Below are 144,179 nucleotides of genomic sequence, written 5' to 3'. Positions count from 1 at the left end.
TCCTGCATAAGAACAGCGCCAATACCTATTCCAGAAGCATCACATTCAACTTCAAAAGTGTTAGAAAAGTTAGGCAAAGCAAGTAAAGGAGCATGAGTAAGGTTGTATTTCAGTAGCTGAAATGCCTCCTCTTGAGCTTCACCCCATTTAAATATCACATTCTTTTTGATAACTTCTGTAAGTGGTGCGGCGATGGTGCTAAATTTTTTCACAAACCTCCTGTAGAAGCTAGCAAGTCCATGAAAACTTCTAACATTACCTATAGTTGTAGGGGTCGGCCATTCTTGGATGGCTTTGATCTTTTCTTCATCCACCTGAATACCTGTAGCACTTACAACAAAGCCTAGGAAAACAAGCTTATCGGTGCAGAAAGTACACTTACTGAGGTTAGCATATAAACTCTGTTTCCTAAGAACATCCAAAACAGAATGCAAATGCAAAACATGGTCATGTAAATTCTTACTATAAATAAGAATATCATCAAAATACACAACCACAAATTTTCCAATGAAAGCACGCAATACATGATTCATTAAGCGCATGAAAGTGCTAGGTGCATTAGTTAGTCCAAAAGGCATGACTAACCACTCATACAATCCATGTTTAGTTTTAAAAGCAGTTTTCCACTCATCCCCTTCTTTCATACGTATCTGATGATACCCACTTTTAAGATCAATTTTGGAAAACACACAAGAACCATGCAATTCATCTAACATGTCATCTAAACGAGGAATGGGATGCGATATTTTACCGTTATATTGTTGATGGCTCGACAGTCAACACACATCCTCCATGTTCCATCCTTCTTGGGAACTAGAATCACTGGAACAGCACAAGGGCTCATGCTTTCTCTCACATGCCCTTTCTCCATCAATTCTTCAATTTGCCTTTGCAATTCCTTTGTTTCATCAGGATTACTTCTGTAGGCTGGTCGGTTTGGGATGGAAGCACCTGGAACAATATCAATTTGATGTTCTATTCCTCGAACAGGTGGCAAACCATGTGGTACTTTCTCAGGAAACATGATACGAACCACACCAACATTGTGATGAAACCCAACACCAAATATGGAACAGCCACCAAGAACATACGAGATTGGAATGGAACCGCGACCCAATGCTTAGCCAAGCACGAACCTTGGTATGAGGAAGACGCCACAAACGGGGATGGAATCCGTTTGATAAGTCAGGATGAACGCCACAAGGAATCTCCTTGATAAGTTCAAAAGTTTCTTCAAGAACTCAAGAAGAAATAAGCTCACAATTTCATTCAACATAATCTGATTTTTCCAAATGTTTTCAAGGCCTTATATAGCCGAAAATTACATCAAGACAAGCCCCTTTGTCTTCCTAATGAAACCGAAAAATTAAGGACAGCCCCTTTGTCTTCCTAATGAAAACCGAAATTAAAGACAAGCCTTTTGTCTTCCTCATGAAAACCGAAATTAAAGACAAGCTTTTTGTCTTCCTAATGAAAACCGAAAATTAAAGACAAAAGGACTATTGGACTCACACAAGTCAAATGTTTGACTTATCACAAAATAAACAAAGACTAAATAAAAAACGTGATTAAAAATAAAAAGACTTATTACAGGAAGCTAAATATTGATCAAGCTCCTAAACTGGTGTCCTCATCATTCCTCCCCTCTTGACTTGGATCAACTGGAACTTGACTTGGATTTTTAGTCTTGGTGTCCTCATCAAAACACATCCTCAAATTCCTGCAAAATAGACACAACAACACTTGGCAGCGAAGAATCAAGTTGGTTAGTATTTAAAAGAGCCTCCTTATACATGAGTAAAATCATGGGCTGTTTTGTACACAATGCTCTCTTAACCTCACTTTTTTTTGCATAAAAATTATTTTGTTTTCTCTCACTTGATTCCACACTTTTCTCTCTGTGTCTCTCTTTTTCCTCACTCTCATTCATCTTTTCACTCTCTTTTTGCTCACTCATTTTCTTTTTGTCACTCAATTTTTGCAACCTCACTTGATCTTCATACACTTGCTTTGGTGTCAAAGGCGCTAGAGTGATTGTTCGTTGACGGAATGTGAATGAATACTTGTTGGTGAAGCCGTCATGCTGCACCCGCCGATCAAATTGCCAAGGCCTTCCTAGAAGGAAGTGTCCAGCTTGCATGGGAACCACATCACACAACACCTCATCTACATACTTGCCAATTCGAAATGAGACTAGCACCTATTTTGTAACCCTCACTTCACCACTATCATTCAACCATTGCAATTTGTATGGACAAGGATGCCTAAGCGTTGTAAGCCCCAGCTTGGCAACCATGGAAGCACTAGCAACATTAGTACAACTACCTCCATCAATAATGACACTACATACCTTGTCTCTCACATGACAACGAGTGTGAAAGATGTTCTCTCGCTGCACCTCTTCTTCCGCTTCTTTTGCTTGCAAATTCAGGACTCGCCTTGTGACTAGTGCAAGCATCTCACCAGATTCTGGCCCATACTCATTGTCAGAAGCATCTTCCAATGGTGGCATGTCAGCAAGATCATCTTCATCTTCAGAATCTATCTCTCCACTTTCTCGAATCACCATGACTCTCTTGTTTGGACACTGGCTAGCTATGTGTCCTCGCCCCTGACATTTGAAACACCTTATCTCACTAGAATGAGACTTAGTAGGAGTTGTTTTACCTTGAGGTGGTGTGGCTGTGGTGGCTGGTTTTGGTGTAGATGATGAAGTGGGTTGGTCTTCTTTCTTTGGATAGTTCGACCTCCAAGGTGTTGTACTTGGATTGTGTGGGCTCGGTCTTGACCTCGAACTTGAACTACCCTTCTTGAGCTGCCTCTCAACTTTGATTGCCATATGAACCAAATCCTCCAATTCCACATAATGTGTAGCTCGATTGGGTCAGCAATCTCTCGGTTCAACCCATTCAAAAACCTTGCCATGGTTGCCTCCCGATCCTCTTCAACATTGGCTCTAATCATAGCCATCTCCATCTCCTTGTAATACTCATCAACACTTCTGTAGCCCTGACGAAGACCCTGCAACTTAAGGTAGAGATCTCGATAATAATGAGGTGGTACAAACCGTCGCCTCATCACCCTCTTCATGGCCTCCCATGTGTCAATAGGGTGATCTCCACTCCGCCACCTGTTGATGCACAACTGATCCCACCAATCAATAGCATAATCAGTAAACTCAATGGCAGCAAGTTTTACCTTCTTCATGTCGGAGTAGTTGTGACAATCAAAAACTAGCTCCATCTTCTTCTCCCACTCAAGGTATGCTTCAGGATCACTCTTCCCCTGAAATGCTGGGATTCTCATTTTGATATTCCCCATATAATTATCTACCTGGTTCCTATCTTCTCTATTCCCACCATACCTCCTATGGTTACCCGTCGACATCCTATCAAACTCATCATCAGAAACTACCCCTTCTAAATCCCCTTCATTCTCATCCTCCCTTTGGTGTACCCTACCCCTCCTTGGTCTCCGTTTGGCCCCCTCTTCTACCCTATCCAACCGCTCATGTATTTGCTCACACTCCTCCCTCAACATCCTCCTCATCTCCCCCATTAAAGCTTCAATTTGTAGATTTGGAACTGTAGGTGGTGGAGCGTCATTGCCTGCATTTCTTTCTGTATTTTGTGACATGATGGAGAATCTGCAAAACAATAAGGTTAGACAATTATAGAAAGGACCTCACTGCACTCCCTCACGTGTTTCACTCAAAGAAAATGGTCACTCAAGTACACTCGTGTTTGCACTCAATGATGGGTTTTACCCTCAAATAAGCTCACACCTCTGCCTTTTTCCACTCTATTTTCTTCTTTAAGCTCTTTGAAAACTAATGAAACGGTGATATGGAGGTTCAAGCAGCCAATTCTACCAAACAAATCAAACGAAAACCGATGAAAAAGTGGCGAAAAATGGTGATTTTTGGAACACTTGTGTGGGGTTTTGGCAAAAGGGCCTCTAGACTATGGGGAACAAGAATAGAACAAAAAATTTTAAGAAGGGTTTCCAGACTTTTTTTTTTTTTTTTAGTCTCGGATCCTCTTGGTTTTCTTTTCTTCTTCTTTCTTTCTATTTTTTTTTTCTCAAATGCAGGTACAAGACACAAGAAAAATCAGAATTGGTGGAACTACAACAATTCGAAAACAATACAACTCGGATTGCACAAAAGTACAAGAGTAACTCATGCAAAATTTAGATATTTCACAACAAGAACAAGAGACCCCAATCCCAATCTCGGATTTCACAATAAGAAAAAAAAGAACTCAATCCCAATTCGGATTTCACAACAAGAACAAGAGAAAAAAACTCGATCCCAATTCAGATTCTCAATCCCAATTTCAGATTTCACAATAAGAATAAGAGAACCTCAATCCCAATTTCAGATTTCACAATAAAAATAAGAGAAAAATCAATGCCAATTCAGATTGCACAATAAGAACAAGAGAAACTCAATCCCCATTTCAGATTTCACAATAAGAATATGAGAACCTCAATCCCAATTTCAGATTTCACAATAAGAATAAGAGAAAACTCAATGCCAATTCGGATTGCACAATAAGAACAAGAGAAACCCAAAAGCAAATTCGGATTTAACAACAAAACAAGAGGACTCAATGAAAATTCGGTTTTCACAATTAAGAACCCTAATTCACGATTTTAGAAACGAAAAGAAAACAAAATAGGGGAAATTTCAGAAACCCAAATTCGATTGCACGATTTGAACAAAGAAACAATCTGGAATAAAGAGATTAACTATAATGGTTTCAGATTTTTAGAAGGAAAACAAGAACAAAGACTAAGAAAATCAAGAAAACGAATAGATAGATTTTTTTATTTTTTTTATTTCAGAAACCCTAAAATTGAAATACGAATAGAATAGAAACACAAATGAAAGAATAAAAAAAAAGGATAGGCCAAACTGAATGATCCTAAGCTCTGATACCAACTGATACGAACCACACCAACATTGTGTGATGAAACCCGACACCAAATATGGAACAGCCACCAAGAACATACGAGATTGGAATGGAACCGCGACCCAATGCTTAGCCAAGCACGAACCTTGGTATGAGGAAGACGCCACAAACGGGGATGGAATCCGTTTGATAAGTCAGAATGAACGCCACAAGGAATCTCCTTGATAAGTTCAAAAGTTTCTTCAAGAACTCAAGAAGAAATAAACTCACAATTTCATTCCACATAATCTGCCATTTCACATTGTTTTGGCAGTCCTTATAAGGACGAAAATTGCATGAAAACAAGACCCTTGGTCTTCCTAATGAAAGCACCATAAACAAGACCTTTCGGTTCACACAACTCTTCAGCTCACAAAACAAGACCTTTCGGCTCACACAAGTCAAGTGTTTGACTTTTACAAAATAAAGAAAGACCAAATAACAACAATAACGTAAATAAATTAAAATGACAAATACAATAAGACTCATGAAGCTCCTAAACTCAGTCAACTTTGATGAGTAAGACAAGTCTTTGTTCTCCTTCAATGTTGACCACGGTCTCCTCTTGTTTTAGGACTTTGTGGACTAGGCTGTTAAGTTCTTCCTTGAATCTCTTGGCTCGTGCCCTCGTCACTGGACCAACTGGAACTTGACTTGATACTTGGGTCTTGGTGTCCTCATCAGAAGCTATGCTACTAGTTGAGTTAGATCAACCCTTACATTGTAGGCTAACATATGACCAGAATATTAATCCCTAGTTGCTAATGGAGTCATTAGACTTGATAGAAGAATGAAGAGAAAAGACTCAGCTACATGTAGCAACTCATCAGCAACAGGTCGATCAATATTTTAACTCTAAAGCAAGCGAGAGGAAGTTTGCTTTAGGAGACTTGGTACTTAGAAGAGTATTCCTTGGGCCAATCTGGGAAGATCCATATGAAATTGAAGAAATTCTTTAACCAGGATCATATGAACTTGTGCACTTAAATGGAGATCTCGTTCCTCACTATTGGAATGAAGAATACCTACACAACTATTATTCATGAACATTTCTTTTAAAGAATGGATTTTATATACTTGATATTATTTTTACAAATTATTGAACAAAGGGGTGGTCAATTGTTTGGCTGGTCGCTTGTATATGTATGATTGTTTGATCACTCGTACAGACACAAATTTTTGTCCATTTTTTACGAGAAATAAAAGGAACTATTCTTGCCAGTTATTGTATTTTTTACAAGTACTTGTTCATTACGTCGGTTGTCTTGCTAGATTTTCATAGTTATTAATAACTACGCGAGCAGTAATCTTCGAACAGGTATTTTTCTATGGCAAGTGACCGAGCACCTTAAGCTACTCAATCACTTGGGGGGCATATAAGATACTAAGGAAAGCCAAGCATATGCAAATGTTTAATCACATGAGCAAAATAAGGGAAAGCATGCAACATCACTTAGAATATTTTTCAAAATATTTTTATTTTGCACAAAAATATGAAGTGTTATAACATGAAAAAAGATATGTATTTACACCACGAGAAGTACTTCTCGGATGTAATTAAAAAGCTAGCACAATTAAAAGTAAAGCTGCCTTGGAAGTAAATTGTCTCCACACCACGAACAAGAGGGTTATTGGGGTGTTATAATTACAAGATAAAAGAAAGAAATAAATTCATTGAGTAGTAGGGTCACGATGGGGCTGCTGGTCGATGGGCACTCAAGCCTCCTCCTCTCCATCGATCCCTGTGGCTAAGAAATATCAGGAGATGCAGTGGAATTCTTCTCCTCCTCCAATAGAGCAGTGCATTGAGCAAGCTCGGACTCCCTTATCTGCTCGGGAAGATAATAAAAGTTTGCACCTTGATTGTTCTTCTAGAAAATGTAGGAGCAAGTGAAGCTTGTGCCTTGGAACCTCTCTAGGTTGCTCGCGTTGGTTTCCTCAAGTTGTTTCACATTTTTCTCCAGCTCGTTGAACTCCTTCTGACTCGCAACCATGTCATCTTAAAGCTTGACCACCTCATCGTGGTTAGTCTTGGTTGCAACCTTATATTTTTCTTTTGATGCTATGACTTTGTCCAAGTTCTCCTAGGTCTTTTTCAGCTCCTTATTAAGGGCCTTGATATGGTCCTTTGCTACTTTTTTATCCTCAGCAAATTTGGAGCCGTCCTCTTCAATACAGCAGCATACAAATTAAAGTTGTTAATGAAAAAAATAATAGTACTATCGAGAAAAATAAAAATAAATTAGAAAAATAATTATGCCAGCATCTCATTGAAACCATGACCAATAATCTGGTCTGCTTTCAATGAAGTAAGAGAGGTAAAATCCTCTTTGTTGAGTCGATGCTTGGCCACTTTTTATAGCTTGTCTATTGTGGAGCTGGAGGCATTGGTCAGCATCTCATTTACAGAGGGCCTTCCCACCTGCTCGGTTGAAGATTAAGGTTGAAGAAAGGGAGGAGGAGTAGTGGTCTTTGAAGGAGGAGGAGTCTTCGCTGGTTGAGACTTCTTGCTCGAAGGTTCCCCACTAGTACCTCTGGTCACCATGTTGAAGGCGTTGTTGGCCTGCATTTTTGAGAAAAGCGAGAACATATTAGTTAAAGTGTTCACAAAAATACATGAAGATAAACAAGGAAAAATTCCAAGTATTATACTCGATCTACAGTTACTGGTCGCTAGTTTATCTAAGTTTCTACTACTACAAACACTATCCTCCTCATTGAAATCTGAATTAAAACTATTGGTCGAAAAAATAAAGTTGCCATTCCTAACGAACAGACTATTAGGAATGGGCAACATATTTAAAAGAGTTGAGAAATCCATACCATTTTTGTCCTTAGACGATTCAAATACCTGGCCTAGATGCTCGGGTAGTTTTTGTTTTCCTTCCTGTGGGAAGGGGGAATAGGACGTGGTCGAGGATTGAAGCTTGGCTCCCTAATAGTCACCCATGTTGGTCGACGTCTAGGGTCAAGAGACATGTTGTGGCTGGTCAGAATAAATTTTCTCCTCAGTACCTTCTCCCGTGCACTCCCAACAATCGATTTCTTCACATCTTGTTGAGGCTCCAAAAGACCCACTAGCCTCAAATAATTTTTGGGTGACCAGCACCTTGACACTCTTCTCAACAAAGATCATCCTGGCCAGGGCCGCAACCCTCTCTAAAATTCCTTGGGTAGGCTCTGGTAAATACAATAGGCCTATATTCAACAAAACAAATTAACACGAAGAAGAGAGAAAAAATTACCTCCCCAAGTGAAGGACAAATTATCCACGACGAGATCGGTTGTGTGGAAATACTCTTGGAAGTATTTCCCACATTAGACTTGTAGGTTGTATCGGTCAGGATAGTGCGACCAGATTCACTATGGTAGAATTTGAAGAACCATGTATTATTTTGGTTGGGGTTGGATTTTAGATCGAACAGATTGTTGATCTTGTGGGAAGTGGGCTCATGCACCTTTTTATGATGGTAAAGAATATATATTGCAGATAACTCTCTATAACCGTTCGAGATTATTTGGAATGGGGTGACGTCAAAATAGTTCGGCACCCCCCGAAAAAAATTGTGTAGAGGCAAAATTGTCCTTGCCTCGATATGGTACCTCAGCCGACGCTATAAATGCCAGCAGGCATGTTTGTGTTCTGATCGGGAGTTGGCTTATATAAAGTAATCTCAGGAAGGCCATACTTCTTGGGATACTTGGCCACCATCCTACTTGATATGATGCTAGGAAGGGCAATGTAACAAGGTACATCATTCTTATGCCCTCTTTTACAAAGGCATGGGTAAGGAGCAGCTCATGAGGCTGCTCGAATCTTACGGGTTGGGGGTTGGTCGAAGGACCCTCAACATTGGTTGCATGCTGATCAATATGAGGATCAGTGGTCTTTTTCTTTCTATGACCTACTTGTTTTACATAGGTTGTGGATAGTTTGGCTCTTTGTGGTTTTCTTATAGTTTGGTTAAAAGAAGGATCTGGTCTGGGATAGGTGGTTGATGGTATTGGCTATGGTGGAGCTTGTGATATGGGCAAAGTAGGCTGCTCAACATCTCCAAAAGATAAGGTAAGGAGGCCTTCGTCTATTGGCCTCTTACCTCCCTAATAATCTTTCCTTAATATCTGAGAAGAGGGAGGGGACGAGAATCTACGACCAATAGAAAAGGAAAAGCTAAAGAGAAAATTAATGCTACTCGTGGATAAAAGTTATGCTCTTATCTGACAAGTTGTAACGACCCAAATTCGCTAATAAGGCTTTTAAGGGCCTTGATTAGTGTGCCAGGAGGGCATTACTGGAATAATTGTGATTCAATGAGTAATTATATGTCTAATAATGTTTATATGATAATTGGTTATATTATGTGGTAATATGATATGTGATATATGCGTGAGAACCACATTATTATGTGGACAGGTTCGTTGAGCACGACTCAAGACGATTCTAGGGCGAGATAGTGGGAAAAGTCACAATGAGGGTTTAAGATAAGACTTTGGAGAAGTCGAGGATACTTTTAGATAGCGGATAGTAATTTGGGTTATCAGGACACAGAAATAAATATATGGCGATATATTTGAGGTTAGGATGTCTAGGCGGGAATATTGGGGGATTTTACCATTTTGGCCTTGGGGACGGTTCCGGCACCCCGAGCCTCGGGATTAACTTAACAGATAAGTTAGACAAGCCTTTAGAAAAAACACAAACCGACTAAGCACTTTGTCCCAGCTCACTTACACGTTCAAGGGAAACAAAGGAGAGAAAAACACAGAAAACTTAAGGGAGAAACAAGCTGGATTTCTGAGTTTGGTGGTGAGAATTTGGAGGTTTAGCTCAGGGAAAATCAAAGAACTGAAGCAAGGTTTAAGGTAAGCATCCAACTCTGTTTCTGTGGTTGAATTATGAGTTTTAGTTGGGTTTTAGTTAAGTGCTGAAACAAGTTTAGTTGTGATGTTCTAAGGCAGAATTAAGAGGGGAAACTTGGGAGCTTAGCTTGGTCACAGCTTGGAGAGGTGATACTACAACAAAGGTACGTTTCAACTCTTGGTTTAGAGGTTTTAAATTGAGTTTAAGTGGCTGGTTTGAGTGTTCATAGAGCTTGGGTTTCAGAAATTGAAAGGAGGAGATTAGGGTGTGTTAGGCTGTGTTTTCTTGGGAATTAGGTGGTTTAGATCATGCTATAGAAGTTGGAAATTAATTGGGTAGAATGATGAGGACACCAAGACTAAAAATCCAAGTCAAGTTCCAGTTGATCCAAGTCAAGAGGGGAGGAATGATGAGGACACCAGTTTAGGAGCTTGATCAATATTTAGCTTCCTGTAATGAGTCTTTTTATTTGTTAATCACGTTTTTTTATTTAGTCTTTGTTTATTTTGTGAAAAGTCAAACACTTGACTTGTGTGAGTCCAAGAGTCCTTTTTCTTTATTTTTCGGTTTTTATTAGGAAGACAAAAGGCTTGTCTTTAATTTCGGTTTCCATTAGGAAGACAAAAGGTTGTCTTTAATTTTTGGTTTTTAGGAAGACAAAGGGGCTTGTCTTGATGTAATTTTCGGCTATATAATGCCTTGAAAACATTTGGAAAAATCAGATTTGGATGAAATGAAAATTTGTGAGTTTTCTTCTTGAGTTCTTGAAGAGACTATCCGAACTTATCAAGGGTATCCCTTGTGGCGTTCAATCCGACTTATCAAATGGATTCCCATCCCCGTTTGTGGCGTCTTCCTCATACCAAGGTTCGTGCTTTGCTAAGCATAGGGTCGCGGTTTACCATTCCAAATTTCGTATGTTCTTGGTGGCTGTTCCATATTTGGTGTCGGGTTTCATCACAATGTTGGTGTGGTTCGTATCAGTTGGTATCAGAGCTTAGGATCATCCGGTTTGGCCTATCCTTTTTCATTTTTTTTTCTATTCAGTTCGTGTTATTATATTAGGATTTCTGAAATCAAAAAAAAAAAAAAAATCTATCTATTCGTGTTCTTGATTTTCTAGTCTTTGTTCTTGTTTTCCTTCTAAAAATCTGAAAACCATTATAGTTAATCTCTTTATTCCAGATTGTTTCTTTGTTCAAATCGTGTTCTTATTTCCTAGTTTCCATTATTTCTTTGTGAAATCCCTTGAAATCCGAAACTAGTCTACACAAAGTTTCAATTCCTTTGTAATCCCCTATTTTTGTTTTCTTTTCATTTCTGAAATCATGAATTAGGGTTCTTAACGTGAATTAGGGCTTTGAGTTTTATCTTGTTCTACTTGTGGAATCTGACTTTGCATTGGTTTTCTCTAGTTCTTATTGTGAAATCCGAATTTTCATTGAGTTTCTCTTGCTTTGCTTTTGAAATCCGAATTTTACCTTGGGTTTCTCTTGTTCTTATTGTGAAATCTGAATTGGGGTTGAGTTTCTCTTGTTCTTATTGTGCAATCCGAATTGGCATTGAGTTTTTCTCTTGTTCTTATTGTACAATCCGAATTTGTTTTATTGGGAAATCTGATTTGGGATCGAGTTTCTCTTGTTTTATTGTGAAATCTGAATTGACAGTGAGTTTCTCTAGTTTTTCATTGTGAAAATCCGAATTTGCATTGAGAATCTCTTGCTCTTTTGTGAAATCCGAGTTGTTTTGTTTTCGAATCCAAGTCTAATTTTTTTTCTTGTGTCTTGTACCTGCATTTGAGAAAGAAAAAAACAGAAAAGAAAGAAGAAGAAAAAATTCAAAGGGATTCGAACCTAAAAAAAAAAAAAAAAAAAAGGTCTGGAAACCCTTCTTAAAAATTTTTGTTCTATTTTTGTTCCTTATGGTCTAGATGCCTTTTGACCAAAACCCCACACAAGTGTTCCAAAAATCATCATTTTTTCGTCATTTTCACCAATTTTTGTCGGTGTTCGTTTGGTTTGTTTGGTTGGATTTGCTGCTTGAATACTCCATATTACCGTTGGATTAGTTTTGAAAGAACTTAAAGAAGAATACGAGTGGAAAAAGGCAGAGGTGTGAGCCTATTTGAGGGTAAAAGCCATTGAAATTGAGTGAAACACGAGGGGATTTGAGTGAAAATATTATTTGAGCGAAACACGTGAGGGAGTGTGGTGAGGTCTTTTCTCCATATTATTCTAACCTTATTTTGCAGATTTCCATCATGGGACAAAATCCAGAGAAAAATGCAAGCAATGATATTCCACCACCTGAGGTTCCGAATCTACAAATGCAAGCATTAATTGGGGAGATGCGAAGGATGATGAGGGCGGAGTGTGAGCAGATACATGAGAGGTTGGATAGGGTAGAAGAGGGAACGCAATGGAGGGCACGGAGGAACAGGGTGCAACAACGGGATGTTGAGGGTGAAAGAGAGTTTGATGGGGGCGATTTAGAGGAAGAATATGATAGGATGTCAGAGGGTAACCATAGGAGGTATGGCCGAGATAGAGAAGCTAGGAACTGGGTAGACAATAATTTGGGAAATATCAAGATGAGAATCCCCGCCTTTCAAGGCAAGAGTGATCCTGAGGCATACCTTGAGTGGGAGAAGAAAATGGAGTTGGTTTTCGATTGTCACAACTACTCTGACATGAAGAAGGTAAAACTAGCTGTCATTGAATTTACTTATTATGCTATTGTTTGGTGGGATCAGTTGTGCATCAATAGGAGGCGAAATGGAGATCGTGCCATTGGCACTTGGGAGGCTATGAAGAGGGTGATGAGGCGACGGTTTGTACCATCTCATTATTATCGAGATCTATAAATTTATCACAATTCTCACAATTTTATGAATAACAAAATTGACATGCTTAGACTCACGATAGGTGAGTACATAAGCACTCAATTAATTATTCATTAACATAATTATATTATCAAAAATGTCAATCATCTATCAAATAATTTTTATGGCATGAATATAATTATGTCTTCATCCAATGAAATAAATAAAAAATAAAATTGTGAGAGAAAAAGAAAAAAAAATAATTCAAAATAATTATGTGATTATGCGTCAATTAAGAATTTAAATTGACCAAACCCAAAATATAATCACACAATCAAATGAGAAAAATTAAAAGAGCAAAATTTGGTCCAAAATGGAATCTTCACGCGCCCCCACGCGCCCAAAAAAGTTTTTTTTTTTTTTTTTTTAATTTTTGCTGAAAAATGCCCAAAAACGACATGTAGTTTTTTCAACAAACTACATGTTGTTTGTAAGAAAACAACATAAATCATAAAAAACGACAGCACTTCGGAAAATGACAAAAAACCAAAAACGACACTAAATCAGAAAAACGACGACACATCGTTTTGAGGTTGTCTTCAACCTCCAGCGGGTCTATTCGACCCGTTTCGAACCCAAATTCTGACCCCGTTGGATTTTAGCCACCAGAGCTCCGATTTTGATGTCGTTTGAGGGGTTTTTCTCCATTTTGCATGCTCTTTCTATTTCCAATACCCATTCAAACTTATAAACATCTGAAACCCGTAGATCTAATAGTCATTTTCAGCCATTAACAAGCTTTGAAAAAGCTTGGAGTTTTGGGTGTTTTCAACATAAACGAAACGGAAAATACAATCTAAAATATTGATAAACTCAATACTCATCCTCCAATCTGATTTTATCTACCAATAATATATAATATCGATTTTTTTTTTTATGTAAATCAGATTTGAAAAAAAAAATTATTCTAATAAGCCCTAAAATCAAATGACCTGGCTCTGATACCAATTATTATAATTAATACACAATGAGCACTAAATAAACAATAATCAATATCAAATCATGCTCATGAATTTCCATGATCAAACATTTTATTTAGGGCATTAATATAATAATATACGTACCTCCAATTATCGCCTTGATCTCTAATAATCATGTTGATTACACTTCTTTGATCTACACATATAGAGAAAAGGAGAGCTTGGGAGTAATGAACACTACTCTATCATTCTCTCATAGCCACACTCATTCCACCTTAATCATCAATCAAGAGCACAACCCTTTATATAAGGAATTATGGGCCAATTGGGCTTACATGCCCAATGTGAGAGAATTAGTTGTCTTGGCCCAATGGGCTGACCAAAGACGTTTTAGAGCGTGTCCATGGGCCCCGAGCATGTTAGTACGTTATGTCCATCCCATTATGGCTCGATGGTAATATCATGCATTACCGATTATATAGTTATCATTACATGCTAATACCGACACTGTGTGAGCAACACTTAATTATGTTAGTCCATATAAAATATTCTAACAAATAAATGATAAAAATAATTCATTATCACATATTTTATAATGTCATATTAATGTATTTAAATCACTTTACCAACTATTTTTCAAAACTACAACAAATAAATATTTATGTGCTGAAATTTATTCTTTTCTTTATTTTATTAATTATTTATTTTGTTATTTGATGTATTTTTTTATATGTAATAATGACATAAAACATAAATATATAAATATTTCTTATTTTATGGTTTGGTTTTTTGAATGAGAAAGTACATATTTTATTTGCTTTATTGAAATAATATATATTTATAAATAATTTTTATTAGTTTTCAAATTTTTAATTAAATTATTAAAATTTCATCAAATAAATTTTTAAATTCATAGTTTTAATATTTTTTCTAAAAGAAATATTTTAAAAAATATTTAATTTTAATATTAGAATGATCATACATAATATATAATTCAAAACATAAAAAATATCAAAATTTAAATTATCATAAACACTAAATTTCATACTAATAAATGTTGACGGTGAAATCTCGTCAACGAAATTAGATCGGAAAACTCAAAGGTAAGTCAGGTGATGTTTATATAAGAACTGAGAATAAACTTTACGGAAAAGTAAACACAGATAAATGATGGAGCAAGTCTTGGTATATTTCTCAATAGCCTCTGCTTACAATGAATTTTCCAACCCCTCATTCTGAGGGGTCAAGCTCCTTTTATAGCTGGGCTCTAATGGCCCCTTATACATGGTGGTCCCTTGGGACAAAATAGTACATAAGTACACTGTCAGGGGAGTGGCTTCAGAGGTTGTGGTCGTACATCCAGTATAGGAGCAGATGTCAGGAGGATGTCTCCACTACTTGTCTGTACCCATGTCTGATGAGTGGTGGCAGGCATAGTGGCACAGGTGATAGTGGTGTTGACTCTGACCTTTGGCCGTAGACGTACGGGCCATAACTCTTATCCCAGCAGTCCCACTGGTACTGGTGTCCGTACTCAGTAGTAGGTCGTACAAGTATGTCCCATTCAACTCGTACTGGAGCCTCTAAGCATAGGGGTCTCAAGGTGTAAGGAATGGGACCTTCGGTGCATGGCTCTACTCACGTGGCCACTAGGTGACGTAGCTCTCATTCCTTCGCGAGGCCCCCTTGGAAGGCTTATTGATGGCGCGGCTCTATTGGCTGTTCAAGAGGCCGAGTGTGCTGCGGATGTGACCCCCATGAGGCCATGGGCTCGGCCACCATGGGGCCTAGATGGCGAGGCCACCACGGGCCTATATGGAGAGGCCACTTCGTGGGCGTGGGCGAGGCCACTCCGTGGGCATGGGCGAGGGCACCACAGGGACTAGATGGCGAGGCCACTCCGTGGGCATGGACGAGGCCACCACGGGGCCTAGATGGCGAGGCCACCACGTGGGCATGGGCGAGGCCATCACGGGGCCTAGATGGCGAGGCCACTCCGTGGGCATGGACGAGGCCACCACGAGGCCTAGATGGCGAGGCCACTCCGTGGGCATGGACGAGGCCACCACGGGGCCTAGATGGCGAGGCCATCACGTGGGCATGGGCAAGGCCACCACGGGGCCTAGATGGCGAGGCCACTCCGTGGGCATGGACGAGGCCACCACGGGGCCTAGATGGCGAGGCCAGTTGGTGCGCGCGGGCATGGCCGAGCGAGGCCGCCAGGTGCGCGCGGGCGTGGCCGAGCGAGGCCGCCAGGGGCGCACGGGTGTGGCCGAGCGAGGCCGTCAGGTGCGCGCGGGCGTGGCCGAGCGAGGCCGTCAGGTGCGCGCGGGTGTGGCCGAGCAAGGCCGTCAGTTGCGCGCGGGCGTGGCCGAGTGAGGCTGCCAGGTGCGCGCGGGTGTGGCCGGGCGAGGCCACCTGGTGCGCGCGGGGTGTGACCGAGCGAGGCCAATAGTGTCTGTGCCTGACTGGCCGAGCTAGGCCATGGCTTCTATGTCGTGTAAATGGGGGCTTCATGGCGTTGATCTCATATTTTCCCTTGGTGAGATTTTGAGCCTTCTCATGAGACAATCTCCTGTATTCAAAAAGGGCCTACAGGCTCGAGTCCAATTGCATGATTAAGTGGCCTTATCCCTTTGTTCTAATCAGGGACTAGAGATTTCTTATTTGGTGGATTTTTGGCATCTACACTTGCCCCCCAGTCTATAGGGAGGCCTTTAGGCGTTCTTGTAGACTCTTCCGTTCCTTTTTATTATTCTCTTATTCTTCTTTTTTTTTTTTTTTTATATATATTTATCATGTTCGAGGTCCTTTGGAACCCACGCGAAAGGGGGTTCGGTAGGTCTCTCTGTGGTGCACCTTGGTTGCACCTATAAGGATATATTGACCCCTTGGGTTCTAGTTATCCTTTTATATATCTTCGCGCACGCTTATTATATCTTGCGAGAAGCGTCCTTCTCGTCATTAGGCATAGTACTATTTTTGCAAGCGTCTTCTTTGAGACCCTTTTCAGAAGCGTCTACTTTGAGACCCTTTTGGATAGCGTCTACTTTTGAGACCCTTTTTGCAAGCGTCTACTTTGGAGACCCTTTTTGGTGGCGTCTACTTTGGAGACCCTTTTTGGAGGCGTCTACTTTGGAGACCTTTTATGGAGGTGTCTACTTTGGAGACCCTTTATGGAGGTGTCTACTTTGGAGATCCCTTTTGGTGGCGTCTACTTTGGAGACCCTTTTTGGAGGCGTCTACTTTGGAGACCCTTTTTGGTGGCGTCTACTTTGGAGACCCCTTTTGGTGGCGTCTACTTTGGAGACCCTTTTTGGAGGCGTCTACTTTGGAGACCCTTTTTGGAGGCGTCTACTTTGGAGACCCTTTTTGGAGGTGTCTACTTTGGAGACCCCTTTTGGTGGCGTCTACTTTGGAGACCCCTTTTGGAGGCGTCTACTTTGGAGACCCTTTTTGGAGGCGTCTACTTTGGAGACCCTTTTTGGAGGCATCTACTTTGGAGACCCTTTTTGGAGGCGTCTACTTTTGAGGTGATTTCCCCTCGGGTGTGGACTTTCATGGCTAGAGGGTCTTCGTTCGATCTCAAACATGGTCCGCGACCCCTCTAGCACGAGGCCCCCTTCTATATGAAATCTCCAGACGTATTGGTAGTATGGCCACTGGAGGAAGGTTCGCTTTCTTCGACATGGAAGTTCTTATGGCCCTCTTCCACACGTATGTACTTCTGTGCTCTCTCAAAGAAATCATCCAAATTCGAAACTTCTCTTTTGAGCATGCTCCCCCATAACGTGCTTCTTGGACGAACTCCGGCTGTAATAGCCATCTTGAGCTCCGCTTTGGTTAAATCTCCCACCTTTGTTGCCTCCATACTGAACCTATGGACGTAGTCCTTCAGACTTTCATTCTCGCCTTGTTTTATGTTAGTGAGGTTGGTAGTTGGCATGGCGTAATCACAGGCTGCATGGTGCTGCTGAAGAAATTCATCAGAGAATTGTTGCCATGACTCGATTGTTCCTGGCCCGAACCTCTTGAACCACTTGTACACCACTCCTTTAAGCGTAACGACAAAGCAATGACACTTTGCCCTGTTGTTGACCCCTCTTAACCTCATCAAGTTATTGAAGGAGTCTATGTGATATTTTGGGTCTGTTGTACCCTCGTACGGAGTCATGCGAGGCTCTCTGAAGCCAGTGGGCACTTGCTCAGCCTGAATCTCCCTTGTGAAGGGTGAGTCACGGTCGAATTCTTCGTCATCCATGTGCCCCCCAAGCGCAGTGGTGATCTTGCCCCGAGGGCTTCGCATTTTGGTGTCTAGACCCCTCCTCTTTTTGCATAAGGAGTCTTGCGGGTTCTTGGGATGATCCCTTGCCTTGGTCGTGTTCCTTGGGGGAACCGCGGGGGGTGCATGTCTTACTTCTGACCTCTTCCCATGGAGCTCTTTTCTTAGGCCAGGGGGTGCCTCTTTTGAGGGGACTTCGGCCTCGTTCTTACGACCATCATCTTCTCTCTGCCTATGCTCCTGGGGACATTTCGTCGGCCTAGGTCCCCCATGGTATTTTGCATGGGGGGTTTTACTGGTGGAAAGTTGGGTTCCCCCATCGTCTATGGGGACAGTGTTTTCCCCTTTTTCATACTCCTTCCCTTTACGCTTTAGGAGGGGTATGCTTGACTTCCCTCGCAGTAGGTCGTTTAAAACCTCCTGCATGTTCTCTATCATGGTTAGCCTTCTAGTCTTTTTATGCAACTCGTGAATCTCATCCTTGTAGAAGTGCGTCCTTGAGCTGGAGCTTACCAAGCGTACCTCGGGACCCTTGCCTGGCCAGTGCGTCGAGGGACCGGGGTCCTGGTGGCCTGAGCGTGGGGTCAACGGGGGCCGGTTAAGTGGATACACTAGTGGCTCTGAATGACCTCCGTCGGGCTGGATAGCTAGGGGAAATGCTTCCCTCTCCTCCCCTGGGGGAAGAGGTTCTTCTGGCCCACCTCCATGCTCGGGCGGAGGGGGGTCTTTCTTGGAGGCCCTCCGCTCTACTTCGTCTCGGTGAACCTCAACCTCTTGTATTTTCCGTGGGCGTTTTGAACGTCTTAGCATCTTTCTTTGTTGGAAGTGATGGAAGAACACTGGTGTAACGCCCTAGATAGCCAAGACCGCTACACTGTGTGTTTATAAAGTGCCGGACTTGCTAATCAAGTCATAAAAGTAAAAACGTGTTCTGAAACAGTAGAGGTACTAGGGTTAAAAGCGTTTTGGCCTCAAAAGTTATGTTCTCATTACTAAACATTGTTTATGTACATGGGATCCCAAAAATGACAGTTTAAAAGCCATTTACAAAAGTTACAAAGTTTAAGTACATTAACAGCCATACTAAGGCAAAATGAGAGGTTAGGTAATCTCTGTCCTGACACACTCCTCGACCATGGTGATTGAACGGCTGGCTATGCACATTTCACCTCGGAGCTCTCCACCTCAGGCCTGGTCCAGCTTGCTCTTGCCCTTACCTGCATCACGAAGCACCCGTGAGCCAAGGCCCAGCAAGAAAACACAGCAATAACAGAGCATGAACAGCTAGCAATCAAGTCAATTACTCATATAGCATCTCATAAATTCAAGTATATCATCATTCAAGTATACCACATACTAAGCATCTCAGCTCAAAATACATAAAACACAGATGTTAACTAGGGCTAGCGCTCACAGGCTGCTCCCTCTGTTAACCTATTGTTTCTGGTTTCCAATGGCCAATTCGCGCCCCGTGCGCTAAAATCATGAACGGTACTCTTAGACCGCTTATACGTGTCCCTTGGCATAATACCAACGATGACACAATACAACTCTCGGGAGCACTTAGTCCCATCACAATCATACATTCGGGTGCAGTTTTCTTACCTTTCGATTCACTGGTTTCCGATGCCACGTAGCCACAGGCACGGTCCTCTACTCCAAGCCTCTCCAAAGTCCTAATCACAACACAAATATAATCTTCTTTGTCATTAACCAATCCAAGACTACCTTCCCGGAACCTAACCCACACTCTCGGAACCCCCAAAACCTTAGAACAATACCCCGGAGACATCCCCCCGAACCCCCGGAGCAAAGGCCAAAAATTGCCAAAAGTGACACTCTGAAATTAGCCTTGTGCCGCGGCACCCATCAGTCAGAGACTCCAGGCCGCGGCACACAAAACCCGTGCCGCGGCACGCCTTCACAGCCCAGAATTCTGGGTTTTTCCTTCGCATTTTCCCGAGCTCCAACCTCTCCAAATCACCCCAAACTCCATCCTAAGTCCCAAAACCAACTCTAAACCCTTAATAAACCTCACAACAACCCAAAAGCATCATGCCCAAGCTCACTCACACCTTCAATCCTAAAATTCACTCTTGAATTTCACACTTAACAACTCAAACCAGAAAATTAAGAACAGCTTGAACTCAAACACAAACCACACTCCAAACTCCCTATACCCTAACAGAAACAAGCCTAATAAACACACAGAGACCTTACCTTGAATGATGAGTCCAACCTCCAGCTCTAAACCTCCTTCCCCCTTGATTTCCCAATTATGAAATTACATAAAACCAGCCACCAACTTGCCTCAATTCACATTCATTATCTAAAATTTCAGACTTAAAACTTGGATATATCATAATCAAGATCTTACCTCTGAATATCCTTGATCTAAGCTTGCTTGACAACTTCAATCACCCTTAAATTCTTCTTCCAAAAGCTAAATTCAGTTCCTCCCTTCTTCTTCTTAGGTTTGCTCTTCCTCTAGGTCCCCAATTTCAGCATAAACCCATTTCTCTAAGTGTTATACGTATATCCTATTTTACCTTCAGCTAATGATCATTTATCCTACCAAATGACTGTTCTACCCTTCCACTAATACCCCTTCCTAACTAAACCTCAAGGCCATACTTGTCTTTTCACCAGCTTTGCAATTCTACCACTTTCCCCATAAAACCTGTTACTCTCTATGGTTACTAACAGTTACGCAGGTTACCAAATCACCAGTTACCATTATCTAGTTTTCTAGGACCGTCTCGGCACGTGCATCACGTTGGTATCACAGCACCCACGCGGTACGATTCACACATCATAATTATCACATAATATAATTCACATAGTCATATAACATGCTTAAAATCATAATCATGCTTCTTAATCATAACAATCACACATAATTCCCACATGCCCTCCCGGCACACTAATCAAGGCCCTTAAGCCTTATTAGTGAATTTGGGTCGTTACAACTGGCTTGATGCTTGTCCTTCCCACAGACGGCGCCAAATTGTTGACGGTGAAATCTCGTCAATGAAATTAGATCGGAAAACTCAAAGGTAAGTCAGGTGATGTTTATATAAGAACTGAGAATAAACTTTAAGGAAAAGTAAACACAGATAAATGATGGAGCAAGTCTTGGTATATTTCTCAATAGCCTCTGCTTACAATGAATTTTCCAACCCCTCATTCTGAGGGGTCAAGCTCCTTTTATAGCTGGGCTCTAATGGCCCCTTATACATGGTGGTCCCTTGGGACAAAATAGTACATAAGTACACTGTCAGAGGAGTGGCTTCAGAGGTTGTGGTCGTACATCCAGTACAGGAGCAGATGTCAGGAGGATGTCTCCACTACTTGTCTGTACCCATGTCTGATGAGTGGTGGCAGGCATAGTGGCGCAGGTGATAGTGGTGTCGACTCTGACCTTTTGCCGTAGACGTACGGGCCATAACTCTTATCCCAGCAGTCCCACTGGTACTGGTGTCCGTACTCAGTAGTAGGTCGTACAAGTATGTCCCATTCGACTCGTACTGGAGCCTCTAAGCATAGGGGTCTCAAGGTGTAAGGAATGGGACCTTCGGTGCATGGCTCTACTCACGTGGCCACTAGGTGACGTAGCTCTCATTCCTTCGCGAGGCCCCCTTGGAAGGCTTATTGATGGCACGGCTCTATTGGCTGTTCAAGAGGCCGAGTGTGCTGCGGATGTGACCCACATGAGGCCATGGGCGAGGCCACCATGGGGCCTAGATGGCGAGGCCACCACGGGGCCTAGATGGAGAGGCCACTCTGTGGGCGTGGGCGAGGCCACCACGGGGCCTAGATGGAGAGGCCACTCCGTGGGCGTGGGCGAGGCCACCACTGGGCCTAGATGGCGAGGCCACCACGGGGGCATGGGCGAGGCCACCACGAGGCCTAGATGGCGAGGCCACTCCGTGGGCATGGACAAGGCCACCACGGGGCCTAGATGGCGAGGCCACCACGTGGGCATGAGCGAGGCCACCACGGGGCCTAGATGGCGAGGCCACTCCGTGGGCATGGACGAGGCCACCACGGGGCCTAGATGGCGAGGCCATCACGTGGGCATGGGCAAGGCCACCACGGGGCCTAGATGGCGAGGCCACTCCGTGGGCATGGATGAGGCCACCACGGGGCCTAGATGGCGAGGCCGCCAGGTGCTCGCGGGCGTGGCCGAGCGAGGCCGTCAGGTGGCGCGGGCGTGGTCGAGCGAGGACGTGAGTTGCGCGCGGGCGTGGCCGAGTGAGGCCGCCAGGTGCGCGCAGGCGTGGCTGGGCGAGGCCACCTGGTGCGCGCGGGGCGTGGCCGAGCGAGGCCAATAGTGTCTGTGCCTGACTGGCCGAGCGAGGCCATGGCTTCTATGTCGTGTAAATGGGGGCTTCGTGGCGTTGATCTCATATTTTCCCTTGATGAGATTTTGAGCCTTCTCATGAGACAATCTCCTGTATTCAAAAAGGGCCTACAGGCTCGAGTCCAATTGCATGATTAATTGGCCTTTATCCCTTTGTTCTAATCAGGGACTAGAGATTTCTTATTTGGTGGATTTTTGGCATCTACAATAAACAACATCAAATAATTTATTTTAAAATTAGAATGCATGATATCTTTATATGTAAAAATGTGTATATATAATTTTTTTTTTTGGGTTAACGACTTTTTAAAAATAAATTAAAAGTTATTATATGTTTTATAAACTAATGATAATGTTTTACCATAATTTTTTATAATATATTTATGTCATTCATTATATGACATTGTTTATTTATTTAAACTTTAAATGGCAATTAAAAAAATAATTAAATTAAATTAATACATTTTTTAAATAAAATAAAACAAATTGTATATATATATACGAAAATAGAGTAGTCATATGTGATGGTCACTATATATGAAATAAACTTTCATATGCTAAGTCATAAATTTATATATTGATCCATTCTCTTGGATAAATGCCTGTTTCCTATGGTAGATTATGTCTCACAACAATATATTATTTCATTTGTCATGGATTAAAAGATGTTGGATTGTTGTTGGGCGAAAGGGTGATCATTTTACTGGAACAAAATAAACTTAATATGAAAGGTTAAGTGAAAGAAGTGTGAGTTAAAAAGACTTAAATTGTTTTTCTTTTCTATATACTATGTAGAAGCAACGTGCAATGTACGCTTTGCTTAGTTTTAAAGTCGTAAATATTGTCTATAATTTTAATAAAAACTAGTTCACTGTTTTTTTTTAAATGTATATATAATAGAATAAATTATAGTTCTATAGTACATATAAATATTTATATCAATAATCTCTATATATATAGAACATCTAAATACAACGTTGACATAAATATATATTTTCATGACTACATGACACATATATAAAATACAATAATATTTAAAAAGAAATTAATAATAGAATTAAAATAAGAATATAAAATGTTATAGTATAGATAGTAGTATACATGCATCAACTATTTTTATTTTCTAATATATATCACAATATCCTTCGATGAATTTGATGAAAAAAAAGAGATTCAATCACTTGATAAAAAACAAACTATCACACAAATTTATATGATAAAAAAAATTATATGTATGTCTTTATTATTTTTAAATAAATATGATTTAATTATTTAAATTATCATAAAATAACTTTAAAATAACATATTTTGATTTTTTTTGTTATTTAAGTTTCTGTTTATTCAAGTTTTTGAATTTGGCAGTGACAACAAAATATTATATTAAGTTTAAGTTTAATTAAATTTTATTTAAGTTATAAAATATATGGTTATATTATTTTTAAATAATTATCATTGTAAAATATCTAAAAATATCATATTTTGATTTTTTTAATTATTCATTTATTTAATTTTATTTATGTTTAAGTCATGTTTACAATCACTACAACAAAAATAGGCTTTAACTTCAGTTTTTACACATAAGAATATTGAGAAATACATAAAAATAAAGTAAAAGCTTTTAAAAAGACTTTTGACTTCGTTTTTTGGTTTGGCGCTCATAGAAACTAAGATATTACTTCGGTTATTTACGTAAAGTGCAGTTAAAGAGTAATAGGTGGAGGGGCATTTTTGCGAGAAAAAATGATGGAGCCCTTTAACTTCGGCTTTTTGCTAAAAACTGAAGTTAAAGGTGCTTATATCCGACCCCTCTCGGCTTCTCCCTCATTTCTGAAACGCTGAAACCCCTCAAACAAAGAGCAAAAACCTCCATTTCCACCGTGAGAAAAATGAGGGTTTTGCCATTGAGCACCATTTTCCCTCATTTTCTTCCATCAATCTTGCTAGAAAACTCAAATATATCATAGAAACTTTGTTATTTTTAGTTTTGAGTAAAAAAAACGGTGTCTTGATAATGGTGACATGCGGTGGTCGGAAATACTCATTGTTTTGGGGTTTTCAACAAATTTTCAGCTTCTATAGAATGTTTTGAGGTTTTTACTATAGATTCATCTATAAATAGATGTTTACATGATTTATATATATTATTTCGGATTTTTATATTTTTTGATAATGTATATGCGTTTATGGTTGATAATAATGGTTTAGAGTTGTATTTGATTATTTAAGAATGTATGAATCTTAAAAATGTGTTTGTGATCATTTTCATTACTAATCAGAATTTAATATTAATGTATTACTAAATTTATAATTTATTTGATTTATTTTTGTATTTTATAATATGTTTTTATTTAGAATATTTATTTAGAAAACTAATGAAGTTAATATTTTGTTGTTGTTAAAAAAAATTAATATGTTGTTGTTATAATAAAAAAAGATCAAGTTAATATCTAGTTATAAGAAATTAATTTGTAAAATATAGTTGTAATGTTTAGATATGTTGTTGTAAAAAAAAATATCAAGTTAATATTTAGTTAAAATAAAGTTTTATTTGTATAATATGCTTTAATGTTTGGTACTACTTATTATAAAATAAATAATTATAATATTTAATTTTGTTTATATTATTTTTAGGACGATTATTGTTTTGGAGGTAATTTTATTTTTCATTGGTGGTTACTAGTTTGAAGATTAATTTTAAGGTGAGATTAATTTTAAGGTGAGTGAGAATTTTATTTTTATTTAATACTATTGTACATACTTGTAGAATTATGGTTAAACCATATTGAATTTACTGGAAATTAGGTTTGAAATTTAATGAAGTAGGCTATGAGAAATTTGTGTGCTGCGGTGGTATGAGGATGAAATTATGCATGCTGATTATTGTGTTTGTTTGTGTTGAATTAATAGGTACTTATGAAATTGGAATATGTTATAGAAACAGAGGAAACTCTTGCCAATTTTTTGTAGGTTTGTTAATTGATAAGGACAGAATTATGCTTGTTATTATTGTGTTTGCTTATACTTAATTAATAGTTACTTGTGAAATTGAGATATTTAATAATAATAGAGGAAAATCTGCCTATTTTTTTTAGGATTTATTAATTAATAAGGACAGAAGTATGCTTGTTGATTATTGTGCTTGTTTGTGTTGAATTAATATGTACTTATGAAATTGGAATATGTTAAAGAAATAGAGGAAACCCTGCTCAATTTTTTTTAGGATTTATTAATTAAACATGTTTTTAATATGTTTTATTATTTTGTAAAACTTAATAGGAATTATTTTTATTATTATTATTATGGATAAATCGTGGATGCATGAGAGGAGAGTGTTGACCCTGATTTTGGTCAACTGACACGGAGTCAAAAAGCTTGATGTGGATGGATGTATTGGAATGAGTATAATGACAAAAACAGTAAAGGACACAAGGAATTATAGTGGTTCGGCGCCAAGAACTGGTAATGACCTACATCCACTTAAGTTATTATTGATGCGAGATCTCAAAGGGGTGATCAAAGAACTAGGGTTCTATGAGTTTCACCAACCTCAGAGGAATAAACAATATATCGTAATGTAATAGCTCTAATTCTTTCGTAAGTCTATAATCTCAATTGATCAAAAGCTCCAAAAGTCCCTCCCTTGAGCTATCTTTTTCTATTTATAGGCTCAAGGAGGATTACAAGAATTTGTTGCAGGTATTCTCTCCTAATTAATCGGATAATCAGGAATCATTGGAGATAATCTCGGAATTGATTATGCTCTCTACAAAATTATCTTGAAATATTCAGAATATACGATCATGCTGGTCGTGATAAAAACTCAACTGCCGTGCCTGTAATGTCTTACTGGTCGATACTCTAACAGAACTCTCCCAGGTGTCAGCCACGTGTTCAAAAATATCTGCCACGTCACTCGTGCTTGTTTTTTGGATAACAGAGAGAAACACCCCAATTTCAAGATAGATTTAACAAATTTTTAGAGTTTTGCTTAAAAAATTATAGTGATCTTGAAAGAATTCCTTATCCATGTGTAGATTGTGGTAATGGATCAAAAGGGAATATCTGATGAGGACACCAAGACTAAAGATCCAAGTATAGTTCCAGTTGGTCCGGTGACGAGGGCGCGAGCCAAAAGACTCAGTTTAGGAGCTTGATCAATATTTAGCCTCTTGTAATGAGTCTTATTGTATTTTGTCATCTTGTCTTTTTATTTTTAATCACGTTTTTTATTTAGTCTTTGTTTATTTTGTGAAAAGTCAAACATTTGACTTGTGTGAGTCCAATAGTCCTTTTGTCTTTAATTTTCGATTTTCATTAGGAAGACAAAGGGTTGTCTTTGATTTTCGGTTTTCATTAGGAAAACAAAGGGGTTGTCTTTAATTTTTGGTTTTCATTAGGAAGACAAAGGGGCTTGTTTGATGTAATTTTTCGGCTATATTAGGCCTTGTAAACATTGGGGAAAGGCAGATTTTGATGAAATGAAAATTGAGAGGTTTTCTTCTTGAGTTCTTGAAGAGACTATTCGAACTTATCAAGGGTATTCCTTGTGGCGTTCAATCCGACTTATCAAACGGATTCCCATCCCCGTTTGTGGCGTCTTCCTCATACCAAGGTTCGTGCTTGGCTAAGCATTGGGTCGCGGTTCTTCATTCCCATTTCGTGTGTTCTTGGTGGCTGCCATATTTGGAGTCGGGTTTCACCACAATCGTTGGTGTGGTTCGTATCAGTTGGTATCAGAGTTTAGGATCATCCGGTTTGGCCTATCCTTTCCTTTTTGTTTTTCTATTCAAATCGTGTTCTTATATTAGGGTTTCTTAAAAAAAACAAAAAAATCAATTCGTGTTCCTATATTCAATTCGTGTTCATCTAGTTGTGTTTTTTTTTTCTATTCTAGAGCTTGTTAATTTCCTTATTTCATTTTTTTCCTTGTTTTCAGTTGTTTCCTTTTTTTTTTCAAAAGTTTCCCTTATTTGTTGTGAAATCCGAGCCACAAATCTTGTTTCATAGAGTTCTTTATTCAATTGGTGCGTTTGAATTAGGGTTGTTGAAAATCTATCTAAATTTTTTTTCTCTCTGAAATCATGAATTAGGATTCTTAACGTGACTTAGGGCTTTTAGTTTTCTCTTGTTCTAATTGTGGAATCTGAATTTGCATTGGTTTTCTCTAGTTCTTATTGTGAAATCCGACATTTTCATTAAGTTCCTCTTGCTTTGCTTTTGAAATCCGAATTTTACCTTGGGTTTCTCTTGTTCTTATTGTGAAATCTGAATTGGGATTGAGTTTCTCTATTGTTCTTATTGTGAAATCTGAATTGGGATTGAGTTTCTCTTGTTCTTATTTGTACAATCCGAATTTGGCCTTGAGTCTCTATGGTTCTTATTGTGAAATCTGATTTGACATCGAGTTTCTCTTGTTTTATTGTGAAATCTGAATTGACAGTGAGTTTCTCTTGTTTTTCATTGTGAAAATCCGAATTTGCATTGAGATTCTCTTGCTCTTTTGTGAAATCCGAGTTGTTTTGTTTTCGAATCCAAGTCTGATTTTTTTTTTCTTGTGTCTTGTAACTGCGTTTGAGGATCAAGAGGAAAGAAAAGACAGAAAAGAAAGAAGAAGAAAAAAATCAAGAGGAACCGATCTAAAAAAAAAAAAGTCAAGAGAGTCTGGAAACCTCTCTTAAAATTTTTTGTTCTATTCTTGTTCCCTATGGTCTAGAGGCCTTTTTGCCAAAACCCCAGTCAAGTGTTCCAAAAATCCTCATTTTTCGCCAATTTTTCATCGGTGTTCGTTTGGTTTGTTTGGTTGGATTTGCTGCTTGAATACTCCATATTACCGTTGGATTAGTTTTGAAAGAACTTAAAGAAGAATACGAGTGGAAAAAGGCAGAGGTGTGAGCCTATTTGAGTGTAAAAGCCATTGAAATTGAGTGAAACACGAGGGGATTTGGGTGAAAATATTGTTCGAGTGAAACACGTGAGAGAGTGTGGTGAGGTCTTTTCTCCATATTATTCTAACCTTATTTTGCAGATTTCCATCATGGCACAAAATCCAGAGAAAAATGCAAGCAATGATATTCCGCCACCTGAGGTTCCGAATCTACAAATGCAAGCATTAATTGGGGAGATGCGAAGGATGATGAGGGCGGAGTGTGAGTAGATACATGAGAGGTTGGATAGGGTAGAAGAGGGAACGCAATGGAGGGCACGGAGGAACAGGGTACAACAACGGAATGTTGAGGGTGAAAGAGAGTTTGATGGGGGCGATTTAGAGGAAGAATATGATAGGATGTCAGAGGGTAACCATAGGAGGTATGGCCGAGATAGGGAAGCTAGGAACTGGGTAGACAATAATTTGGGAAATATCAAGATGAGAATTCCCGCCTTTCAAGGCAAGAGTGATCCTGAGGCATACCTTGAGTGGGAAAAGAAGATGGAGTTGGTTTTCAATTGTCACAACTACTCTGACAAGAAGAAGGTAAAACTAGCTGTCATTGAATTTACTGATTATGCTATTGTTTGGTGGGATCAGTTGTGCATCAATAGGAGGCGAAATGGAGATCGTGCCATTGACACTTGGGAGGCTATGAAGAGGGTGATGAGGCGACGGTTTGTACCATCTCATTATTATCGAGATCTATACCTTAAGTTGCAGGGTCTTCGTCAAGGTTCCAAGAGTGTTGATGAGTATTACAAGGAGATGGAGATGGCTATGATTAGAGCCAATGTGGAAGAGGATCGGGAGGCAACAATGGCAAGGTTTTTGAATGGGTTGAACCGAGAGATTGCTAATCCAATTGAGCTACACCATTATGTGGAATTGGAAGATTTGGTGCATATGGCAATCAAAGTTGAGAGGCAGCTCAAGAGGGATAGTACAAGTTCAAAGCCAAGACCGAGCCCACACAATTCAAGTGCAACACCTTGGCGGTCGAACTATCCAAAGAAGGAAGAAGACCAACCTACTTCATCCTTTACACCAAAACCAGCCACGACCCCTCAAGGTAAAACAGCCCCTACTTCCTCCCATTCTAGTGAGATAAAATGTTTCAAATGTCAGGGGCGAGGACACATAGCTAGCCAATGTCCAAACAAGCGAGCTATGGTAATTCGGGATAATGGGGAGATAGATTCCGAAGAGGAAGATGATATTGATGGCATGCCACCATTGGAGGACGCTTCTATGGGTGGTGAGGAGTTTGGGGAAGAATCTGGTGAGATGCTTGCACTAGTCACACGACGAGCCTTAAATTTGCAAGCAAAAGAAGAGGAAGAAGAGGTGCAGCGGGAGAACATCTTTCACACTCGTTGTCATGTGAAAGACAGGGTATGCAGTGTTATTATTGATGGTGGTAGTTGCACTAACGTTGCTAGTTCTTCCATGGTTGAAAAGCTGGGGCTCCCAACGCTTAAACATCCTCGTCCATACAAGTTGCAGTGGTTGAATGATAGTGGTGAAGTGAGGGTTACAAAACAGGTGCTAGTATCATTTCGAATTGGCAAGTATGAGGATGAGGTATTGTGCGATGTGGTTCCAATGCAAGCTGGACACCTCCTTCTAGGAAGGCCTTGGCTATTTGATCGCCGAGTCCAGCAGGATGGCTTCACCAACAAGTACTCATTCACGTTCCGTCAACGAACAATCACTCTAGCTCCATTGACGCCAAAGCAAGTATATGAAGACCAAGTGAGGTTGCAAAAATTGAGTGAGCAAAAGAAGGAGAGTGAAAAGATGAATGAGAGTGAGAAAAAAGAGAGACAAAGAGAGAAAAGGGTCGAATCAAGTGAGGGAGAAAAGAAAGAGAAGAGTTTGATCAATGAGGGAAAATTAGAGAGAAAACAAAATAATTTTTATGCAAAAAAAAGTGAGGTTAAGCGAGCATTGCGTACAAAACAGCCAAAGAATTTACTCATGTACAGGAGGCTCTTTTAAACACTAACCAACTTGATGCTAACAAGGGTCGTCACAAGCAGGTTTTTGATCCCGGTGATTGGGTATGGTTACACATGAGGAAAGAGCGATTCCCAGCACAAAGACGTTCCAAATTGCTACCTCGAGGAGATGGGCTGTTTCAAGTGCTAGAAAGGATCAATGACAATGCCTACGGACTTGATTTACTAGGTGAGTATACTGTTAGTGCTACTTTTAATGTTTCTGATTTGAGTCCTTTTGATGCAGGTGACGATTTGACGACAAATCCTTCTCAAGAGGAGGGGAATGATGAGGACACCAAGACTAAAGATCCAAGTCAAGTTCCAGTTGATCCAAGTCAGGGGGGGGGGGGGGAATGATGAGGACACCAGTCTAGGAGCTTGATCAATATTTAGCTTCTTGTAATGAGTCATATTGGATTTTGGCATCTTGTATTTTTTATTTAGTCACGTTTTTTATTTAGTCTTTGTTTATTTTGTGAAAAGTCAAACACTTGACTTGTGTGAGTCCAATAGTCTTTTTTTTTGTAATTTTCGGTTTTCACTAGGAAGACAAAGGGCTTGTCTTTGATGTAATTTTCGGTTTTCATTAGGAAGACAAAGGGGCTTGTCTTGATGTAATTTTTGGTTTTTCATTAGGAAGACAAAGGGGCTTGCCTTTGATGTAATTTTCGGCTATATTAGGCCTTGTAAACGTTTGGGAAAGGCAGATTATGATGAAATGAAATTTGTGAGTTTTTTCTTCTTGAGTTCTTTTAGAAACTATTAGAACTTATCAAGGGGTTCCTTGTGGCGTTCAACCTGACTTATCAAACGGATTCCCATCCCCGTTTGTGGCGTCTTCCTCATACCAAGGTTCGTGCTTGGCTAAGCATTGGGTCGCGGTTCTTCATTCCAATTTCGTGTGTTCTTGGTGGCTGCCATATTTGGTGTCGGGTTTCACCACAATCGTTTGTGTGGTTCGTATCAAATGTGGTTTACCGCGGTACAAACCTAACAAGAGAAAGGAAATTAGGAAAAACATTCTAAAAAAATTGATGTGGTACTTGCCTTTGATTTCTCGGCTTAAGCGATTATATCAAAGAGCAGAGCACTCTAAAAACTTAATATGGCATGAGACTAGGCGAGTGAAAGACGACAAACTCTGACATCCTACTGATTCACATGCCTAGAAAAAAGTAAATCACTTGAATCCAGAATTTAAAACTGAACCAAGACATCTTCGTCTAGGTTTATCTCCCGATGGAGTAAAACCACATAGATCTCTAAGTAGTCGGCATAGTTCGTGGCCCATCTTCCTTGTTATGTACAATCTTCCTCCGTAGTTAGTCATGATAAAGAAGGTTATGATGCTTTCGATAATGATTTCAGGCCCAAAACAACTAGGACACGATATTGATGTTTACTTGGTACCATAAATTGATGTTTTGAAAGAGTTGTATGATAATGGTGTTAAGGCATATGATGGTTTAAAGAAAGAATTATTTAATTTGAAAGTTGTGTTGTTGTGGACTGTTAGTGATTTCCCTGCATATAGTAATTTATTAGGGTTGATCACAAAAGGTTATGAAGGTTGTCCAATTTGCTGCACCAACACATGTGCTCATCGCCTATAAAATTGATAGAAAATGTGCTATATGGGTCATAGACGATACTTGCTTCTAAGTCATCGGGATAGAAATAAAAAGAAAGCATTTGATGGTACTGAAGAACGAAATGTTGCTCCTTTGCCACTATTAGGGGAGCTAATTCTTGATGAAATAGAAAAAATAGACTTTAAGTATGGAAAGAGGCAAAAAAATAAGAAAGTTAATGGATGTTTTCAAAGAAAATCATTTTTTTTCGTCTTCCATACTGGAAAGATTTATTGGTTCAGCATTGTTTATATGTCATGCACATAGAAAAAAATGTGTGTGAAAGTATTATCAGTACCTTACTTGATATCCCTGATAAAACAAAGGACGGTTTGGCTAGTCGTTTAGAACTTGTTGAGTGGGCATAAGACATCGTTTGACACCTAAGGAGAAAGGTAAACATACATATTTACCTTCGACTTGTTTTACGTTGTCTAGAGAAGAGAAATGATTTGTATGTAAATCACTTGCGGAGATGAAAGTGCCTGATGGATATTCATCTAACATTCAAAACTTGGTGTCCGTGGAGGATTTGAGGTTAATGGGAATGAAATCTCACGACTGCCACATGTTAATGCAACAATTATTTCCAATTGTCATTCGACCAGTCTTACCGAAAAGAGTTCGGGATCGTGTGATAAATGTTTGCATCTTTTTTAATCAATTATGCATAAAAGAATTAGAAATGAAGAAGTTGGATGCATTGCATGATCAGATAGTCGTTAATTTATGCAAATATTTTCCACCATCTTTCTTTGACATCATGATACATTTGATGGTTCATCTAGTAAGAGAAGCGAAATTGTGTGGGCCAGTTTGGGCGAGATGGATGTATCGATTTGAAAGGAATATGAAGGTGTTGAAAGGTTATGTTCTTAATCACCGCCGTCCAGAAGATAGTATGGTTGAGTGTTATATATCAAAAGAGGCCGTCGAATTTTGTTCAGACTGAATGGTTTGAGTCGAGGCAATCGGAATCAACAAACCACGAAATAACTCAGAGATTGATAAAGGATTACGGTGGAAAGGAACAGTGGTGATCGTTTCTAAGACAAAATTAGATGAAGCTCAATTATTTGTATTGGAAAACAATCCAGAGGTTCAATCATATGTAACGTATGTCATATATTTAAATCAATTTTAACACTCATTTTTTACGCACTCATTTATGTATTGTTTAAATTTTAAACCATTGATGTTTATTTGTAGTGAGCACATGGATTTAGTACAATCAATGGTTCAAAACAAGGTTAAAAATAAACAGAAGTGGGATATAGATGAACATCGTAAAACATTTTGATACGAACCACACCAACGATGTGATGAAACCCGACACCAAATATGGAACAGCCACCAAGAACATACGAGATTGGAATGGAACCGCGACCCAATGCTTAGCCAAGCACGAACCTTGGTATGAGGAAGATGCCACAAACGGGGATGGAATCCGTTTGATAAGTCAGGATGAACGCCACAAGGAATCTCCTTGATAAGTTCAAAAGTTTCTTCAAGAACTCAAGAAGAAATAAACTCACAATTTCATTCAACATAATCTGCCCTTTTCACATTGTTTTTGCAGTCCTTATAAGGACGAAAATTACATGAAAACAAGACCCTTGGTCTTCCTAATGAAAGCACCATAAACAAGACCTTTCGGCTCACACAACTCTTCAGCTCACAAAACAAGACCTTTCGGCTCACACAACTCTTCAGCTCACACAAGTCAAGTGTTTGACTTTTACAAAATAAAGAAAGACCAAATAACAACAATAACGTAAATAAATTAAAATGACAAATACAATAAGACTCATGAAGCTCCTAAACTCAGTCAACTTTGATGAGTAAGACAAGTCTTTGTTCTCCTTCAATGTTGACCACGGTCTCCTCTTGTTTTAGGACTTTGTGGACTAGGCTGTTAAGTTCTTCCTTGAATCTCTTGGCTCGTGCCCTCGTCACTGGACCAACTGGAACTTGACTTGATACTTGGGTCTTGGTGTCCTCATCACATTTTTTAGGTGGTTGAAGAATACCATTCTAATGAAGTTCAGAGAACAAAATCATGGAGTATCGGATGTGTTGAATCGCATATCTCCTGGAGAAAGCATTGATGTAATAAAGCATCATGCTTATATTGTCGGGGGAAAACGATTTCATACAAAGTCTAGAGATGATGCTCGCATGGTTCAAAATAGTGGAGTAATTATTGTCGCGGAAGCAATGCATTTTGAAAGTGCAAAAGATAATAATCCAGTTTCAGGTACTATGACATATTATGGGATTATTGAAGAAATATGAGAACTTGATTATTCGTTGTTCTGAATTCCCCTTCTTAAATTTTCATGGGTAGACAACAATGTTGGAGTTATAATAGGCAAGCTTGGATTCACTTTGGTTGATTTATGTAAAAGAGGAAGCAAGAATGATCCTTTATCATGGCTAGCAAAGCAAAACAAGTGTTTTATATAACCGATCCAGTTGATGCTAAATGGTCAGTTGTTTTAACTGTCCCAGAGAGGAAGCTTTTAGAGAATGAACAGGATGAGGAAAATGATGATTGTTTCATATTTGGACATCCGATACATGAACAAGTTGATGAAATTCATGATTGTTCAGAAGAGGATGATGGTGAATACATTAGAAGCGACATTGAAGAAGGAATATGGATGGATTGTCAATCGACCCAAAAGAAAAGAAAACGTGTTCAGTGAGTAATATGTGTTTATTTATGTCCTAATTATGTGTATGTTTTTAGTAATATATAAATTGGTATTAATAATTGTTAAATTGATGTTTATGTTGTAGTGACAGATCCAGGAAATCAGAATATGCCAAATAAGCGAGGTCCTACAAAGATGGGTCATGTAAATCAACGAAAATATAAGGAAATCAGGGTAGACCTTGAGTACAATGATAGGGGAGAAACTTTTGGAGATGCATACTTAGAGATGATTTCATACCTTGGAGTTAGATGCAGAAAGTCAATCTCTCTAAATTATGTTGATTGGAGGCGTGCCCCACAACATTTGAAAGATAATATTTGAATTGATATATATATGTAATTTAATCTATGGAATGTATAATGCTTTGGTGTTCATTTGAATTTAATGTTTAAATTTAATTAATTATTTTTCTTTATATTTTTAGGGTGGTTACAACGTTCCAAAGTCAAGGAAGAAAGAGTGCCCGAAAATTGTTGGAAGAATGATGAAGGATATTGAGACTTATATCACTACCAAATACATCTACACATTGGAAAATGCGAACATGATGGAACGACTCTCACATGTCCCACCATCGTATCCAGAAATCGACCACGAGGACTCGCTACAATTTGTCCAACATTGTCTATCTCCAGAGTTTCAAGTACTTTTTTATATGCAAACCCATTTTCGATGTATGAGTAAGTGTTTAGTAACTTAAATTTAAATATTTTTTGTATGAATTTAGGAAAGCACACACAGAATGACCTCTACAAAATACGTCGAGGATTTGGTAAGTAATTCACGTTAGTGGTTTAGCATATATTGAGTATCGACAAATAACTTCAATTATCTTATATGTTGTAGAAAAAGAACGAGGTGTGCAAAATGTAGAACGCCATGAAGTTTGGCTAAGAGCTCGTGAAAAAAAAATTCTTATCACAGAATTGGACATACAGATTCAAGAGAAGATAGTAAGGTATCTAAAGTAATGTAACAATGATTAAACTAACTTCAGTTTGTGTACATTATTAATTTTATTGGTTAATGGTATGTTGAATAGGAGTAATTGAAAGAAAAAGCTAGTCGTAGTGAAAATATAGTTAAGGGTCGGGATGACATCTTGACTCAAGCGTTAGGAACACCTGAGCACTCAGGTCGTGTTCGAGCTGTTGGGTATGTTACTTCTTAATTTGTGTTGCATTGTATTTAATAAACTAAAAAAATTAACCTGGTGGATTATTTTTTAGGTTTACTGCTAAAATTACTTCATTATTTGGAAGAAAAAAAGGAAACTGCCAGATGTTGTTTCTCCAAAAGAAAACGAGATTGCTAGACTCACAAAAGAAATTGAAGAGCTGAAGAGGGAAAGAGCTAGAAAATCAAAGGAGAATGAGAATGAAGAACAATTCAACAATGAAGAGGAGAATATGGACACTGAAGTAGAATACAATAATGAAGAAAACATTGTAGAACAATTTCAACCTGTTATGTATCAGTTCCCTCCACAACACAACAACGTTGTGATACCATGTTCAGATAATATTCACAACATGGTGGTTGTAGGTATCATATTTGATTCAGTGGGCCCTGTCAAAATTCATACAGCTCAATTGGATGATTCAGTCATGCGAGTTTTGGTCACCAATTTTATACAAGACGATGTCGAAATCCCAATTGCAGTTGGTGAAATATAATATGTTCGTGAGACAATCGATACATTCCTTCCTTGGACGAAACATTTAATTATGACTCATGAGGTATAAAATAATTCATCACTTGATTAATTTATTATATATGTATTGTAACGACCCAAAATTTCTAATAGGGCATAGGGCCTTGATTAGCGTGCCGGGAGGGCATAATTGGTATATGTATGTTTAATTGGTTAAATGTGTGATTATGTGGCATGCATGATTAGTATGATTATATGAATATGGGATATGCATATTTTTGAGTATTAGATATGCATGTGGGCCCTTATAGCTTATAAGGGCATATTTGTAATTTTGGCCCGTTGAGGGCATAAATGTGATTATATGTGATAAATGGTTGAGACCACATTATTATGTGGATATATTTGTAATATATGGTTCGAGACGGTCCTAGTAAGCGAATTAGCGAAATAGTGACAGTGGGGTTTAATACTCGGCTTGGGAGAAGCCTAGGGGTATTTTTTTTGGGAATTTGGGAAATATGTTGGGATTTATTAGATATTGAATAAGTATTTGGTAGTTAATTGGACATGACGGGGTCAATTAATTACTAGTAGGAATAATTGAGGAATTAGTGAGAACTGGGGGAAATAACCATTCTACCCTTAGAAGTCATTGGAAGGTTGAATTAACTTAAGGGAAGAAAGGTCTTTTTACGGTGTTAGGAGATATACTCCGAATATAGGAAGTAACCAAAAAAATTTAGAAGACTCTCATCTTACTCTCCCCTTTCCCTCTCATTCACGATCTCACACCCTCTCTCTCTTCATACTTTGAAGTTGAGGAAAAAAAATAATAGAAGAACTTAGGCCATAAGATGGGAATTTTGGAAGGGAATTGAAGGAGAAAGGCTTGAGCTGCTGAAGAAAAGGGTTGGGACTTAAGCTCAAGGATTGAAGGTTGAAGCTGGAAAGTTTAGCTGCCTTTGAGGTAAGAATTATGTTTAGTTTCAGTTAAGAATTCAAGTTTATAGAATTAGTTGATTGAGGTTTCTAAGGGATAAATTGTAAGTAATTTCAGTAGAGTTTGCTATGTTATAATATGACTAAAATATGTGATTAAAGGTCTTAAGTTCGTAGTTAAGCTTGGTTTTGATTGGGTGGTTTGTTAAGATTAAATTATGAGAAATTTGGCTAGGTAGATTATTGAGGAAACCCATAAATTCTGGGTGCGAGGGGGCGCTCTGCGACCCAGTCATAGGCGTTGTTGTGGCCTGCATGCCCAAAATGCCCTGGGTGGGCTCTCTAACTCGAAGGCGCGCCGCGGCCTTAGGGGGCAAGTCGCGGCCCACCTCCCTCTGATGCTTGAAGATTGAGTCTCTGACTTAGGGGCACACCACGACCCTTAGGGTCAAGTCGCGGCTCGCCTAGGGGATTTTTCCTTAGGTTGGCTTTTAGGATTAGTGAGTATTGAGGGGTTCGAACCCAAGCGCTTTGTACGATTTCTACTACTCGGTTTAATAGGAATCAAGGTCCCGGTGGCTAGCTAATATTTCCTAAGTATTTATTTGGATTTGAAATTGATGATTACCCATTGGCCACTGTGAGTAGGTTTATCGCCAAGGCTCAGGACTGCGGATCGTGCTTGGGATCGTTCTATATTTCTTCGCTCGGGAATTCAAGGTAAGAAAACTGCACCCTTGTGTGGCTATATTGGGACTAAGATTCCCTGTATTTGGATATATGTGTTGTGTAACTGTGATATTATTATGCAAAAATGAAATGAATGACCCTAGAGAGCTGGGGCTGATGACTTGCACATAGGATGCGCTCGGGCACTGTGAGCTGGGGTCAGCTAAATAAGCAATGGGCTCAGCTAAGCGAGCTGGAGTCAACTGAGTAAACAGAGGGCTCGGCCTAAGGGTGCCGACCCTGAGCATTCGTAAATTGATTAAGATATATTTCTGAACGTACGTGTTTACTGTTATTAGTTTGATGCCTATGATCTGTTGAACTTTTAGATGACTGTCATATGTCTGATTGATTGCTACTATTGATTTTGTATTTGTTGTTATGGTTTTCTTGCTGGGCCTTGGCTCACGGGTGCTACATGGTGCAGGTAAAGGCAACAGTAAGCTAGACTAACCATGAGTTGGAGAGCTCTGGGGTGAGGTGTACACTGTCAGCTGCTCGTCCGCTACAGTCAAGGAAAAGTACAGGGACGAAGCCTAAAATTTGTGTTTTCCCTTTAGAGTGGATACCGGTTGTACATAACTTTTGAGATTTGTAAATTGTTTCTTAAACCTGTTTCTTTTTTGGTTCCCATGTACCAAATATCTATGTTAGTGAAAATTAACTATTTATGATCAAAATCTTTTAACTCTAACTTGATAGTTGACCTTAGGAACACACTTTTATTCAAATGACTTGATTAGCAAGTCTTGCACTATTTCAAATACACAGTGTGAAAGTCTTGGTTATCCAGGGTGTTACAACTTGGTATTAGAGCAGTCTAGGTTTAAGGGTTCCTGAAGACTGGTTGGGCATGTACATTCACTGCGAAAGACAAGCTCGACTCAGGGTTTGGTAATTGTATATATGTGATTATATGCCTAAATGTTTGAATGAAATATAAATGCTTTATTGCATGATTTATAGGGAGCATGAGAAACTGATAGGGTTTGGTCCTTGACTGTTGTATGACTATTATGAGGCATGCTTATTAGCATTGCTGCTGCATGTGAATGGGTGTTTACATGCTTTTTTGCATTTTTATTACATTTGGTTGTTTGAGTTTCAATGGTGAACTATGGAAAGACTGTTAACCTGTCATCATTGCTTGACCGCCGAGTCATTGATATCAGATATACTTGAAAAGCTATGCATCCAAGGTGATCGATACAACTAGCTGGCACAGGGTTTGAGGCTAGAGTTGATGAACAGGGCCAGAACCCTCCGACAGTCCCTAAGAACTGGTAGTAGATACTTGCAAATATGCAAGCCCGGTTACAGAGTCAGGAAGAACAGATTCACCTTCTAAGACAACAGGCTCCGTCAGGGAATGATGCACCTATTGTGCCACTTGCTGTGGCACCAGTTGTATAGACACCTGAGGTTGGGAACAAGTGGGAGCCACTGTATGAGTGGTTCAGGAGACAGCATCCTCCAACCTTTGATAGAGGATCAGATCCACTGAAGGCCAAGCAGTGGATGAGTATGATCACTTCTATCCTGGATTTCATGAGGGTGGAAGGTAATGACAGGGTGGCCTGTGCCACATATATGCTTAAAGAGCACTATTTGGTGCGTGGTGGCATCACAAACCAGGGATGTTTCTACTGTGAGTTGGGATGGGTTCAGAGATTTGTTCAACCAGAAATACTAAAACATTGTCGTCAGGGCAGCGAAGGTGAATGAGTTTGTGGGGTTGGTGCAGGGCAACATGACAGTTACTGAGTATGCCCTAAAGTTTGACAGGCTTGCAAAGTTTGCACCAGATTTAGTGCCTACTGATGCAGTTAGACAGTACAGATTTATTCGAGGGCTTAATGCTATGATAGTCCGGGATGTGAGGATTACATCGGTACCTGGGCAGACCACTTATGCCCAGGCTGTTGAGAAGGCTCTTACTGCTGAAAAAGCGGAGAATAAGATCTGGAGGGAAAACGTTGTGAGAGGAGAGGTTCGCAGGGCGGTGTCTCCATACACAGGGTCTGGTACGAGCAGAGGCCCCAGTGATCTGAAGAGGAAGACCCCTAACACTTCGACCGCTATTGGTCCTAATAGGAGGGGTCGAGGTGCTCAAGGTGGCCGCGAGGTGCAGAAGGCGCCATCCGGGCGAATGTCGGGCAAAGGCCTGTTATGTATGCGGGGTGGTGGGACACCACAAGAAAGACTTCCCAATAGCGAAGCAAGAGAAATCAAGAGAGGTGGAAAGCTTGATTCGAGCTTGAGTGTTCAACTTGACGCAGGCAAATGCTGAGGCTAGTCCCTCGATAGTGACAAGTCAGCTTTCTAGCGCTAACTCTTCTTATACCGTATTGATTGACTCTGGTGCTACAAATTTGTTTGTTTCTAGTAATGTAATTGATAGATTATGTAGACCCAATGAGTATTATACTATGGGGTTTGGAACTATATTGCCTATAGGGGAACTGGTAGTTTCTAGGAGATGGATTAGAGCACTGCCAGTGATGGTTGATGGTAGGGAACTATCAGTGGACTTGATCGAGTTGGGTATGGATGATTTTGATATGATTTTAGGGACGGATTGGCTGGTTAGATATAGGACTACCATTGATTGTAGGAAGAAGATGGTAACCTTTGAGCTTGAGGGTGAGGATCCTTTTGTTTTCGTGGGTGCTGTGCATGGACCTCGCATACCCATGATATCGGCATTGAGAGCTAGAGACCTATTACAGGGAGGTTTTATAGGTTTCATAGCTAGTGAGGTGGATACCACTAGGGTTATGCCAGCAGGGCCGGGAGAGACCAAATTGGTACGCAAGTTCTTGGACGTGTTTTGTGAGGATTTACCAGGATTGTTGCCGCACAGGGAGATTCGGTTTGTCATTGAGTTAGCACCGAGTACAGAGCCAATGTCGAGAGCACAGTATATGATGGCTCCGGCAGAACTGAAAAAGTTAAAGATATAGTTACAAGAGCTTCTTGATTTGGGATTTATCAGGCCTAGCTTCTCGCCATAGGGTGCTCCGGTTTGTTTGTGAAGAAAAAGTTGACCACCAAGAATAAATACCCCTTAACAAGGATTGATGACTTGTTTGATCAGTTGCAGGGAAAGACGGTGTTCTCTGTAATGACCCAACTAATTCTAAGACCTTGGACCATTAAAACTACTAGACATAACTACTAATTCAAATAAAACATACATAAGAACTAATCGTAACTTTATTAAAATCTCCAAAGTAAATATTGAAATACATAAATGAGCGGTATAAGATCCCATTATTTTAAAATAAAACATAACTTTAAATTAAATGAAGTTGTTTACAAAGCTAAATGCGAAAAATACATAAAAACATAATTTAAGGAGACTAAAAATAACGTCGTCCTCGAATCGACATGCAGCCCATCCATTCCATTCATCCTCAACACACAAGTCAAACCACCAAGAATCCTTCTGCCTCCGTATCTAACTTCCTGCATCATACTAAAAATAAAGGAGTGAGCCTAATGCCCAGCAAGGAAAATCTACCAATCAGTTTATATAACATAAAACATAAACATAAGACTATATCAAAACATATACTATATTTTTTACATATGACTATAAAACATAAACATAAGACTATATCAAAACATATGACTATAAAACATCTATTACAACTCTGACCCATGTACATGGTAAACATTAGGGTTTGCTAGCTAAGCAACTATGAGCCTCAAAATACATTGAGGTTTGCTAGCTAAGCAACTATGAGCCCTATATAACATAAAAACATTTGGGGATTTCTAGCTAACAACAGCGAGCCTCAAAATACATTGAGGTTTGCTAGCTAAGCAACAATGAGCCCCTAAGCAACATAAAACACATTTTGGGTTTGCTAGCTAACAACAATGAGCCTCAAAATACATTGAGGTTTGCTAGCTAACAACAATGAGCCCCTAAGCATCATAAAACATAATAATATATCATAACATATCATAACATAACATATTATAACATAAACATATCATATTATTACATAAACATATCATAACATATAAGCATATAAAAACTATCCTATTTTCCTTACCAACACACGGATAATTGAGAACAAGGACGGGACTTGGAACACTCCTAAAACCAAGAATAAGAATGGTGAGTATCTATAGAAAAGAAGATGAAAAGAAACTAAACCATCAAAGAGGGAAACTTACCGAGAACCTTAATGTTTAAGAACTTAAACACCTAACCACGAAACCATAAAAAGAAGTTAGGATCTGAAAGAAACTTAAGGAGTCATAAAGAATAGAACTTATGAATAATATTTCCTTGGATGAACTAGAGCCGATCTACACCTCAATATCAAAAACACACATTATCTCACTACACAAGTGTTTATAAAGCTTAAGATGATAAAGCTTTTATCCCCAAAACTCAAGCGTATCACTCTTTAGAAATCCTAGCAGCTTAAAGGCTCTGAACACAGCTTGAAGAATGAAGAAAAATGACTGAGTACTAGGTCCTATTTATAGAGTTTTGATGAGGACACCAAGACCCAAGTATCAAGTCAAGTTCCAGTTGGTCCAGTGACGAGGGCACGAGCCAAGAGATTCAAGGAAGAACTTAACAGCCTAGTCCACAAAGTCCTAAAACAAGAGGAGACCGTGGTCAACATTGAAGGAGAACAAAGACTTGTCTTACTCATCAAAGTTGACTGAGTTTAGGAGCTTCATGAGTCTTATTGTATTTGTCATATTATTTATTTACGTTATTGTTGTTTTGGTCTTTCTTTATTTTGTAAAAGTCAAACACTTGACTTGTGTGAGTCCAAGAGTCCTTTTGTCTTTAATTTCGGTTTTCATTAGGAAGAACAAAAGGCTTGTTTTCTTTAATTTCGGTTTTCATTAGGAAGACAAAAGGCTTGTTTTCTTTAATTTCGGTTTTCATTAGGAAGACCAAGGGTCTTGTTTTCATGTAATTTTCGTCCTTATAAGGATTGCCAAAACAATGTGAAAAGGCAGATTATGTTGAATGAAATTGTGAGTTTATTTCTTCTTGAGTTCTTGAAGAAACTTTTGAACTTATCAAGGAGATTCCTTGTGGCGTTCATCCTGACTTATCAAACGGATTCCATCCCCGTTTGTGGCGTCTTCCTCATACCAAGGTTCGTGCTTGGCTAAGCATTGGGTCGCGGTTCCATTCCAATCTCGTATGTTCTTGGTGGCTGTTCCATATTTGGTGTCGGGTTTCATCACAATGTTGGTGTGGTTCGTATCAAGTTTGAGGAGTGAAACTATCCTATTATGAAAAATGTCATGCTCTTAGTGGTTCTGGAAGATTCTAGAGTTTCTAGAACTTTCTTTTATAATTAAATCCTTAAATAAACATGATTATGACAAGTGTCATGCTCTTAGTGGTTCTGGAAGGTTCTAGAGTTTCTAGATCTTTCTTTTATAAAAAAAATACTTAATTTCATTCTAACTATAATCCAAACTTAAATTTAAATAAAATAGAATCCTAACTTCTAACTTCCTAAATCTTGTAACTCTAAACTTACCTGTAGTAAAATCAACATTACTGGAGCTGTAGGATTCCGATTTAGACTATCTTAATATGGTTAGAAAGATAATCCAATTATCTACTACTTTCTAGAAATACTATTTTTCAAAATTCATAACATAACTGGGTCAAAAATAGGTCGGAAGTTACAGTACCCTAAAGATACGGAAAATCTATTTAATTATCTAAATAACAACATAATCCACAAATAAGACTACTAATATCATAAACCTATACTATACTATAATAATCATAACTACTAAAAAAAATTAAACTTTATGTTATAATTAATATTTCTAAACTATAGGTTAAACTTATAAAATCCATAACTATTGCTACGAGTGTCCTACTAAGTCCCTTTTTGAACCAAAATCCACGACTACTACTACTACTACTACTTCTACTACTACTACTACTACTACTACTACTACTACTACTACTACTACTACTACTACTACTATTGCTACGAGTGTCCTACTAAGTCCCTTTTTGAACCAAAATACTACCACTACCACCACTACCACTACATGTCTTCCTCCAACTCCCATGTTGCCTCCCATTCAGAACTAATTACTCCATAGGACCTTTACTATCGGAAAACTCTTAGACCGCAATTCCTTCATCCTTCTATCTAGGATGCTAACCGGTCATTCCTCGTAACTCAAGTTTCTTTGGAGTGCTATCGTATCGTACTTGAGGATGTGAGATGGGTCTGACACATATCTATGCAGCATCGAGATGTGGAACTGATGAGGACACCAAGACTAAAGATCCAAGTCTAGTTCCAGTTGGTCTGGTGACGAGGGCGCGAGCCAAAAGACTCAGTTTAGGAGCTTGATGAGTCTTATTGTATTTGGTCATCTTGTATTTTTTTATTTAGTCTTTGTTTATTTTGTGAAAAGTCAAACATTTGACTTGTGCGATTCCAATAGTCCTTTTGTCTTTAATTTCGGTTTTCATTAGGAAGACAAAAGGCTTGTTTTTAATTTCGGTTTCCATTAGGAAGACAAAGGGTTGTCTTTAAATTTCAGTTTTCATTAGGAAGACAAATGGTTGTCTTTAATTTTCGGTTTTCTTTAGGAAGACAAAGGGCTGTCTTGATGTAATATTCAGCTATATAAGGCCTTGAAAACATTTGGAAGAAATCAGATTATTATGAAATGAAAATTTGTGAGTTTTTCTTCTTGAGTTCTTGAAGAAACTATTAGAACTTATCAAGGGATTCCTTGTGGCGTTCAACCCGACTTATCAAACGGATTCCATCCCCGTTTGTGGCGTCTTCCTCATACCAAGGTTCGTGCTTGGCTAAGCATTGGGTCGCGGTTCTTCATTCCCATTTCGTGTGTTCTTGGTGGCTGCCATATTTGGTGTCGGGTTTCATCACAGTGTTGGTGTGGTTCGTATCAGGAACACACTATGGCTATCTGCTAGAGATGACAGTAGGGCTAATCTATATGCAACTGCTCCCACTTTGTCCAATATCTCAAAAGGACCTATAAACCTGGTACTAAGCTTGCCTTTCTTCCCAAACCGCTTTACACCTTTCATAGGAGATATCTTTAGGAAGACTTGATCTCTGACTTTGAATTCCACATCCCGCTGCTTGGCATCTGCATAACTTTTCTAACGGCTTTGAGCAGCGAGCATTTCCTGGTACGCGCTACTATTTCCTGAGCTTTTCTAACAGCTTCGGGACCAAGAAGCTGCCTATCTCCTGCCTTGTCCCAATGTAACAGCGATCAATACCTTCTTCCACAAAGTAGCTCGTAGGGTGCCATCCCGATCGTTGACTGGTAGCTATTGTTGTAGGAGAATTCTATCAGTGGCAAATATTTACTCCATGATCCTCCGAAATCAAGTACACAAGCACACAACTTATCTTCTAAAATTTGTATGGTACGCTTGGACTGTCCATCGATCTGAGGATGAAATTCCTACTACGACTTAACTTGGTACCCATGGCTTGCAGCAAACATCCCCAAAATATCGATGTAAACACCGATCCTCTATCAGATACTATTGTCTTAGGGATTCCATGTAGTCGTACTATTTCTTGGACATAAACGTCTGCGTATTGATCTGCTATGTACGTAGTCTTGACAGGCAGGAAATGAGCTGACTTGGTTAGTCTATCTACTACTACCCAAGTTGAATCATGCTGCTTATTTGTTCATGGCAATCCTGTCATGAAATCCATGGCTATATCATCCCGTTTCCATTATGGAATGCTAAGTGTTTGTAATAAGCCTGCATGCCACTGATGTTCTGCTTTCACTTGTTGGAATACTAAGCATTTAGACGCATACTCTGCCATATCTTTCTTCATTCTTGGCCACCAATATAATGCCTTAAGGTCGTGAGTCATCTAAGTCGACCCTGGTTGAATTGAGTATGGGGTATTGTGCGCTTCTTCTAAATATTCATCTTAATTCCATGATCATTTGGCACGCATACCCGATCCTTATATCTCAAAAACCCTTGTCCTGAGATCCTGAAATCTGTGGCCTTTTTTTTCTTTAAATGCATCCATATGTGCTACTAATGTGTCATCATGCCCTTGCCCGATCCATATATCTTCTAACAGACTTGACTGGATGGACAAGTTAGCCAGTTTACCAATGACTACTTCTATTTCGGCATTGATCAGCTCATGCTGTAGCGACTTTTCTATTCCACCTAATGCTGCTAGACTTCCATAACTCTTCCTACTTAGCGCATCAGCAACTACGTTTTCCTTCCCCGAGTGGTATAGGATTTTGCAGTAATAATCCTTCACTAGCTCTAACCACCTGCACTACCTCATGTTGAGCTCGTTCTGAGTGAAGAGATACTTTAAGCTTTTGTGATCTGTATAAATCTCACACCGTTCTCCATAAAGATAGTGGTGCCAGATTTTCAATGCAAAGACCACCGCTGCCAACTCCATATCGTGTGTCGGATAGCGTTGCTTGTATTCCTTCAGTTGCCTTGAGGCGTAGGCTATCACCTTGTCATTCTGCAGCAGCACACAACCCAACCCTTGCTTTGACGCATCATAGTAGACTACAAACTTGTCAGTGGGCGTCGGTACACAAAGTACTGGTACTAGGCATAGCTTATCCTTAAGCAACTAGAGCTCTCTTCACACTTATTGGTCCAGTTGAACCTCTGCTACTTCCGGGTCAAGTTGGTGAGTGGAGTGGCTATCTAAGGAAAACCCTCTACAAACCTCCGATAATAGCCTACTACTCTCAGAAAACTTCTTACTTCTGACACATTCTTTGGTCTTGGCCAATCCTTAACAGCCTTTACTTTAGATGGGTCTACAGCAACTCCTTCCTTGGATACTATGTGGTCGAGGAACGCTACTTGTGAAAGCCAAAATTTACACTTCTTGAACTTGGCATAAAGTTGATGCTCCTTCAGTCGCAACAAGATCAACCTTAAATGATCCTCATGCTCGTCTTTGTCCTTTGAGTTCACCAAAATATCGTCGATGAACATTATGAAGAATTTGTCCAAAAGACCCTATTCATTAATGTAGAGTTCAAGAACTTTACTTAGCTAGTTAGATAGTAGTAATAATAGTAATAGTAGTAGTATTTTTATGATTGTGGATTTTGGTTCAGACCGGGATTTAATTGGACACTCGTAGTAACACTTGCAGATTTTCTAAGTTTAACCTATAGTTTAAGCATATTAATTTTAACATAAGGTTTGATTAATATGACTGATATTGATGGTGATATTTATTATATTATAAGGTTTTTAGTTAGACCCAATAAGAAAGTAACACTTCTCATGTGTATGTTTAATGATAATTAAATATTTTTGAGGAATAAGTTTATTAAGATTAATATTTGAATATCCTAGGGTTTGTCAGCAGCTTTGAAAACGTTAGAGGACTTAGTCAAGGTTGTTTACTCAATTCAAATTAAGCTGAAAATGTGCAATTTCGTGTTTAAATATTCAGCGTATGCCGATATATCGCAGCTATAGGGGGCGATATATCGAAGTACGGGGATACGAAAAACACGTAACTTCGCACGATCACCTCGACGAGCCTCGGGCATGCTAGCCCAGGCGACATATCGCCTACAACGGGAGATATATCGGCTCCTTTAGTATATTTTTGAATGTTTTTGAAAACGTTCTCATTTTAATCTTTAATCTCTTGATAAGTCCAGCATCTTTCTGACCGAGTCTTCAGCCTCTGCTGAATGATAATTCAAATATTTTTCACTTAAAAAGCCATTATTTTATTCAAGTTAAATGAAGATCTTTTCATTCTTGAACTCTATAAATAGAACCTAGTACCCAGCCATTTATTCATTCATCAAGCTAAGTTCAGAGGCTGCAAGCTGCTAGGTTATTTTTGAGAGTGTAAACACTTGGGTTGGGGGATTATAAGCTTAATCATTATAAGCTTACCAAACACTTGGGAAGTAAGGTTTATAGCACATTTCAGTTCAAGGTTTAAATCAGTCATAGAAGCATTCAAGGTATTCCAAACTCTAGTTCATTTTGGTATTGTTTTCCTTAAGTTCTTATAGTTTTCTACTCAGCACCCTAACTTTATTCTTTATTCTTGGATAGGAAATCTAAGATCTTGAACATAAGGATTTTGGTAAGTATGTTCTTGATGGTATAGTTCGTCCATTCTTTTCATTCCTCTTTCTTCAGTATACTCACCCTTTCATTTATGGTTTTTAGGAGTGTTCCAAAGTCCCAAACCTGTTCTCATATCTCGGTACTTTTGGTAAGGAAAATAGGATAGGATATTATGTGTTATGCCATATGTTATCTTATGATTTATATGTTATGTTAACTTATGATTTGTGTGTTATGTATGTTTGTAGACTTGGGCATATGACCTGTACAACTAACAAGCCCCAATAAATTTATGGGCATATATGACTTGCTTAGCTAGCAAGCCCCACAAATATAATGGGCATATGACTTGCTTAGCTAGCAAGCCCCACAAGTATATGTGACATATGTTATGATATGTTTTAGTATATGTTGATATGAATATTATGTATATGATTTATGTGTTAGATTTTCTTTTCTGGGCATTAGGCTCATTCCTTTATGTTTAATATGTGCAAGAAAATAGCTTTGGTGGCGGGAAAGGTTCTTGGAAGCTTGGGGATGTCTATTGAGGCGGGATGGAATCGATGGACCGAGAGTTCGATTCGAGGATAAAGTCTCTTTAAATTTTATATGTATTTTTCCGCACTTTATTATGTAATCCATGTTATTTAAAATTATGTTAAGTTTTTCTTTTAAAAACAATGGGATCCCATATCCTACTTTAAATTTTATGTAGTTTAACACTTGTTTTTTTCCAAGTTTTAATGAAGTTATGATTATTTCACTTGTAAGTACTTTAAAAATTAGTGTCTATGTGTATAGTAGTCATTAATGTTCCAAAGTCTAGAGTAGTTGGGTCATTACAATTAATCCAAAAATGCGACTGGAGCATTGGTAAGACCAAAAGACATAACTAGAAACTCGTAATGTCCATAACGAGTTCTAAAAGCCGTCTTGGGAATATCCTCTTCCCGTAACTTGAGCTGGTGATACCCGGACTGTAGATCAATCTTTGAAAACACGGGTGCCCCTCAAAGTTGATCAAACAAGTTGTCAATTCGGGGTAGCATGTACTTATCCTTAATTGTCACCTAGCTCGTCGCAATCTATGCACATTCACATACTTCTGTCCTTCTTCCTCACAAATAGAACTAGTGCTCCCCATGGCAAATGGCTTGGTCTAATGAAACCCAAGTCTAAAAGTTCTTGTAGCTGCGTCTTTAACTCCTTGAGTTTGGTCGGTGCCATCTGGTATGGTGCCTTTGAAATAGGCTCGGTGCCTGGTACTAGTTCGATTGTGAAGTCTATCTCCCGTGTCAGCGGCAATCCAAGTAGTCGTCAGGAAATTCCTCTGGAAATTCCTTTATAATGCGGATGTCTCCAACCTTTAGTGGTGTTTCCTTTACCACATCCGTGACGTTGGCTAAGAGTGCATGACATCCTTTTTCTATCGTCTTCTAAGCTTTGAGAGATTAAATAAGCGGCAAACGTAGTCCTAAATTTTTTCCCATATAGCATAGTTTCTGATCGTCAGCAGTCTCGAACATCACTTGCTTACGTCTGCAGTCGATGGTTGCGCCATGCCTTGCTAGCCAATCCATGCCCAGTATTACGTTGAAGTATTTGATCTCTAACTCTATCAGGTCTCCTTCTAGTTCTACGTCCTCAATTTTGATTACTATCTGTGATGATAGGACTACTTCACCCGAAGGCAACTATGTCACAAACCTAGTTCGACAAGGTTTGTCTAATTTCTCTATCATTCCTAACGAGATATACGAGTATGTTGTTCGCGAATCAAACAATACTAGAACATATACTATTGAGGATAGAAATCTGACCTTAACCACTTTATCGCTAGCGTCAGCTGCTCCCTGGGTTAAGGCAAAGACTTCAGCAAGAACCATCTTGCCGTCCCTTTTCTCCTCTGGCTTAAGCTGTGGACATTACTTCTTCCGATGACTTTCCTGGACTCCAATGTAGCATTCCTTGGTATTTGCACGACATTCACCAGGATGTTTCTTTTGGCACTTAGAGCATTGCGGGTATTCTACATAACCCGGCCTATCACTTGCTCGCATTCTTTTGTCGCCATTGTACTGCTTATCATCAGGATGCCTTATCTTCTGCCTATTATTGTTGCTTGGCTGAGGCTGCGGCTGAGTCTATTGTCGTTGTTGTTGTAGCAGCTCTTCCACTTGTTCTCGTAGCTAGACAATTTCTGATACGAACCACACCAATTGATACGAACCATGCCAACAAGTGTGACGAAACCTGACACCAAATATGGAACAGCCACCAAGAACACACGAGATTGGAATGGAACCGCGACCCAATGCTTAGCCAAGCACGAACCTTGGTATGAGGAAGACGCCACAAACGGGGATGGAATCCGTTTGATAAGTCAGGATGAACGCCACAAGGAATCTCCTTGATAAGTTCAAGAGTTTCTTCAAGAACTCAAGAAGAAATAAACTCACAATTTCATTCAACATAATATGATTTTTCACATTGTTTTGGCAGTCCTTATAAGGACGAAAATTACATGAAAACAAGACCCTTGGTCTTCCTAATAAAACCGAAAAATTAACGACAGCCCCTTTGTCTTCCTAATGAAAACCGAAATTAAAGACAAGCCTTTTGTCTTCCTCATGAAAACCGAAAATTAAAGACAAAAGGACTATTGGACTCACACAAGTCAAATGTTTGACTTATCACAAAATAAACAAAGACTAAAAAACGTGACTAAAAATAAAAAGACTCATTAAGCTCCTAAACTCAGTCAACTTTGATGAGTAAGACAAGTCTTTGTTCTCCTTCAATGTTGACCACGGTCTCCTCTTGTTTTAGGACTTTGTGGACTAGGCTGTTAAGTTCTTCCTTGAATCTCTTGGCTCGTGCCCTCGTCACTGGACCAACTGGAACTTGACTTGATACTTGGGTCTTGGTGTCCTCATCATTCCCCCCCTCTTTAGAAGAATTTGACCTCAAATCGTCACCTGCATCAAAAGGACTCAAATCATAAACATTAAAAGTAGCACTAACATTATACTCACCTGGTAAATCGAGTCTGTAGGCATTGTCATTGATCCTTTCAAGTACTTGAAATGGACCATCTCCTCGAGGTAGCAATTTTGAACGCCTTTGTGTTGGGAATCGCTCTTTCCTCATGTGTAACCATACCCAATCACCGGGCTCAAAAACCTGCTTATGACGACCCTTGTTAGCTTGCTTAATGTATTGTTCAGTCCTTCTCTCTATGTTGAGTCGCGCCCTCTCATGGATTTTCTTCACAAATTCTGCCTTCTTCTCGCCATCTAAATTCAAATGCTCAGAAACAGGTAAAGGTGATAAATCCAAAGGAGTTAGAGGATTAAAACCATAAACAATTTCAAATGGTGAAAATTTAGTAGCAGAATGCATTGAACGATTATAAGCAAACTCAACATGTGGCAAACAATCTTCCCAAGTCTTAATATTTTTACATATGATATCCCTCAACAAGGTGGATAGGGTCCTATTAACTACTTCTGTTTGACCATCGTTTTGAGGGTGACAAGTAGTAGAAAATAATAGTTTTGTCCCAAGTTTTCCCCACAATGTTTTCCAAAAATAGCTTAAGAACTTGGCATCCCTATCAGATACAATTGTTCTAGGCATACCATGTAATCTCACAATCTCCCTAAAGAACAAATCTGCAACGTTAGAGGCATCATCAGTTTTATGACAAGGAATAAAATGAGCCATCTTAGAAAATCTGTCTACAACCACAAAGATTGAATCCCTCCCACGCTTACTTCTAGGTAAACCCAACACAAAATCCATTGAAATGTCAACCCATGGTGAACTAGGGATAGGTAGGGGTGTGTAAAGGCCATTTGGCTGAACTCTATATTTAGCTTGCCTACAAGTGACACACCTACCACAAATTCGCTCAACATCTCGTTTCATGTGGGGCCAAAAGAAGTGCTCTTGCAACATAGCTAGGGTCTTAGCAACTCCAAAATGTCCCATCAACCCTCCCCCGTGGGACTCTCTAACTTGCAAATCTCTCAAAGAACAATTAGGTACACACAACCTATGCTCCCTAAACAAGAAACCGTCATGCCTATAAAATTTTCCTTCAGTAGATTTTTCACAAACACCATAAATTTCCCCAAAATCATGGTCAGCAGAATACAACTCCTTTATGTGTTCAAACCCAAGTAATTTAGCATCAAGAGTGGAGATTAGGGCATACCTGCGAGAAAGGGCATCAGCAACCACATTCTCCTTACCTTGTTTATAGCGAATGACATAAGGAAATGTCTCAATGAACTCAACCCATCTTGCATGTCTCTTGTTGAGCTTGGGTTGGCCTTTCAAATGTTTCAAGGATTCATGATCTGTGCGAATCACAAACTCCTTTGGCCACAAATAGTGCTGCCATGTTTCTAAAGCACGCACTAGTGCATACAATTCTTTGTCATAGGTGGGGTAATTGAGGGCAGCCCACTTAGCTTTTCGCTAAAGTATGCAAGCGGTCTCCCATCCTGCATAAGAACAGCGCCAATACCTATTCCAGAAGCATCACATTCAACTTCAAAAGTGTTAGAAAAGTTAGGCAAAGCAAGTAAAGGAGCATGAGAAAGCTTGTATTTCAGTAGCCGAAATGCCTCCTCTTGAGCTTCACCCCATTTAAATATCACATTCTTTTTGATAACTTCTGTAAGTGGTGCGGCGATGGTGCTAAAATTTTTCACAAACCTCCTGTAGAAGCTAGCAAGTCCATGAAAACTTCTAACATTACCTATAGTTGTAGGGGTCGGCCACTCTTGGATGGCTTTGATCTTTTCTTCATCCACCTGAATACCTGTAGCACTTTCAACAAAGCCTAGGAAAACAAGCTTATCGGTGCAGAAAGTACACTTACTGAGGTTAGCATATAAACTCTGTTTCCTAAGAACATCCAAAACAGAATGCAAATGCAAAACATGGTCATGCAAATTCTTACTATAAATAAGAATATCATCAAAATACACAACCACAAATTTTCCAATGAAAGCACGCAATACATGATTCATTAAGCGCATGAAAGTGCTAGGTACATTAGTTAGTCCAAAAGGCATGACTAACCACTCATACAATCCATGTTTAGTTTTAAAAGCAATTTTCCACTCATCCCCTTCTTTCATACGTATCTGATGATACCCACTTTTAAGATCAATTTTGGAAAACACACAAGAACCATGCAATTCATCTAACATGTCATCTAAACGAGGAATGGGATGTCGATATTTTACCGTTATATTGTTGATGGCTCGACAGTCAACACACATCCTCCATGTTCCATCCTTCTTGGGAACTAGAATCACTGGAACAGCACAAGGGCTCATGCTTTCTCTCACATGCCCTTTCTCCATCAATTCTTCATTTTGCCTTTGCAATTCCTTTGTTTCATCAGGATTACTTCTGTAGGCTGGTCGGTTTGGGATGGAAGCACCTGGAACAAAATCAATTTGATGTTCTATTCCTCGAACAGGTGGCAATCCATGTGGTACTTTCTCAGGAAACACATCCTCAAATTCCTGCAAAATAGACACAACAACACTTGGCAGCGAAGAATCAAGTTGGTTAGTATTTAAAAGAGCCTCCTTATACATGAGTAAAATCATGGGCTGTTTTATACACAATGCTCTCTTAACCTCACTTTTTTTTGCATAAAAATTATTTTGTTTTCTCTCACTTGATTCCACACTTTTCTCTCTTTGTCTCTCTTTTTCCTCACTCTCATTCATCTTTTCACTCTCTTTGTGCTCACTCATTTTCTTTTTGTCACTCAATTTTTGCAACCTCACTTGATCTTCATACACTTGCTTTGGTGTCAAAGGCGCTAGAGTGATTGTTCGTTGACGGAATGTGAATGAATACTTGTTGGTGAAGCCGTCATGCTGCACCCGCCGATCAAATTGCCAAGGCCTTCCTAGAAGGAGGTGTCCAGCTTGCATGGGAACCACATCACACAACACCTCATCTTCATACTTGCCAATTCGAAATGAAACTAGCACCTGTTTTGTAACCCTCACTTCACCACTATCATTCAACCATTGCAATTTGTATGGACAGGGATGCCTAAGCGTTGTAAGCCCCAGCTTGGCAACCATGGAAGCACTAGCAACATTAGTACAACTACCTCCATCAATAATGACACTACATACCTTGTCTCTCACATGACAACGAGTGTGAAAGATGTTCTCTCGCTGCACCTCTTCTTCCTCTTCTTTTGCTTGCAAATTCAGGACTCGCCTTGTGACTAGTGCAAGCATCTCACCAGATTCTGGCCCATACTCATTGTCAGAAGCATCTTCCAATGGTGGCATGTCAGCAAGATCATCTTCATCTTCAGAATCTATCTCTCCACTTTCTCGAATCACCATGACTCTCTTGTTTGGACACTGGCTAGCTATGTGTCCTCGCCCATGACATTTGAAACACCTTATCTCACTAGAATGAGACTTAGTAGGAGTTGTTTTACCTTGAGGTGGTGTGGCTGTGGTGGCTGGTTTTGGTGTAGATGATGAAGTGGGTTGGTCTTCTTTCTTTGGATAGTTCGACCTCCAAGGTGTTGTACTTGGATTGTGTGGGCTCGGTCTTGACCTCGAACTTGAACTACCCTTCTTGAGCTGCCTCTCAACTTTGATTGCCATATGAACCAAATCCTCCAATTCCACATAATGGTGTAGCTCAATTGGGTCAGCAATCTCTCGGTTCAACCCATTCAAAAACCTTGCCATGGTTGCCTCCCGATCCTCTTCAACATTGGCTCTAATCATAGCCATCTCCATCTCCTTGTAATACTCATCAACACTCTTGGAACCTTGACGAAGTCCCTGCAACTTAAGGTAGAGATCTCGATAATAATGAGGTGTTACAAACCGTCGCCTCATCACCCTCTTCATGGCCTCCCATGTGTCAATAGGGCGATCTCCACTCCGCCTCCTGTTGATGCACAACTGATCCCACCAAACAATAGCATAATCAGTAAACTCAATGGCAGCAAGTTTTACCTTCTTCATGTCGGAGTAGTTGTGACAATCAAAAACTAGCTCCATCTTCTTCTCCCACTCAAGGTATGCTTCAGGATCACTCTTCCCCTGAAATGCTGGGATTCTCATTTTGATATTCCCCATATAATTATCTACCTGGTTCCTATCTTCTCTATTCCCACCATACCTCCTATGGTTACCCGTCGACATCCTATCAAACTCATCATCAGATACTACCCCTTCTAAATCCCCTTCATTCTCATACTCCCTTTGGTGTACCCTACCCCTCCTTGGTCTCCGTTGTGCCCCCTCTTCGGTCCAACCGCTCATGTATTTGCTCACACTCCTCCCTCAACATCCTCCTCATCTCCCCCATTAAAGCTTCAATTTGTAGATTTGGAACTGTAGGTGGTGGAGCGTCATTGCCTGCATTTCTTTCTGTATTTTGTGACATGATGGAGAATCTGCAAAACAATAAGGTTAGACAATTATAGAAAGGACCTCACTGCACTCCCTCATGTGTTTCACTCAAAGAAAATGGTCACTCAAGTACACTCGTGTTTGCACTCAATGATGGCTTTTACCCTCAAATAAGCTCACACCTCTGCCTTTTTCCCCTCTATTTTCTTCTTTAAGCTCTTTGAAAACTAATGAAACGGTGATATGGAGGTTCAAGCAGCCAATTCTACCAAACAAATCAAACGAAAACCGATGAAAAAGTGGCAAAAAATGGTGATTTTTGGAACACTTGTGTGGGGTTTTGGAAAAAGGGCCTCTAGACTATGGGGAACAAGAATATAACAAAAAAATTTAAGAAGGGTTTCCAGACTCTTTTCTTTTCTTTTTTTATTTTTATTTTTTAGTCTCGGATCCTCTTGGTTTTCTTTCTTCTTCTTTCTTTTCTGTCTTTTCTTTTCCTCTTGATCCTCAAACGCAGGTACAAGACACAAGAAAAAAAATTAGACTTGTATTTGACAACAACTCAGATTTCACAAAAGAAACAATAGAACAAGGGAACTCAAACCCAATTTCAGAAAACCAATCTGTGAACACCAATACTCCCAATAACAATCTGTGGTACACGCCCAATAATAGAGAACCAATCAATCCGTGGCACCAAAACAATCTCAGATTTTCACAAAGGAAACAAGGATTTTCACAAACTCAATAACAATTTCAGTTGATTAGTTTCGGATTTCAAGGGATTTCACAAAAAACTAATGTGAACAAAGAAATAAGAACACGATTTGAACAAAGAAACAATCTGGAAAAAAGATTAACTATAATGGTTTCAGATTTTTTTAGAAGGAAAACAAGAACAAAGACTAAGAAAATCAAGAACACGAATAGATAGATTTTTTTTTTTTTTTATTTCAGAAACCCTAAAAATTGAAATACGAATAGAATAGAAACACAAATGAAAGAATAACAAAAAAAAAAAAGGATAGGCCAAACCGAATGATCCTAAGCTCTGATACCAACTGTTACGAACCACGCCAACAAGTGTGACGAAACCCGACACCAAATATGGAACAGCCACCAAGAACACACGAGATTGGAATGGAACCGCGACCCAATGCTTAGCCAAGCACGAACCTTGGTATGAGGAAGACGCCACAAACGGGGATGGAATCCGTTTGATAAGTCAGGATGAACGCCACAAGGAATCTCCTTGATAAGTTCAAAAGTTTCTTCAAGAACTCAAGAAGAAATAAACTCACAATTTCATTCAACATAATCTGATTTTTCACATTGTTTTGGCAGTCCTTATAAGGACGAAAATTACATGAAAACAAGACCCTTGGTCTTCCTAATAAAACCGAAAAATTAAGGACAGCCCCTTTGTCTTCCTAATAATGAAAACCGAAATTAAAGACAAGCCTTTTGTCTTCCTCATGAAAACCAAAAATTAAAGACAAAAGGACTATTGGACTCACACAAGTCAAATGTTTGACTTATCACAAAATAAACAAAGACTAAAAAACGTGACTAAAAATAAAAAGACTCATTAAGCTCCTAAACTCAATCAACTTTGATGAGTAAGACAAGTCTTTGTTCTCCTTCAATGTTGACCACGGTCTCCTCTTGTTTTAGGACTTTGTGGACTAGGCTGTTAAGTTCTTCCTTGAATCTCTTGGCTCGTGCCCTCGTCACTGGACCAACTGGAACTTGACTTGATACTTGGGTCTTGGTGTCCTCATCACCAATGATTGTGGTGAAACTCGACACCAAATATGGCAGCCACCAAGAACACACGAAATGGGAATGAAGAACCGCGACTGATGAGGACACCAAGACTCAAAATCCAAGTCAAGTTCCAGTTGATCCAAGTCAAGAGGGGAGGAATGATGAGGACACCAGTTTAGGAGCTTGATCAATATTTAGCTTCTTGTAATGAGTCTTTTTATTTTTAATCACGTTTTTTAGTCTTTGTTTATTTTGTGATAAGGCAAACATTTGACTTGTGTGAGTCCAATAGTCCTCTTGTCTTTAATTTCGGTTTTCATTAGGAAGACAAAGGGGCTGCCCTTAATTTTTTGGTTTCATTAGGAAGACCAAGGGTCTTGTTTTCATGTAATTTTCGTCCTTATAAGGACTGCCAAAACAATGTGAAAGGCAGATTATGTTGAATGAAATTGTGAGTTTATTTCTTCTTGAGTTCTTGAAGAAACTTTTGAACTTATCAAGGAGATTCCTTGTGGCGTTCATCCTGACTTATCAAACGGATTCCATCCCCGTTTGTGGCGTCTTCCTCATACCAAGGTTCGTGCTTGGCTAAGCATTGGGTCGCGGTTCCATTCCAATCTCGTGTGTTCTTGGTGGCTGTTCCATATTTGGTGTCGGGTTTCGTCACACTTGTTGGCGTGGTTCGTATCAGCGACCCAATGCTTAGCCAAGCACGAACCTTGGTATGAGGAAGACGCCACAAACGGGGATGGGAATCCGTTTGATAAGTCGGATTGAACGCCACAAGGAATACCCTTGATAAGTTGGAATAGTCCCTTCAAGAACTCAAGAAGAAAACCTCTCAATTTTCATTTTATCAAAATCTGCCTTTCCCAAATGTTTACAAGGCCTAATATAGCCGAAAAATTACATCAAACAAGCCCCTTTGTCTTCCTAAATGAAAACCAAAAATTAAAGACAACCCCTTTGTTTTCCTAATGAAAAACCGAAAATTAAAGACAACCCTTTGTCTTCCTAATGAAAACCGAAAATTAAAGACAAAATGACTATTGGACTCACACAAGTCAAATGTTTGACTTTTCACAAAATAAACAAAGACTAAATAAAAAACGTGATTAAAAATAAAAAGACAAGATGACAAAATACAATAAGACTCATTACAAGAGGCTAAATATTGATCAAGCTCCTAAACTGAATCTTTTGGCTCGCGCCCTCGTCACCGGACCAACTGGAACTATACTTGGATCTTTAGTCTTGGTGTCCTCATCATTCCCCCCCTCTTGAGAAGGATTTGTCCTCAAATCATCACCTGCATCAAAAGGACTCAAATCAGAAACATTAAAAGTAGCACTAACAGTATACTCACCTGGTAAATCGAGTCTGTAGGCATTGTCATTGATCCTTTCTAGCACTTGAAACGGACCATCTCCTCGAGGTAGCAATTTGGAACGTCTTTGTGCTGGGAATCGCTCTTTCCTCATGTGTAACCATACCCAATCACCGGGATCAAAAACCTGCTTGTGACGACCCTTGTTAGCATCAAGTTGGTTAGTGTTTAAAAGAGCCTCCGTGTACATGAGTAAATTATTTGGCTGTTTTGTACGCAATGCTCGCTTAACCTCACTATTTTTTGCATAAAAATTATTTTGTTTTCTCTCTAATTTTCCCTCATTGATCGAACTCTTCTCTTTCTTTTCTCCCTCACTTGATTCGACCCTTTTCTCTCTTTTTTCTCACTCTCATTCATCTTTTCACTCTCCTTCTTTTGCTCACTCAATTTTTTTTTATCACTCAATTTTTGCAACCTCACTTGGTCTTCATATACTTGCTTTGGCGTCAATAGAGCTAGAGTGATTGTTCGTTGACTGAACGTGAATGAGTACTTGTTGGTGACGCCATCCTGCTGGACTCGGCGATCAAATAGCCAAGGCCTTCCTAGAAGGAGGTGTCCAGCTTGCATTGGAACCACATCGCACAATACTTCATCCTCATATTTGCCAATTCGAAATGATACCAGAACTTGTTTTGTAACCCTCACTTCACCACTATCATTCAACCACTGCAACTTGTATGGACAAGGATGTTTAAGAGTTGGGAGCCCCAGCTTTTTAACCATGGAAGAACTAGCAACGTTAGTGCAACTACCACCATCAATAATAACACTGCATACCTTGTCTTTCACATGCCAACGAGTGTGAAAGATGTTCTCTCGCTGCACCTCTTCTTCCTCTTCTTTTGCTTGCAAGTTTAATGTTGGTCTTGTGACTAGTGCAAGCATTTCACCAGATTCTGGCCCATACTCTTCATCATCGATAGAAGCATCTTCCAATGGTGGCATGTCAGCAAGATCATCTTCATCTTCAGAATCGAGCTCGCCACTTTCTCGAATCACCATAACTCTCTTGTTTGGACATTGGCTAGCTATGTGTCCTCGCCCCTGACATTTGAAACACTTTATCTCACTAGAACGGGACGAAGTAGGGGCTGTTTTACCTTGAGGGATCGTGGCTGTGGTGGCTGGTTTTGGTGTAAAGGATGAATTAGGTTGGTCTTCTTTCTTTGGATAGTTCGTCCTCCAAGGTGTTGTACTTGTATTGTGTGGGCTCGGTCTTGGCCTTGAACTTGTACTACCCTTCTTGAGCTGCCTCTCAACTTTGATTGCCATATGCACCAAATCCTCCAATTCCACATAATGGTGTAGCTCAATTGGATTAGCAATCTCTCAATTCAACCCATTCAAAAACCTTGCCATGGTTGCCTCCCGATCCTCTTCAACATTTGCTCTAATCATAGCCATCTCCATCTCTTTGTAATACTCATCAACACTTTTGTATCCCTGATGAAGTCCTTGCAACTTAAGGTACAAATCTCGATAATAATGAGGTGGTACAAACCGTCGCCTCATCACCCTCTTCATAGCCTCCCAAGTGTCAATGGCACGATCTCCATTTCGCCTCCTGTTGATGCACAACTGATCCCACCAAACAATAGCATAATCAGTAAATTCAATGGCAGCTAGTTTTACCTTCTTCATGTCAGAGTAGTTGTGAAAATCGAAAACCAACTCCATCTTCTTCTCCCACTCAAGGTATGCTTCAGGATCGCACTTCCCCTGAAATGCTGGAATTCTCATCTTGATATTTCCTAAATAATTATCCACCTGGTTCCTAGCTTCTCTATCCCGACCATACCTCCTATGGTTACCCGCCGACATCCTATCAAACTCTTCATCAGAAACTAACCCTTCCAAATCCCCTTCATTCTCATCCTCCCTTTGGAACACCCTATTCCTCCGTGGCCTCCGTTGTGTTCCCTCTTCTACCCTATCCAACCTCTCATGTATTTGTTCACACTCCTCCCTCATCATCCTTCGCATCTCCCCAATTAATGCTTGCATTTGTAGATTCGAAACCTCAGGTGGCGGAATATCAGTGCTTGCATTTTATCTCTGGATTTCGTGCCATGATGGAAATCTGCAAAATAAGGTTAGAATAATATGGAGAAAAGACCTCACCACACTCCCTCACGTGTCTTGCTCGAACAATATTTTCACTCAAATCCCCTCGTGTTTCACTCAATTTCTATGGATTTTACCCTCAAATAGGCTCACACCTCTGCCTTTTTCCACTCGTATTCTTCTTTAAGTTCTTTCAAAACAAATCCAACAGTAATATGGAGTATTCAAGAAGCAAATCCAACCAAACAAACCAAACGAACACCGATGAAAAATTGGCGAAAAATGATGATTTTTGGAACACTTGATTGGGGTTTTGGCAAAAAGGCCTCTAGACCATAGGGAACAAGAATAGAACAAAAAATTTTAAGAGAGGTTTCCAGACTCTTGACTATTTTTTTTTTTAGATCGGTTTCTCTTGATTTTTTTCTTCTTCTTTCTTTTCTGTCTTTTCTTTCCCTCTTGATCCTCAAACGCAGGTACAAGACACAAGAAACAAAAATCAGACTTGGATTCGAAAACAAAACAACTCAGATTTCACAAAAGAGCAAGAGAATCTCAATGCAAATTCGGATTTTCACAATGAAAAATAAGAGAAACTCACTGTCAATTCAGATTTCACAATAAAACAATAGAAACTCAATGCCAAATCAGATTTCAAAATAAAACAAGAGAAACTCGATGCCAAATCAGATTTCACAATAAGAACAATAGAGACTCAAGGCCAAATTCGGATTGTACACTAAGAACAAGAGAAATACTCAATGCATATTTGGATTGCACAATAATAAGAACAAGAGAAATCAATTCCAATTTCGGATTTCACAACAAGAACAAGAGAAACCCAAGGCAAAATTCGGATTTCAAAACAAAACAGCAAGAGAAACTCAATGAAAATTCAGATTCCACAATTAGAACAAGAGAAAAACTCAAAGCCCTAATTCACGTTAAGAACCCTAATTCACGATTTCAACAAGCTCTAGAATAGTTTCGGATTTCACAACAAATAAGGGAAACAAGGAAACAATTGAAACAAGGAAATTAACAAGCTCTAGAATAGAAAAACACGACTAGATGAACACGAATTGAATATAGGAAAACGAATTGTTTTTTTTTTTTTATTTCAGAAACCCTAATATTGAAAAACGAATTGAATAGAAAACACAAATGATAAAGGATAGGCCAAACCGGATGATCCTAATCTCTGATACCAACTGATACGAACCACACCAACGATTGTGGTGAAACCCGACACCAAATATGGCAGCCACCAAGAACACACGAAATTGGAATGAAGAACCGCGACCCAATGCTTAACCAAGCACGAACCTTGGTATGAGGAAGACGCCACAAACGGGGATGGGAATCCGTTTGATAAGTCAGGTTGAACGCCACAAGGAACCCTTTGATAAGTCCTAATAGTTTCTTCAAGAACTCAAGAAGAAAAACTAACAAATTTCATTTCATCAAAATCTGATTTTTCAAAACGTTTTCAAGCCCTCTTATGGCCGAAATTACATGAAAGAAAAAGCCCCTTTGTCTTCCTAATGAAAACCCTAACAATCACAAAAAAATACTCTTGGACTCACACAAGTCAAGTGTTTGACTTTTCACAAGATAAACAAAGACGAAATAAAAAAAACGAGATGACAAAATACAATAAGACTCATCAAGCTCCTAAACTGAGTCTTTTGGCTCGCGCCCTCGTCACCGGACCAACTGGAACTAGACTTGGATCTTTAGTCTTGGTGTCCTCATCACTTTTGAAAAAAAAAAGGAAACAATTGAAACAAGGAAACAAATGAAATAAGGAAATTAACAAGCTCTAGAATAGTTTTTTTTTTTTCAAAAGTAATATAGAAACATGAATTGAAAGAAAAAGACAAAGGAAAGGATAGGCCAAACCGGATGATCCTAAGCTCTGATACCAACTGATACGAACCACACCAACGATTGTGGTGAAACCCGACACCAAATATGGCAGCCACCAAGAACACACGAAATGGGAATGAAGAACCGCGACCCAATGCTTAGCCAAGCACGAACCTTGGAATGAGGAAGACGCCACAAACGGGGATGGGAATCCGTTTTATAAGTCAGGTTGAACGCCACAAGGAACCCCTTGATAAGTTCTAATAGTTTCTTCAAGAACTCAAGAAGAAAAACTCACAAATTTCATTTCATCATAATCTGCCTTTCCCAAACGTTTACAAGGCCTAATATAACCGAAAATTACATGAAAGAAAAAGCCCCTTTGTCTTCCTAATGAAAAACCGAAAATTACATCAAGACAAGCCCCTTTGTCTTCCTAATGAAAACCGAAAATTACATCAAAGACAAGCCCTTTGTCTTCCTAATGAAAACCGAAAATTACAAAAAAAAAAGACTCTTGGACTCACACAAGTCAAGTGTTTGACTTTTCACAAAATAAACAAAGACTAAATAAAAAATACAAGATGACAAAATACAATAAGACTCATCAAGCTCCTAAACTAAGTCTACTTTGATGAGTAGGATTAGTCTTTGTTCTCCTTCAGTGTTGACCACGGTCTCCTCTTGTTTTTAGGACTCTGTGAACTAGGCTGTTAAGTTCTTCTTTGAATCTCTTGGCTCGTGCCCTCGTCACCGGACCAACTGGAACTTGACTTGGATCTTTAGTCTTGGTGTCCTCATCAGTCTCGGTCTTGATTCGGTATCTCTAGAGTTTTCCTGATCGAAGGAGAAACTCTATCTCATCCTTCAGTTGATTTTACTCGTTTGGGTCGTGCCTATAATCATTATGGAACCGACAAAACTTGTTCTTGTCCCTCTTTCCTTCTGAGCGCAAGGGTGGTGGCATTCAGTGTGGTACCTTCTAGTATGTTGCCAATTAAATCTCAGCCATTGTTCCAGCAAGCCAATATATTTTGATACGAACCACACCAGCGATTGTGGTGAAACCCGACACCAAATATGGCAGCCACCAAGAACACACGAAATGGGAATGAAGAACCGCGACCCAATGCTTAGCCAAGCGCGAACCTTGGTATGAGGAAGACGCCACAAACGGGGATGGGAATCCGTTTGATAAGTCAGATTGAACGCCACAAGGAATACCCTTGATAAGTTCGAATAGTCTCTTCAAGAACTCAAGAAGAAAACCTCTCAATTTTCATTTCATCATATTCTGCCTTTCCCGAACGTTTACAAGGCCCTGTATATAGCCGAAATCTACATCAAGACAAGCCCCTTTGTCTTCCTAATGAAAACCAAAAATTAAAGACAAGCCTTTTTGTCTTCCTAATGAAAACCGAAAATTAAAGACAAGCCTTTTGTCTTCCTAATGAAAACCGAAAATTAAAGACAACCCCTTTGTCTTCCTAATGAAAACCGAAAAATTAAAGACAAACCTTTTGTCTTCCTAATGAAAACCGAAAATTAAAGACAAAAGGACTCTTGGACTCACACAAGTCAAGTGTTTGACTTTTCACAAAATAAACAAAGACTAAATAAAAAAATACAAGATGACAAAGTACAATAAGACTCATCAAGCTTCTAAACTAGGTCTACTTTGATGAGTGGGACAAGTCTTCGTTCTCCTTCAGTGTTGACCACGGTCTCCTCTTGTTTTAGGACTCTGTGGACTAGGCTGTTAAGTTCTTCTTTGAATCTCTTGGCTCGTGCCCTCGTCACCGGACCAACTGGAACTTGACTTGGATCTTTAGTCTTGGTGTCCTCATCATTCCCCCCCCCTCTTGAGAAGGATTTGACCTCAAATCTTCACCTGCATCAAAAGGACTCAAATCAGAAACATTAAAAGTAGCACTAGCAGTATACTCACCAGGTAAATCGAGTCGGTAGGCATTGTCATTGATCCTTTCAAGTACTTGAAATGGACCATCTCCTCGAGGTAGCAATTTGGAACGTCTTTTTGCTGGGAATCGTTCCTTCCTCATGTGTAACCATACCCAATCACCAGGCTCAAAAACCTGCTTATGACGACCCTTGTTAGCTTGCTTAATGTACTGTTCAGTCCTTCTCTCTATGTTGAGTCGTGCCCTCTCATGGATTTGCTTCACAAATTCTGCCTTCTTCTTTCCATCTAAATTCAAATGCTCAGGAACAGGTAAAGGTGATAGATCCAAAGGAGTTAGAGGATTAAAACCATAAACAATTTCAAATGGTGAAAATTTAGTAGCAGAATGCATGGAACGATTATAAGCAAACTCAACATGTGGTAAACAATCTTTCCAAGTCTTAATATTTTTACTTATGATAGCCCTCAACAAGGTGGATAGAGTCCTATTAACTACTTCTGTTTGACCATCGGTTTGAGGATGACAAGTAGTAGAAAACAATAGTTTTGTCCCAAGTTTACCCCACAATGTTTTCCAAAAGTAGCTTAAGAATTTAGCATCCCTATCTGATACAATTGTCCTAGGCATACCATGTAATCTCACAATCTCCCTAAAGAACAAATCTGCAACGTTAGAAGCATCATCAGTTTTATGACAGGGGATAATATGAGCCATCTTAGAAAACCGGTCTACCACCACAAAGATTGAATCCCTCCCATGCTTACTTCTAGGTAAACCCAACACAAAATCCATCGAAATATCAACCCAGGGTAACTAGGAATAAGTAGGGGGTGTGTAAAGGCCATTTGGTTGAACTCTCGATTTAGCTTGCCTACAAGTGACACACCTACCACAAATTCGTTCAACATCTCGTTTCATGTGGGGCCAAAAGAAGTGCTCTTGTAACATAACTAGGGTCTTAGCAACTCCAAAATGTCCCATCAACCCTCCCCCATGGGATTCCCGAACTAACAAGTCTCTTAAAGAACAATTAGGTACACACAACCTATGCTCCCTAAACAAGAAACCCTCTTGCTTATAAAATTTTCCCTCAGCAGATTTTTCACAAACACCATAAATCTCCCCAAAGTCATGGTCAACAGGATAAAGCTCCTTAATGTGTTCAAAACCAAGTAACTTAGCATCAAGAGTAGAGATTAAGGCATACCTGCGAGAAAGGGCATCAGCAACCACATTCTCCTTACCTTGCTTATACCGAATGACATAAGGAAATGTCTCAATGAACTCAACCCATCGTGCATGTCTTTTGTTGAGCTTGTGTTGGCCTTTCAAATGTTTCAAGGATTCATGAACTGTGCGAATCACAAACTCTTTTGGCCACAAATAGTGCTGCCATGTTTCTAAAGCTCGCACTAGTGCATACAACTCTTTGTCATAGGTGGGGTAATTAAGGGCAGCCCCGCTTAGCTTTTCGCTAAAGTATGCAAGCGGTCTCCCATCCTCCATAAGAAGAGCGCCAATACCTATACCAGAAGCATCATGATGAGGACACCAAGACTAAAGATCCAAGTCTAGTTCCAGTTGGTCTGGTGACGAGGGCGCGAGCCAAAAGACTCAGTTTAGGAGCTTGATGAGTCTTATTGTATTTTGTCATCTTGTATTTTTTATTTAGTCTTTGTTTATTTTGAGAAAAGTCAAACACTTGACTTGTGTGAGTCCAAGAGTTCTTTTGTCTTTAATTTTCGGTTTTCATTAGGAAGACAAAAGGCTTGTCTTTAATTTCAGTTTTCATTAGGAACACAAAAGGCTTGTTTTTTTAAAATTTCGGTTTTGCTTTAGGAAGACAAAGGGGCTTGTCTTGATGTAATTTTCGCCTATATTAGGCCTTGAAAACATTTGGAAAAAATCAAATTATGTTGAATGAAATTGTGAGTTTATTTCTTGTTGAGTTCTTGAAGAAACTTTTGAACTTATCAAGGAGATTCCTTGTGGCGTTCATCCTGACTTATCAAACGGATTCCATCCCCGTTTGTGGCGTCTTCCTCATACCAAGGTTCGTGCTTGGCTAAGCATTGGGTCGCGGTTCCATTCCAATCTCGTGTGTTCTTGGTGGCTGTTCCATATTTGGTGTCGGGTTTCGTCACACTTGTTGGCGTGGTTCGTATCAGTTGGTATCAGAGATTAGGGCCTATCCTTTTTCATTTTTTTTGCTATTCAGTTCGTGTTATTATATTAGGATTTCTGAAAAAAAAAAAATCAATTCGTGTTCATCTAGTCGTGTTTTTCTATTCTAGAGCTTGTTAATTTCCTTGTTGCAATTGTTTCCTTGTTTTCCTTATTTGTTGTGAAATCTGAAACTATTCTAGAGCTTGTTTTAAGGTTCTTAAAGTGAATTAGGGCTTTGAGTTTTTCTCTTGTTCTAATTGTGGAATCTGAATTTTCATTGAGTTACTCTTGCTGTTTTGTTTTGAAATCCAAATTTTGCCTTGGGTTTCTCTTGTTCTTGTTGTGAAATCCGAAATTGGAATTGAGTTCCCTTGTTCTTATTGTGAAATCTGAATTGGGATTGAGTTTTCTCTTGTTCTTGTAGTGAAATCTGAATTGAGATTGGGTTTTCTCTTGTTCTTATGGTGAAATCTGAATTGGGATTGATTTTCTCTTATTCATAGTGTTAAATCCGAATGTGGGTTGGGTTTTCTCTTTTCTTTTTGTGAAATCCGAATCTGCATTGTTTCTCTTTTCTTTTTGAGTCTCCATTGTTTCTCTTGTGAAAACCGATTCATTTTGCTTTCGAATCGTTCCTTGCATCTGCATTTGAGAAATCAAAGAAAAAAGAAAAGAAAAGAAGAAAGAAAGAAAGAAGAAGAAAACCAAGAGGATCCGAACTCTAAAAAAAAAAGAGTCTGGAAACCTGTCTTAAAAAATTTTGTTCTATTCTTGATCACTATGGTCTAGAGGCCTTTTTTCCAAAACCCCACACAAGTGTTCCAAAAATCATCAATTTTCGCCAATTTTTCATCGGTTTTCGTTTGGTTTGTTTGGTAGGATTGGCTGCTTGAACCTCCATATCACTGTTTCATTAGTTTTCAAAGGTCTTAAAGAAGAATACGAGTGGAAAAAGGCAGAGGTGTGAGCTTATTTGAGGGTAAAAGCCATCCAAGTTGAGTGAAACACGAGTGGACTTGAGTGACATTTTTTTGAGTGAAAACACGTGAGGGAGTGTGGTGAGGTCTTTTTTTCTATAACTGTTCTAACCTTATTATTGCAGATTTTTAATCATGTCACAAAATACAGAAAGAAATGCAGGCAATGACGCTCCACCACCTACAGTTCCAAATCTACAAATTGAAGCTTTAATGGGGGAGATGAGGAGGATGTTGAGGGAGGAGTGTGAACAAATACATGAGAGGTTGGATAGGGTAGAAGAGGGAACACAACGGAGGCCACGGAGGAATAGGATGCACCAAAGGGAGGATGAGAATGAAGGGGATTTAGAAGGGGTAGTTTCTGATGATGAGTTTGATAGGATGTCGACGGGTTACCATAGGAGGTATGATGGGAATAGAGAAGATAGGAACCAGATAGATAATTATATGGGGAATATCAAAATGAGAATCCCAGCATTTCAGGGGAAGAGTGATCCTGAAGCATACCTTGAGTGGGAGAAGAAGATGGAGCTAGTTTTTGATTGTCACAACTACTCCGACATGAAGAAGGTAAAACTTGCTGCCATTGAGTTTACTGATTATGCTATTGTTTAGTGGGATCAGTTGTGCATCAACAAGAGGCGGAGTGGAGATCGTCCTATTGACACATGGGAGGCAATGAAGAGGGTGATGAGGCGACGGTTTGTACCACCTCATTATTATCGAGATCTGTACCTTAAGTTGCAGGGTCTTCATCAAGGCTACAGAAGTGTTGATGAGTATTACAAGGAGATGGAGATGGCTATGATTAGAGCCAATGTTGAAGAGGATCGGGAGGCAACCATGGCAAGGTTTTTGAATGGGTTGAACCGAGAGATTGCTAATCCAATTGAGCTACACCATTATGTGGAATTGGAAGATTTGGTGCATATGGCAATCAAAGTTGAGAGGCAGCTCAAGAGGGGTAGTACAAGTTCAAAGCCAAGACCGAGCCCACACAATCCAAGTACAACACCTTGGAGGTCGAACTATCCAAAGAAAGAAGACCAACCCACTTCATCATCTACACCAAAACCAGCCACCACACCACCTCAAGGTAAAACAACTCCTACTAAGTCTCATTCTAGTGAGATAAGGTGTTTCAAATGTCAGGGGCGAGGACACATAGCTAGCCAGTGTCCAAACAAGAGAGTCATGGTGATTCGAGAAAGTGGAGAGATAGATTCTGAAGATGAAGATGACCTTGCTGACATGCCACCTTTGGAAGATGCTTCTGACAATGAGTATGGACCAGAATCTGGTGAGATGCTTGCACTAGTCACAAGGCGAGTCCTGAATTTGCAAGCAAAAGAAGAGGAAGAAGAGGTGCAGCGAGAGAACATCTTTCACACTCGTTGTCATGTGAGAGACAAGGTATGTAGTGTCATTATTGATGGAGGTAGTTGTACTAATGTTGCTAGTGCTTCCATGGTTGCCAAGCTGGGGCTTACAACGCTTAGGCATCCTTGTCCATACAAATTGCAATGGCTGAATGATAGTGGTGAAGTGAGGGTTACAAAACAGGTGCTAGTCTCATTTCGAATTGGCAAGTATGAAGATGAGGTGTTGTGTGATGTGGTTCCCATGCAAGCTGGACACCTCCTTCTAGGAAGGCCTTGGCAATTTGATCGGCGGGTGCAGCATGACGGCTTCACCAACAAGTACTCATTCACGTTCCGTCAACGGACAATCACTCTAGCTCCATTGACGCCAAAGCAAGTATATGAAGACCAAGTGAGGTTGCAAAAATTGAGTGATAAAAAAAAATTGAGTGAGCAAAAGAATGAGAGTGAAAAGATGAATGAGAGTGAGAAAAAAGAGAGACAAAGAGAGAAAAGGGTCGAATCAAGTGAGAGAGAAAAGAAAGAGAAGAGTTCGATCAATGAGGGACAATTAGAGAGAAAACAAAATAATTTTTATGCAAAAAAAAGTGAGGTTAAGGAGGCTCTTTTAAACACTAACCAACTTGATGCTAACAAGGGTCGTCACAAGCAGGTTTTTGACCCCGGTGATTGGGTATGTGTACACATGAGCAAAGAGCGATTCCCAGCACAAAGACGTTCCAAATTGCTACCTCGAGGAGATGGTCCGTTTCAAGTGCTAGAAAGGATCAATGACAATGCCTACAGACTCGATTTATCAGGTGAGTATACTGTTAGTGCTACTTTTAATGTTTCTGATTTGAGTCCTTTTGATGCAGGTGAAGATTTGAGGACAAATCCTTCTCAAGAGGGGGGGAATGATGAGGACACCAAGACTAAAGATCCAAGTCTAGTTCCAGTTGGTCTGGTGACGAGGGCGCGAGCCAAAAGACTCAGTTTAGGAGCTTGATGAGTCTTATTGTATTTTGTCATCTTGTATTTTTTATTTAGTCTTTGTTTATTTTGAGAAAAGTCAAACACTTGACTTGTGTGAGTCCAAGAGTTCTTTTGTCTTTAATTTTCGGTTTTCATTAGGAAGACAAAAGGCTTGTCTTTAATTTCAGTTTTCATTAGGAACACAAAAGGCTTGTTTTTTTTAAATTTCGGTTTTGCTTTAGGAAGACAAAGGGGCTTGTCTTGATGTAATTTTCGCCTATATTAAGCCTTGAAAACATTTGGAAAAAATCAGATTATGTTGAATGAAATTGTGAGTTTATTTCTTCTTGAGTTCTTGAAGAAACTTTTGAACTTATCAAGGAGATTCCTTGTGGCGTTCATCCTGACTTATCAAACGGATTCCATCCCCGTTTGTGGCGTCTTCCTCATACCAAGGTTCGTGCTTGGCTAAGCATTGGGTCGCGGTTCCATTCCAATCTCGTGTGTTCTTGGTGGCTGTTCCATATTTGGTGTCGGGTTTCGTCACACTTGTTGGCGTGGTTCGTATCACATCACATTCAACTTCAAACGTGTTAGAAAAGTTAGGCAAAGCAAGTAAAGGAGCATGAGTAAGCTTGTATTTAAGTAGCTGAAATGCCTCCTCTTGAGCTTCACCCCATTTAAATGCTACATTCTTTTTGATAACTTCTGTAGGTGGTGCGGCGATGGTGCTAAAATTCTTCACAAACCTCCTGTAAAAGCTAGCAAGTCCATGAAAACTTCTAACATTACCTATAGTGGAGGGGGTCGGTGATACGAACCACACCAACATTGTGATGAAACCCGACACCAAATATGGAACAGCCACCAAGAACATACGAGATTGGAATGGAACCGTGACCCAATGCTTAGCCAAGCACGAACCTTGGTATGAGGAAGACGCCACAAACGGGGATGGGATCCATTTGATAAGTTAGAATGAACGCCACAAGGAATCTCCTTGATAAGTTCAAAAGTTTCTTCAAGAACTCAAGAAGAAATAAACTCACAATTTCATTCCACATAATCTGCCTTTTCACATTGTTTTGGCAGTCCTTATAAGGACGAAAATTACATGAAAACAAGACCCTTGGTCTTCCTAATGAAAGCACCATAAACAAGACCTTTCGGCTCACACAACTCTTCAACTCACAAAACAAGACCTTTCGGCTCACACAACTCTTCAGCTCACACAAGTCAAGTGTTTGACATTTACAAAATAAAGAAAGACCAAATAACAACAATAACGTAAATAAATTAAAATGACAAATACAATAAGACTCATGAAGCTCCTAAACTCAGTTAACTTTGATGAGTAAGACAAGTCTTTGTTCTCCTTCAATGTTGACCACGGTCTCCTCTTGTTTTAGGACTTTGTGGACTAGGCTGTTAAGTTCTTCATTGAATCTCTTGGCTTGTGCCCTCGTCACTGGACCAACTGGAACTTGACTTGATACTTGGGTCTTGGTGTCCCTCTTTAGAAGGATTTGACCTCAAATCGTCACCTGCATCAAAAGGACTCAAATTAGAAACATTAAAAGTAGCACTAACATTATACTCACCTGGTAAATCAAGTCTGTAGGCATTGTCATTGATCCTTTCAAGTACTTGAAATTGACCATCTCCTCGAGATAGCAATTTTGAACGCCTTTGTGTTGGGAATCGCTCTTTCCTCATGTGTAACCATACCCAATCACCGAGCTCAAAAACCTGCTTATGACGACCCTTGTTAGCTTGCTTAATGTATTGTTCAGTCCTTCTCTCTATGTTGAGTCGCGCCCTCTCGTGGATTTTCTTCACAAATTCTGCCTTCTTCTCGCCATCTAAATTCAAATGCTCAGAAACAGGTAAAGGTGATAAATCCAAAGGAGTTAGAGGATTAAAACCATAAACAATTTCAAATGGTGAAAATTTAGTAGCAGAATGCATTGAATGATCATAAGCAAACTCAACATGTGGCAAACAATCTTCCCAAGTCTTAATATTTTTACATATGATAGCCCTCAACAAGGTGGATAGGGTCCTATTAACTACTTCTGTTTGACCATCGGTTTGAGGGTGACAAGTAGTAGAAAATAATAGTTTTGTCCCAAGTTTTCCCCACAATGTTTTCCAAATATAGCTTAAGAACTTAGCATCCCTATCTGATACAATTGTTCTAGGCATACCATGTAATCTCACAATCTCCCTTAAGAACAAATCTGCAATGTTAGAGGCATCATCAATTTTATGACAAGGAATAAAATGAGCCATCTTAGAAAATCTGTCTACAACCACAAAGATTGAATCCCTCCCACGCTTACTTCTAGGTAAACCCAACACAAAATCCATTGAAATGTCAACCCATGGTGAACTAGGGACAGGTAGGGGTGTGTAAAGGCCATTTGGCTGAACTCTTGATTTAGCTTGCCTACAAGTGACACACCTACCTCAAATTCGCTCAACATCTCGTTTCATGTGGGGCCAAAAGAAGTGCTCTTGCAGCATAGCTAGGGTCTTAGCAACTCCAAAATGTCCCATCAACCCTCCCCCGTGGGACTCTCTAACTAGCAAATCTTTCACAGAACTATTAGGTACACACAACCTATGCTCCCTAAAAAGGAAACCCTCATGCCTATAAAATTTTCCGTTAGCAGACTTTTCACAAACAGCATAAGTTTCCCCAAAATCATGGTCAGCAGAATACAACTCCTTTATGTGTTCAAACCCAAGAAATTTAGCATCAAGAGTAGAGATTAGGGCATACCTGCGAGAAAGGGCATCAGCAACCACATTCTCCTTACCTTGTTTATAGCGAATGACATAAGGAAATGTCTCAATGAACTCAACCCATCTTGCATGTCTCTTGTTGAGCTTGTGTTGGTCTTTCAAATGTTTCAAGGATTCATGATCTGTGCGATTCACAAACTCCTTTGGCCACAAATAGTGCTGCCATGTTTCTAAAGCACGCACTAGTGCATACAATTCTTTGTCATAGGTGGGGTAATTGAGGGCAGCCCCACTTAGCTTTTCGCTAAAGTATGCAAGCGGTCTCCCATCCTGCATAAGAACAGCGCCAATACCTATTCCAAAAGCATCACATTCAACTTCAAAAGTGTTAGAAAAGTTAGGCAAAGCAAGTAAAGGAGCATGAGTAAGCTTGTATTTCAGTAGCTGAAATGCCTCCTCTTGAGCTTCACCCTATTTAAATATCACATTCTTTTTTATAACTTCTGTAAGTGGTGCGGCGATGGTGCTAAAATTTTTCACAAACCTCCTGTAGAAGCTAGCAAGTCCATGAAAACTTCTAACATTACCTATAGTTGTAGGGGTCGGCCACTCTTGGATGGCTTTGATCTTTTCTTCATCCACCTGAATACCTGTAGCACTTACAACAAAGCCTAGGAAAACAAGCTTATCGGTGCAGAAAGTACACTTACTGAGGTTAGCATATAAACTCTGTTTCCTAAGAACATCCAAAACAGAATGCAAATGCAAAACATGGTCATGTAAATTCTTACTATAAATAAGAATATCATCAAAATACACAACCACAAATTTTCCAATGAAAGCACGCAATACATGATTCATTAAGCGCATGAAAGTGCTAGGTGCATTAGTTAGTCCAAAAGGCATGACTAACCACTCATACAATCCATGTTTAGTTTTAAAAACAGTTTTCCACTCATCCCCTTCTTTCATACGTATCTGATGATACCCACTTTTAAGATCAATTTTGGAAAACACACAAGAACCATGCAATTCATCTAACATGTCATCTAAACGAGGAATGGGATGTCGATATTTTATCGTTATATTGTTGATGACTCGACAGTCAACACACATCCTCCATGTTCCATCCTTCTTGGGAACTAGAATCACTGGAACAGCACAAGGGCTCATGCTTTCTCTCACATGCCCTTTCTCCATCAATTCTTCAATTTGCCTTTGCAATTCCTTTGTTTCATCAGGATTACTTCTGTAGGCTGGTCGGTTTGGGATGGAAGCACCTGGAACAAAATCAATTTGATGTTTGATCCCTCGAACAGGTGGTAAACCATGTGGTACCTCCTCGGGAAACACATCCTCAAATTCCTGCAAAATAGACACAACAACACTTCGCAGCGAAGAATCAAGTTGGTTAGTGTTTAAAAGAGCCTCCTTGTACATGAGTAAAATCATTGGCTGTTTTGTAAGCAATGCTCGCTTAACCTCACTTTTTTTTGCATACAAATTATTTTGTTTTCTCTCTAATTTTTCCTCATTGATTGAACTCTTCTCTTTCTTTTTTCTTTCACTTGAGTCCACACTTCTCTCTCTTTGTCTCTCTTTTTTCTCACTCTCATTCATCTTTTCACTCTCATTCTTTTGCTCACTCTATTTTTTTTTATCACTCAATTTTTGCAACCTCATTTGGTCTTCATATACTTGCTTTGGCGTCAATGGAGCTAGAGTGATTGTTCGTTGACGAAACGTGAATGAGTACTTGTTGGTGAAGCCATCATGCTGCACTCGCCGATCAAATTGCCAAGGCCTTCCTAGAAGAAGGTGTCCAGCTTGCATGGGAACCACATCGCACAATACCTCATCCTCATACTTGCCTATTCGAAATGATACCAGCACCTGTTTTGTAACCCTCACTTCACCACTATCATTCAACCACTGCAATTTGTATGGACAAGGATGTCTAAGCGTTGAAAGCCCCAGCTTCTCAACCATGGAAGAACTAGCAACGTTAGTGCAACTACCACCATCAATAATAACACTGCATACCTTGTCTTTCACATGACAACGAGTGTGAAAGATGTTCTCCCGCTGCACCTCTTCTTCCTCTTCTTTTGCTTGCAAATTTAAGGCTCGTCGTGTGACTAGTGCAAGCATCTCACCAGATTCTGCCCCAAACTCCTCATCATCGATAGAAGCATCTTCCAATGGTGGCATGTCAGCAAGATCATCTTCATCTTCAGAATCGAGCTCGCCACTTTCTCGAATCACCATAACTCTCTTGTTTGGACATTGGCTAGCTATGTGTCCTCGCCCCTGACATTTGAAACACTTTATCTCACTAGAACGGGACGAAGTAGAGGCTGTTTTACCTTGAGGGATCGTGGCTGTGGTGGCTGGTTTTGGTGTAAAGGATGAAGTAGGTTGGTCTTCTTTCTTTGGATAGTTCGTCCTCCAAGGTGTTGTACTTGTATTGTGTGGGCTCGGTCTTGGCCTTGAACTTGTACTACCCTTCTTGAGCTGCCTCTCAACTTTGATTGCCATATGCACCAAATCTTCCAATTCCACATAATGGTGTTGCTCAATTGGATTAGCAATCTCTCGGTTCAACCCATTAAAAAACCTTGCCATTGTTGCCTCCCGATCCTCTTCCACATTGGCTCTAATCATAGCCATCTCCATCTCCTTGTAATACTCATCAACACTCTTGTAACCTTGACGAAGACCTTGCAACTTAAGGTATAGATCTCGATAATAATGAGATGGTACAAACCGTCGCCTCATCACCCTCTTCATAGCCTCCCAAGTGTCAATGGCACGATCTCCATTTCGCCTCCTGTTGATCACAACTGATCCCACCAAACCATAGTGTTATACCCAAAAATTGGAGAATGCATCCTTGGAGGCTAAGGAGAATGCATTCTCGGAGAGCTAAGGGGAGTGGTCCTAGGAGACCCCAAGGAGGATGTGGTCTTAGGAGACCCCAAGGAGAAAGTGGTCTTAGGAGACCCCAAGGAGAAAGTGGTCTTAGGAGACCCCAAGGAGGATGTGGTCTTAGGAGACCCCAAGGAGAAAGTGGTCTTAGGAGACCCCAAGGAGAAAGTGGTCTTAGGAGACCCCAAGGAGGATGTGGTCCTAGGAGACCCCAAGGGTGTGTAGGAGGCAAGCCTCCCAAGGTTTCCTAAGTATTGGCTCGAACGTGTCCAAGGTGAGATGTCATGGAGGAGGTTGCCTCAATGTTGTCCAAGGTGAGATGCCAAGGAGGTTGCCTCGGACCACCTTAGTCCGAGGAGAAGCCAAGGAGATTGGTTCAAGGAGGAGAGTGCCATGTTAGAGGAGAGAAGTGCATGTCCTACCACCATACACGTTCAACCCACGAAAACATGTCCTACCACCATGCATGTCCTACCACCATGCACGTCTAACCAACACTTGCATGGGTGGTCAGTAGGAGGTGGATCAACTAGCTAGAGGAGACTAAGTCAAGATTCCCAGAGACAGCTTCAACAACATACGCGGGAATCTCTCATTCTTCCCACAAATGGGGGGTTTGTTACATTTCGAATTTTGAATGTTTAAATGTAATAAATATAATAAAATATCCCTATCATAAGGGGATATCAGTTGAGGATCCCAGGCCTATAAATAGAGAGCTTATGGGATGAGAGAGTCTTCTTCTTCTGCTTCTTCTTTCTAGAGAGAGAAAATTGGGACAGTGTATTCTAGAGAGAGAAAGTTGGGTCTGAGTATTCTAGAGAGAATTCTTGTATTTTTGCAATTTGTACTGAAGAAACTCAGTTGGCTCAGTCCATCTGATCTTGAGTACAGATCTATAAATCACAACTCTAAGTGGATTAGGCTATTACCGACAATCGGGGCTGAACCACTATAAAATCTCCTGTGTTATTTACTTTTCTTGTTTAAACCGTTTGTGTCGTTTTTATTTCTCTTGAAGGCTTGTAGTAATTGACGTTCTCACGTCATTGGCTAAAAAGACAGTCAACACATAGCATAATCAGTAAATTCAATGGCAGCTAGTTTTACCTTCTTCATGTCAGAGTAGTTGTGACAATCGAAAACCAACTCCATCTTCTTCTCCCACTCAAGGTATGCTTCAGGATCGCTCTTCCCCTGAAATGCTGGAATTCTCATCTTGATATTTCCTAAATAATTATCTACCTGGTTCCTAGCTTCTCTATCCCGACCATACCTCCTATGGTTACCCGCCGACATCCTATCAAAACTCTTCATCAGAAACTACCCCTTCCAAATCCCCTTCATTCTCATCCTCCCTTTTGTGCACCCTATTCCTCCGTGGCCTCCGTTGTGTTCCCTCTTCTACCCTATCCAACCTCTCATGTATCTGCTCACACTCCGCCCTCATCATCCTTCGCATCTCCCCGATTAATGCTTGCATTTGTAGATTCGGAACCTCAGGTGGCGGAATTTAATTGCTTGGATTTTGTGCCATGATGGAAATCTGCAAAATAAGGTTAGAATAATATGGAGAAAAGACCTCACCACACTCCCTCACGTGTTTTCACTCAAAAATTGTCACTCAAGTCCACTCGTGTTTCACTCAACTTTGATGGCTTTTACCCTCAAATAAGCTCACACCTCTGCCTTTTTCCACTCGTATTCTTCTTTGAGTTCTTTCAAAACTAATCACACAATATCATGGAGGATTCAAGTAGCAAATCAAACCAGAACAAACCAAACGAACATAGAAAAACTGATGAAAAATGACGAAAAATGATGATTTTTGGATCACTTGTGTGGGGTTTTGGCCAAAAGGCCTCTAGACCATAAGGAACGTAGAACAAAATATTTTAAGAGAGGTTTCCAGACTCTTTTTTTTTTTTTTTGGTCTCGGATCCCCTTTAAATTTCCTTTTCTTCCTTTTTTTTTTTTTTTTGAGAAACTAGATAATCAGAAAAGAAAAATTTTGAACACCAAAGGACCAACCCGAAAACCAAGCAATCTGTGGTACTATAACAGATTCAAGAACACACCAATATTCACAAAAACCAATCTGTGATTCAACCAATAACAGAATAACCAATAGCCCCAACACAAATCTATGATTCAACCAATAAGAACAAAACCAAAATAGTTTGTGGCACTATAACAGTCTCGGATTTCACAACAAATAAAGGAACCAATTGACACAAGGAAACAATTGAAACAAGATTTGTGGCTCGGATTTTACAACAAATAAAGGAACCAATAGACACAAGGAAACAATTGAAACTTTGGCAACAAATAAGGGAAAGAAGGAAACAATTGAAACTAGGAAATTAACAAGCTCGAGAATAGAAAAAAAAAACACGACTAGCTGAACACAAATTGAAAATAGGAACACAAATTTTTTTTTTTTTTTAGAAACCCTAATATAAGAACGCGAATTGAATAGAAAAAAAAAACACAAAGGAAAGGATAGGCCAAACCGGATGATCCTAAGCTCTGATACCAACTGATACGAACCACACCAACGATTGTGATGAAACCCGACACCAAATATGGCAGCCACCAAGAACACACGAAATGGGAATGAAGAACCGCGACCCAATGCTTAGCCAAGCATGAACCTTGGTATGAGGAAGACGCCACAAATGGGGATGGGAATCCATTTGAAAAGTCGGATTGAACGCCACAAGGAATACCCTTGATAAGTTCGAATAGTCTCTTCAAGAACTCAAGAAGAAAACCTCTCAATTTTCATTTCATCATATTCTGCCTTTCCCAAACGTTTACAAGGCCTATATATAGCCAAAAAATACATCAAGACAAGCCCCTTTGTCTTCCTAATGAAAACCGAAAATTAAAGACAAACCTTTTGTCTTCCTAATGAAAACCGAAAATTAAAGACAACCCCTTTGTCTTCCTAATGAAAACTGAAAAATTAAAGACAAGCCTTTTGTCTTCCTAATGAAAACCGAAAATTAAAGACAAAAGGACTCTTGGACTCACACAAGTCAAGTGTTTGACTTTTCACAAAATAAACAAAGACTAAATAAAAAAATACAAGATGACAAAATACAATAAGACTCATCAAGCTTCTAAACTAGGTCTACTTTGATGAGTAGGACAAGTCTTCGTTCTCCTTCAGTGTTGACCATGGTCTCCTCTTGTTTTAGGACTCTGTGGAATAGGCTGTTAAGTTCTTCTTTGAATCTCTTGGCTCGTGCCCTCGTCACCGGACCAACTGGAACTTGACTTGGATCTTTAGTCTTGGTGTCCTTATCATATTAGCAACTCCATCTGATCCTCGAACTTTTCAATGTGTTGCAATGGGTCCTCATTCCCAATGTACGTTGGAAGTTTCAGGGTCTTGTACTTCGGTGGTGGTTAAGCGGCTTGGATCTTGGAACTGAATGGACTCTCACTTCTATGAGACTGCTCGATATCAGAAGGTTTCTTTGTCAAATAGCTGTGGTGAGTGCATCTCTTTAATCCTGCACTGCTAGTGGGAACACTGCTCCAGGTGGAGTAGACATCCCCGGCACCCCCTCCTGGGTGTTGGTTCTCCTGTTGATGAGTTCCCTCAAATCCTGAGGTTGTGCATCTTTCCCGAGCCTATCAAACATGGTATCGGTGTTGTTCATCAGTTCTACGAGACTGAGGGTGTAGGGGTGGTATGTTCGCCTTACTCTTGCTGATACGATCCTACCCCCTCCCCTCCCCTCCTACATGACTTTGAGACTTTGAGCGACCATTTCCATTCCTTTCATGCCTCTCAGATGTCTGACCTTCGGTTCATGTGCCATTTCGTCTGTCCCCCTGGGAGGCGGCCTTCGTGTTGGTAACAATATTACACCAACAGGAAGTGTTATTCTTCTTAGTCATGGAGGAGGCAGTCTTGGACTGCGCCTCTTCATCCTGTCTCTCGGAAAGTGGTTGTGAGAGCATCCTTGGGGTTGGACTCCCTGTTACTAATGTCTTGCATCCCTGCTACTTTGGCCTGAGCCTCCCCTCATCGCCTGAGCAGCAGCTTTAGAGTTAGCTCAGGCTAACTGGGTAGCCGCCTCAAGGGCCACAACAACCTCCTAGTGCCTCCAGTCAACTTCCTGCTCCCTATAGATCATCCTCTGGACTTGCTCATCTATCTTCCATCATTGTCATTCCATAGTCTCCCTCTGGAAGGTAATTTCTGTAGCAAAGGCCTCATGCCTTGCTAGAAATTGTGCCATCTCCTCCTAATGAGCATCCTGTGGATCTTCCACATCAGGTTGATCTCCAACCTCCACTTGAGTTTCGTTAACGGGATCGATGGGATCATGAGTAGTCGAATCCCTAGGAGTTGTCTTCTTTGTTTGTCTAGGTTTTGGAGGCATCGTAAAATTGATGAAAGTGTGTTTCTTGATCTTGTACTCTCAATGAGAGCATCAAAATGTTGATCTGTGAAATTGGGCAACGGTAGTATGTATAGTATACAACACCTTTTGAACAAAAAGAATATAGTATACGACAGAGTATAAATATCTTAAACAAGCACACATAAATTTATAATGGTTCAGATGAACAATAAAAACATAATCCACTTAGTCTTTAGTATTAATCACTTGATAAACAATTACACAGATGAACTGAGGAGTTCACTAGTCACCAATTTTCCCAGAGTCTCTCCCCAAAAAATATCCGTCTAAAAATTGTCCACAGATCTCCTAAATGAAGTTGTCGGTCCTTTCTTTATAGTACTCAGGGGCCATTACATGATCAACAAGGCTAGGGATCGTGGTTTGGCACACGATTATTGTGAGTGGAAATCGTGTCCACCTCCCCATGATTATGAGATCGTGGGTCTTCTCGTTGCTTCTCTGGATCGTGGTTGACAATGCAAGATTGAAACCTTCGAGAAAACGCTGAGTCTTGGTTTATGTATGAGACATAGGTGTTAGGCCCGATGACCCTTTAGAGCTTGGGTGCAAGGCCTGATGACCTTCTGGATGCTAGGCCTGTTGACCTTCTAGGTGCTAGACCTGCTAATCTTCTGGGTGCAATGATTGTTGGAACGATCATGAACTTTATGTGCTTTTGGGAGTTTAGGCTGATCACCCTATGAAGAATAGGGTGGGCCGACCACCCCTAGGGGTTGGGGTTAGGCCGACGGGCTAAGGCCAGGCCGACCACCCATAGGGGGTTTATGCTTGGTCGACTTCCTTATAGGTCCTGGACCGATCCTTTTTTGCTCATTGTTGACAGTGAGAACTCGTCAACTAAGTTAAGTTAGAAAAATCACAAAGTAGAGATTATCAAAAGAAAAAATTTAGAAATCTAAGTAGAAACTTCAAGAACAATTGCAGAAGACAAATGGTGAAATCAGTTTGTATTGATTATGGTGCACTGCTACAGTAATTTTTCCAACCCCCTTCCATGTGGAATTGGGGTTCATTATATAGTGGGCTCTAATGGCCCTAGATACACTGTGGTCCAGGGGATCAAGTAGTACATAAGTACACTGTCAGGAGAGTGGTTTCAGAGGTAGTGGTCTTGCAACCAGTACAGGGACAGGTGCCAGGAGGATGTCTCCACTACTTGACCGTACGAATGTCAGAGGAGTGGCTCCAGGCGTAGTGGCGCTGGTGGTCCTGATGCATGGTCAGAGACATGCAGTGAGTGCCTCCACCATCGGTACTACCTTGTACCATCACGGCCTGTCTAGTACGGATGTTCTGAGTTACACCCCTAAGCTCCTCACCCTCACATAACCAGTTTCCGTACGCGTGCCTTGTCTCTAAAGGTGGCTCTCATGTAGTCATGAGCGAGATAAGTGCGTGGGAGCTAGGCATGGCCGAGACGTGGTCTCGCAGATCATAAGGGCGCCTTGTGAGATGGGCCCTGTACCTGGACCTGGTGGAGGTATGGCCTCGCGGGACCTGATGGCACCAAGAGGAGGCCTGATGCAAGCCCCCGCGAGACACCTCCAACGAGGCATGGTGGCTAGGCACAAGGCCCTCGTGAGACGCCCCTCACAAGGCAAAGCACCCACTTGGCATGCCCTTCACGAGGCGCTCCCACGGGCTGTGGGCGAGGCGCTGGACACCATGCGAGGCGTGCGTTGGACACCGCGCGAGGCGGGCGAGGCGCTGGACACCACGCGAGGCGCAAGTCCATGCCACGCGAGGCGCGAGGTGCTTAGGTGCGCTGGGTGCCATGCGAGGCGCGAGGCCAGGGTGGTCCGAGGGCGTCGTGGCTCGATCACTTAATTAGGCGCTTATGGGACCTTGGCACTTGTTTTGGGCCTTCTTCATGCATGAAATTTTGAGGATCCACACTTGCCCCCCAGTCTAGGAGAGGACCTTTAGGTGCTCTTATAGACTATTCTCCTTGATTCTTATAAATAGGCCTTCATGCAAGGCTTTATTATTTTCACCTTACATCCTTAGCTTAGCGGTTTTGAGAATCCTTCCTCTTTCAAGAGGTAGGGGGTTCAATCCCCCACATCCTCATTTTTGCCATAGTTTCCTTCATTTTATTTTTTCATTTCCTTTTTTTTTTATACATATGAGCTAATTTTTTGGTATGTCTATTTAGAGGCTAACACATCCTTTTTGTCTATTTTTGCAGACGCGTATTTTCGACCACTTAGCTCTTTTTTGACCCCGCCAGCGCGTTTGGCCCTTGACCTCCTACAAACCACGACTACACTCTATTTTTTTCTATTTGAGGTATATTTTTGTAATGACCCACTAATCTAGACTAAATGGACCATTATCGAAACTATACATAAAACTTACATTTTTACGAAAATACCATAATTTATTGAGTAACTTGAAAATAAGAGTTATTTACAAATAAACAGAATACTAAGAAGGATTTTGGGATCCCAATGTCTTTAAAACAAAACAAGATTTAAAATAAAAGACATTACATAATAATGCGGAAAATACACATAAAAACCATAAAAAAAACATAAAAGGAGACTATATCCTCGAATCGAATAACGCTCGGCCCCTTGACTCCATTCATCATCGATACACATTCTCCAAGCGTCACGAATCTTTCCGCCTCTAAACTTATTTTCCTGCACATAAACAGAAAGGAGTGAGCCTAATGCCCAGTAAGGAAAATCTAACACAAAGTCACATACATAATTTCATAAGAAAACATAAAGACTTAACATAATACATATAACATACACTTATTATAATGGCCATTATTACTTGGGGTCCCATAGACTAAACAAGCATATGCCCATGGGATTAGTGGGGTCCTACTAGCTAAGTAGGTCATATGCCTATAACCCATTTGGGGTCTTGTTAGTCATATGGGTCATATGCCCAAGCCTACAAACATACACATATATCATAACACTTTTAATAACATAAAACATATAGATAACATAATCACATAACATGTTGATTCTAGCCTATTTCCTTACCAAAGTTACCGAGATTATGGACTGAGTTGGGATTGTTGGAACACTCCTAAAACCATAAGAAAGAGTAAGTCTAAAGAAAGGAGATGAAATGAAAGAGATGGAAAGACTAAACCATAGAAAACATACTTACCGACTTATATGCTTAAAAGCTTGGATTCCCTAACCAAAATAAGAATAAGGTTAGGGGACTGAGTAGAAGGTTTTGAGAAAGGAAATAACATAAAAATACAGAAAAGAACTAGAGTTTTGGGTTTACCTCAAAGATTGCAAGATCAATCTAACCTTCACCGAAATACTATAGAACTCACTTCCCAAAGTGTTTGATAAGCTTATGATGTTTAAGCTTATAGTTTTTCCCCAAACCAAGTGTTTACACTCTCACACTCACTTAACACTAGCAGCCTCTGAACTTAGAGCAAATGGTGAATAATGGCTGGGTACTAGGTCCTATTTATAGAGTTTGGGAATGAAAATATCTTGATTTTACTTGAATAAAAATAATGGCTTTTTAAGTGAAAATCATTTGAATAATCGTTCAGCAGAGGCTGAAGACTCGTTCAAAAGATGCTGGACTGTTGAAGGAGTTTGAATGGCTGAAGGGAAAAGAATTCAAATGTATTTGAATTCATGCTGGTGGAGGCGATATATCGCCCCCTATAGGCGATATATCGCCTGGACCTTTGTTCCCGAGGCGACCGTGCATCGATTCGTGTTTTCCGTATCTACGTGCTGCGATATATCGCCCCCTAGAGCTGCGATATATTGGCATACGCTGAATATTTAAACACGAATTTACACATTTTTAGCTGAGTTTGAATGGAGTAAACAGCCTTGACTAAGCCCTCAACGTGCTCAAAGCTGCTGACTGACCCTATACATTCAAACTTTTACCCTTATTTAATTTAATCCTCAAAAATACTTAATCCTTAATTACCATTCAAAACATGTGCTTAAAATCCTATTGGTTGATGTCTAAACCTTATAATATAATAATATAATCCTTAATATCAGACACATTAATAAAACCTTAGGTTATACTTAATATTCTTAAACTATAGGTTAAACTTAGAAAATCTATAAGTACTACTATGAGTGTCCAAATGACTCCCGGTCTGAACCAAAAATCCAAAGTAACAAAGATAACACTAAACATACTATAATACTACTAAACAATTAGCTAAGTAAAGTTCTTGGACTCTACAATTTTCTTTTTCCCTCATGTTCATTGGGTCCAAACTAGCGTTACTCGGGATGGGGTATTTTGGCCTAAGCTTGTCGTGAGTCAGCCCAATTGCATGCCCCCCCGTTTATACCCTGTAGTGGATCATTTACGGCGTTTGCACCTAGAGGTTTCAAGCCCATTCCTTTGTGTTTTGTAGCAATTCTCTCATTTACACGTGAACCCCTTTTTGCTTTCGGGACGAGGTCTCATGGCCAGTGATGGTCCGTTCGACATACCTCCGGGGGTTGAGTTTGTTGACCTGTCCTCAGACTCAGAGTCCCATGAGGAAAATCCTTACCAAGACTATGACTCCTTAAGGCAGGCCCGTATCCGTCATCTTGAGCACCTGGCTGAACTTAGGCGTAAAATTTGGGTGGTGGAGAGCGAAATTGACTCGGCGTTGAGAGGAGACGGAGCACCTTTCCCCCCCAGACCTTAGTGACCATGTAGCGAACCTTAGGGTGACCCTTTTAGAGTTGCAGAGGGAGTTGGAGTTTATGGAGGGACACCTTCATCCTCACCTGATGACTGTCATGGGGCCCCTTCCGCTTCTCCTCAGCCCTTAGTCTCGATTTTCCCTAGCTTAGCGCTTCCGCAGTCGGTCCCCCGATGGAAGACCCTTGCTAGGAAGAGAAAATGGAGGGTCAAGTGTCATGTCTCTTCCTCACCTTTTTCTTTTGGTTTTGCAGATATGCCGAGGGCACGACGACAGGTATCTACCAATGAACCGGACGAGGTCCCCTTATTGGCATCCGAACTGGTGTCACATGTGTCAGAAAGCAAACTAAAAGAAATTGTGTAGCACTACCGCGTTCCGCCGGAGTACACCTTGTATGCTCCTTTGGAGATTGCCGAGCTGACCGCCCTAGGACCGGCTTCGTGGCTCTTAGTGAGCACATTCTGAAGGCGGGTGGTACCATCCCCTTGCACCCGTTTTTTGTAGCGGTCCTTAACTACTTTGACCTGGCCCCACTTCAGCTGGCACCCAATGGCTGGCTGACTTTGAGCTGCTTTTTCATTGCATTCGCGGTACTTGCCAAACGTGCCCCTACAGCGCTAGAGGTGCACTTCCTGTATAACCTCATGCCCTCTCCCAAGTCCAAGGGGACTATTTGCAAAAGGCCAATAACGAGGTCCCTTTGATAGAGGGCTCAGTGTCCAATCCGGGGTCCTGGAAGCGGGACTTTTTCTTCGTAAAGGGCTCTCTCTGTCCGTGAGGACTTCCGCGCCACCCCCAGTAAGTACCCTGAGCCTCCTTTTCTTTTTATTGGAACTTACTGTTTTATACTTATGTTTGTTTTGACAATGGTGTGGGTCATGCAGAGCAATTTGCCGTTCCCTTGGTCGTTGGGTCGGAGGCGGACGCCGTGATGGGCCTCATTAATGCTGACCCCGCCCTGAAAAAGGCGGCGTTCTTATTCACCGTAGAGAACCTGAACCTCCACAAACTGTCCCCAGTCTCAGACCCCAAGTTGCTATGGACTATCCTTGGGTCCAAGAAGATGAAGGCGGTGTCGGCCGAGCCTTGCCCAGACGAAGGTGAGGCTGAGGACGAGCCGGAGGAAGCCCCCCTTGAATGCGGGGGACCTCACCAGCTGCCTTTGCCTCCTGGGGGATGCCCTCCTTATGCCTTTTATGACCAGGACATAGCCTCCCAATATCAAGACCAGCATGCCGTACCACAGTGTTTTGTTTGCCCCGACCCTGAGGACTATGACGCTTTCACTCAGGCTCCTCTCGACCCTGGTCCATCGGGGGCTTACTTTGCCAATTTTCCAGCACCTCCCTCTGATCTACCTGGGCCTCAGTTTTCCACTTTTTCTGCGCCCCCTCCCGTTTCAGCGAGCGGGTCGTCTATCCTTACCTAGCTAGGCGCCTCTAGCTTAGATGGGGTGCCCTGGGTGAATCATATGTCGACCACTTACGGGCGGCGGTTCACCCAAATCGCCTCAGACCTCCGTGAGCCTGACTAGAACAGTCTTGGGAGTTTTGCTCTGTCCGACCTTGGGGAAACCTTAAGGCGCACCACTGCTTGGGTGAGTTCATACATCTTGTGTCGGTCCTATTTTATATGTATGTACATACATTTTTTTTTGTTACTTATTATTTCTGTTGTTAACTTTCTTGTGCAGGCCCATATTGTGGCTCAGCGGTTTGCCAACTCGGCTAACATTCTCTCCGCGACAAGTGCTGAGAGGGACCGTCTCATGGCCCGGGTCGGGGAGCTTGAGAACACCCAGACTGAACTAAAACAGGTTCGATCCAAACTTTTTGTCTCGACAAAAAGGAAGCTGAAGGCGGTTGCCAAAGCCACGACGCTGAAAGACAAGATCAACAGCCTAGAGAGCGAACTCCAGGGGACCAAGGATATCGCGACTGCGTCGCAGGAGAGGGTCACTCACTTAGAGGCTGAACTTGAGGCTGCCAGGGTCGAACTCCAGGCTGTTAGGGCCGATGTAGCCACGTCGCGGGAGAGAATTGCTTCCTTAGAGGCAACTCAGACAACTATCGAGTACAGGTCCATAGACCGTGCCCTTTACGGTGTGTGGAGGCAGGATCCCAACTTTGATTTTTCTTCTTTTGGTGAGCACGCCGTTGCTCGAGCGGCCGTGTGGAGCGGCCGTGGCAGGAGGCCCTGAGGTCATCATATCCTCATTTCTGTCAACTATCCCGCTGTGGGTGTATGCTCACCTTGAGCCTTTGTACTATTATTGTTATTATTTTTGTTTTGTGAATCTTTTTCAATATATATATACATGTGTGGTTATTTATCTCTTACTCTTCTGCGTTTGAGGTCTTTTTGAGCCTATATGATGGGGTTTGGTAGGTTCCCCTCCTTTTTTTACTAGGCTAGAGGTCCTTTGGAGTCCATGTGAAATGGTTCATTGGGACCTTTTTTGGTGCCCCTTGATTACTTCTGTAAGGACATTTTGACCCATTGGGTTCTAGCTATCCTTTTATATATTCTTGCGCACGCTTATTATTTTTTGCGAGAAGCGTCCTTCTTCATTGTTATTCATAGTACTATTTTTGCAAGGTTCCTTTTAGGACCCTTTTTGGCTAGACGGCTTGATGGCCGCTCTAGGCTTATTGGTGGGTTCTTTCTCTAAGGTCTTTCCTCTTGCGGGAGCATCTGCCTTTATTTGGAAGCGTGTTGTTGTTGTTTTTTTTTTTGTAAGACCCTTTGGCCTCCTTGATGTTCACAATGGTAGCTAATCCTTGTGAGCCCAAGGGATTCCTTGTAAGGTCCTCTCCTTGTTTTATATACATAAGGACTTCGCTTAAGGCCCTGATATAAGGGGTCCTTTTGGGATCATGGTCCCTTTTAAGGTCCTCCTGATAGAGGGTCCTTTTTAGGATCCTCCTGGTGCATAGGGTCCTTTTTAGGATCCTCCTGATAGAGGGTCCTTTTTAGGATCCTGGTGCAGGGGTCCTTTTTTGGATCCTCTTGTTAGAGGGTCTTTTTTTTTTTGCTTGCTGTATGTCTTTACCTCCTGTCCTGCCCCCCAAGTGTTTAGTGAAATTTATTTCGGCAGGCACTTTGGCTGATGCTCGCATAGAGAAGAAAAATAACACGTGAAGTTGCAAACAGTTTCATTCATAGCATGTGGTTTACAACGACATATTTAAAGAAGGGTTACATCTAATTGGGAGGTTACCTAGGTAGCCTCTTTGATTCTTACACACTATGATAACATAACAAGGAACAAACTAAACATAGGTCCTCTTTGCACCGGGGGCCGGAGCCCCACTGGTAGCATTTCTCGAGGTGTTCCGCAACTCGTGGGTCCAACTCGCGTGGATTGCGCCTTCATACACAACCATTGCCATCGGCACCGATGGTTTTGTGGCTGTGCGGAGAGACATGTTATAGCATTCCCTCGCTTCCTTCTGCTCCCCTTTCATGCTTCCTTTTGCTCCCCTTTCATGCATGCTACTCCCCCAGGGGTTGGGAATTTCATAGCCAGGTGATACACATAAGTTATTGCCTTCAATTCTCTCAGAGAGGGTCTCCCTAATACCGCGTTGAAGGCTGAGGCGCAATCCACCATGACAAAGTTTGCCATTATGGTGGTTTGCTCGGGTTGTTCCCCCATGGTGATGGCTAATTCAATCGCACCTAAGGGCTGTATCGAGTCCCCTGTGAACCCGTAAAGGGAGGAATTGCAGGGTTTCAAGTGTCGGACGCTCAGTCCCATCTTCTCCAAAGCGAGGCGATGCAAGATGTTCACAGAGCTTCCATTATACACTAGGACTCGATGTACTCTCATGTTCGCAAGCTGGACAGTTAGCACCAGGGGGTCATTATGAGGGAAATGCACCCCCTGCGCGTCTTCTTTAGTGAAAGTCATTGAGTCATTCTCGCCCTTGAAACTCTTCGGGGGGTGTTGCTCCAAACTTCAAACGCACGGTGGTGGACTTCGTCTGGCCTCCTTGGTGTATTTGTCTCGTCCCTTCCATGAATCGCCTCCGAATCCTGGTCCTCCAAATATGGTCCTGACCTCTCCCTGTACTTCTGGGGCCACCTCTCGCACCCGCGACGGGGACGCTCCTTCTTCTAGCCTCTGGCTCTCCTTGCGTACGTATCTGCCCAAATGTCCCCTGCGAATGAGCTCCTCGATTTCCACCTTCAAATGGTTGCATTCCGCGGTGGTGTGGCCGACATCCTTGTGATACTGGCAATGCCTGCTGGGGTCTCTTTTGGACCGGTCTTTTTTCATTGGCGGGGGCCTTTTGAAAGGGACCTGGTTTTCGTTCGCAACGAAAATATGCTCCCTCACATGGGTGAGGTCAATGTAAAAGGTGTAGTGGCCATGTAGGCGCTCCTCAGAGCGTTGATGCTTCCGGGGTCGATCATCTCTTTTTCCCTCATAAACCCCCTTCTTCTTTGCACTGCTTGGGTTTTCTCGGGCTGAAGTTTTCGGGGGCGACGGGCCTTTTCCAGCTTTGAGGTTCTCGTGACCATCCTCCACGCGAATGTATTTTTGTGCCCGCTCGTAGAAATCATCAAAGTCTGTGACCTCCCTCTTGAGCATGTTATCCCATAACTTGCTTCATGTTCGTACTCCAGCTGTGATGGCCATTTTCAACTCTCGGCGGGTCAGGCTCCCTACTTTAGCTGCCTCCATATTGAACCTGTGAATATAGCTCTTCAAGCTCTCATTTTCTCCTTGCTTCACATTTGCGAGGTTGGTGCCTGGCATCGTGTAGTCGCGCACGGCTTGTGATACGAACCACACCAACGATTGTGGTGAAACCCGACACCAAATATGGCAGCCACCAAGAACACACGAAATTGGAATGAAGAACCGCGACCTAATGCTTAGCCAAGCACGAACCTTGGTATGAGGAAGACGCCACAAACGGGGATGGGAATCCATTTGATAAGTCAGGTTGAACGCCACAAGGAACCCCTTGATAAGTTCTAATAGTTTCTTCAAGAACTCAAGAAGAAAAACTCACAAATTTCATTTCATCATAATCTGCCTTTCCCAAACGTTTACAAGACCTAATATAGCCGAAAATTACATCAAAGACAAGCCCCTTTGTCTTCCTAATGAAAAACCGAAAATTACATCAAGACAAGCCCCTTTGTCTTCCTAATGAAAACCGAAAATTACATCAAAGACAAGCCCTTTGTCTTCCTAATGAAAACCAAAAATTACAAAAAAAAGACTATTGGACTTACACAAGTCAAGTGTTTGACTTTTCACAAAATAAACAAAGACTAAATAAAAAACGTGAATAAAAAATACAAGATGACAAAATGTAATAAGACTCATCAAGCTCCTAAACTAAGTCTACTTTGATGAGTAGGAAAAGTGTTTGTTCTCCTTCAGTGTTGACCACGGTCTCCTCTTGTTTTAGGACTTTGTGGACTAGGCTGTTAAGTTCTTCTTTGAATCTCTTGGCTCGTGCCCTCGTCACCGGACCAACTGGAACTTGACTTGGATCTTTAGTCTTGGTTTCCTCATCATTCCCCCCCTCTTGAGAAGGATTTGACCTCAAATCGTCACCTGCATCAAAAGGATTCAAATCAGAAACATTAAAAGTAGCACTAACAGTATACTCACCAGGTAAATCGAGTCGGTAGGCATTGTCATTGATCCTTTCAAGTACTTGAAATGGACCATCTCCTCGAGGTAGCAATTTGGAACATCTTTGTGCTGGGAATCGCTCTTTCCTCATGTGTAACCATACCCAATCACCGGGCTCAAAAACCTGCTTATGACGACCCTTGTTAGCTTGCTTAATGTACTGTTCAGTCCTTCTCTCTATGTTGAGTCGTGCCCTCTCATGGATTTGCTTCACAAATTCTGCCTTCTTCTTTCCATCTAAATTCAAATGCTCAGAAACAGGTAAAGGTGATAAATCCAAAGGAGTTAGAGGATTAAAACCATAAAAAATTTCAAATGGTGAAAATTTAGTAGCAGAATGCATGGAACGATTATACAAACTCAACATGTGGTAAACAATCTTCCCAAGTCTTAATATTTTTACTTATGATAGCCCTCAACAAGGTGGATAGAGTCCTATTAACTACTTCTGTTTGACCATCGGTTTGAGGATGGCAAGTAGTAGAAAACAATAGTTTTGTCCCAAGTTTACCCCACAATGTTTTCCAAAAGTAGCTTAAGAATTTAGCATCCCTATCTGATACAATTGTCCTAGGCATACCATGTAATCTCACAATCTCTCTAAAGAACAAATCTGCAACGTTAGAAGCATCATCAGTTTTATGACAGGGGCTAAAATGAGCCATCTTAGAAAATCGGTCTACCACCACAAAGATTGAATCCCTCCCACGCTTACTTCTAGGTAAACCCAACACAAAATCCATCGAAATATCAACCCATGGTGAACTAGGAATAGGTAGGGGTGTGTAAAGGCCATTTGGTTGAACTCTCGATTTAGCTTGCCTACAAGTGACACACCTACCACAAATTCGCTCAACATCTCGTTTCATGTGGGGCCAAAAGAAGTGCTCTTGTAACATAACTAGGGTCTTAGCAACTCCAAAATGTCCCATCAACCCTCCCCCGTGGGATTCCCGAACTAACAAGTCTCTTAAAGAACAATTAGGTACACACAACCTATGCTCCCTAAACAAGAAACCCTCATGCCTATAAAATTTTCCCTCAGCTGATTTTTCACAAACACCATAAATCTCCCCAAAGTCATGGTCAACTGGATAAACCTCCTTAATGTGTTCAAACCCAAGTAACTTAGCATCAAGAGTAGAGATTAAGGCATACCTGCGAGAAAGGGCATCAGCAACCACATTCTCCTTACCTTGTTTATACCGAATGACATAAGGAAATGTCTCAATGAACTCAACCCATCGTGCATGTCTCTTGTTGAGCTTGTGTTGGCCTTTCAAATGTTTCAAGGATTCATGATCTGTGCGAATCACAAACTCCTTTGGCCACAAATAGTGCTGCCATGTTTCTAAAGCTCGCACTAGTGCATACAATTCTTTGTCATAGGTGGGGTAATTGAGGGTAGCCCCGCTTAGCTTTTCGCTAAAGTATGCAAGCAGTCTCCCATCCTGCATAAGAACAGCGCCAATACCTATACCAGAAGCATCACATTCAACTTCAAACGTGTTAGAAAAGTTAGGCAAAGCAAGTAAAGGAGCATGAGTAAGCTTGTATTTAAGTAGCTGAAATGCCTCCTCTTGAGCTTCACCCCATTTAAATGCTACATTCTTTTTGATAACTTCTGTAGGTGGTGCGGCGATGGTGCTAAAATTCTTCACAAACCTCCTGTAAAAGCTAGCAAGTCCATGAAAACTTCTAACATTACCTATAGTGGAGGGGGTCGGCCACTCTTGGATGGCTTTGATCTTCTCTTCATCAACCTCAATACCTGTAGCACTCACAAAAAAGCCTAGGAAAACAAGCTTATCGGTGCAGAAAGTACACTTACTGAGGTTAGCATATAATTTCTGTTTCCTAAGCACATCCAAAACTGAATGCAAATGTGAAGCATGATCATGCAAACTCTTACTGATGAGGACACCAAGACCCAAGTATCAAGTCAAGTTCCAGTTGGTCCAGTGACAAGGGCACAAGCCAAGAGATTCAAGGAAGAACTTAACAGCCTAGTCCACAAAGTCCTAAAACAAGAGGAGACCGTGGTCAACATTGAAGGAGAACAAAGACTTGTCTTACTCATCAAAGTTGACTGAGTTTAGGAGCTTCATGAGTCTTATCTTCATGAGTCTTTTTATTTTAATCACGTTTTTAGTCTTTGTTTATTTTGTGATAAGTCAAACATTTGACTTGTGTGAGTCCAATAGTCCTTTTATCTTTAATTTTCGGTTTTCATGAGGAAGACAAAAGGCTTGTCTTTAATTTCAGTTTTCATTAGGAAGACAAAGGGGCTGTCCTTAATTTTTCGGTTTCATTAGGAAGACCAAGGGTTTTTTTTCATGTAATTTTCGTCCTTATAAGGACTGCCAAAACATTTGGAAAAATCAGATTATGTTGAATGAAATTGTGAGTTTATTTCTTCTTGAGTTCTTGAAGAAACTTTTGAACTTATCAAGGAGATTCCTTGTGGCGTTCATCCTGACTTATCAAAGGGATTCCATCCCCGTTTGTGGCGTCTTCCTCATACCAAGGTTCGTGCTTGGCTAAGCATTGGGTCACGGTTCCATTCCAATCTCGTATGTTCTTGGTGGCTGTTCCATATTTGGTGTCGGGTTTCATCACAATGTTGGTGTGGTTCGTATCAGTTGGTATCAGAGATTAGGATCATTCGGTTTGGCCTATCCTTTTTTTTTATTTCTTTCATTTGTGTTTCTATTCTATTCGTATTTCAATTTTAGGGTTTCTGAAATCAAAAAAAAAATCTATCTATTCGTGTTCTTGATTTTCTTAGTCTTCGTTCTTGTTTTCTTTCTAAAAATCCGAAACCATTATAGTTAATCTCTTTATTCCAGATTGTTTCTTTGTTCAAATCGTGTTCTTATTTCCTTGTTTACATTATTTCTTTGTGAAATCCCTTGAAAATCCGAAACTAGTTGATATTGCTAAGTCCGAATCTGTTTTTTCTTCAAGTTCGAATCTATTTGTTGTCAAATCCATTTGTTTTCCCTTGTTTCAATTGTTTTTGTGTTGTGAAATCCGAAAGTACTCTAGAGCCACAAATTAGTATTGTTGATTTCAATTCATTTGTTTTCCCTTTTTTCAATTGTTTCTTGATGAAATCTGAAATTACTCTAGTGCCACGGAATGATTGTGTTATTTTCTTTACTAGTTGAGAAATCTGAGATTGTTTTGGTGCCACGGGTTGTTTGGATCTCTAATATTGGTTCTTTGTTATTGGGCGTGTACCACAGATTCAGATTTTATTGGGAGTATTGGTTTTCACAGATTGGTTTTCATGTTATAGGGAGTGTTCTTGAATCACATAATAGTTTGTTCTTGAATCTGTTTTAGTAACTCATTGGTATTCATTTTTTTTTCTTTTCCCTTTTCAGAAATTGTCCAAAAGGCATGACTAACCACTCATACAATCCATGTTTAGTTTTAAATGCAGGTTCCCACTCATCCCCTTCTTTCATTCGTATTTGATGATACCCACTCTTAAGATCAATCTTGGAAAACACACAAGAACCATGCAACTCATCTAACATATCATCTAAACGAGGGATGGGATGTCGATATTTTACCGTTATGTTGTTGATGGCTCGACAGTCAACACACATCCTCCATGTTCCATCCTTCTTAGGAACGAGAATCACTGGAACAGCAAAAGGGCTCATGCTTTCTCTCACATGCCCTTTCTCCATCAATTCTTCAACTTGCCTTTGTAGTTCCTTTGTTTCATCAGGATTACTTCTGTATGCTGGTCGGTTTGGGATTGAAGCACCTGGAACAAAATCAATTTGATGTTCGATCCCTCGAGTAGGAGGTAAACCATGTGGTACCTCCTCGGGAAACACATCCTCGAACTCCTGCAAAATAGAAACAACAACACTAGGCAGCGAAGAATCAAGTTGCTTAGTGTTTAAAAGAGCCTCCTTGTACATGAGTAAAATCATTGGCTGTTTTGTAAGCAATGCTCGCTTAACCTCACTTTTTTTTGCATACAAATTATTTTGTTTTCTCTCTAATTTTTCCTCATTGATTGAACTCTTCTCTTTCTTTTTTCTCTCACTTGAGTCCACACTTCTCTCTCTTTGTCTCTCTTTTTTCTCACTCTCATTCATCTTTTCACTCTCCTTCTTTTGCTCACTCTATTTTTTTTTATCACTCAATTTTTGCAACCTCATTTGGTCTTCATATACTTGCTTTGGCGTCAATGGAGCTAGAGTGATTGTTCGTTGACGAAACGTGAACGAGTACTTGTTGGTGAAGCCATCATGCTGCACTCGCCGATCAAATTGCCAAGGCCTTCCTAGAAGAAGGTGTCCAGCTTGCATGGGAACCACATCGCACAATACCTCATCCTCATACTTGCCAATTCGAAATGATACCAGCACCTGTTTTGTAACCCTCACTTCACCACTATCATTCAACCACTGCAATTTGTATTGACAAGGATGTCTATCGGGACGGTGGTCTCTGCCCCCTTTTGACCTTTCTCTTTTCTCTTGGGTAGGGTCACGCCTGACTTACCTTGCATCAGGCCATTCAGCACCTCTTGCATATTCTCCAGGGTGGTCTCCAACCTTTGGTTCTTATGGGGCCTGGGTCCTGCCGGCCGGAGTTCGGTACTTGTTGTGGTTTAGAAGGCGGGAACTCGTTGGCATTTCCCGGTGGTGCCCTTGGAGGGTTCTCTCCGGGCGGGACGGCCGGTGACAAGGCCTCTCTATCACCCTCGTGAACCTCAGGGTCCCTTGGGGGCTCCACATCTCTGGGTGGAGGAGGATCTTTCATAGTGGCCTTCAGCTGGACTCTGTTAAGGTGGACCTCCACCTCTCGTGGCTCCCTGAGTCGCTTTGAACGTCTCGGCATTTCTTCTTGCCAGAAGTAATGGTAGAACAGTAGCTTGGTACTTAGGTTCCCACAGACGGCGCCAAACTGTTGACGGTGAGAACTTGTCAACTAAGTTAGGTTAGAAAAATCGCAAAGTAGAGATTATCAAAAGAAAAACTTTAGAAATCTAAGTAGAAACTTCAAGAACAATTGCAGAAGACAAATGGTGAAATATGTTTGTATTGATTATGGTGCACTGCTACAGTAATTTTTCCAACCCCCTTCCATGTGGAATTGGGGTTCATTATATATAGTGGGCTCTAATGGTCCTAGATACACTGTGGTCCAGGTAGTACATAAGTACACTGTCAAGAGAGTGGTTTCAGAGGTAGTGGTCTTGCAACCAGTACAGGGACAGGTGCCAGGAGGATGTCTCCACTACTTGACCGTACGAATGTCAGAGGAGTGGCTCCAGGCGTAGTGGCGCTGGTGGTCCTGATGCATGGTCAGAGACATGCAGTGAGTGCCTCCACCATCGGTACTGCCTTGTACCATCACGGCCTGTCTAGTACGGATGTTCTGAGTTACACCCCTAAGCTCCTCACCCTCACATAACCAGTTTTCGTACGCGTGCCTTGTCTCTAAAGGTGGCTCTCATGTAGTCATGAGCGAGATAAGTGCGTGGGAGCTAGGCATGGCCGAGACGTGGCCTCGCAGATCATAAGGGCGCCTTGTGAGATGGGCCCTGTACCTGGACCTGGTGGAGGTATGGCCTCGCGGGACTTGATGGCACCAAGAGGAGGCCTGATGCAAGCCCCCACGAGACACCTCCAACGAGGCATGGTGGCTAGGCACAAGGCCCTCGTGAGACGCCCCTCACAAGGCAAAGCACCCACTTGGCATGCCCTTCACGAGGCGCTCCCACGGGCCGTGGGCGAGGCGCTCCCACGGGCCGTGGGCGAGGCGCTCCCACGGGCTGTGGGCGAGGCGCTGGACACCATGCGAGGCGGGCGAGGCGTGCGCTGGACACCGTGCGAGGCGTGCGCTGGACACCGTACGAGGCGGGCGAGGCGCTCCTACGAGCTGCCTCCAACGAGGCGTGCACTGGACACCGCGCGAGGCGGGCGAGGCACTGGACACCACGCGAGGCGCAAGGCCATGCCACGCAAGGCGCGAGCGCTTAGGTGCGCTGGGTGCCACACGAGGTGCGAGGCCCGGGTGGTCCGAGGGCGTCGTGGCTCGATCACTTAATTAGGCGCTTATGGGACCTTGGCACTTGTTTTGGGCCTTCTCCAGGAATGAAATTTTGGCCATCCACACTCATCAGTCTTTTTTCAATACTTTGCCATTTTTTCCAAGACTTCTGATGCCACATGCCGCATTCTCATTCGCCACATCTTCTCTTGAATTTTGAGGGATAACGGCAAGTATATTCATTCCGTTCATATACATCATTTACGTGGCCCAAGAAAACAACCTTGCAGAATGACCTGCGTTACAAATGCTTGTCGATTGGCCTGTATTACGCATGCTTGCCAACCAGCCCCACGTTTAATACGATTGTCGAATATAGTTTGTTCCAATCATTCACGACAGTCCGAGGGCAAACCCACCCTTGAAGAAAATCTATATGCGCAGTGGAGCTTGTCCCAAGAACCGCGGGGCCACTGCGCCAACCCAGAAATTGCATTTTTCCTCTGCATTTCAAACTGAATTCCAAACCTAAAAATTACCAAAATAGACATCCCAACTGGTTTATTCAGAATTTTGACCTCCAATAGCTTACCCGAGTTCTAAACACCATCAAAACAACAAAAATATACTCAATTACATAATCAAACCAAAAATCACACTAAGGGTTGTAGACCCCAAATTAGCTTCTACTCTGAAATTCAACATGCCAATTCATCAACAAGAATTAAAACATGTGTTTAGATTATGAATTTAAGTACTTCCCATCATCAACAAACATACAAAACCTCTTATACCCTTGAAACTCGAATTTCAACCAATGACTCAAACACTCCCTCAAGAATACTACAAAGAGGATGAAGAACAAAGAAAGAATTATTACCTCCTTTGAAATTTTAAAAAATCTCAGTTTATATATGGTGGCCACTTGAAATCCTTAGAAACTTCAAGGGTTGGTTCCTCAAAATCATGGTTGAGATTAATGAAAGAACAAGAGGGAGGAAGGAATGTAGTTGAACGTGTAAGTGAAACAAACCTCAGTACTTGATTCAATTTTGTCTATTTAATGGTCAAAAGACCATATTGCCCCCACCCCCGACTTATCCTCCAAACCAAGATTAAGGGCGTTTTGGTCATTACACCTAAATCCCCACTAAACATCAAATTTCACCAATAATTCCCAATTTAATCTACTAATCTACTAAACACAAATATTTCTCTCAATTAATTTCATTTACCAATAAATCTAAAATATATGCCAAATTACCGAAATATCCTTTGTCTCACCCCGAGCCGAGTATTAATCCTCGTTGTGACTTTTCCGCTAATTTCTCAAAAGGATCAACTCATGTCGTATATGTATCGTCTCAGAATTTTAATTAGCTAGATAGTTGTAGTAGTAGTTTTAGCTTGTAGTATTTTAGTTTTCGTGGATATTGGTTCAAGCCAGGATTTATTTGGAAACTCATAGAAATAGTTATGGATTTTATAAGGTTAACCTATAGTTTAAAAATATTAATTATAACATAAGGTTTGATTAATATAGCTGGTCCTAGAAATATTATTTTTTATAACCCAAGGTTTAGATAGAATAATTAAGAGCATGACACTTGTCACATGCTTGTTTATTGAAGGATTCAAGGATTTTAGATGAATTAATTAATAATGGATGAATCTAGAAGCTCTAGAACCTTCTAGCAGCTGTTAGGATCACGTTTTACCAAGTCAAAGATGTTTTAACAAACTTCAAATATGCTGGAAGTTTGCAAAAATGTGTTTAAAATATCAGCGTATGCCGATATATCGCAGCTATAGGGGCCTATATGTTGCCTACGGAAGATACGGAAAACACGTCCACTTCGCACGAACGAAACCACAGATGCTCGGGGCATAGGTAGGGGAGATATATCGCCTAGGGTAGGCGATATATCGGCTCCTAGAGCTATTTTTCAAAACTTTATGGATTTAAATTAGAAACAGCCCTTAACCACTTGGACTTTTTCTTGAACGTTTTTGACCGAAGTCTGGGCATCAATTGAACCGAAAATTCGAATTTATTCAATTTATATTCATTTATTTATTCATTTTAAAAAGGGGTTAGTTTCACTCTTGAGCTCTATAAATAGGACCTAGTACTCAGCCATTTCATCCATCTTTCAAGAATTCTTCAGAGGCTCCAAGCTGCTAAGTTTACTCTAGAGAGAAAACACTAGGGTTTGGGATTTAAAAGCTTTTCAATATAAGCTTTATAAACACTTGGGAAGTAAGATAGAGTGACATTTTGGTATTGAGGTGTAGATCGAAGTTCTAGTCTATCATGGTATTATTATCCTCAGGTTTAATTCATCATAGTTCTTTTATTTTCTTTCATTTTCTTTTAGATCCTAACTTGATTTTATGGCTTCTTGGTTAGGTGTTTAAGTTTCTTGAAACTTGAGGTTTTTCGGTAAGTTTCTATCTTGATGGTTTACATCTCCTTTTCATCTTCACTTCTTTAGAAATTCATGATTCTCACTATTGGCTTTTAGGAGTTTTCCAATCCTGTTCTTGTCCCCAATATTCTGATTTTTCGGTAAGGAAAATAGGTTAGATTATATGTGTTATGATATGTTTATATGGTATGATATGTTATGTGCTATGTATATATGTATGAATATGTTTTTAGTCGCTTAGGGCTTATAATTGCTTAGATAACACCCCAAGATTTTTATCATTATCGTGGTTTAGAGTTATGATTTATCCTACCTCGATTAGTAGACTGAGAACCTAGATGGGTTATGATATACTAGCTTGTGATCTAACCTACTTTGAATAGTAGACTGACGACTTAGATGGTTTTGTCACATGCTACGGTAATGAGTTAATGGCCAATAATATTGTAGTCCTATATGATATACGTTTTTACGTCATATGTTTTATAACATATGTTTTATGATATAGTCTTATGATTAATGATATATATCTTTAGTAGATTTCCTTGCTGGGCATTAGGCTCATTCCTTTTATTTTAGATGGTGCAGGAAAATAAACTTGGAAGGCGGAATGGATTTGTGCCAGCTTGGCATGTGTATTGGGGATGGATTGATTGAATGGACTGCTGGAAGATTGAGGATGACGTTGTTTCAAGTGTTTTATATTATGTTCTTATGTATATTCTCACTTAGATTTTAAACAATTAATTAAAGATTATCTTTATGTTTTTATATAAATAATAATGAGATCCCATACCATATTTTTTATTTCGTATTGTATTTTGGATGTTTAATAAAGTTCTAATATTTGATGTATATATGTATTCCAAAATAGTAGTGATGTCTTAGTAGTTTTTAATGGTCCGAGGTCTAGAATTAGTCTGGTCATTACAGTTGGTATCAAAGCCACAGTTCATATGCATGAAGTTCTCCTTGATACACACACACTAGCTCCAAATCTACTGCCAATGTAAGTGTTATGAATTGTATGTTTATGTTAAATAGCTAACATTTTAGTCATTATGTTTTCAGTTAAAATTAATGGAGCTTTGACCTATCTAGATATCCAATCCATTAAGGCATAGAAAAGGATTAGAGAACCGAGGAATATAATATGAGTGCTAGAAAGAATCACTCAAAGATTGATCTTTTTTAACAAAGAGATAGTTCACCTTCAAATAAATAGGGAAATTATGATGTGAGCCACGGAACAATATGTTCTAGTAATTAGGTTTTTTTAAGATTTTCCTTCTATAATTTCAACATTAGAAGAATTGTGGAGAGTATAGATGATGAGGATGATTTACGAGTAGCCATGAGATATTATTTCCTTATACTAAGGTTCACCTCTAAGTTTGAATTTCAATTCACTGACGAACAAAAGCATAATATCTGAACGAAAATTCCCCAAGGTAGTATCGAGGCTCATAGTAATGATGATTATGAAGAAATAGACGATGATGTGTTAGATGAAGGGTCAGATGTAGAAGATCCTGATTATTAGATTTTACCCTAGTTATTTTTAGTATAGTTTCTTTATTTATTTAATTTTGAATTTATGAATGTACTTAGTGAAAATCTTTTTCCAAATGAATAAAGTTGTTATTTTTGAATGACATGTATGAGTTTGATTTTTTTAACAATCATTATAAATTTGGAATGAATAAATAATGACTGAGTTCAGTGAGGGTGGATACAAACCAATGGTCGTGTTCTGTATTGAGAGTTTAGGGTCATAGTAGTGGGAACGATTTCACTGATCCCAGCCCTCCCTCAATATGGTTAACTTTGAAACAGCAACGAGTCTTGAGCCAAAGAATTAAGTCATATAGGGTGGTAAAAAATAGACTTAGAAAATAATAAAGATGGCTTATTTTTCTATGTATAGAAACACACACTAATTATAAAGATGGCTTACATATTTTTTCATAAGAAATCATAACTGATAGGTCCGAGTTATGTTTGCTTAGACTAAGTTTTGCCTTAGAGCCTATTAAGGTGAGTTCTTACATGTTTTTCTTGACTGTTAGAACTTTGCTGAAGATGTCACCACAAAGATCTGCATCCATGAACGGCAATGCCTCCAGCACCGCCAATGAGACTAATGAAGCCCCTCAAGTCCAAAGAAAGGGAACGCGTGCTACTTCTACTGTTGCAACCAATAGAAATGCACCACCTCCTGTGGACAACACACTGAGATTGTTCGACTACGTCAACAAGTGGAAGAACTGTTGCAGCAACAACGACAATAGAGTCAGCCACAGTCTCAAATTCAGCCACAACCACAGCCTCAGCCAGTGGCTCAAGCATCGCAGCAAGTAGGTCCATGTGGGGGATGGCCGATGGCAAACTATGCGCCTTATCCAGCTCAGTACATAGGGCCAATCTATGAGCGTTTCCGTAAATAGCACACTCCAAACTTTGAAGGTAGAACTGACCCCTTTGAGGCAGAAGAATGGCTCAAGAATGTAGAGCCGATCCTAGCACATATGAACCTCGGCAATGCGGATCACATATCCTGCGTTTCGTCTTTTCTGAAAAAGGATGCTAGAATCTTGTGGGATTTAGTACAGCAAACTCATGACTTCGCCACCATAACTTGGACTAGATTTGTGGATATGTTTCACAAAACGTATTACTACTCGTCTATCATCGCTACGAGGGTAGAAGAATTTGCCAGTCTGAAGCAGGGCTATTTGACAGTAGTCGAGTACGCTCGACAATTCAATTGTCTTGCCAAGTTTGCACCAGAGTTGGTCTCAATTGATTTCTTGAGGGTTACCGAGTTCACCAGGGGACTTAGACCCAAGATTGAGCTAGGATTCAAGCTTGCAAATCCTAGAACCACTTCTTACGTCGATGCTCTAGAAATGGCTATAGAGGTGGAAAGGATCCTAGCAAATGTTAGTAAGGAGGAGGCCAGCAAGTCTGAACCCAAGCAGCAGAATCAGACTCAGAATGGTCGAAACCACAACAACAACCACCTGCACAACAATAATGGCCAGAAAAGGAAGCATCATGATAGTAAGCAGGACGACAATGACAAAAGAGAACAAACAAATAATGGAAGTAATATGTCAGGATATGTAGAATACCCACAGTGATCCAAGTGCCAGAAAAGACATCCTGGGAAGTTTCGTACAAACACCAAAGGTTGTTACAACTGTGGCCAGGAAGGTCAGCGAAAGAGGGAATGTCCACAGCTCAAACATGAAGAAAAGATGGACAACAAGATGGTTCCAGCCAGAGTCTTTGATGAGGACACCAAGACCCAAGTATCAAGTCAAGTTCCAGTTGGTCCAGTGACGAGGGCACGAGCCAAGAGATTCAAGGAAGAACTTAACAGCCTAGTCCGCAAAGTCCTAAAACAAGAGGAGACCGTGGTCAACATTGAAGGAGAACAAAGACTTGTCTTACTCATCAAAGTTGACTGAGTTTAGGAGCTTAATGAGTCTTTTTATTTTTAGTCACGTTTTTTAGTCTTTGTTTATTTTGTGATAAGTCAAACATTTGACTTGTGTGAGTCCAATAGTCCTTTGTCTTTAATTTTCGGTTTTCATGAGGAAGACAAAAGGCTTGTGATATGAACCACGCCAACAAGTGTGACGAAACCCGACACCAAATATGGAACAGCCACCAAGAACACACGAGATTGGAATGGAACCGCGACCCAATGCTTAGCAAAGCACGAACCTTGGTATGAGGAAGACGCCACAAACGGGGATGGGAATCCGTTTGATAAGTCGGATTGAACGCCACAAGGGATACCCTTGATAAGTTCGAATAGTCTCTTCAAGAACTCAAGAAGAAAACTCACAAATTTTCATTTCATCCAAATCTGATTTTTTCCAAATGTTTTCAAGGCCTTATATAGCCGAAAATTACATCAATACAAGCCCCTTTGTCTTCCTAAAAACCGAAATATTAAAGACAAGCCTTTTGTCTTCCTAATGAAACCGAAAAATAAAGACAACCCTTTGTCTTCCTAATGAAAACCGAAATTTAAAGACAACCCTTTGTCTTCCTAATAAAAACCGAAAATTAAAGACAAAAAGGACTCTTGGACTCACACAAGTCAAGTGTTTGACTTATCACAAAATAAACAAAGACTAAAAAACGTGATTAAAAATAAAAAGACTCATTACAAGAAGCTAAATATTGATCAAGCTCCTAAACTGGTGTCCTCATCATTCCTCCCCTCTTGGCTTGGATCAACTGGAACTTGACTTGGATTTTGAGTCTTGGTGTCCTCATCATTCCCCCCCTCTTGAGAAAGATTTGACCTCAAATCGTTACCTGCATCAAAAGGACTCAAATCAGAAACATTAAAAGTAGCACTAACAGTATACTCACCTGGTAAATCGAGTCTGTAGGCATTGTCATTGATCATTTCTAGCACTTGAAACGGCCCATCTCCTCGAGGTAGCAATTTGGAACGTCTTTGTGCTGGGAATCGCTCTTTCCTCATGTGTAACCATACCCAATCACCGGGATCAAAAACCTGCTTGTGATGACCCTTGTTAGCATCAAGTTGGTTAGTGTTTAAAAGAGCCTCCTTAACCTCACTTTTTTTTGCATAAAAATTACTTTGTTTTCTCTCGAATTTTCCCTCATTGATCGAACTCTTCTCTTTCTTTTCTCTCTCACTTGATTCGACCCTTTTCTCTCTTTGTCTCTCTTTTTTCTCACTCTCATTCATCTTTTCACTCTCCTTCTTTTGCTCACTCAATTTTTTTTGATCACTCAATTTTTGCAACCTCACTTGGTCTTCATATACTTGCTTTGGCGTCAATGGAGCTAGAGTGATTGTTCGTTGGCGGAACGTGAATGAGTACTTGTTGGTGAAGCCATCATGCTGGACTCGCCGATCAAATAGCCAAGGCCTTCCTAGAAGGAGGTGTCTAGCTTGCATGGGAACCACATCGCACAATACCTCATCCTCATACTTGCTAATTCGAAATGATACCAGCACCTGTTTTGTAACCCTCACTTCACCACTATCATTCAACCACTGCAACTTGTATGGACAAGGATGTTTAAGCGTTGGGAGCCCCAGCTTTTCAACCATGGAAGAACTAGCAACGTTAGTGCAACTACCACCATCAATAATAACACTGCATACCTTGTCTTTCACATGACAACGAGTGTGAAAGATGTTCTCCCGCTGCACCTCTTCTTCCTCTTCTTTTGCTTGCAAATTTAAGGCTCGTCGTGTGACTAGTGCAAGCATCTCACCAGATTCTGCCCCAAACTCCTCATCACCCATAGAAGCGTCCTCCAATGGTGGCATGTCATCAAGATCATCTTCCTCTTCGGAATCTATCTCCCCATTATCCCGAATTACCATAACTCGCTTGTTTGGACATTGGCTAGCTATGTGTCCTCGCCCCTGACATTTGAAACATTTTATCTCACTAGAATGGGACGAAGTAGGGGCTGTTTTACCTTGAGGGGTCGTGGCTGGTTTTGGTGTAAAGGATGAAGTAGGTTGGTCTTCTTCCTTCTTTGGATAGTTCAACCGCCAAGGTGTTGCACTTGAATGGTGTGGGCTCGGTCTTGGCTTTGAACTTGTACTACCCCTCTTGAGCTGCCTCTCAACTTTGATTTCCATATGCACCAAATCTTCCAATTCCACATAATGGTGTAGCTCAATTGGATTAGCAATCTCTCGGTTCAACCCATTCAAAAACCTTGCCATTGTTGCCTCCCGATCCTCTTCCACATTGGCTCTAATCATAGCCATCTCCATCTCCTTGTAATACTCATCAACACTCTTGGAACCTTGACGAAGACCCTGCAACTTAAGGTATAGATCTCGATAATAATGAGATGGTACAAACCGTCGCCTCATCACCCTCTTCATAGCCTCCCAAGTGTCAATGGCACGATCTCCATTTCGCCTCCTATTGATGCACAACTGATCCCACCAAACAATAGCATAATCAGTAAATTCAATGACAGCTAGTTTTACCTTCTTCATGTCAGAGTAGTTGTGACAATCGAAAACGAACTCCATTTTCTTCTCCCACTCAAGGTATGCCTCAGGATCACTCTTGCCTTGAAAGGCGGGGATTCTCATCTTGATATTTCCCAAATTATTGTCTACCCAGTTCCTAGCTTCTCTATCTCGGCCATACCTCCTATGGTTACCCTCTGACATCCTATCATATTCTTCCTCTAAATCGCCCCCATCAAACTCTCTTTCACCCTCAACATCCCGTTGTTGTACTCTGTTCCTCCGTGCCCTCCATTGCGTTCCCTCTTCTACCCTATCCAACCTCTCATGTATCTGCTCACACTCCGCCCTCATCATCCTTTGCATCTCCCCAATTAATGCTTGCATTTGTAGATTCGGAACCTCAGGTGGCGGAATATCATTGCTTGCATCTTTCTCTGGATTTTGTGCCATGATGGAAATCTGCAAAATAGGGTTAGAATAATATGGAGAAAAGACCTCACCACACTCCCTCACGTGTTTTCACTCAAAAATTTGTCACTCAAGTCCACTCGTGTTTCACTCAACTTTGATGGCTTTTACCCTCAAATAAGCTCACACCTCTGCCTTTTTCCACTCGTATTCTTCTTTAAGTTCTTTCAAAACTAATCCACAATATCATGGAGGATTCAAGTAGCAAATCAAACCAGAACAAACCAAATGAACATAGAAAAACTGATGAAAAATGATGATTTTTGGAACACTTGTGTGGGGTTTTGGCAAAAGGGCCTCTAGACTATGGGGAACAAGAATAGAACAAAAAATTTTAAGAGAGGATTTTTGGAACACTTGTGTGGGGTTTCGGATCCTCTTGGTTTTCTTCTTCTTTCTTTTCTTTCTTTCTTCTTTTCTTTTCTTTTTCTCAAATGCAGATACAAGGAACAATTCAAAAACAAAATGAATCGGTTTTCACAAGAGAAACAATAGAGACTCAAAAAGAAAAGAGAAACAATGCAGATTCGGATTTCACAAAAAAAAGAAAAGAGAAAACTCAACCCACATTCGGATTTAACACTATGAATAAGAGAATATCAATCCCAATTCAGATTTACTCAATCCCAATTCAGATTTCACAATAAGAACAAGGGAACTCAATTCCAATTTCGAATTTCACAACAAGAACAAGAGAAACCCAAGGCAAAATTCGGATTTCAAAACAAAACAGCAAGAGTAACTCAATGAAAATTCAGATTCCACAATTAGAACAAGAGAAACTCAAAGCCCTAAATCACGTTAAGAACCCTAATTCATGATTTCAGAAATGAATAATGGGAACTAGGAAATAATGGGAACTAGGAAATAAGGGATTTCACAAAGAAATAATGGGAACTAGGAAATAAGAACACGATTTGAACAAAGAAACAATCTGGAATAAAGAGATTAACTATAATGGTTTCAGATTTTTAGAAGGAAAACAGGAACAAAGACTAAGAAAATCAAGAACACGAATAGATAGATTTTTTTTTTTTTTTCAAGAATTCCTAATATAATAACATGAACTGAATAGAAAAAAAAATGAAAAAGGATAGGCCAAACCGGATGATCCTAAGCTCTGATACCAACTGATATGAACCACGCCAACAAGTGTGACGAAACCCGACACCAAATATGGAACAGCCACCAAGAACACACGAGATTGGAATGGAACCGCGACCCAATGCTTAGCAAAGCACGAACCTTGGTATGAGGAAGACGCCACAAACGGGGATGGGAATCCGTTTGATAAGTCGGATTGAACGCCACAAGGGATACCCTTGATAAGTTCGAATAGTCTCTTCAAGAACTCAAGAAGAAAACTCACAAATTTTCATTTCATCCAAATCTGATTTTTTCCAAATGTTTTCAAGGCCTTATATAGCCGAAAATTACATCAATACAAGCCCCTTTGTCTTCCTAAAAACCGAAATATTAAAGACAAGCCTTTTGTCTTCCTAATGAAACCGAAAAATAAAGACAACCCTTTGTCTTCCTAATGAAAACCGAAATTTAAAGACAACCCTTTGTCTTCCTAATAAAAACCGAAAATTAAAGACAAAAAGGACTCTTGGACTCACACAAGTCAAGTGTTTGACTTATCACAAAATAAACAAAGACTAAAAAACGTGATTAAAAATAAAAAGACTCATTACAAGAAGCTAAATATTGATCAAGCTCCTAAACTGGTGTCCTCATCATTCCTCCCCTCTTGGCTTGGATCAACTGGAACTTGACTTGGATTTTGAGTCTTGGTGTCCTCATCAGCTTGTCTTTAATTTCGGTTTCATTAGGAAGACCAAGGGTCTTGTTTTCATGTAATTTTTGTCCTTATAAGGACTGCCAAAACAATGTGAAAGATCAGATTATGTTGAAAGAAATTGTGAGTTTATTTCTTCTTGAGTTCTTGAAGAAACTTTTGAACTTATCAAGGAGATTCCTTGTGGCGTTCATCCTAACTTATCAAACGGATTCCATCCCCGTTTGTGGCGTCTTCCTCATACCAAGGTTCGTGCTTGGCTAAGCATTGGGTCGCGGTTCCATTCCAATCTCGTGTGTTCTTGGTGGCTGTTCCATATTTGGTGTCGGGTTTCGTCACACTTGTTGGCGTGGTTCGTATCATTTGGTATCAGAGCTTAGGATCATCCGGTTTGGCCTATCCTTTACTTTGTGTTTTTCCTTCAATTCGTGTTTCTGAAATCAAAAAAAAAAAAATCTGTCTATTCGTGTTCTTGATTTTCTTAGTCTTTGTTCTTGTTCTCCTTCTAAAAATCCGAAACCATTATAGTTAATCTCTTTATTCCAGATTGTTTCTTTGTTCAAATCGTGTTCTTATTCCTAGTTTACATTAGTTCTTTGTGAAATCCCTTGAAATCCGAAACTAATCAACTGAAATTGTTATTGAGTTTGTGAAAATCCTTGTTTCCTTTGTGAAAATCTGAGATTGTTATTGAGTCAATTGTTTACTTTGTGATAGTGCCACAGATTGATTGGTCCTTTTCTATTTTGGGTTTTCTGAAATTTGGATTGGGTTCTCTTATTCTTATTGTGAAATCTGAAATGGGGATTGAGTTTCTCTTGTTCTTATTGTGCAATCCGAATTGGTATTGAGTTTTCTCTTATTTTTTATTGTGAAATCTGAAATTGGGATTGAGAATCTGAATTGGGATCGAGTTTTTTTTTTTTTTCTCTTGTTTTTGTTTTGAAATCCGAATTTTGTCTTGGGTTTCTCTTGTTCTTGTTGTGAATCCGAATTTGGTATTGATAACTCCCTTGCTTCAATTGTGTCCCTGGTTTCAATTGGTTCCTTTATTTGTTGTGGAATCCGAGACTGTTATAGTGCCACAAATTATTTTGGTTTTGATCTTATTGGTTGTTGAATCACAGATTGGATTCTGGGAATATTGGTTTTCTGTTATTGGGAGTGTTCTTGAATCTGTTATAGTACCACAGTTTGCTTGGTTTTCGGATTGGTTCTTTGTTGTTCAAAATTTTTCTTTTCAAAAAAATTGAGTATCTGGGTTATCAAATTTGAGAGATAAAAAAAAAAAACAAAAAGGAAGAAAGGAAAGGAAAGGAAAAGGGAAGGGGATTCGAGAGCAAAAAAAAAAAAAAAGAGTCTGGAAACCCTTCTTAAAAAATTTTGTTCTATTCTTGTTCCCCATGGTCTAGAGGCCTTTTTGCCAAAACCCCACACAAGTGTTCCCAAAATCACCAGTTTTCGCCACTTTTTCATCGGTTTTCGTTTGGTTTGTTTGGTAGGATTGGCTGCTTGAACCTCCATATCACGGTTTTATTAGTTTTCAAAGAGCTTAAAGAAGGAAATAGAGTGGAAAAAGGCAGAGGTGTGAGCTTATTTGAGGGTAAAAGCCATCATTGAGTGCAAACACGAGTGTACTTGAGTGACCATTTTCTTTGAGTGAAACACGTGAGGGTGTGCAGTGAGGTCCTTTCTATAATTGTCTAACCTTATTGTTTTGCAGATTCTCCATCATGTCACAAAATACAGAAAGAAATGCAGGCAATGACGCTCCACCACCTACAGTTCCAAATCTACAAATTGAAGCTTTAATGGGGGAGATGAGGAGGATGTTGAGGGAGGAGTGTGAGCATGAGCGGGTTGGATAGGGTAGAAGAGGGGGCACAACGGAGACCAAGGAGGGGTAGGGTACACCATAACGAGTGGACTTGAGTGACAATTTTTGAGTGAAAACACGTGAGGGAGTAAGGGAGTGTGGTGAGGTTTTTTTCTCCATATTATTCTAACCTTATTTTGCAGATTTCCATCATGGCACAAAATCCAGAGAAAAATGCAAGCAATGATATTCCGCCACCTGAGGTTCCGAATCTACAAATGCAAGCATTAATTGGGGAGATGCGAAGGATGATGAGGGCGGAGTGTGAGCAGATACATGAGAGGTTGGATAGGGTAGAAGAGGGAACGCAATGGAGGGCACAGAGGAATAGGGTGCAACAACGGGATGTTGAGGGTGAAAGAGAGTTTGATGGGGGCGATTTAGAGGAAGAATATGATAGGATGTCAGAGGGTAACCATAGGAGGTATGGTCGGGATAGAGAAGCTAGGAACCAGGTAGATAATTATTTAGGAAATATCAAGATGAGAATTCCAGCATTTCAGGGGAAGAGCGATCCTGAAGCATACCTTGAGTGGGAGAAGAAGATGGAGTTAGTTTTTGATTGTCACAACTACTCCGACATGAACAAGGTAAAACTTGCTGCCATTGAGTTTACTGATTATGCTATTGTTTGGTGGGATCAGTTGTGCATCAACAGGAGGCGGAGTGGAGATCGTCCTATTGACACATGAGAGGCAATGAAGAGGGTGATGAGGCGACGGTTTGTACCACCTCATTATTATCGAGATCTCTACCTTAAGTTGCAGGGTCTTCGTCAGGGCTACAGAAGTGTTGATGAGTATTACAAGGAGATGGAGATGGCTATGATTAGAGCTAATGTTGAAGAGGATCTGGAGGCAACCATGGCAAGGTTTTTGAATGGGTTGAACCGAGAGATTGCTGACCCAATCGAGCTACACCATTATGTGGAATTGGAGGATTTGGTTCATATGGCAATCAAAGTTGAGAGGCAGCTCAAGAAGGGTAGTACAAGTTCGAGGCCAAGACCGAGCCCACACAATCCAAGTGCAACACCTTGGCGGTCGAAATATCCAAAGAAGGAAGAAGACCAACCTACTTCATCCTTTACACCAAAACCAGCCATGACCCCTCAAGGTAAAACAGCCCCTACTTCGTCCCATTCTAGTGAGATAAAGTGTTTCAAATGTCAGGGGCGAGGACACATAGCTAGCCAATGCCCAAACAAGCGAGTTATGGTAATTCGGGATAATGGAGAGATAGATTCCGAAGAAGAAGATGCTCTTGATGACATGCCGCCATTGGAGGACGCTTCTATGGGTAGTGAGGAGTTTGGGGCAGAATCTGGTGAGATGCTTGCCCTAGTCACAAGACGAGCCGTAAACTTGCAAGTAAAAGAAGAGGAAGAAGAGGTGCAGCGGGAGAACATCTTTCACACTCGTTGTCATGTGAAAGACAAGGTATGCAGTGTTATTATTGATGGTGGTAGTTGCACTAACGTTGCTAGTTCTTCCATGGTTGAGAAGCTGGGGCTCCCAACGCTTAAACATCCTTGTCCATACAAGTTGCAGTGGTTGAATGATAGTGGTGAAGTGAGGGTTACAAAACAAGTGCTGGTCTCATTTCGTATTGGCAAGTATGAGGATGAGGTATTGTGTGATGTGGTTCCCATGCAAGCTGGACACCTCCTTCTAGGAAGGCCTTGGCTATTTGATCGGCGAGTCCGGCATGATGAAGTACTCATTCACGTTCCATCAACGAACAATCACTCTAGCTCCATTGATGCCAAAGCAAGTATATGAAGACCAAGTGAGGTTGCAAAAATTGAGTGATAAAAAAATATTGAGTGAGCAAAAGAAGGAGAGTGAAAAGATGAATGCGAGTGAGAAAAAAGAGAGACAAAGAGAGAAAAGGGTTGAATCAAGTGAGCGAGAAAAGAAAGAGAAGAGTTCGATCAATGAGGGAAAATTAGAGAGAAAACAGAATAATTTTTATGCAAACAAAAGTGAGGTTAAGGAGGCTCTTTTAAACACTAACCAACTTGATGTTCACAAAGGTCGTCACAAGCAGGTTTTTGACCCCGGTGATTGGGTATGTGTACACATGAGGAAAGAGCGAGTCCCAGCACAAAGACGTTCCAAATTGCTACCTCGAGGAGATGGTCCGTTTCAAGTGCTAGAAAGGATCAATGACAATGCCTACAGACTCGATTTACCAGGTGAGTATACTGTTAGTGCTACTTTTAATGTTTCTGATTTGAGTCCTTTTGATGCAGGTGAAGATTTGAGGACAAATCCTTCTCAAGAGGGGGGGGGGGGGGGGGGGAATGATGAGGACACCAAGACTAAAGATCCAAGTCTAGTTCCAGTTGGTCTGGTGACGAGGGCGCGAGCCAAAAGACTCAGTTTAGGAGCTTGATGAGTCTTATTGTATTTGGTCATCTTGTATTTTTTTATTTAGTCTTTGTTTATTTTGTGAAAAGTCAAACACTTGACTTGTGTGAGTCCAAGAGTCCTTTTGTCCTTAATATTCGGTTTTTCATTAGGAAGACAAAGGGTTGTCTTTAAATTTCAGTTTTCATTAGGAAGACAAAGGGTTGTCGTTATTTGTCAGTTTTCATTAGGAAGACAAAAGGTTGTCTTTTTTTTCGGTTTTTAGGAAGACAAAGGGGCTTGTCTTGATGTATTTTTCGGCTATATAAGGCCTTGAAAACTTTTGGAAAAATCAGATTTGGATGAAATGAAAATTTGTGAGTTTTCTTCTTGAGTTCTTGAAGAGACTATCCGAACTTATCAAGGGTATCCCTTGTGGCGTTCAATCCAACTTATCAAACGGATTCCCATCCCCGTTTGTGGCGTCTTCCTCATACCAAGGTTCGTGCTTTGCTAAGCATAGGGTCGTGGTTTACCATTCCAAATTTCGTGTGTTCTTGGTGGCTGCCATATTTGGTGTCGGGTTTCATCACAGTGTTGGTGTGGTTCGTATCAAACACACTCGTGTATCTCATTAGGAATGATAGAGAAATTAGACAGACCTTGTGAAAGATTTAGAACTAGGTTTGTTACGAAATTTCCTTTAGGCGAAGTAGTTCTATCATCACGAATAGTACGAGGAGTACCGATCAAAAATTGAGGAGACAGAACTAGAAGGAGACTTGATAGAGCTAGAGATCAAGGACTTCGACGTAATATTGGGCATGGATTGGCTAGCAAGGCACGGCGCGACCATCGATTGTAGATGTAAGCAAGTGATGTTCAAAACTCTCGACGGTCAGAAACTATGTTTTGTTTGAAAGGTTTCAGGACTACGGACACCGCTTATCTCATCTCTCAAAGCTCATAAGAAGATAGAGAAAGGTTGTCACACAATCTCAGCAAGCGTCATGAATGTGGCACAAGAAGCCTTACATTAAAAAGGAATTTCCAGAAATATTTCCTGATGATTTACCAGGGTTACCGCCTACTCGGGAAATTGACTTCGCAATCGAACTAGTACCGGGAACTGAGCCTTTCTCCAAGGCACCATACCGGATTGTGCCAACTGAACTCAAGGAGTTGAAAATGTAGTTGCAAGAACTCTTAGACTTGGGTTTCATTAGACCAATCCATTCACCATGGGGAACACCAATTCTATTTGTGAAGAAGAAGGATTGAAGCATGCGGATGTGTGTAGATTATCGTGAGCTGAACAATGTGACAATTAAGAATAAATACCCATTACCCCAGATCGACGACTTATTTGATCAACTCTGAGGAGCGACTGTATTTTCAAAGATTGATCTACGGTCCGGTTATCACCAGCTCAAGGTACGGGAAGAGGATACACAAAAGACAACTTTTAGAACTCGACATGGACATTACAAGTTTCTAGTTATGTGTTTTGGTCTTACCAATGCTCCAGCTGCATTTATGGAATTAATGAATCGGCTCTTCAAGGATTACTTGGATAAATTCATCGTACTATTCATTGATGATATTTTTTTGTACTCCAAGGACGATGTCGAACACGAGGAACATTTATGATTGACTATGCTGTGACTGAAGGAGCATCAACTTTATGCTAAGATCAAGAAATGCGAATTTTGGCTATTGCAAGTAAGGTTCCTCGACCATATAGTATCCAAAGACGGAGTCATAATAGACCCAGCTAAGGTAGAGGCTATGAAGGATTGGCCAATACCTAAGAATGCGAAAGGATCCTATACCCATGCCTCAAAGTTTCCTTGCCCAGCTACATGAAACAGATTTCCTGAAGTCCACAAAAAAATTATTGTTAATTTCCCAAAATGAGAGGCAAAAATATTCTAATAAAGACGTTCTTCAGTAATATCATCATGACTCTCAAAGTCATGTGCGGTAGCAATACCAAACCAAATAGGACGTGATGAGGACACCAAGACTCAAAATCCAAGTCAAGTTCCAGTTGATCCAAGTCAAGAGGGGAGGAATGATGAGGACACCAGTTTAGGAGCTTGATCAATATTTAGCTTCTTGTAATGAGTCTTTTTATTTTTAATCACGTTTTTTTAGTCTTTGTTTATTTTGTGATAAGTCAAACATTTGACTTGTGTGAGTCCAATAGTCCTCTTGTCTTTAATTTCGGTTTTCATGAGGAAGACAAAAAGGCTTGTCTTTAATTTCGGTTTTCATTAGGAAGACAAAGGGGCTGCCCTTAATTTTTCGGTTTCATTAGGAAGACCAAGGGTCTTGTTTTCATGTAATTTTCGTCCTTATAAGGACTGCCAAAACATTTGGAAAAATCAGATTATGTTGAAAGAAATTGTGAGTTTATTTCTTCTTGAGTTCTTGAAGAAACTTTTGAACTTATCAAGGAGATTCCTTGTGGCGTTCATCCTGACTTATCAAACGGATTCCATCCCCGTTTGTGGCGTCTTCCTCATACCAAGGTTCGTGCTTGGCTAAGCATTGGGTCGCGGTTCCATTCCAATCTCGTGTGTTCTTGGTGGCTGTTCCATATTTGGTGTCGGGTTTCGTCACACTTGTTGGCGTGGTTCGTATCAGTTGGTATCAGAGATTAGGATCATCCGGTTTGGCCTATCCTTTTTTTTCATTTGTGTTCTATTCGTATTTCAATTTTAGGGTTTCTGAAATCAAAAAAAAAAAAATCTATCTATTCGTGTTCTTGATTTTCTTAGTCTTTGTTCTTGTTTTCCTTCTAAAAATCTGAAACCATTATAGTTAATCTCTTTATTCCAGATTGTTTCTTTGTTCAAATCGTGTTCTTAATCCTTGTTCCAATTGTTTGTTGTGAAATCAGAAACTATTCTAGAGCTTGTTGAAATCGTGAATTAGGGCTTTGAGTTTTTTTCTCTTGTTCTAATTGTAGAATCTGAATTTTCATTGAGTTTCTAGTGCTGTTTTGTTTTGAAATCCGAATTTTGCCTTGGGTTTCTTGTTCTTGTTGTGAAATCCGAAATTGGTATTGATCATTCCCTTGTTTCAATTGTGTCCCTGGTTTCCATTGGTTCCTTTATTTGTTGTGGAATCCGAGACTGTTATAGTGCCACAAATTAGTTTGGTTTTGATCTTATTGTTTGAATCACAGATTAGATTTTGGGAATATTGGTTTTCTGTTATTGGGATTGTTCTTGAATCTGTTATAGTACCACAGTTTGCTTGGTTTTCGGATTGGTTCTTTGGTGTTCAAATTTTTTTTTCTTTTCAAAAATTGAGTATCTGGGTTATCAAATTTGAGAGATAAAAAAAAAAAAAAGGAAGAAAGGAAAGGAAAAAAATCAAGAGGATCCGAACCTAAAAAAAAAAAAAAAAAAAAGTCTGGAAACCTGTCTTAAAAATTTTTGTTCTAATCTTGTTCCTTATGGTCTAGAGGCCTTTTGACCAAAACCCCACACAAGTGTTCCAAAAATCATCATTTTTCGTCATTTTCACCAGTTTTCGTCGGTGTTCGTTTGGTTTGTTTGGTTGGATTTGCTGCTTGAACCTCCATATCACCGTTTCATTAGTTTTCAAAGAGCTTAAAGAAGAAAATAGAGTGGAAAAAGGCAGAGGAGTGAGCTTATTTGAGGGTAAAAGCCATCATTGAGTGCAAACACGAGTGTACTTGAGTGACCATTTTCTTTGAGTGAAACACGTGAGGGAGTGCAGTGAGGTCCTTTCTATAATTGTCTAACCTTATTGTTTTGCAGATTCTCCATCATGTCACAAAATCCAGAGAAAGATGCAAGCAATGATAATCCACCACCTGAGGTTCCGAATCTACAAATACAAGCATTAATTGGGGAGATGCGAAGGATGATGAGGGCGGAGTGTGAGCAGATACATGAGAGGTTGGATAGGGTAGAAGAGGGAACGCAATGGAGGGCACGGAGGAACAGGGTGCAACAACGGGATGTTGAGGGTGAAAGAGAGTTTGATGGGGGCGATTTAGAGGAAGAATATGATAGGATGTCAGAGGGTAACCATAGGAGGTATGGTCGAGATAGAGAAGCTAGGAACTGGGTAGACAATAATTTGGGAAATATCAAGATGAGAATCCCCGCCTTTCAAGGCAAGAGTGATCCTGAGGCATACCTTGAGTGGGAGAAGAAAATGGAGTTGGTTTTCGATTGTCACAACTACTCTGACATGAAGAAGGTAAAACTAGCTGTCATTGAATTTACTGATTATGCTATTGTTTGGTGGGATCAGTTGTGCATCAGTAGGAGGCGAAATGGAGATCGTGCCATTGACACTTGGGAGGCTATGAAGAGGGTGATGAGGCGACGGTATGTACCATCTCATTATTATCGAGATCTATACCTTAAGTTGCAGGGTCTTCGTCAAGGTTCCAAGAGTGTTGATGAGTATTACAAGGAGATGGAGATGGCTATGATTAGAGCCAATGTGGAAGAGGATCGGGAGGCAACAATGGCAAGGTTTTTGAATGGGTTGAACCGAGAGATTGCTAATCCAATTGAGCTACACCATTATGTGGAATTGGAAGATTTGGTGCATATGGCAATCAAAGTTGAGAGGCAGCTCAAGAGGGGTAGTACAAGTGCAACACCTTGGCGGTCGAACTATCCAAAGAAGGAAGAAGACCAACCTACTTCATCCTTTACACCAAAACCAGCCACGACCCCTCAAGGTAAAACAGCCCCTACTTCGTCCCGTTCTAGTGAAATAAAGTGTTTCAAATGTCAGGGGCGAGGACACATAGCTAGCCAATGTCCAAACAAGAGAGTTATGGTGATTCGAGAAAGTGGCGAGCTCGATTCTGAAGATGAAGATGATCTTGCTGGCATGCCACCATTGGAAGATGCTTCTATCGATGATGAAGAGTATGGGCCAGAATCTGGTGAGATGCTTGCACTAGTCACACGACGAGCCTTGAATTTCCAAGCAAAAGAAGAGGAAGAAGAGGTGCAGCGGGCGAACATCTTTCACACTCGTTGTCATGTGAAAGACAAGGTATGTAGTGTGATTATTGATGGAGGTAGTTGTACTAATGTTGCTAGTTCTTCCATGGTTGAGAAGCTGGGGCTCCCAACGCTTAAACATCCTTGTCCATACAAGTTGCAGTGGTTGAATGATAGTGGTGAAGTGAGGGTTACAAAACAGGTGCTGGTATCATTTCGAATTGGCAAGTATGAGGATGAGGTATTGTGCGATGTGGTTCCCATGCAAGCTGGACACCTCCTTCTAGGAAGGCCTTGGCTATTTGATCGGCGAGTCCAGCATGATGGCTTCACCAACAAGTACTCATTCACGTTCCGTCAACGAACAATCACTCTAGCTCCATTGACGCCAAAGCAAGTATATGAAGACCAAGTGAGGTTGCAAAAATTGAGTGAGCAAAAGAAGGAGAGTGAAAAGATGAATGAGAGTGAGAAAAAAGAGAGACAAAGAGAGAAAAGGGTCGAATCAAGTGAGAGAGAAAAGAAAGAGAAGAGTTCGATCAATGAGGGAAAATTCGAGAGAAAACAAAGTAATTTTTATGCAAAAAAAAGTGAGGTTAAGGAGGCTCTTTTAAACACTAACCAACTTGATGCTAACAAGGGTCGTCACAAGCAGGTTTTTGATCCCGGTGATTGGATATGGTTACATATGAGGAAAGAGCGATTCCCAGCACAAAGACGTTCCAAATTGCTACCTCGAGGAGATGGGTCGTTTCAAGTGCTATAAAGGATCAATGAAAATGCCTACAGACTCGATTTACCAGGTGAGTATACTGTTAGTGCTACTTTTAATGTTTCTGATTTGAGTCCTTTTGATGCAGGTAACGATTTGAGGTCAAATCTTTCTCAAGAGGGGGGGAATGATGAGGACACCAAGACTCAAAATCCAAGTCAAGTTCCAGTTGATCCAAGTCAAGAGGGGAGGAATGATGAGGACACCAGTTTAGGAGCTTGATCAATATTTAGCTTCTTGTAATGAGTCTTTTTATTTTTAATCATGTTTTTTTAGTCTTTGTTTATTTTGTGATAAGTCAAACATTTGACTTGTGTGAGTCCAATAGTCCTCTTGTCTTTAATTTCGGTTTTCATGAGGAAGACAAAAGGCTTGTCTTTAATTTCGGTTTTCATTAGGAAGACAAAGGGGCTGCCCTTAATTTTTCGGTTTCATTAGGAAGACCAAGGGTCTTGTTTTCATGTAATTTTCGTCCTTATAAGGACTGCCAAAACATTTGGAAAAATCAGATTATGTTGAAAGAAATTGTGAGTTTATTTCTTCTTGAGTTCTTGAAGAAACTTTTGAACTTATCAAGGAGATTCCTTGTGGCGTTCATCCTGACTTATCAAACGGATTCCATCCCCGTTTGTGGCGTCTTCCTCATACCAAGGTTCGTGCTTGGCTAAGCATTGGGTCGCGGTTCCATTCCAATCTCGTGTGTTCTTGGTGGCTGTTCCATATTTGGTGTCGGGTTTCGTCACACTTGTTGGCGTGGTTCGTATCAGGACGAGTAGTGAGGTCCTGAGCTAAGCCTTGGCTGTCAGAAGTTAGAAGTTTTCTCGGGCTAGCAGGCTATTATCAGAGATTTGTAGAAGGCCTTTCTAAGATAGCCACTTTGCTTACTAATCTGACTCGGAAACAAAAAAAGTTCAACGGGATGGATAAATGTGAAGAGAGCTTCCAGTTGCTCAAAGATAAGTTATGCTCAGCACCAGTACTTTGTGTACCGACACCCAATGACAAGTTTGTAGTATATTGTGATGCATCGAAGCAAGGTTTGGGTTGTGTGCTGATGTAGAATCATAATGTGATAGCCTACACCTCAAGTCAGGTGAAGGAATACGAGCAACGCTATCCAACACATGATATGGAGTTAGCAGTAGTGGTCTTCGCATTAAAAATTTGGCGCCGCTACCTTTATGGAGAACAGTGTGAGATATATACAGACCACAAGAGATTAAAGTATTTCTTCACTCAGAAGGAGCTCAACATGAGGCAGCACAGGTGGTTAGAGCTAGTAAAGGATTATGACTACAAAATACTATACCACCTAGGAAAAGCGAACGTAGTTGCAGATGCATTAAGCTGGAAGAGTTATGGAAATCTAGCAGCATTATCCAGAATAGAAAAGCCGCTTCAGCAAGAGCTGATTAGTGCCGGAATAGAACTAGTCATTGGTAAACTGGCTAACTTGTCCATCCAGTCAAGTCTATTAGAAGATATACGGATTGGGAAAGGGCATGATGACACGTCACTATCACACATGGTTGCAGTCAAAAAAGGCAATGCTACATATTTCTCTATACCAGGACAAGGGTTCTTGAGATATAAAGGATGGGTGTGCGTGCCGAATGATTATGGAATTAAGATGAAGATTTAGAAGAGGCACACACTACCCCATACTCGGTTCATCCAGGGTCGACCAAGATGACTCACGACCTTAAGACAGTATATTGGTGGCTGGGAATGAAGAAAGACGTAGCAGAATATGTGACCAAATGCCTTATATGCCAACAAGTAAAGGCGGAACATCAGCGACCTGCAGGCTTATTGCGAGCGCTTAGTATTCCGAAATGGAAGTGGGATGATATAGCCATGGACTTCGTTACAGGATTGCCACAAACAAATAAGCAGCACAACTCGGCTTAGGTTGTGGTAGATAGATTCACTAAGTCAGCTCACTTCCTGTCTGTCAAGACTACGTACACAACTAACCAGTACGCAGACATCTATGTTTGAGAAATTGTACAACTGCATGGAATCCCTAAGACCAGAGTATCAGATAGAGGATCGGTGTTTACATCGAGATTTTGGGGAAGCTTGCAGCAAGTTATGTCTTAGCACGGCATTTCATCCTCAGACCAACAGTTAGTCCGAGCGTTCCATACATATTTTAGAAGATATGTTGCGCGCTTGTGTACTAGACTTCAGAGGATTGTGGAGTAAGTATTTCCCACTTATAGAATTCTCCTACAATAATAGCTACCAGGCAACGATTGGTATGGCACCCTATGGGTTACTTTATGGAAGGAAGTGTCGATCGCTGTTACATTGGGACGAGGCAGGAGAAAGAAAACTTCTTGGACCAAAATTTGTTAGAGAGGCTCTCAGGATGCAATGGCGCTAATTAGAAAGCGTATGCTTGTTGCTCAGAGTCGACAAAAAAGTTATGTGGATGCCAAGCGACAAGATGTGGAATTCAAAGTTGGAGACCAAGTCTTCTTAAAGATATCTCCTATGAAAGGAGTGAAGCGGTTTGAGAAGAAAGGAAAACTTAGTCCCCGGTTTATAGGTCCTTTTGAGATATTGGACAAGGTGGGAACAGTAACATATAAATTAGCCCTACCGCCATATATAATAGATAGCCACAATGTGTTTCACATCTCGATGCATATGTGTCAGACAAATCTCACGTCCTTAAGTACGATACGATAGCACTCTAGAAAAACTTGAGTTACGAGGAACGACCGGTTATCATCCTAAAGAAGGGGATAAAGGAATTACGGTCTAAGAGTGCTCCTAGTCAAGGTCCTATGGAGTAATAGTTTAGAACGACCGGTATCAGGAATTGTTTGGTAAGTAAATTTCGGGGACGAAATTCTTTTAAGTAGGGGAGAATTGTAGCGTCTCAGAATTTTACCTAGATAGATGGTTGTAATAGTATTTTTAGCTTGTAGTATTTTAGTTTTCGTTGATATTGGTTTAAGCCGGGATTTATTTGGAAACTCATAGAAATAATTATGGAATTATAAGTTTAACCTATAGTTTAGAAATATTAATTATAACATAAGGTTTGATTAAAATAGTTGGTCCTAGAAATATTATCTATTATAACCCAAGGTTTAGATAGAATAATTAAGAGCATGACACTTGTCACATGCTTGTTTATTTAAAGATTTAAGGATTTTAGATGAATTAATTAATAATGGATGAATCTATAAGCTCTAGAACCTTCCAGCAACTGTTAGGATCACGTTTTACTTAGTCAAAGTTGTTTTAACAATCTTCAAATATACTGGAAGTGTGCCAAAACATGTTTAAAATATCAGCATATGCCGATATATAACAGCTATAAGGGCTGATATGTCGCCTACGGAAGATACGAATAACACGTCGACTTTGCATGAATGAAACCACAGAAGCTCGGGGCATAGGTAGGGATGACGCCTAGGGTAGGAGATATATCAGCTCTTTGAGCTATTTTTGAAACTTTGTATATTTAAATTAGAAGCAGCCCTCAACCAGTTGGACTTCCTCCTTAACGTTTTTGACCGAGTTCTGGGCATCTATTGAACTGAAAATTTAAATTGATTCAATTTATGTTAATTTATTTATTCATTTTAAAAAAGGGTTAGTTTCACTCGTTGAACTCTATAAATAGGACCTAGTACTCAACCATTTCATTCATCATTCAAGCATTCTTTAGAGGCTCCAAGCTGCTAAGTTTACTCTAGAGATAAAACACTAGGGTTTGGGATTTTAAAGCTTTTCAATCTAAGCTTTATAAACACATGGGAAGTAAGATAGAGTGACATTTCAGTATTGAGGGGTAGATCGGAGTTCTAGTCTATCAAGGTATTATTATCGTCAGGTTTAATTCATCATAGGTCTTTTATTTTCTTTTGGATCCTAACTTAATTTTATGGCTTCTTGGTTAGGTGTTTAAGTTTCTTGAAACTTATCTTTTTCGGTAAGTTTCTATCTTGATGGTTTAGATCTCCTTTGCATCTTCATTTCTTTAGAAATTGATGATTCTTGCTGTTGGTTTTTAGGAGTTTTCCAATCCCGTTCTTGTCTCAAATATTCTAGTTTTCGGTATGGAAAATAGATTAGATTATATGTGTTATGATATGTTTATATGCTATGATATGTTATGTGCTATGTATATATGTATGAATAAGCTTTTAGTCGCTTGGGGCTTATAGTTGCTTAGATAGCAAACCCCAAGATTTTGATCATTATCGTGGTTTAGAGTTATGATTTACCCTACCTCCAGTAGTATACTGAGGACCAAGATGGGTTATACTACCTTGTGATCTAACCTACCTCGATTAGTAGACTAAGGACCTAGATGGTTTTGTCACATGCTACGGTAATGAGTTAATGGCCATTAATATTGTAGTCCTATATATGATATACGTTTTTATGGCATAGGCTTTATAACATATGTTTTATGATTTATGATATATGTCTTTAATAGATTTCCTTGCTGGGCATTAGGCTCATTCCTTTTATTTTAGATGGTGCATGAAAATAAACTTGGTAAGCAGAATTGATTCGTACCAGCTTGGCATGTGTATTGGGGATGGATTGATTGAATGGACTGTTGGATGATTGAGGACGACGTTGTTCCAAGTGTTTTATATTATGTTCTTATGTATTTTCGCACAAAGTTTTTAAACAATTAATTAAAGATTATGTTTATGTTTTTATATAAATAACAATGGGATCCCATACCATATTTTGTATTTCGTACTATATTTTTTATTTTTAATATAGTTCGTTTATGTATATATGTATTCCAAAATAGTAGTTATGTCTTAGTAGTTTTTAATGGTCCAAGGTCTAGAATTAGTCTGGTCATTACAGTATATCACCAATATATCAACTTAATAATGTGGCCTCAAGCACATAGCATACAAAATCAAAATTATACCCTCAACGGATCAAAATTACGGAAATGTATTTTTTAACAAAAGTGGGACTTTAAGCACTTTTAATACATATAAACATGCATAAGCAGTCATATCACAATATAACTCGTGTAATTCACATAATCACATAATTTCCAATTATGTCCTCCAGGAACACTGATCAACATATTAACTTCTTATTTGGAGCTTTGGGACACTACAACTATCCATTCCTAATAGAAATTTTGTTCTCAAAATTTACCTGAACAACTTGGAATACTAATCCCTCACATCTGACTCTAGATCCCAAGTCGCTTCTTCGAATTTGTTACTCCTCGATAATAATTTTACCGGCTAAATAATATGTTTCGTAAGACTTTCTCATTCTTATATAGAATATGAACCGGTTTCTACTCGTAAAACAAATCCATATGTAAATTCAGGTCCTCATAGCTCAACACGTGTGAAGTATCCGATACATAATACATGTTATTTACTCCCAACAAAGCTGGAGGCAACGCCAGTTTATAGGCTACATGTAGAGTCCAAGAATTTTACTTAGCTAGTTAGATAGTAGTAGTAGTAGTAACAGCTAGTAGTAGTTATAGTATGTTTATTACTGTGGATTTTAGGTTCAAGCCTATACTTAGTTGAACACTTGTAGCAACACTTATAGATTTTATAAGTTTAACCTATAGTTTAAGAATATTAATTATAACATAAGGTTTGATTGATATAGCTGATTATAAAGATGATATTTATTATACTATAAGGTTTAGATAGAACTAATAAGGTCATGACACTTGTCATGTGCGTGTTTATTGCGAAATTAAAGTATTTTTGAGGAATACTTTTATAAGAATAATATTTGAAAACCCCAGAATCTGCCAGCAGCTTTGAAATCGTTATAGGACTCATTCAAAGTTGTTTACTCAGTTTAAGTTAGGCTGAAAAAGTGCAATTACGTGTATAATATTTCAGCGTATGCCGATATATCGCAGCTCAAAGGGCGATATATCGCTACTCGGGCAATACAAAAAACACGTAACTTCACACGAACGTTTCGACTAGCCTCGGGAATATAAGCCCAGGTGATATATTGCCTACCCTGGGCGATATATCGGCTCCAGGGAAATATTTTTGAATGATTTTGAAACTGAGCTCAATTTAACCCATAACCTCTTGGCATGCCTCAGAATCTTTTTGACCGAATCTTAAGCCTCTGTTGAACGATTATTCAAATGTTTTTCAATTAAATAGTCATTATTTTATTCAAGCTAAAAAAAGATCTTTTCATTCTTGAACTCTATAAATAGGACCTAGTACCCAACCATTTCTTTCATTCTTCAAGCTGAGTTCAGAGCCTTCAAGCTACTAGGTTTACTTTAGAGTATTAAACACTTGGGTTGGGGTTATAAGCTTTATCATCTTAAGCTTATTAAACACTTAGGAAGTAAGGTTAATAGTGTGTTTTTCGATATCGAGGTGTAGTTCGGTTATAGTGCATTCAAAGGTATTCCGATTCCTAGTTCATTTCTGTATGTTTCATTAGTTTTTATAGTTTTTCTCTACTCAAATCCTAACTCAATATTTTCCAGTCTTGGTTAGTGATGAGGATACCAAGACTAAATATCCAAGTCTAGTTCCAGTTGGTCTGGTGACGAGGGTGAGAGCCAAAAGACTCAGTTTAGGAGCTTGATGAGTCTTATTGTATTTTGTCATCTTGTATTTTTTTATTTAGTCTTTGTTTTTTTTGTGAAAAGTCAAACACTTGACTTGTGTGAGTCCAAGAGTCCTTTTGTCTTTAATTTTCGGTTTTCATTAGGAAGACAAAGGGTTGTCTTTAAATTTCGGTTTTCATTAGGAAGACAAAGGGTTGTCTTTAATTTTCGGTTTTCTTTAGGAAGACAAAGGGCTGTCTTGATGTAATTTTCGCCTATATTAGGCCTTTGTAAACGTTTGGGAATGGCAGATTTTGATGAAATGAAAATAGAGAGGTTTTCTTCTTGAGTTCTTGAAGAGACTATTCGAACTTATCAAGGGTATTCCTTGTGGCGTTCAATCCGACTTATCAAACGGATTCCCATCCCCGTTTGTGGCGTCTTCCTCATACCAAGGTTCGTGCTTGGCTAAGCATTGGGTCGCGGTTCTTCATTCCCATTTCGTGTGTTCTTGGTGGCTGCCATATTTGGTGTCGGGTTTCACCACAATATTTGTCCATGGTTGAGAAGCTGGGGCTCCCGATGCTTAAACATCCTTGTCCATACAAGTTGCAGTGGTTGAATGATAGTGGTGTAGTGAGGGTTACAAAACAAGTTCTAGTATCATTTCGAATTGGCAAATATGAGGATGAGGTATTGTGCGATGTGGTTCCAATGCAAGCTGGACACCTCCTTCTAGGAAGCCCTTGGCTATTTGATCGCCGAGTCCAGCATGATGGCTTCACCAACAAGTACTCATTCACGTTTCGTCAACGAACAGTCACTCTAGCTCCATTGACGCCAAAGGAAGTATATGAAGACCAAGTGAGGTTGCAAAAATTGAGTGATAAAAAAAAATTGAGTGAGCAAATGAAGGAGAGTGAAAAGATGAATGAGAGTGAGAAAAAAGAGAGACAAAGAGAGAAAAGGGTCGAATCAAGTGAGAGAGAAAAGAAAGAGAAGAGTTCGATCAATGAGGGAAAATTAGAGAGAAAACAAAATAATTTTTATGCAAAAAAAAGTGAGGATAAGCAAGCATTGCGTACAAAACAGCCAATGATTTTACTCATGTACAAGGAGGCTCTTTTAAACACTAACCAACTTGATGCTAACAAGGGTGGTCACAAGCAGGTTTTTGAGCCCGGTGATTGGGTATTGTTACACATGAGGAAAGAGCGATTCCCAGCACAAAGATGTTCCAAATTGCTACCTCGAGCAGATGGTCCGTTTCAAGTGCTAGAAAGGATCAATGACAATGCCTACAGACTCGATTTACCAGATGAGTATACTGTTAGTGCTACTTTTAATGTTTCTGATTTGAGTCCTTTTGATGCAGGTGACGATTTGAGGTCAAATCCTTCTCAAGAGGGGGAATGATGAGGACACCAAGACTAAAGATCCAAGTCAAGTTCCAGTTGGTCCGGTGACGAGGGCGCGAGCCAAGAGATTCAAAGAAGAACTTAACAACCTAGTCCACAAAGTCCTAAGACCGTAGTCAACACTGAAGGAGAACAAAGACTTGTACTGCTCATCAAAGTAGACTCAGTTTAGGAGCTTGATCAATATTTAGCTTCTTGTAATGAGTCTTATTGGATTTTGGCATCTTGTATTTTTATTTTAATCAATCACTTAATCACGTTTTTATTTAGTCTTTGTTTTTGTGAAAGTCAAACATTTGACTTGTGAGAGTCCAAGAGTCTTTCTATTTGTGCTTGTTAGGGTTTTCATTAGGAAGACAAAGGGGCTTGTCTTTGATGTAATTTTCGGCCATATTAGGCCTTGTAAACGTTTGGTCATGGCAGATTTTGATGAAATGAAAATTGAGATGTTTTCTTCTTGAGTTCTTGAAGAGACTATTCGAACTTATCAAGGGTATTCCTTGTGGCGTTCAATCTGACTTATCAAACGGATTCCCATCACCGTTTGTGGCGTCTTCCTCATACCAAGGTTCGTGCTTGGCTAAGCATTGGGTTGCGATTCATCATTCCAGATTCGTTTGTTCTTGGTGGCTGCCATATTTGGTGTCGGGTTTCACCACAATCGTTGGTGTGGTTCGTATCAAACCTGTTCACTACTAACATGAGACACATGTCCTTGTTTCTGATACAAGCAAGGATGATCCATTAACCTTCAATGAGGCTATGGATGATCTTGAAAAGGAGAAATGGCAAGAAGCCATGAACTAAGAAATGGAATATATGTATTCCAATTCTGTCTTGGAACTTGTAGATCCGCCTAAACATGTCATGCCCATTGGGTGCAAATGGATATACAAGAAGAAAAGATGAGTAGATGGGAAAGTGGAAACTTTCAAAGCAAGGCTAGTATGCAAAGGCTAGTATACACTCAGAGAGAAGGTGTTGATTATAAGGAAATATTTTCTCCTATGGCCGTGCTTAAATACATTCATAAAAATTAAAGTTTGGGCAAAAATAATTAACCTAAAAGGAAAATGGAAATTTTAGGGCATTTTGTGTTAAATGCTTAATTTTACCGAATTGGGGAATTTTATTCCATGAATGGACCTTAGGTTAAAATTTATTGTGTGATTAATTAAATTAAATGTAAGAGATATTTCATTTAATTATTATGTGTTAAGTTTTTTTTAAAAAAAAACTTAATAAGAGTGAAAAAGGTTATAGGAAGTAAAATTGGATTTTTCTTCTTAGGATATATTTATTAACCTTTATATAAATATATATATATATTTATATGATCACATATATAAAATAAGTGGTGGCTGGCCATGTGAAGGAGTTAACGGGGTTGAGCAAAAAAATTTTTTAGTTTAATCCCAATTTATATATAAGGGTTAACGCATCAAGCAGATGGTAAAAACACTCAAGTTTTAGATATTTTTTTTAGTTCATATGCTCTTCTAACCCTCCCCAACCGACCCCACTCTCTCTCACTTTCACTCTCATCTTTTTTGAAAACTCTCTCTCAAGTTTTCTCTCCATCTTCAACCTCAAGAACACTAAGAAGGCTTGGAAGCATTAAGCTTTGGTCTAGGAAGGATTTCCCTATTGTAATGTTTCAAAAAACATGACTTTGTAAAGTTTTTAACAATAGGTCTTTCAATAGCTAACTATCTATGTTGTTGGGGGGAGTTGGTTAAGGTATTGAAAGAGTTTTGAAGGACTCAAAGCTAGTAGGAACATCAAAAACCTAGAGCAAGAACAACAAGAGGTAAAAAGTTTACTTATTATGGTTGTTATTGTATGGTTTTTATTTTTAAGCATTATGTTGTATATTTAATGCTTAAAGTTTCTTATTGGTGATGTAATAAGGCTATGGTAGTTGCTCAATAACTCTTATGATGCTTGTGTGTTGATTTTTGAAAATAAGGACCAAAATCCCTAAGAGTTTTGGTGAGAACCCTAAAACAAAACACAACTATTGAGCTGTGACTTCGAAGGGATCAAGCATCCACTGTATGTTGATTTTGTATTGTGATTTTTTTGAGATGGAGTACATAAAATTGAGCTTTTGAAACACTCAAAAATGTTTAAAAATGAGTTAGTTATGCTATTTCAAAGTTTAGGTAAAAAAACTATTTTTTTGTATTCTTAATTTTGGGACCAAGTTTGGATAGTCACTGTATAGGGAAAATGAACCCAGTTTTTTCTAAATTTTTGTAGACATAATCTTGGCATAACCTAGTATTCTACTGTAAAAATTGGTAACAAAATACTGAATAGTTTGATAGTTATTAAGTGCCAAACTTTGGAAAAATTAAGGACTTGAAAATAAGGTCATTTTTACCTTACCTCATTGTTGGAAAATAATTTCACCAACAAAAAATGCTCCTTTTGACCTAAGATTTTACAAAGACCTAAATCACATACAAAAAATGAAATTGGGAAATTTTTGTAACAATTGGGTAAGTAAATTTGAAGTTATGACCTCACAAAGTTTGTAGCTAAAAATGTGAAAAATAGGGTTTAAAACTTGGTAAGTCTTGAAAACATATTTTGACCTAAAATACCACTTTGAGTTTAGTGAGAATTATTTTATTAAAGAATTTTTATTCTTTCTAAAAATAAAAGAATTAATTTATTAATAAGTTAATAAATTAAAAGAGGGTTTAAAACCCTATATTTTTAGAAAATAATTAAGTGAATTACTTTTCTAGTAAGTAAACTTGATTAATTGACTACGGAAAAAATTAAATAGTCAAGATGAGAAATTTTTAACGGTTTTCCTAATTAAGATAAATTAGGCAATTTTCTTAAAACGGTTTTTAGAGATTAAAACCTTAAGAAAAATAAAAGGAAAATTAAGAGTTTATTTTCTTGAAAAATAATTAAGGAATTTAATTAGTATTTTCGGGATATAATACCGGCTAAAATCTTTTATATATTTTACCGACTGTTGAAAGTACGAGTTAATAGCAAAACTTTTAAAGAATAAGATTTTTAGCAGATTCTATGAAAATACTATTGTGATACCCGAGCCTAGGTATCGAGACGATAGGGTAGGTCTCCCCGAGACTTAGGGTTTAGTCTTAAATATTTTTGTATGAATTTCCTTAATGGTTTTAAGACCAAATAAGGATCTTTAATCCTTTTAAATATTTTTTAAAATGACCAAACTGCCCAAAATAATATTAATGAATTATTAAGTGCCATAATCTATCAGAGTATACAGTATGGATAAGTACAGTATTGGCTAAGCATAATTGGATTATACTGTATGGACTCCAAGTAAGTCAACTTCTATTATGTGGCTACAACATGAAACGACTATTGTATTGTATGTTAGTATAGAAACATTAGTCTAGTTGGTGCTGATTCAGAAAATATGACCGGTAGATATCCGTCATATTCTAGACGACTGATCCCTGTCACACTGCTTGATTTTATTTATGTCCGGTTCATTACCGCGATGAGTGGGCAAGAGCTGAGGATTGGTGGTCTAAATCTAGGGGCGCCAAAATGAATGGGACCTAGGGGCCCTCATGCTTAATTAATCAGTGAACGGTTAGAACCCGAGCAAGTGCTCTGATAAGTTATTCCCGGATAGTAGCCGTGAATATTGGTCACAATGAGAGTGCCTAGAGATACTAGGGGTTGCCAAGTTTGAGTGAGGCTGAACACCCTAGGGGAAACTGCGCACCAGCACCACTGATTAACATAGTAGTCTCTGTAAACCCGTGTAACTTCGATTACACTCTTGAATAGTAGAAATGCCCTAGGTAACTTGATGGTTACCCTTGTCAGGGATTTACTCTTGGATAAGTATCGATGCCCTAGGTAACGCGATAGTTTCCCTTGATGGGGATATTTATTGGCTAGATCTTAGTGTTGAGACTCGGTTCTCTCTTACAAATTAGTATTTATGTTGGAGGGTGTGTTACGCCCCGAATTGTTGGAAATTGTCGAGTGTTGGTCTCAAATTATATTCTGATATATTATGTCTACTTGCTCTGGGATTTTCTGAGTGCATGGATTTATTTGTTGATAAGAAATAGTTGTGATATAATATATCTGCTTGTTCTGGGATTTTCTGAGTGCAGGAATTTATCTGTTTATACGAAATAATTTGTCATTGGTTATCAGGCATGACCATAAGTTTTCCAGGAGGCTTTTTCATTCTTGAAATTGATTGTGTAGGGTCTGGATGGATCCGGAACCCTAATTCTCTACATGATTTTGTTTTAAAGTTTAACTTACTAAGCGTTTTCGCTTACCTAGTTGTTTCCTGTTGTAGGTAAGAACAAGGGCAAGGCATAGCAGTGAGCCTTGGAGTCTACCTTGCGAATGTGCATATGGACCGACCTTTTGGGAAGCCGTTTTATTTTTTGAAATGTTGTGTTATTTTCATAAATTAGGCTCACTTTACTCTTTATAAAATATGTTTGTTGATGAGGACACCAAGACTAAAGATCCAAGTATAGTTCCAGTTGGTCCGGTGACGAGGGCGCGAGCGAAAAGACTCAGTTTAGGAGCTTGATCAATATTTAGCCTCTTGTAATGAGTCTTATTGTATTTTGTCATCTTGTCTTTTTATTTTTAATGACGTTTTTTTTTTTTATTTAGTCTTTGTTTATTTTGTGAAAAGTCAAACATTTGACTTGTGTGAGTCCAATAGTCCTTTTGTCTTTAATTTTCGGTTTTCATTAGGAAGACAAAGGGTTGTCTTTAATTTTCGGTTTTCATTAGGAAGACAAAGGGGTTGTCTTTAATTTTTGGTTTTCATTAGGAAGACAAAGGGGCTTGTTTGATGTAATTTTTCGGCTATATTAGGCCTTGTAAACGTTTGGGAAAGCAAATTTTGATGAAATGAAAATTGAGAGGTTTTCTTCTTGAGTTCTTGAAGAGACTATTCGAACTTATCAAGGGTATTCCTTGTGGCGTTCAATCCGACTTATCAAACGGATTCGTATCTCCATTTGTGGCATCTTCCTCATACCAAGGATCGTGCTTGGCTAAGCATTGGGTCGCGGTTCTTCATTCCCATTTCGTGCGTTCTTGGTGGCTGCCATATTTGGTGTTGGGTTTCACCACAATTGTTGGTGTGGTTCGTATCAGTTGGTATCAAAGATTAGGATCATCCGGTTTGGCCTATCCTTTACTTTGTGTTTTTCTTTCAATTCGTGTTTCTATATTAAAAAAAAAAAAATTCATCATCTAGTCGTGTTTTGAGTTCTTTGTCCTTGTTTTTTTTCGTGTGAAATCCGAAGCTACTATAGTTAATTTCCTTATTTCATTTGTTTCCTCGTTTTTCTTTTTTCGTTTCATTGTTCAAATCGTGCAATTGAATTAGGGTTTCTGAAATTTCCCCTAATTTGTTTTCTTTTTGTTTCTGATTCGTGAATTAGGGTTCTTATTGTAAAAACCTAATTGTTTCCTTGTTCAATCATTTCCTTATTTCCAAAGTTTCCATTATTTCTTTGTGAAATCCCTTGAAATCCGAAACTAGTCTACACAAAGTTTCAATTCCTTTGTTATCCCTTGTTTCAATTGATTTTTTTGTTGTGAAATCCGAATGTGCTTTGGGTTTCTCTTGTTCTAATTGTGGAATCTGAATTTGCATTGGTTTTTTTCTAGTTCATATTGTGAAATCCGAATTTTCCTTGAATTTCTCTTGCTTTGCTTTTGAAATCCGAATTTTACCTTGGGTTTCTCTTGTTCTTATTGTGAAATCTGAATTGGGATTGAGTTTCTCTTGTTCTTATTGTGCAATCCGAATTGGCATTGAGTTTTTCTCTTGTTCTTATTACAATCCGAATTTGGCCTTGAGTCTCTATTGTTCTTATTGTGAAATCTGATTGGGCATCGAGTTTCTCTTGTTTTATTGTGAAATCTGATTTGGCATCGAGTTTCTCTTGTTTTATTGTGAAATCTGAATTGACAGTGAGTTTCTCTTGTTTTTCATTGTGAAAATCCGAATTTGCATTGAGACTCTCTTGCTCTTTTGTGAAATCCGAGTTGTTTTCGAATCCAAGTCTGATTTTTTTTCTTGTGTCTTGTACCTGCGTTTGAGGATCAAGAGGAAAGAAAAGACAAAAAAAGAAAGAAGAAGAAAGAAAACCAAGAGGATCCGAACCAAAAAAAAAGAAAAAGCCATTGAGCCTATTTGAGGGTAAAAGCCATTGAAATTGAGTGAAACACGAGGGGATTTGAGTGAAAATATTGTTCGAGCGAAACACGTGAGGGAGTGTGGTGAGGTCTTTTCTCCATATTATTCTAACCTTATTTTGCAGATTTCCATCATGGCACAAAATCCAGAGAAAGATGCAAGCAATGATATTCCGGCACCTGAGGTTCCGAATCTACAAATGCAAGCATTAATTGGGGAGATGCGAAGGATGATGAGGGCGGAGTGTGAGCAGATACATGAGAGGTTGGATAGGGTAGAAGAGGGAATGCAATGGAGGGCACGGAGGAATATGGTGCAACAACGGGATGTTGAGGGTGAAAGAGAGTTTGATGGGGGCGATTTAGAGGAAGAATATGATAGGATGTCAGAGGGTAACCATAGGAGGTATGGCCGAGATAGAGAAGCTAGGAACTGGGTAGACAATAATTTGGGAAATATCAAGATCAGAATCTCCGCATTTCAGGGGAAGAGTGATCCTGAAGCATACCTTGAGTGGGAGAAGAAGATGGAGTTGGTTTTCAATTGTCACAACTACCCTGAAATGAAGAAGGTAAAACTTGCTGCCATTGAATTTACTGATTATGCTATTGTTTGGTGGGATCAGTTGTGCATCAACATGAGGCGAAATGGAGATCGTCCTATTGAGACTTGGGATGGTATGAAGAGGGTGATGAGGCGACGTTTTGTACCAGCTCATTACTATAGGGATCTATACCCTAAGTTGCAGGGTCTTCGTCAAGGTTACAAGAGTGTTGATGAGTATTAAAAAGAGATGGAGATGGCTATGATTAGAGCCAATGTGGAAGAAGATCGGGAGGCGACAATGGCAAGGTTTTTGAATGGATTGAACCGAGAGATTGCTAATCCAATTGAGCTACACCATTATGTGGAATTGGAAGATTTGGTGCATATGGCAATCAAAGTTGAGAGGCAGCTCAAGAGGGGTAGTACAAGTTCAAATCCGAGACAAACCCCACAAAATTCAAGTGCAACACCTTGGTGGTCGAACTATCCAAAGAAGGAAGAAAACCCTTTCATGCCCAAGCCTAAAACCGAGCCAAAACCAGCCACCACAACCACAGCCCCTACTTCATCCCATTCTTGTGAGATAAATTGTTTCAAATGTCAGGGTCGAGGACACATAGCTAGCCAATGTCCAAACAAGCGAGTTATGGTAATTCGGGATAATGGGGAGATAGATTCCGAAGAGGAAGATGATCTTGATGACATGCCACCATTGGAGGACGCTTCTATGGGTGGTGAGGAGTTTGTGGCAGAATCTGGTGAGATGCTTGCACTAGTCACACGACGAGCCTTAAATTTGCAAGCAAAAGAAGAGGAAGAAGAGCTGCAGCGGGAGAACATCTTTCACACTCGTTGTCATGTGAAAGACAAGGTATGCAGTGTTATTATTGATGGTGGTAGTTGCACTAACGTTGCTAGTTCTTCCATGGTTGAAAAGCTGGGGCTCCCAACGCTTAAACATCCTCGTCCATACACGTTGCAGTGGTTGAATGATAGTGGTGAAGTGAGGGTTACAAAACAGGAGGTGCTGGTATCATTTCAAATTGGCAAGTATGAGGATGAGGTATTGTGTGATGTGGTTCCCATGCAAGCTGGACACCTCCTTCTAGGAAGGCCTTGGCTATTTGATCGGCGAGTCCAGCATGATGGCTTCAACAACAAGTACTCATTCACGTTCCATCAACGAACAATCACTCTAGCTCCATTGACGCCAAAGCAAGTATATGAAGACCAAGTGAGGTTGCAAAAATTGAGTGATCAAAAAAAATTGAGTGAGCAAAAGAAGGAGAGTGAAAAGATGAATGAGAGTGAGAAAAAAAGAGAGACAAAGAGAGAAAAGGGTCGAATCAAGTGAGAGAGAAAAGATAGAGAAGAGTTCGATCAATGAGGGAAAATTAGAGAGAAAACAAAATAATTTTTATGCAAAAAAGAGTGAGGTTAAGGAGGCTCTTTTAAACACTAACCAACTTGATGCTAACAAAGGTCGTCACAAGCAGGTTTTTGACCCCGGTGATTGGGTATGCGTACACATGAGGAAAGAGCGATTCCCAGCACAAAGACGTTCCAAATTGCTACCTCGAGGAGATGGTCCGTTTCAAGTGCTAGAAAGGATCAATGTCAATGCCTACAGACTCGATTTACCAAGTGAGTATACTGTTAGTGCTACTTTTAATGTTTCTGATTTGAGTTCTTTTGATGCAGGTGATGATTTGAGGACAAATCCTTCTCAAGAGGGGGGGGGGGGGGGGGGGGGGGGGGGGGGGGGGAATGATGAGGACACCAAGACTAAAGATCCAAGTATTGTTCCAGTTGGTCCGGTGACGAGGGCGCAAGCCAAAAGACTCAGTTTAGGAGCTTGATCAATATTTAGCCTCTTGTAATGAGTCTTATTGTATTTTGTCATCTTGTCTTTTTATTTTTAATGACGTTTTTTTTTTTATTTAGTCTTTGTTTATTTTGTGAAAAGTCAAACATTTGACTTGTGTGAGTCCAATAGTCCTTTTGTCTTTAATTTTCGGTTTTCATTAGGAAGACAAAGAGTTGTCTTTAATTTTCGGTTTTCATTAGGAAGACAAAGGGGTTGTCTTTAATTTTTGGTTTTGATTAGGAAGACAAAGGGGCTTGTTTGATGTAATTTTTCGGCTATATTAGGCCTTGTAAACGTTTGGGAAAGGCAGATTTTGATGAAATGAAAATTGAGAGGTTTTCTTCTTGAGTTCTTGAAGAGACTATTCGAACTTATCAAGGGTATTCCTTGTGGCATTCAATCCGACTTATCAAACGGATTCCCATCCCCGTTTGTGGCGTCTTCCTCATACCAAGGTTCGTGCTTGGCTAAGCATTGGGTCGCGGTTCTTCATTCCCATTTTGTGTGTTCTTGGTGGCTGCCATATTTGGTGCGGGTTTCACCAAATCGTTGGTGTGGTTCGTATCATTTGTATTAAATGTTAAGTATGGCTATACGACTTTTAAAAAGTTTTTTTTATACAGATTTTTTAGACATTTGGTTAAATGAAAACATTTATATTTCCACATTATCGAGTCTTAAAACTCCGGGTCGTTACAAAGGGATAGGAAGAACAAGCTCTTGGCACTTTCTCATGCTAATTATATCGATAAGGTGCTTGAAAGATTCTCTATGGAGAATTCCAAGAAAGGCCAGTTTCCGATCAGACATGGAATTACTCTTTCTAAGGAGCAGTGTCCTAACACACCTTAGGAGGAAGTGGAAATTGTTGGGATTTGTGCCGTTAAAGCGTGTTTTTTATGAACGATTACTGTTTATTAAATAATGTTAATATTTTGCACTCATATTTGTGTTTGATTATACATGCCATTTATCATGAAGATCCAATATTATTGATGTGGTCTTGAATTAAGTATATGTATAATGATATATATACAAGAGGATTTATTTCAAGATAATAACATAAAAATTGTCCATCATTTCTAAATAAAGTGGAAGCTTTATTTAATAAAGATTATGAGTACATTCTATCTTCTATTTAGGATTAAACTGTTTATCCAGAATGTTAAGTGTAGCGACACAAAGAGATAGAGGTATCGTATACAATATAGATTGTATTGGACTGGGACACAATGAAAGAAAGAACTGATAATCTTCGTTAAAATATAGAAGTTCAACATTCATCAATCGATGGTCGTTTGAGACTTGACGTCAATCCTGAAGTGAGTAATGACCTACTATTTGTGCTTTTATAACTTTTGACTTATCGGGTAAGGTTCAATATTCCTACGACCAAATTCCTGATATCTTGGAGTAATAGTAAATACTTCACCAGTATTGAATCTGCTCCTAACTTAAATGAAAGAAAATTAGTTGTTTCTTTTAGTGTTGATTCGGGGCTTGAACATAGAGCGCTCTATTTCATTCTATAATTTAAATTATAGAATAATATTCATTAGAGGATCAATGAAACTAATTGATAAAGACATAATTAGAGAGCTTAATGGACATTAAGACCTAGACTTAATTATGAACAACTATCAAAGGGTAATAACTCATGAATGACTAAATCAATTGATATCTTTATAGTTATAGCGTCTAAAAATACAAGAAGACAAAATACAATAAGACTCATCAAGCTCCTAAACTGAGTCTTTTGGCTCGCACCCTCGTCACCAGACCAACTGGAACTAGACTTGGATCTTTAGTCTTGGTGTCCTCATCAGGGAGTACACAACTTTGGCCCCTATCAGCTGATTGCCATGGTGGTTCCCTAAGTCACCAGGTCACCTCCCCCTAAGGAGCCTTCTAGGGATACAAGGTCTTCCCACATATATGATTTTTGTCTGGGAGACATATGCATAATTACAAAACTGCCACTACCCTATCCCATGAGGTTGCTTGGTGCAAGACTTGACTAATGATCAAGCACCAAGGCAATCTCACTTACAAAATGGGCCCATGTGGGTGTGCTAAAGGGGCAGCACGCCACACTCTCCCCCACTCAATTCTTCGGCATCCTCGACGAAGTAGCTTGTGGATCTTCAATCTTCTGTGTGAGCATCTTCAAGTCTTCCGCCCTCTCCCAGCTGATCTCGTCATCTACGAGCCCCTTCAATTTTACCAGATATTCTTTATGCTTTTTACGGTCAGTGGTGACCATCCTTTCCGCCAGGATTTCTTCAGGTTGATGCTTGCTCCTTGGCTGAATGATGATTCCTCCTCTGGTTGACTGGTTGCGCTCTGGATTTGCTGGATCTTCATGATACGGCTTCAAGTTGCTGACGTGAAGGACCGGGTGTATCTTCATCCATGCTTGTAGGTCGACTTTGTAGGAAGTTAGGCCAACTTTTGAGATGATTGAGACCGGACCCTCGTACTTACGAATGAGTCTGATGTCTTTGTCTCCTTGTAATCTCAACTGTTTGGGCCTCAGCTTGATTAACACTAAGTCATCTGCTTTGAACTCCAGTGGCCTGCGCTTCTGATCTGCCCACTTCTTCATTCTTCTTGATGCTTTTTCTAAATAAGCTCGGGCAATCTCTGTCATTTTCTTCCAGTCTTTTGCGTTGAAGCAAAATTGAGCTACATCAAGTAGTTGCGGCCAATTCTTCTGATTGGCATTGACAAAGTGGCGCAAGTACTCCTCCAACATCCCGTTGAATCTTTCTATCTGCCCATCTGTCTGTGGATGGTAGCTCGAGTATATGTTCAGTTGTGACCCTAAGAGACTGAATTGTTCGAACCAAAAGGTCCCAGTGAATCTTCCATCTCGGTCACTAATAATGTTCTGGAGCACTCCCCAATATTTGACAATATCCTTGAAGAATTGTCGGGCTATCTCCTCTACCGAACAGTACTTCGACACAAGGATGAATGTTGCGTACTTCGAGAATCTGTCCACGACCACCAAGATCGCACTTAAATCCCCTGTCTTCGGTAGGCTAGTGATAAAGTCAAGCGACACACTCTCCCATGGTCGGCTTGGGACTCGCAACGGTTCCAACAACCCAGGTGTCTTGTTCCAATCGACCTTGTCTTGCTGACAGACGAGACAGGTCTTGGTGTACTCCACTACATCATCTCACATTTGTGGCCAGTAGTATCCCTGCTTCAAAAGGGCATGTGTTCTCTGCCACCCTGGATGACCTGCCCACAAGGTATCATGACACTCACTTAGTAATGTCTTCCGCAAATCTCCAGCTTTCGGAACATACAAGCAACCACCTTTGGCCCACCGAAGATCATTCTCCACCAAGAACTGGCAAGTCTTGCCTTGTTTTACGAGCTTCAGGATGGTTATGACAACAAGGTCTTTCTCCAGGTTTTCTTTGATGCGCTCCTTGAGTGGAGTGTTCACCATGCTAGCCGACAAACTAGCCAAGATCTTTAGAGTCGCCAATTATGCTTTGCGACTCAAGACGTCAGCTGACTGGTTCAAGCGTCCTGCCCTGTGCTCAAAATGGAAGTTGAATTCCGCCACGAACTCCTGCCATCGAGCCTGCTTAGGGGTCAGTTTCGGCTGAGTAAGGAAATGACTGATCGCTGCATTATCCGTCTTCACCACAAACTTCGACCCTAGAAAGTAATGTCTCCACACTCGCAAGGAATGGATAATTGTGAGGAGTTCCTTCTCCTGGGCAGTATACCGCCTCTCAGCTTCAGACAACTTGCGACTCTCATATGCTACCAGGAGGTCTTCTTGTACTAGTACCCCTCCCAAGCATAATTTGAGGCATCTGTCTGTACTTCGAAGGGCTTGCTAACATCTGGCAAGGCAAGGATGGGATCCTTCATCATGGCCTCCTTCAAAATCCTGAATGCTTCAGCACACTTGTCAGTCCACGCCCAAGTCACACCCTTTTCCAGCAGCTCGGTCAAGGTGTTGCTCTTCTTGAGTAGCCGTCCACAAATCGTCTATAGTAGTTGGCTAGGCCCAAGAAAGAGCAGAGTTCTTTCACGTTTGTGGGGGCTTTCCATTCTTGGATTGCCCTCCCCTTCTCCAGATCCTTACGAATTCGGCCACGTTCCACCATGTGGCCTTGGAACTTGATGCTCTCCTGTGCAAATGAGCATTTATCGCACTTCACATATAGCTGGTTGTCTCTCAACTTCTGAAACACTTGAGCCAAGTGTTCTTGATGCTCTTCAATCGTGGTGCTATAAACCACGATATCATCCAAGTACACCACCATGAACTTATCTAGATACTCGTGGAATACTTGGTTCATCAGTGTGCAGAAAGGGGCAGGTGCATTTGTCAACCCAAACGGCATTACTCGAAACTCAAATGCTCCATATCGAGTAACACACATTGTCTTTGGTTCATCCCCATCTGCGATCCTCACCTGATAATTGCCCGATCTCAAGTCCAACTTTGTGAAGTATTTGGCTCCACTTAGCTGGTCGAACAAATCAGCGATCAGATGGATGGGGTAGGTGTTGCAGACTGTCACTTTGTTGAGAGCCCTATAATCAATGCACAGTCTCAAGCTCCCATCGTGCTTATTCTAGAATAGCACAAGTGCGCCAAATGGTGCCTTCGACGGTCTGATGAGGCCTGCCTCCAAGAACTCTTTTAGTTGTCTCCTCAACTCTTCTAGCTCAAGGGGTGCCATTCTGTAAGGCGCTTTTGTTGGAGGTTTCGCCCTCGGCACCAACTCTATCTGGTGATCAATACCCCTCTTTGGTGGCAAGGCTTTGGGGAGTTTATCTGGCATCACATCCCCATACATCTTCAAGACCCTCATAATTTCTAGTGGAACAATCTCTTCCATTGATTCTTCGAACACTGTGGGTACGGCTACATAAGTGGGCTCTTGCTTCTTCACACCCTTCTTGAACTGTAAAGCTGATAGAAGCTTCGCACTAGGGGGTGGTTTCACCTTTGTGGGCACCATTGAAGGAGTCTCTCCCATTATGAGCAAACTCCCAGTGGCAGGAGTTGGGATGGCACCTTTCTCGGTTAGAAAGTCCATCCCCAAAACTACATCGAAGTCATCCATATGGACCACCACTAAGTCTGTCTGTCCCTCCCACGTGTCGATTTTAACTTATATGCCTTTAGCCACGCCAGTTGTGGCCAAGGCCTTGGAGTTGACCGCTTTCATACGGCCTGCATCTTTCTCCAATTTTAGTCCCAATCGCTTTGCTTCGAGTTCTAAGATGAAGTTATGGGTGGCGCCTGTGTCGATCATCACGCTTTTGGCGGGCTTGTCATTGATGGTGGCATCCATGAACATTAGCCCCTTCCCCAGGGCCTTCTTCCCTCTTTCGCCATGTTTCATGAGAGCATTCAATAGGCAGACAATGCCCATGTGCGCGTACTCTTCATCCTCCTCTTCTCCTTCGCCCTGTTCTCCTTGGCCAATGAGGGCATTCAACTTGCCCCTGTATGGGTAAACTGCCGACTTATGTGGGCCTTTGCAGAGCCAACAAGCTCGCGGCTTCCTCCCTACCGCATTTGTACCACTGGAAGAACTGGACTCTTTTATCCTCTTCTCTACCCCACTCTTGCCCTGCCATGACTTCCCAGACATCTTACTCCTAGCGCTACTTGATCTAGTTAGAGGGGTAACCCTTTTTGGCAGGCTGCTCCCCAGAATGTAGTCTGTTAAGCGTTCAGCAGCAGCTTGAGCGGGGGCTAAGTCAGACACACGCTGTCTTTGAAGTTCTTGCTTGGCCCATGGTTTCAATCCTTCGAGGAAGCAAAAGAGCCTGTCTACTTCGGACATGTCCATTATGTCGAGCATTAGTCCTGAAAACTTCTTCACATATTCTCGGATTGTCCCAACTTTTTCAAGCTCTCTCAACTGGCGTCGAGCCATGTAGGTGACATTTTCTGGCAGAAATTGCGTCTTTAATTCTCTCTTCAGGTCTACCCAAGATGTGATGGTGCACCTACCATTCTTTATGTCGTCATACTTTGTCCTCCACCACACCTTGGCATCCCCAGACAAGTACATGGTAGCCATGGTGACCTTTCCTTCTTCTGAATTGGCCCGCACGACTCTAAAATATTGTTCCATGTCGAAGAGGAAATTTTCCAAGTCCTTTACGTCTCTGGCCCCGTTATAGGGCCTCAGCTCGGGCACTTTAACTCGGCCATATTCCATACATATATAGGCCCTGTTGTAGGGGAATTCCCAACCACTCGCATGGTTAGGTTTACCTTGGCAGTTAGCTCAGCCATTTCTTCTCTAAGCACGCCAGCTGTCTCCCTGCACTCTTCCGTAGTATCATTTATGGAAACTTGTTGTTCCTTCAGCATACGCTCCACTGCTGCAATGCGCTCTTCCCATCGAGGAGAAACATAAGTACTTGTTGGAGTGCTTCTTTGCTCCAACGCGATTAATATGGATAGGAGAACATTATTTTCCTTCTCTAGCGCAGCTATGCGATTGTTTGCATCTGACGATCCAGAGTTATGACTTGTAGAGGAAAGATCCCTGATCCTTTTGTCCAGGCCATCCAATTCCCCCACATGCTTCTCAAGTGCTTCGATCCTTTGAGTGCTGCTCACCATTAGTGTGTTTTTCCAAGCTCTTTCTAACCTGGCTCTGATACCAACAGTCACGGGCCAACTATTTGGGTGCTCCAAGTAGACGAAACGTGCGGCACTTGTAGACACTTCAAGCTAGCACAACCTACAACACACACCTGCAGGCAAACAAACTCAGTGGTTAGCCACATACACATCGCAGACATGAAATGGGCAATAACGAAGTATGAGCAAGCACAAAGAAAGTCATTTCTGGGAAAGTCCACACAACACAAAGCACACAACAAGGCAAGTGGCACGCAGTGGCCCAACAAAGATAATAAACAAGTAACACATAAGCAACAAGGGAGTACACAGCTTTTGCCCCTATCTGCTGATGGCCATGGTGCTTCCCTAAGTCACCAGGTCACCTCCCCCTAAGGAGCCATCTACGAATACAAGGTCTTCCCAGTAACATATATGATTTTTGTCTGGGAGACATATGCATAATTACAAAACTGCCACTACCCTATCCCATGAGGTTGCTTGGTGTAAGACTTGACTAATGATCAAGCACCAAGGCATGCTCACTTACAAAATGGCCCCATGTGGGTGTGTCAAAGGGGCAGTACGCTCCTGCACCCTGTATAGATGACTGTCAAATCAATCTGGGGATCTGCTCCCTGAATAGATGACTAATGAGTCTATCTCTAGGGATCTGCTCCCTAAATAGATGACTAATGAGACTATCTCTAGGGATCTGGTCCCTGGATAGATGACTAATGACTCCATCTCTAGGGATCCGCTCCCTGAATAGATGACTAATGAGTCTATCTCTGGGGAACTGCTCCCTAAGCCATGTGATGTTTCAGTCACCTGAACCTTTTTGGCACTGGCTCTAAGTAACTAGCCTTTAGACTAGACAAGTGCTTTTAGTTTTCCTTGACCTTAAGGTCGGTCAAGAATTTCATGCTCATGTTGATGAGATCTAATCATTTCGGCTCCGCGTTCAATACGCTAATGCCACTCTTGACTCTTAAGTCAATTCCATACGACCAGTGCTCAATACTATTGCCGATCATGACTGATAAGTCAAGACTTCACGACCAGTACTAACACAAATGTTGTTTCTGGACTAATGAGTCAGTGCCACTCACAACTAAGCAATGCACCTAGGCATATATCATATGTCAAATATCTCAATATAAGGCATTCAGCATGCTTACTCAACATTCACTAGCATAATTATGATCATGCACTTTTATAGAGACTCAAGCTCTGATCAATTCCATATTCAATATTCATGCCATGCCATAATCACATGAATTGCATGCATCACATAATGGGTGCAGTTTTCTTACCTTTGGTCCAAGCACAGGTTACCAATAAACGACCTTCAAGCACGATCCTGTTTCCAAGCCCCTAGCAATAACCTAGTCACAACCATAATATAAAACCTCATAAAAAATGAGTAAATAATTACTTTCAAACCAAAACCTAACCTCCAGGACGTCAAATCCTACTCAACTAGGAAGTAGGATCGATCTCAGGCCCTTAGAGTTAAGTTCCCACAGCTAAAAACCAAATCTGGGCAAAAATGCACAGGTCGGTCGCGACTTGGCCTGGAGGGTCGCGACTTGCCCCCAATTCAGAGAGCAATTTCCTGGGCTTCAGGGTACAAGCCACTTCTCAATTGAAAGATCCCTTATATGGATAATACACATTCCAGTTGACCGACTAATTCTAATTGTTTTGTTTCGAAGCAAAGATATCCACGGAGCGGTTCGTCCTATTCAGATATTCACGACCAAGAAGTACTAGATTCTCTTTCGGATAGGCCCTGAAAGGAGAAGGGAAGCTGGAATGCCAACAGGCGTCTATTATTGAATTCACCCGACCCGATAGTGATGAGGACACCAAGACCCAAGTATCAAGTCAAGTTCCAGTTGGTCCAGTGACGAGGGCACGAGCCAAGAGATTCAAGGAAGAACTTAACAGCCTAGTCCACAAAGTCCTAAAACAAGAGGAGACCGTGGTCAACATTGAAGGAGAACAAAGACTTGTCTTACTCATCAAAGTTGACTGAGTTTAGGAGCTTAATGAGTCTTTTTATTTTTAGTCACGTTTTTTAGTCTTTGTTTATTTTGTGATAAGTCAAACATTTGACTTGTGTGAGTCCAATAGTCCTTTTGTCTTTAATTTTCGGTTTTCATGAGGAAGACAAAAGGCTTGTCTTTAATTTCGGTTTTCATTAGGAAGACAAAGGGGCTGTCCTTAATTTTTCGGTTTCATTAGGAAGACCAAGGGTCTTGTTTTCATGTAATTTTCGTCCTTATAAGGACTGCCAAAACAATGTGAAAAATCAGATTATGTTGAATGAAATTGTGAGTTTATTTCTTCTTGAGTTCTTGAAGAAACTTTTGAACTTATCAAGGAGATTCCTTGTGGCGTTCATCCTGACTTATCAAACGGATTCCATCCCCGTTTGTGGCGTCTTCCTCATACCAAGGTTTGTGCTTGGCTAAGCATTGGGTCGCGGTTCCATTCCAATCTCGTGTGTTCTTGGTGGCTGTTCCATATTTGGTGTCGGGTTTCGTCACACTTGTTGGCGTGGTTCGTATCAGTTGGTATCAGAGATTAGGATCATCCGGTTTGGCCTATCCTTTACTTTGTGTTTTTCTTTCAATTCGTGTTTCTGAAATAAAAAAAAAAATCTATCTATTTGTGTTCTTGATTTTCTTAGTCTTTGTTCTTGTTTTCCTTCTAAAAATCCGAAACCATTATAGTTAATCTCTTTATTCCAGATTGTTCTTTGTTCAAATCGTGTTCTTATTTCCTTGTTTCAATTGTTTCCTTGTTTCCCTTATTTGTTGTGAAATCCGAAACTATGCTAGAACTTGTGGATTTTTGAATTTCCTTGTTTCCTTGTTCCAATTGTCATTAACCAAATAATCTGTTTTCTTTGTTTCAATTTCCCCTAATTTGTTTTCTTTTTGTTTCTGAATTCATGAATTAGGGTTCTTATTGTAAAAAAACCGAATTGTTCCCTTGTTCATCATTCCTTGGTATCGGTTTTCACAGATGGGTTTCATGTTATTGGGAGTGTGTTGAATCATAGATGGGTTTTTTTTTCTTGAATCTGTTTTAGTAACACAAATTGCTTGGTTTTCGGGTTGGCTCTTTGGTATTCATTTTTTTTTATTTGGGTTGGTTCTTTGTTCTTGAAAACAGAAAAGAAAGAAGAAGAAAAAATTCAAAGGGATCCGAACCTAAAAAAAAAAAAAGAAAGGAAAGGAAAAGGGAAGGGAAGGGGACCCGAGAGCAAGGGTATCCGAATTTATCAAGGGTATCCCTTGTGGCGTTCAATCCGACTTATCAAACGGATTCCCATCCCCGTTTGTGGCGTCTTCCTCATACCAAGGTTCGTGCTTGGCTAAGCATTGGGTCGCGGTTCCATTCCAATCTCGTGTGTTCTTGGTGGCTGTTCCATATTTGGTGTCGGGTTTCGTCACACTTGTTGGCGTGGTTCGTATCAGTTGGTATCAGAGCTTAGGATCATCCGGTTTGGCCTATCCTTTACTTTGTGTTTTTCTTTCAATTCGTGTTTCTATATTAGAAAAAAAAAATAAAAAAATTTCATCATCTACTCGTGTTTTGATTTCTTTGTCCTTGTTTCCTTGTGAAATCTGAAACTATTCTAGAGCTTGTTGTTTTCCTTATTTCAATTGTTTCCTTGTTTGAAATCCGAGCCTAGGTTCATACGGTTTGCCTATCTTTTTTTTTTTCTTTTTTTTTCCATTTCGTTTCTTTGTTCAAATATTGCAATTGAATTAGGGTTTCTGAAATTTCCCCTATTTTTTTTTCTTTTCGTTTCTAAAAATCTTGAATTAGGGTTCTTAATTGTGAAAACCGAATTTTCATT

The sequence above is a fragment of the Humulus lupulus genome, chromosome 9 (assembly GCF_963169125.1).
Source record: "Humulus lupulus chromosome 9, drHumLupu1.1, whole genome shotgun sequence".
Taxonomy (NCBI): Eukaryota; Viridiplantae; Streptophyta; class Magnoliopsida; order Rosales; family Cannabaceae; genus Humulus; species Humulus lupulus.
This window is presented reverse-complemented; position numbering follows the sequence as displayed.